General features: G+C 41.0%; 2 protein-coding genes across 3 annotated transcripts; one reads left to right on the forward strand and one right to left on the reverse strand.

Annotated features, from left to right (window-relative positions):
* Positions 1-3,062: 3,062 nt before the first annotated feature.
* LOC311038012 (antigen WC1.1-like) lies at positions 3,063-24,079 on the reverse strand (the record flags this gene model as incomplete). Its single annotated transcript, XM_084047308.1, has 23 exons — positions 3,063-3,094; positions 3,337-3,442; positions 3,622-3,803; positions 4,257-4,523; positions 4,993-5,301; positions 5,736-6,044; positions 6,501-6,794; positions 6,908-7,225; positions 7,705-7,852; positions 8,582-8,736; positions 9,009-9,212; positions 9,823-10,086; positions 10,537-10,842; positions 11,048-11,344; positions 11,687-11,834; positions 12,413-12,567; positions 12,934-13,143; positions 13,701-13,919; positions 14,347-14,454; positions 14,805-14,925; positions 15,041-15,240; positions 16,863-17,090; positions 24,016-24,079. 23 exons carry the CDS (start codon positions 24,077-24,079, stop codon positions 3,084-3,086), a joined length of 4,623 nt encoding a protein of 1,540 aa, XP_083903434.1. The 3' UTR covers positions 3,063-3,083.
* A 19,221-nt stretch (positions 24,080-43,300) lies between these two features.
* pik3r1 (phosphoinositide-3-kinase, regulatory subunit 1 (alpha)) lies at positions 43,301-120,794 on the forward strand. Of its 2 annotated transcripts, XM_084046280.1 has the most exons (16): positions 43,301-43,523; positions 47,598-47,859; positions 48,975-49,353; positions 88,296-88,385; positions 89,042-89,116; positions 89,868-89,999; positions 93,666-93,867; positions 97,468-97,550; positions 112,120-112,390; positions 113,231-113,411; positions 115,042-115,167; positions 115,839-115,981; positions 116,638-116,814; positions 116,916-116,990; positions 118,173-118,343; positions 119,560-120,794. In XM_084046280.1, the coding sequence occupies exons 3-16, from the start codon at positions 49,005-49,007 to the stop codon at positions 119,747-119,749; spliced, it is 2,265 nt and encodes a 754-aa protein (XP_083902406.1). In that variant the 5' UTR covers positions 43,301-43,523; positions 47,598-47,859; positions 48,975-49,004; the 3' UTR covers positions 119,750-120,794. The 2 variants fall into 2 exon arrangements, with proteins under 2 accessions (XP_083902406.1, XP_083902407.1); XM_084046281.1 differs by lacking the exons at positions 43,301-43,523; positions 47,598-47,859; positions 48,975-49,353; ... (3 more) ...; positions 93,666-93,867; positions 97,468-97,550 and adding an exon at positions 102,556-102,748.
* Positions 120,795-144,179: the final 23,385 nt, after the last annotated feature.

A 144,179-nucleotide genomic window follows, 5' to 3' on the forward strand; every position in this document is an offset into this window, starting at 1 on the left:
ATGATACTGACAGACAGACAGACAAGACAAAACATTAGAATATTACATGGGCTGATGGAACATAAGGCTGAAGGAACATAGGGCTGAGGGAACATAGGGTTGAGGGAACATAGGGCTGAGTGAACATAGGGTCTATTTTGGGATGAGGGAACATAGGGCTGAGGGAACATAGGGTCTAATTTGGGATGAGGGAACATAGGGCTGAGGGAACATAGGGATGAGGGAACATAGGGCTGAGGGAACATAGGGCTGAGGGAACATAGGGTTGAGGGAACTTGAGTACGCTCCCCTTTGGAACACTGAGTCACAGCGAGCGGTTTGTTATCAGATCATGAGATCAAACATAGTATCAGATCAAAAAGTCAGCCTACTACCACCTCAACAATATAGCACGGGTTAAAGGAATGATACGTAGCTTGCAAGGTTAGTTTAGGCTATATACTCGAGAAGTTACACTGCTCATTACTATGTGGGTGTATACAGTGTTATGCACAACGAAAGACCTACAGTATATATACATCATACACTGCGACGTGGCAATCAGCTGACCAATTGGGCGGGTTATTTGAGCTCACCTAAATCTGCGTTCCTTCCGCTGTATGTGTCCCTGGTTTGTTGTTATGCGGCTGTTTGCTCCCACCGCCACCCCAGCACCACCAGTGGGCTCTGTTATTAGTTCCGTTCCCCATTGGGGGTTGTTATTGTATATCTATCTCCCTGCTCTTAATGGTTAATGATGGTTGTCTAATTGTGCTGAGCAGGGAGAAAAATGTAGCAGAGCCTGAACGCCAAGATAAATGATTATATCCACACTTATTAAAGCTCATGTTACGCATCAGCACAGCCCCTGTGTGCTACAAACATTCCTTCTGGAGCTGTGTTCTCCTGGCATGTGGTGCCACTTCACCGCTCACAGAAGTTCGCTTTCTACCCGGTCTCCGCTGCTGCGGGCATTGCGACGGTGCGCTGTGCCCTTTCAAACGTGGGCCGGTGACACTACTGCTGCTTTGCTGGGTATATAATTACACCATTGAGAACGTCAGCCCTCGTTCAGGCTTATAATTCTACACGCACCCCTTGGCTACTGTGACTTATCGGGACAAGCGCGACCACGCGGCAACCGTGCTGCTATTGTATTGTCGGATATGGTTTAAAGGTTGTTGTCCACCCATTGTCGCCTCGGTCCACCAAACTCCGGCTTAACAGCCTGAGCATTTGTTCATTCATTTCTTTATTATTTGTGATGTATTTTTGTGAATACATTGTGCCACTACCCTGGGCCGGTCGGCCTGCCCATCTTCCCCCTTCCCCCAGCACTGGCCCATATATGCACAGTTATTGTTATTACTTTTATCCCAATGTATTTTTATTGATGATGATGATATTGATGAGATTCTAACCTTGTTAATGAAATAAAGCTTTTTTTCTTTAAAAAAAAAAAACTCGTTTCTGCCTTGCTTCTTATATTGTACAACGAACTGTGTGAGGAGTCACATGATGTACTCGGGTGTCTTGGTTGAATTAGGTCTATTATAAATGTTTCATAGGGCGTAACTCCTTAGGTGGCGTAGCTGTCTACTAGTCCTACAACCCTGTTACACCTACAACCACGTTCATAGAATACATTAATAACGTTACTCACAGTTGTTGGCCCGGCCTGGAATCAAACATGGGACAACCAGGACCTCCGGCTCCGCAGGCGTGCTCTCTAATGATTCTGCAATGACCGCTACGTACAGAATGGTATTTAGATAGATGCTAGGTTCATTGTTTACCTGGTATCATATTTTATTTGACGCACTATTGTTCTCTCTGAACTACTTATGTGATTATTTACTCTGTCATTGATTGATTGATTGATTGATTGATTGAAACCTTTATTTATTCTCGAAAAGAGCATTGAGGTTTACCCTCATTTTCAATGCTGACGAGATTACATACACAAAAATCAACAATTAAGGCACATACAGGTATAAAAACATTGTTGACTGCAGTTCATGCTTACTCTGATTACTCCTGCATAATACAATGATACTGCATTATACAGTACAGTGGTGTTATACAGTGATACTGTATTATACAGTACAGTGGTGTTATACAGTGATACTGTATTATACAGTACAGCAGTGTTATAAGTCAGTGAGCCAGAGTTGGATAATTAATGTGTACTAGACCATACCCGTCGGGGGATATGAGCACCCAAAGTGTGCAGTGCGCGCACGCACACACACACACACACACACACACACACACACACACACACACACACACACACACACACACACACACACACACACACACACACACACACACACACACACACACACACACACACACACACACACACACACACACACACACACTTTGAGATCAATAGCTCCAGGCACTGAGGACAACCGGGCAGAACAATTGTTGGTCTCAGAGGTTTGGGCTCAGAGGTTTGGTCTCAGAGGTTTGTGGAATTATAGGAGGATGACTGTCTGATGATGAGAATGTAAATATCACTCACCAAGTTGATCCAAGACTTTCATTTCACTTGCAGTGATGCCAATCTCCTCATATTCAACACCTTCATCCTTTTTGTCTTTTTGTGAAGATTTTCTTACTAAATGACAACACAGTTAGAAAACTACTGGTGCAAGATGTCAAAGAAAACAAGGAAGTATGACATAAGATGTCATGTGTAGACGGGTGACAGCGTGAAGCAGGTCCCTGTACGTCTGTGGGAGTTGTTTTTTTGCGAGGTCAGGCATGTAGTGGGTAGTGGGATGTGTGATGCTTGTGTTTTCTGCCATGTTACACACACACACACACACACACAGTATAACGCATTGCTGCTATTCAACATAAATACGAATAAAAACATATTCGCATTTGAACTTAAACTACTAAACACAACATAATACTCTGTGTCCAAATGCTGGCCTGTTGTTACCAGATACCACCTTTAACATATTATCGACATGATTCAAGACTCCTATTCACAAAGTTCACACAAAAGAGAATAATTATCCTATAATTACAACCACTAGAATAGAATACACGAATATAATGTTACTCACTATTAACAGTAGCAGGTGTTCTCACACACAGGCTGAGGACAATCAGCAGCAGCACAATCACAAGGGCTGTGACAGTCCTAAGGGCCTCCATAAATCCAAAACAAACCTTTTTTCGTTCTAAAGCAAATGACCGATCATCATCATCATCATCATTATCAAAAATAATCATCAGAATTGGTTCACTGACCAGTGTCTAGGTAAATTTACCGACACAACACATTTAGTTTAAAAGTATCAGTTGTTTGTACACTGCTTATGAAAGTAGTTGTGGTACCTTTACAATAGATTTCAGCTGGTTTGACTTTCTTACAAGACTTCCGTTGGACACAGTCTCTGATGCTCAAATGATCTTTTGTGCAAACCAGAGTAATTTCCAGGTCCTACAATCAAAATCAAAACTACTTTAATGTTTGAGAGTTTTTTCCTCGCTGTTTTCAGTCAGGAATGTCACACAAAAACACATTTCATACAAAATAATGTGCAGAAGAGACTGGAGTGACGAGATATCTTATGATATCAATAAGACTTAAAGGACAAAGCAAACAAAACAGTTGTTTACCTCCTCTGTGGATTTCACATCTGTCATAATGTTCTCCATGACTTCACCACAACCAAGCTCCTTGCACAGCAGGTTCTTAAAATCCTTTGTTACATGTAGGGGACACACTTGCACCCACTCATCTTGGTATCGGACAGTAAGTGTACCTCCACACCTCTCTGTGGTTGTGAAGCTGATGCCACCTGTAACAAGTGAAATGAAAAACCTCTGCTTTATTCCTTATATTATTTATTTAAATAATATTGCATCCAAACTTTTGAATGGAAACATATTAGTAGAATATATAATAGGAATTGATTAGCATAGGGAACAAGGGAAAAGAACTAGGAAGCTTATTCAACCACTAAAATGTCATTAAAGTCTCATATAAACATTTATATTATTTTTTTCAGTATAGAAAAGTATACATCAGAGACAAAAACTGAAGTAAAATATGGACTATTATATAAAATACAAAATGACATACAATAACTGCTATATCAAAAAATATATATGTACAGTAACTACTATATGAAATACAAAATGATATACAGTAGCTCCTTATATAAAATACAAAATGACATATAGTGACTACTATATAAAATACAAAATGCAAAAGTGTAGAAGTATATACAATAATTCACCTGTAGTCCTACAGTAGACAGACACCAGTTCTCCAGCACACCGGCCCAGGACCGTCTCACACTGCCCAAGACTGGACTCAGAGCCCTGGCAACGGACGTGGTAAACATCTGACCCAGTTCTTCCATGTTTTTTAAAGGACGGAGCATTGCCACAGCCCAGCTCTCTGCAAACTATTTGTGAATGTTTGTCATCCCAGTGATGACTGCAAACCCTGATGCCATCGATCTTCACCTGACCAGAACATCCCCAATACTCTGGTAGGCTAATCACAGGGTTATCTGGGAAAACAGAAACAACAACAAATCAACACAAATAAATAAATCCCTAATCCCACAACCACACAGATGTGATAGCGCTGAAAACATGTTATGGGATCATGTAGAGATGTCATTCAAACCATTTACTTGAAATACGAGGCATACATCCACTGGGACTGATGAGGCCTGAATATCCCTCATCCAATTTGATCAATGAAAAATAAACTGTCCTTTTCCCCACTTAAACATACATTTGTCTCGATATTAAATCATCTTTTGAACAATGAGCAACCTTGTGAGTTAATATTATTGTGTAAAAATGGACTGGTAAAATCATGGGGGTCAATTCATCTTATTATTTTTAATAAAATGAAAACAATTAAATTGTGTATTATTATAAATGTGTTGTTTTAGTTTTGGAATACTACTATTTATTTTATTTATTACTCTAGAATTGGATATACTGTATAGTAGTAATAATAGTTATTACTCTGGCATTGGAGGTAGACCCCTTGGTTCCCGGAGGTTGTATTTTCACGTTCACAGTCCCAGATGGTCTTCAGGTTCTTCACATCACTACAGTTGAAGCTCTTCTCCCACAGATCAGAAGAACTATTTGATGCTGTATGGTTTTTATAACCGCCACGGTCCAGATGACGGCACAGTTTGTCTCCCTCTTTGTCTGTCCAGCCATGGCTAGAAACCATCCTGGAACCATTCTGGCTGTAAACAAACACATGTCCCTCAAAGTAGCTTCCATATTGTGGTTTTGAATGTTGTATTCTGATCTTCTGCCAGTCTAAGATAAGAAGTAACAGACACAGAGAATAATAATGAAAACCAAGACATAGGAATCATTGCCTCAGTTCAAGAGATTGTTGTTGTTGTACAATGATATCTTACTACGTAGTACACATTCACAAATGGACTGTTACTGTAACATGCATATTATCTGCACGACACTTATTTAAGTGACTTTTTTGTGTTATCTTTTTAGCCTTAATGTTTTACTGTACCTCCATGGTGTTTACATTTCTTAACTTAAGGGCCGTTCACACTGAGCACTTAACTATAAAGATAACAATAACTATATTGTTCACTATTGGATTTTTATTTTTAATTTTTTAACTATATCTTTATAGTTATAGTGTTCAGTGTGAACGGCCCCTAATAAAGTATTAAATCAATCAATGAAAAGTCAGGTGGAATCAGATGAAAGCATTTAAAACGTACCAGAACACTGGAGGCCACCAAGAGAACAATGTTCTTTGTCCTGTAAAGTAATGTTACAGTCTGCCACCTTGTGGCTGTTTGCAGGACAGCTCAGTCCTGACACGACTTCATGTGAACTTTGCGGTAAAGGTCCAAAGAATTCAACAGGCTCTCCGGTCTCTCCACATTGCAGCTCTCTGCAGATGGTATTTTGGACATTGGTGTCTTTCAGGGTTTCTTTACAGACAGGGTGTCGTTGGCCTCGATAGCGTATCTGCACATTTCCAGAACAATGATCTCTGGAATCCTTGAAATCAGCCTTGACACTGGCTGCATGGAAACGGTATAAAAACTTCATGTGAAACAGGTTTTCAACGCATGTACAGAGATAACATATCCACTAAAACCACTGAAATAATAAACATAATATAATATAAAATAAAGAATATATTTTTTAATGAAATACATATACCTTCAGGATTACTGTTAATATTAGTATTTATATTGGCCGTAGCCTACTGTAAACTAGTCAGGTACCACTGAAATGACACTATTATAGACAATGTATTGATGCTCACAAAATCTGATTATTATGAAGAGGTACATTTGAACATAGTTTACAGTATAACCATAACCATTTTTGCAACATTGTAATATAATTATCTCATCTGTTTCATTTTAATTGGTTTTTAATGTTTTATGAAAAGCACTTTGAATTGCCTTGTTGAAATGTTCTATAGCCTACAAAAAAAAATCCATATTCAAATTTTAGTGTAGGTATTTTACCCAAGCAAACAACGAAGGCCGGTTTGTCATCACAGTTGGTCTCTGGGTCTTTTTTCACGATGATGCTCTCAGTCAGGTTGGTGGTGTGATTGGTCGGGTACATTGCCAGGATGGTCACATCCCCCCTGATGTTCTGGTTGATCTCAGAGAAGGCAGGTCCACAGCCCAGGTCTTTACACAGCATTTCAGAATTAGCTTCAGTCCAGGTGTGTGCACACACCCCCCCACAGCCTGCATGGGTGCACACCTGAACTCTCCCCCAACACTGCTCTGACAGTGTTGCCGTTATATTACCTGTTGAAATACACATTCATGTTCTGTAGAATACGCGTTGTGAACATGTTTGGGGAGAAATGAAAGTACCACGATAAATGGAACAGCAACATTTAAAAAGGTTAACACATTACCTGAACATTCTACCAAAGCGAGGCTCTGATTGGATGATGTTGTGTTGTCCTTTGGACAGTGGAAGACTGATGTCTCTGTGGAGGAGCAGTTATAGGACTCACTCCAAACATCATTCTCCATTCCAGGTTCTCCAGAAGGAACAAGAGGGAACAGGGTGACATTAGTGGCTTTCCCACAATGCATCTGTCCACACACCACATCAGCAGTGTGGTTCCACGTATCATTGGTCCCTGAGAGCCAGTAGTCCTTCCCAGCATGCTCTACTGCCACCTGACCAGAACAGGACATTCCATTCTTCATGAACACCATCTTGTGGTCTGAAAAGCAGGTAGGATAGATCTTATCAATGAAATTAATAAATAATATTGTAGTGCAGCCCCAAAACACTGCCGCAACCCCCCCCCCATGCGAGATAGTTTTTTTCCTGTCATGTTTGCCTCTATCTGTCCTTAATGCTACTGTGCTTCTTTGAGAATATAAATCACAAGCTACATTGATTATACTTATACATGTTGTATTTTATTCACATTTATTTTTCTTGTATTACGTTGTAATAGCTCTGTCTCAATAGACATATCGGCTTGTTAAATTCTAGAGGCCACAGCATGAACGTAATGTTTCTCCATTCATATTGTTATCATTGTTGATATATTATTTGTTAGTTTGAATTGAAGTATGCTGTTGCTACCATGACCCCTCCAGAAGCATTCATAGTAATGATGAAAGTTACCTTAAATTACAAAAAAAAAACTCCAACACCTGTCGATACTACAATAATGCATCATCATGCTCTTACTTTCACAGGTGACATGAGCAGTGGAAGTGCATGGGACAGAGTCATTGCACTTGGCCTTGCAGTGCCACAGTGACGTCTCAGTGCCATTACAGTTGACATTGTCCAGTATTCCACGATGTCTAGTTCTGGTGGTGCTGGTGTAAATCACCTGCAAGACATTCAATATATTCTGAATAAAATGCATTTCCTTTGCAACACAAATCATTTCTGAGTGAAATTATCTATAGGGGGATAGAGAATGTGTGTGTGTGTGTGTGTGTGTGTGTGTGTGTGTGTGTGTGTGTGTGTGTGTGCACGCGTGCGTGCGTGCGTGCGTGCGTGCGTTCGTGCGTGGTTGCGTGCGTGCGTGGTTGCGTGCGTGCGTGCGTGCGTGCGTGTCAGATTCCATTCCAATTTGTATCAATTCAATAGGCCTATGTATTTTCACACAAAAGTGGGGTTACAATCATCGGGAAAAGTGGGCATGGCCACTTTTTTGCAAAGGAGTGGTTTTGGTGCAAAATACCAAAACCACAAAACACCAACATTCAGCACTTGTCACAGATTTCTCTAGGGAAGTTAAAGTTAAACTTTTTAGTAAAGATATTTCTTGGTATGGAATTTGTTGCCACGTTTGGCCATTTTTCTTACGATATTTGCTGACTACTGATGTGGATGAGGAACTTGTGCCGAGATTGTGCAAAACTGATTTAAGTAGAAAGATACAGTAGTAATAACATGGTATTTAGAACCACAGCACTAGAAATGTACTGGAAATGCCAGGACACTGTAAAATGCTGAATGTTAATTTAAAGTGTAAACATTGACCTGTAAGGTCTGTATGTGTACCACAGATATGTGATTCATTTCATATTAACCATATAGAATGAGAGCTCACCTTGCCACAGCCCAACTCTCTGCAAACCACTTCTCCATCATGTCTGTCCCAGTCTGAACCACACACAGGTTGCAGACCCATAGAACTATTGATATAAACCGCACCATAACAATCACTGGGACTGTGGTTGTTCATGAGAGTTATGTTGATCTTTTCTGTTAAAACATTAAAGGATCTTATAATGGGGGAAATGTAATAAGTGAAATGCATTTAATTTAAATGATAAAATTAAGAAATAAATAAACATTGAAGCTGTTTTGTATCATCTTTGAAGTCACAGAAATGAACGACAAAAATATAGGCACAATACCTGTGTCTAAGCTGCTTAAATGTGCACGGTTGTGTAAACTTAATAACACAGGAGTTGACTCATTTTTCTTCTTGCTGTGCTGAAACTATGAGATGTAGAAAATCTAAAGTATATTACCTGAGCAGTTCAGTGTCGGTGGAACTGATTGGCTCCTGTCACAGGTAAAGTTGTGTGTGACACTGACTCCACATCTCAGTTGTTTGCACATCATATCAGCTGTTATTTTGGTGTTTTCATTGCAGGTAATATTCCAAATGTCACCGTCCTCCACCACCAAGGTTCCAGAACAGACATTGTCCCCATCTTCTAGCATGGGGTGATCTGTTAACAGACATGAAAATGTACCAACACTTTAACATACATCTTTATGTGAAAATGTACCAACACTTTGGCATTGAACATTTGAACATTCATTGAACAGCAAACAAATGCATACAAAATTATATACAGTAGCTATGTCAGCATAAGTCCGACATCCCACTACTCCGACCACGTGGCTTCCACGTGCAATGAACAATGACATGTAACCCAGTAGCTACTATATAAAATACGAAATTATATACAGTAGCTATTATAAAATACAAAATTATATACAGTAGCTACTAGCTACTACAGTATATAAAATATATATTATATATACAGTAGCTACTATATAAAATACTAAATTATATACAGTAGCTACTAGCTACTATATAAAATATATATTATATATACAGTAGCTACTATATAAAATACTAAATTATATACAGTAGCTACTATATAAAATACACAGTAGAAAGAGATACGGTAACTACTAAAGAACATACAAATTACATAATCAACTATATAAAATACAAAATGACATACAGCAACTACTACAAACAAAATACAAAATTCAAAAGTGTAGACTCCTGCAGAGTGTCTCTTATCACAAGTATATAAATGTATTCACCTGAACAGTAGACAGACACCAGTCCTCCAGCACACCGGCCCAGGACCGTCTCACACTGCCCAAGACTGGACTCAGAGCCCAGGCAACGGACGTGGTAAACATCTGACCCAGTACTTCCATGTTTTTTAAAGGGAAGAGCATTGCCACAGCCCAGCTCTCTGCAAACTATTTGTGAATGTTTGTCATCCCAGTGATCACTGCACACCCTGATGCCATCGATCTTCACCTCACCAGAACAGTATGGTAGGCTAACCACAGGGTTATCTGGGAAAACAGAAACAACAACAAATCAACAAAAACAAATACATCCCTAATCCCCCAGCCACACAGATGTGAGTGTCAGGACAAATCAGGACAATGTGGTATTGCAGGTGAAAGTGCTTTACAAGCCAGAGAGAAGTTAGTTGGAATGAATATATCTGAGGCTTGATTTAGGCTCAAACCTTTTGAAAAACGTTTGAGGGACATAAACAATATGATATTAAATATTATTAGTATTATTTTTAAATTCATGGTGTAGATCCTTTAATACGTACAAATGGACTGGTAAAATCATGGGGGTCAATTAATTTTTAGATGTTTTAATACAATTAAAATAATTAAATTATGTATTATTATTCATTTTTTGTTGTTTTAGTTTTAGATTACATTGTTTGGTAATACTATTTATTAGTTTAGAATTGGAGATGTAGTAGTAGTAAAAATTGTCATTACTCTGGCATTGGAGGTAGACTCCTTGGTTCCCGGAGGTTGTATTTTCACGTTCGCAGTCCCAGATGGTCTTCAGGTTCTTCACATCGTTACAGTTGAAGCTCTTCTCCCACAGATCAGAAGAACTATTTGATGCTGTATGGTTTTTATAACCGCCACGGTCCAGATGACGGCACAGTTTGTCTCCCTCTTTGTCTGTCCAGCCATGGCTAGAAACCATCCTGGAACCATTCTGATTGTAAACAAACACATGTCCCTCAAAGTGTCTTCCATTCTGTTTTGGACGCTGTATTCTGATCTTCTGCCAGTCTGTGAAGTAACAGACACAGAGAATAGTTGATGAAAACCAAGAAATATTAATCAGTTCAAGAGTTGCCTCAGTTCAAGAGGTTGTTGTTGTAAACTCATATCCTCCACAGTCCATGTTCACAAATGGACTGTTACTGTAACATGGATATTACGTGTACAACACTCAAAAGTCAGGTGGAATCCGATGAAAGCATTTAAAACATACCAGAACACTGGAGGCCACCCAGAGAACAATATCCTTTAATGTTACAGTCTGCCAGCTTGTGGCTGTTTGCAGGACAGCTCAGTCCTGACACGACTTCAGGTGGACTTTGCGGTAAAGGTCCAAAGAATTCAACAGGCTCGCCAGTCTCTCCACATTGCAGCTCTCTGCAGATGATATTTTGGACATTGGTGTCATTCAGGGTTTCTTTACAGTCAGGGTGTCGTCGGCCTCGATAGCGTATCTTCACATTTCCAGAACAATGATCTCTGGAATCCTTGAAATCAGCCTTGACACTGGCTGCATGGAAACAGTAAAAAAAACTTCATGTGAAAGAGTTTCACATTAATATATATATATATATATATATATATATATATATATATATATATATATATATATATATATATATATATATATATATATATATATATATATATATATATATATATATATATATATATATATATATATATATATACACAATATTTTTATTGTTGATATATCATTTGTTAGTCTGAATGTAATTATGCTGCTGCTACCATGACCCCTTCAGAAGCATTCATAGTAATGATGAAAGTTACAACAAAAACCTCCTCCAACACCTGTCGATACTACAATAATGCATCATCATGCTCTTACTTTCACAGATGACATGAGCAGTGGAAGTGCATGGGACAGAGTCATTGTACTTGGCCTTGCAGTGCCACAGTGACGTCTCAGTGCCATTACAGTTGACATTGTCCAGTATTCCATGTTGTCTAGTTCTGGTGGCGCTGGTGTAAATCACCTGCAAGACATGCAATGTATTCTGAATAAAATGCATTTCCTTTACAAAACAAATCATTTCTGAGTGAAATTATCTGTAGGAGGGATAGTGTGTGTGTGGGGTTACAATCATCAGGAAAAGTGGGAATGGCCACTTTTCTGCCAAGGAGTGCAAAACAGAGTAATAGCAGAAGCTAGGCTACTTAAAGCAGATTTTTTTACACCAACATTCAGAAGCTGTCAAACACTGATATAAACTAGGGGAGTTAAAGTTAAACTTATTAATAAAGATATTTTCCTTTTTCTTATGATATTTGCAGACGACTGAATGTGGCTAAGGAATGTATGCAGAGATTGTGCAAAACTGAGAAGTAGAAAGATATAGTAGTTATAACATGGTATTAAAACGACAGCACTAGAAATGTACTGGAAATGGTACACTGTAAAATGCTGAATGTTCATTTAAAGTGTAAACATTGACCTGTAAGGTCTGTGTGTGTACCACAGATATGTGATTCATTGCATATTAACCATAAATAATGCGAGCTCACCTTGACACAGATATTCATTGCATATTAACCATAAAGAATGAGAGCTCACCTTGCCACAGCCCAACTCTCTGCAAACCACTTCTCCATCATGTCTGTCCCAGTCTGAACCACACACAGGCTGCAGACCCATAGAACTATTGATATAAACTGCACCATAACAATCACTGGGACTGTGGTTGTCCATGAGAATTATGTTGATCTTTTCTGTTAAAACATTAAGGGATTTTACATACGAAAAAAATGCATTTAATTAAATGATCAAATTAAGACATAAAGAAACATGCTCTGTTTAATCTGTTTTGTATCATCTTTGAAGTCACAGAAATGATAGACCAAAAGAGAGGCATGTAGTCTAAACTGCTTAAATGTGCACTATTAAGTATCCCCAATAAAATGATACAAAGTACTTAACAAGACTAACATAACAAACTTAACTTATGGCTTTTATTAAATGTTTTCCTACTGTGTGTGTTAAGCATGGACAAACTTAAAGCTTAACACAGGAGTTGACACCTTTCTCCAAACCAGCTGCTGAGCTGAAACTATGAGATGTATGAATGTTAATAATACCTGAGCAGTTCAGTGTCGGTGGAACTGATTGGCTCCTGTCACAGGTAAAGGTGTGTGTGACACTGACTCCACATCTCAGTTGTTTACACATCATATCAGCTGTTATTTTGGTGTTTTCATTGCAGGTAATATTCCACATGTCACCGTCCTCCACCACCAAGGTTCCAGAACAGACATTGTCCCCGTCTTGTAGCCGTAACATGGGGTGATCTGTTAACAGACATGGAAATGTACCAACACTTTAATATACATCTTTATGTGAAAATGAAACAACACTTTAACATACATCTTTATGTGAAAATGTACCAACACTTTAACATACATCTTTATGTGAAAATGTACCAACACTTTAACATTAAACATTTGAACATTCATTGAACAGTGCACAAATGCCTTATATTTTGTATGTATGTGCACATTCATAATATAAGTGTGTGTGTGTGTGTGTGTGTGTGTGTGTGTGTGTGTGTGTGTGTGTGTGTGTGTGTGTGTGTGTGTGTGTGTGTGTGTGTGTGTGTGTGTGTGTGTGTGTGTGTGTGTGTGTGTGTGTTGATCTGTATAGACATGTATGACACATAATGCATATAACTTGCTCTGATGAAGGCTAAATGCCCAAAACGCATCAGAATAAAGAAAATGTTTAACTGAGTTCAGTCTTGCAAACAGAGTGCTGCTTCTTTCCACATATTCATGCATGTCTGTATGTGTGGTTTGTAACCGAAAGCTGTTGGAGATTAAAAACCACAGTGAAGTATAAACAAACGTACCTGAACATGTGATGAAAGCAGGTTTAGAGCATGTAGCAGTCAGAGGGTCTTTAGGATCACACTGCCACAGATGGTCTTCATTTCTGGTGCCTGTACAATTAATTCTCTTCTTGCCTTTGGAGGTGAATCCCTCTGGTGAGGTCATTTTGGTCGGGTCAGGCACATCTTTTGCGATTCCACATTTGAGGTTGTTGCACACAAGGTCAGCTTGTTCCTTTCCTTTAAGTCGAAGAAAAAACAACATTACAGATTTAATTGGAATTATATGAGAAGAAATGCTGCTGCTGCTGCTGCTGCTACTCCTACTCCTACTCCTACTCCTACTACTACTACCATAGGCGGCGGGTAATGAAGGCTACGGTAGGCTAAGCCTTCCCAAATGTTATGCTGGGAAATTCTGAGAATTGTGCAAAAATATGTAATATATGTGCGCAGCATTATTTAGTGTATTTCTTTTATAATAAATCAGTAAAATCAGGCAAAAATATGAATTAAAAAACCTAACCTAACCCTAACCCTATAACCGAAATAAAGTAACCAAAAAACCCAAATAAAGTAACAGAATCCGCCCAGAAACCGCATTTTTTCACGGAAGAGCCCAAACTGGACAAATACAAAAGTTCAATCAAGGTAGTGTAACTCTTACCCCAGTTTTCAGAACAAACATATTGTTGTGAATTTTCCTCATTTGATGTTGTGTTGAATTGGACAGCTCCGGCACATTTAAAACCATCCAAACTTATTTGAACCTTATCTACAAAGGAAAGAAAGAAAGAAAGAAAGAAAGAAAGAAAGAAAGAAAGAAAGAAAGAAAGAAAGAAATATATAGTATAATTTAGAAGCTTCTGGGCAACCTAATGAACTGTATCTGATCATCTCCAAAATGTATGAAATGTTTTAGTACATTTCTAGATCAACAGAATACTTTTTAATCACAAAGCAATATCCCCTCATCAGGATTTAAGGATTGAATTTGCCTGAATTTCTGCCTGGATTTCTGCCTACCAAAAACAAGGATTAAGCCTGGAACTACGTGTCTGTCCATGAATACAACACAACAGTCAACAACAAAGTGATGACATTAATACCGAGGTGTGTTCTTACCTGAACATGTGATCCATTGAACTGAGTCCTGAGTGGAGATGTTGACCCCCCAACCACTGAAGTTCTTGCAGTTCCACAGCTGATCCTCTGTCCCATTACAGTTCACACCATTGATCCATACCTTATCAGGAATATTAGTTATATTGTGTTGCATTATATAGGCACAGTTCATATTACTGAATATTAGTTATATTGTGTTTAATCAAATAGGTAGAGTTCATATTATTGATCCATACCTTATCAGGTATATTAGTTATATTGTGTTTCATTATGTATGAAGATCCATTCACAGCCTGTCCACAGCCAATACTCCTACACACCACATCTTCATTGTTCTGGTTCCAGTTATCATGACCAACGAGGCCCCATTCATCATTATGTATTTCAATGTAACCCTCACATGGGTTGGAGCCACCTTTAAGGATCAGCCTGAATCCTGCATGGTTACATGTCATGTTAAATGTACAGTAAATACACTATTTTCAAAACAAACAAACAAACACAAGCTGTTAAAGCCACAAATGTGAAAAGTTTAATTGTGTTAAATGTTGTGAACCTGGCAGTATGGATTGAAGAAAGAAAGAAAGAAAGAAAGAAAGAAAGAAAGAAAGAAAGAAAGAAAGAAAGAAAGAAAGAAAGAAAGAAAGAAAGAAAGAAAGAATTTACAAAAGCCTGCCAGCCAGGGACGTTCACAGATTCAGACTCTAGGTGGTGCTAGAGCACCTGCTGTTTTGCCCTCTGGACAAGCAAGTGCCCTTTTGAAAGTTTTTTTTTTTTACATTGTTTGTTTGTTTAGTTGTTTTTTTTATCCCACGATTTTGTAATCCCATTTTGTACACCCAGTGCCAATTGTCTATAATCCTGGGCACTACCTTCCCTCTGCCAACCTAGGGAGGCCAGGGCCGAGCTCATGCCTCCTTCAGTGCATGAGAGCCAACTGACCTTCTTGTCACCTGACAGGAGAGAGTTTCCCTGGTTGGACGTAGCGCGTGGAAGGAACATGTTATTCCAACCAGTTCCTTTCCCCTCCATCAGGCGCCCCGGCTGGCCAGGGGGAGGCCGTATAGTGACCAGGATTACTGCATGTTTTTGTGAGGGTACCTATAGGGAACATCTCCTCTCCTTCCTGGCCCCATGCAAACTCAAAAGAGTTGAAAAGACTCATCTCTGTTTACATGAGACTGCTTCTCTGTGTAGTCCTACACTTGTAGTTTGGCTCAATGGGCTGTCATCTGACGTGACAACAGCTTGTTGAGGAGCCAGCAGGTTGTTGATTGGGGTCATTGAGAGTTCAGGGTGCCCACTTTTACTTTCTCTTTTGACCAGTGTGCTAGTGTTAGAACCAGTAGCCTACTTTTTATGTTTTTGCAGCAGTTTTAGCAACAGTAGAATTTAGCATGTTCAAAGTTTGTCAGTAAAAGAAAGGTGGACACTGAAAATCGGCAATGGGCTGAACAATATTCATTCGTCCTATTATGCCAAGAGCCATGTAGCTCTGGTGGAGAGGCAGCGACCACATCTGAACTGAAGCCAAACAAAAAGACAAATTGACTCTCTGATTCCAGCAGCCAGTAGAACTTAAATACTGGCTGATGATGACGATAATGATGATGATAAAAACCTGGGACGCCAGGTGTTGCCGTTGAGCCCTGCGGAGGTGTTGTGGGCTATCAACGAAACACCAATGAAGGAGGGTGCCCACCTGAAGACCCCAGTGAAGCGTTTACCCCTACCCCACTCAATACCAAGTTCTGATTAATCTAAGGGATTGTGCTATCTAGTCCTATGAGCTCAACATTGGGCATAGCTGCTTTGGGAACTCCTTATATGGTTATGGCTGAGTCATGGTGACATGACTCAGAGGTCAGGCCGCCGGCCCATCCTCCCTTTAGTCAATTCTAAATATAGGATAGGATGACAACACACTTACATACAAACATCATTATTAATTGCAATAAAATTCATATTTACCTTCACAAACAACACCAGCATCTTCATAGTGTTTACAGTCGTGGTTTCCAATCCCCCTATGGCTGCACTGTGAAAGCTGTGACTCACTGCCTGAACACCTGACATCATCCAACCAGATGTTTCCAACACCCCGTCCGAAGTGGGCATCCCCTGGTGCTGACAGAGCTCTTCCACAGCCTAACTGTCTACACACAACCCGGGCATCGACCAGATACCAATAATCATCACACACCGTCCCCCAGCTGTCACGGAGGTACACCTCCACTCTGCCTGAACAGGAGTTTGGACCACCGACCAGCCTCACTGAATAATCACCTGAATGAGAAGAAAAACATGAAAACATAACAATGATCAGCCTGAAAGAAAGCTACCTACATGCAGGAGGGTCCTCATAATAGAGATTTGACATGACACTTAGACTGTACACCATGTATGCTGAATGATATATATATATATATACACACACACACACACACACACACACACACACACTATATGTCACAGTATGATTGGAAAACCAGTCAAATTGAAAAAGGTACGCTCGATTTCTGAAGGTGACTTGAGCCACAAGAGGCACCGCCGAGCCAGCGTTGCAAAGTCACCTGAGAGTTCATTTGTCCTGACTCCTGTCTAAGTGTGAGCCTGCCTGGACTGCTTTTAAAAGTACCAGCAGCCAGTGGTGTAGTAACTGAGTACATTTACTCACTTTTGAGGAATTTTACTTTACTGGACTATTTACAATTTACAATATGTTTTCTTCTACTCCACTACATCTCAGAGGAAAATGTTGTACTGAAGGAAGCCAAACCAAAATAAGTTTTACTCTTATGTACCTGTACACAAGATCTAACAATAAAGTACAACCTTGAACCTTGAACCTTGACCTTGTACTTTTACTCCACTACAATTATATGAACACTTTAGTTCCTAATTACTTTGTAGATTTTGATTATTATTACAAAACACACTAACCACTTCAGCCCTATATATTTCGGCCATTTGAAAATAGCAGATCTACAAGCTCACAATGCCGCGGCGTAGTGTGAGCTTGTAGATCTGCTATTTTCAAAATACTTTTTTATACATTTTGAAATGGGACATTCTGCACAATGAGTACTTTAACTTTTGGCACTTTAAATAGCTACATTTTGAATTCCGGACTTTTACTTGTAATAGAGTATTTATACATTGCAGTATTGATACTTTTACTTAAGTACAAAATGTGACTACTTCTTCCACCGCTGCTGTCTGCTAAGGGCCTTATAGAATGCATGCAGGTGCGTGTAATTAGCTCTGGGGTTGTTGAATGGGTCTTACGGGAAAAAAAGGAAGAAAAAATAAAGAACCATCACGTCATTCTTTGCCAATTAAAGCAAGCGATGACGTAAGTATAGACCAATTATTTGTTTACCAACATTGAGACTGGATGCACAGGTGATTGTTTCATGCAATCAATTCTCAACCTGTGATTTCAGGGTGCACTAGTTTCAGCACACCCCAACCCCCTCTTGTGTGTTGGCTAGTGAGGCGCGTCCTAGCGAGACCTGACAGAATGGGTTTCATTGCGCGCATACTGGTTGCACGCATACTGGTTCTTATCAGTGTGACGTCGTCTGTTAAGGGGTCTATACATTTCTTTTAATGAGCCTGCCACGACGAGTGGAGAATACAACAACGTAATGATGTAGGTCAATCAATGCTCATTTATTAATCTGATAATGTTGCCCGCCGAATATAGACATAGACACACAAATCTACACTTCATGGTGTACAATTTTTGGACCTGGTGGTCTGATGTAAATAACTTTTTAATGTGCTCCTGCAATGAGTGAAAAGGACAACAACTAACTAACTATCTAACTAGCCACGCATGCGTGCCCACCACTGAATCCTGCAGTTCTAAAATGCCCTCTGCGCCCCTGCTTTTAGGCATATTTTACCAATTTCAAAAACATTTTAAAATAGTTCAAATAGCAGATCTACATCAACACGGTCTGAGCTTGTATATAGGCTGAATAAAAAAAGGTGCAAAAATATCAGATTGTCAGATTGATTACGTCTTCGTCCGGCCAGGACCCAACGAAGATGTAATCTGACATGGAAATGTTTAGTTGTACTTTGCACCCTGTTATTAAAGTAAAAAAGCTCCAAGCATCAGAGTTGCTCCAGATCCTTCTTTATTCAGTTATATGTGTCCACTTCTGAGACGCACCGGATCAGCCTGATTTTGACTTGCGGTGCGGTGGAATATCCCTTTAAACTTGTAGATCGGCTATTTGAACTATTTCAAAATGTTTTTCAAAATAGTAAAACAAAAATTAGGCATAAGGGTTAAAGGAAGAGCACCAGGGAGCTTTTCTTTTCAAAAGTAAAAAAAAATCATGTTGCAGTATTTCCTGTTTTTTGCGGTCTGACGGCTCTGGTCTACCCACGCAACTGCTGCTGATCAGGGTGCCGGTAGACAGAGAGATTGTTTATTTTATTTCATGGTCTGATGCTTCATTATACTGGACAGACATTATTCTATATACACTGATTATTTAGTAAAAAGAAAAAGTCAAGTCAGGTAGACACTATCTCTGCCTCTCCCCTCCACCCGTTTCCCCTCCACCCGTTTCCATTCTCCAGAAGTAGAATGGAAACTGAAAGCCCTTCAGACCACCATGTATTTTAGTCCTCTGTCTGTGCCTGATGACAGACCTCGAGCGGCGGACCAGACTAGTGATCACTGACACTCGGTGATATAAAGGTTATTAATTAATAATATATTATATATGAATAAATAAGCACGTGCTGCTTCACAAGGACACCGCGATTGTAAACAGCGGCTGACAGTACACACACACACACACACACACACACACACACACACACACACACACACACACACACACACACACACACACACACACACGTTACTGCCGGTGATAAAGGTTATTAATTAATTAATGAAAGTATGTAGTTGCCCAAGTTTCACAATCTTGAATAATAATATAAATAATATAAATCAATATAGAACATGCCAAATTTTATTGTGATTCTATTTGTGTCCACCGTCCTGGCTAAATTGTAATTATTCTCTGAAGTGACACAATGTAAAAGTGGCGACAAAGCGAACCTGGGATATGGACCCTATTCTACTAATATTCAGAATGACAGCTGAGTCATACAATTCTGGTTGAGAGGGTTAAGGTCCTTTCACACGGCAAGCGGCCAACGCGCCTATGTAATTCATTTTCAATGAGAGGCCGGCGATTATTTGGGATGCGCGAAGAAGTTGAGGGGCGGTGAGGCAGGCGGGCGCGGCCCCGTGAAATTCTCGCGCACGTGCCCGTTTGTGACCTTTAAAGGGTAAGACCACTTTGGTAGAGGTTTGGGTTGTGTATTTACCTTGCCATGATGTAACTCCAAATGTGGGCAAGAAATCAAAAATAATTGCTCCATTGATTAGAAATTGATTATTCAAAATATGCTCCTCATTGACTTACATTGTACGGTAAAACAGCTCTCAAAGTCACTCTTTTAGCACATAAATGAACCCAAACATAGCTGATTCAGACAATATAGAGCATCACCAAACCCAGTACTGTTTGTTTTTTTAATAAAAATGTCAACTTCCTGTTGATTTTACTATTTGAAGATCTGGATCCGGATCCGCCGATCCAGTCCGGGTTTTCTACTTATTAAAAATGGCAAAATCAACAAGAAGTTGACATTTTTATTTAAAAAAAAAACAGTACTGGGTTTGGTGATGTTCTATTGTCTGAATCAACTTTGTTTGCGTTCGTTTTTGTGCTAAAAGAGTGACTTTGAGAGCAGTTTTACCGTACAATGTAAGTCAATGAGGAGCATATTTTGAATTATCAATTTCTAATCAATGGAGCAATTATTTTTTATTTCTTGCCCACCTTTGGAGTTACATCATGGCAAGGTAACTACACAACCCAAACCTCTACCAAAGTGGTCTGGCCCTTTAAGGTTGTAACACACGGCAAGCGATTCACGCAGGCGTTACCGCTCGGATCAGCGGTGACCGCGCCGCGATCATTGTTGTAGCGTAACAATTAAATGCTTTGAGGCATATAGGGTAAACAAGAATACTTTTATTTATCATCAATGTAGCCTAAACAGTTTTGTTGAAATCTCTGTGCGGAATTATTTCATTCTGAGTGAATAACTATTGTCCATCCATGTAAACGCAGTGTCTGCTTCTATATTAGCCTTGGATCAAGATGACAGTCTATCAAGGCTAGTTCTATATAGGCCTATTTGATGCTTTATGCAAACTATTTGTTTGTAGGCTAGATGCTGTGTAGAAGACACATAGGCTACAGAACATTAAAATAGATCATGAAAGAAAATTCCTTTCATTAATTTCATTTCAAGTACCAATTTACGCAACACTTTCAGATTCTGGGACATTGTGCCTCGAGTCATTTGGATTATTAAAAAGATATAGCGAGTGTACAGTATAGCAGATATGTTGTTGATCATTTTAATAAAAAAAAGTTATGTATTTACTGTATTATAAATTCTGTCAGATAACTCACGAATAGATTGAACCAATGTTACAGACCAAATATATTGAAACAATAGTATAGAATGAGAATACAAGAGTGGATGTAATATCTTATTTCGGCGTTCAGGCTCTGCTACATGTTTCTCCCTAGGCAGCACAATTAAGACAACCATCATTAACCTTTAAGAGCAGGGAGATAGATATATAATAGCAACCCCCCATGGGGAGCAGAACCAATAGCAGAGCCCACTGGTGGTGCTGGGGTGGTGGTGGGAGCAAACGCTGCATGATAACACTCATGACACAAAAGCGGACGGAACACAGATGCGGCAGTCTGTGTGGGGCGGCAGTGGCCAAGGGGTAGAGTGGCCGGGTAGAGTGAACTGGAAAACCGCAAGGTTCCCAGTCAATCCCGGGCTGGGGCGCTCCCCTAGAGTTAGTGTCAAAGTGTCCTTGAGCAAGACACTGGACCCCTAATTGCTCCCGATGGACAGGTTGGTGCCTTGCATGGTTTCCTCCGCCATCGATGTATGAAGGTGTGAATGGGTTAATAGCATAATCAATGTAAAGTGCTTTGGATAAAAGCGCTATATAAATGCACCATTTACAGATGTAAGTGCAACTTAAATAACCCGCCCGATTGGACAGCTGGCTGCCACGTCAGTGTATGACGTACTGTATGGGTCTGCATAACGCTGTAAACAGCCACATCGAATGAGCATGCATGTTGTCCTGTAAGGTATTGGCTCGTGTTGCTACACGGACATGTTTGTATGTGGCACACTTACTTCCGGGGACTAGTAAACAGTCAACGTAAACACACGCTCTCCGTCTCTTATTATATGTGAACTAAAGAGTACAAGGTTTACACAACACATGTAACCTCTCGAGTGTACCTGCCAGAACTAACTCCCAGGCTACGTATAATGAGTGTAAAATAGTGTAATTACCACAGCCATTTTCAATGCATTTCAGTACGGTGGCGTCAGCTAGAGTACGCGTTGTTTTGGCTCGGCCCTTTCCACGGCGGTAGAATCATGTCCAATATAGGCACATCTTTCTTCTGACAGCTCTCAATATATACCCTTTCATGTATAGTTGCATTGGCAAATATTTTCAGAACTATTACTCAATCAAATTGTGACAAAGTAGAGGCCAATGTGTTACTCCCCCTTTAAGACGGCGGGCAAGATAGAGCCCCCAGTGTGCTACCCATTACCACAGTTATAAAGGGGCACCGGCCTGCTTGGGAACGATGCAAGTTGGGAATTCATTCCCCAGGAAAATGGAAACATAATTATAGAAATAATAATGAAACGCTCGCACACTGTAAGGCTCCAATGATAAAGTGCTTTATTGCACCAAAACAACTGTGTGACGTTTGGAGCTGCACGCTCTTCATCAAACTCGTGGATGGGAATGCAGGTGGCCAGTGTCACCAAGAGCTGATTTAGGCAAAAATATAAATTTCCTAAAAAAATGACATGCCATTCTTTTTGGAAGGTGACGTTGCACTTGTTGTAAAGTACCTGTTGCACCTGTTCTTACACCCACTGTGAGGTACAGTACCTCTAACATTATGTTGTACCTGTTCTTACACCCAGAGTGTGGTACAGTACCTCTAACATTATGACCAAACTATTAAAGTATTGGAGATTCAAGGATCCATGATGTCATCAGAAAATACTGCCATTGTGTCAGCAAAACATCAGCACACACACACACACACACACACACACACACACACACACACACACACACACACACACACACACACACACACACACACACACACACACACACACACACACACACACACACACACACACACACACACAGTTCTGAATGTATAGATAGATCACAGAATCCCCATTCTAGATTGGGTTGCCAACATTGCCACCCAGCAATACGGGACGGGTCGCACACACATGCCACACAATGATGCCGCGGCCACCTGAGGGAATCACACATAAGGACACACACACGCTCGAGCGCACGCGCGAGAGTGTGCGCTCTGTTCCCGCCCTGTCAACTGAACGACACCCCCAAGGTCCTAGCGCCTTTCTGATAAAGCACACAAACACACAGGCAGCCAGACAGATGCACTGACAAATGACGGGACGCGCCTCTTTTGGTCAAAATACGGGCCTCCCGGCTAATACTGGACTGTTGGCAAATCTGATTCTAGATTAGATTGTAACTTAGAATCCTTGTTATAATCATTTTTCACTCATCAGTTGCAGTATCTGTGGCGAGGGTCACAGTAATAGTAGTTGATGTAACTCTCACTACAGATTGAATCTATTATTGCATCATGAGAATACTCCGTATAGCCCCCCCCCACCCATCAGATGCTATGCATTGTGGGATGTGTGGTCTGAGAGGTGACAGAAACTTTCCAAGGCTTTTTTCACAAAACTACAGTTTGATTCTATAAGCTGTGTTTCTAAAACTGGTGGCTCAAACTGCACAACCAATGTTTCATTTCGTAGCTGTGATTCTGTACGTAATTTACAATGAAGTAAAAACTTATTTTTTAAACAAACATTTTAAAAGACTTAGCCTTTGTCATATTGGGCCATATGATCCACAGATGATGCATACATTTTGTTTTCATGCCCAATCATTTCAAAATACAACAACAGATGATTGAATGATTGTAACACAGTATTGGTCACAAACGGAACATTTTAAAAGTTTCAATAAAAACTTGTCACTTGCCTTCTGAGGTCACGGGGCTGGTGGCTGCTATGCAGAGCAGCAGCAGCAGCTGCAGAAACCACATTGTCACTGTAGCTCCTGACTAGACTGACACACACACAGAGTCATCACAGTGGTTTATAACATAGACATAAAAAGGTAGACGCCTCCTCCCACTCTGGGGCGTATTCTTTGAGACACATATAGGGGTATTTAAGGGGTGTGGCCAAATCCACCATTACTTTTTCTGGTGAAATGACACAGCTTTCACCATTGGAATTGAACTACAGAACGTACACGTTGTTAAATGAAAAATGAGAAAGGGACCGCCAAATATTCTAAACGTTCCGCGATTCTGCCAATAATCATATTCTTTGAGACACATCCGAGTTTTTGCCAGGCCAAACAAAGGCATCACGTGACGTTGATTCCCTTCCCCTATTCGCTCATACTAGGACATGACGTATGTGTAGGCAGAAGAATGTATCTGTGGGCGCCATATTGGGGATGGCAAGCTCATAAGAGGCAGCCGCGCAGCAACTAGTTAGTTAGTTGGAACTTGTCAAACTCGGATTTGTTAAATAAATGTGATTTTACTGCAGTCTAAACAGGTGTTCAGAGACATGGTCAGTTTGTGTGCAGCTTGGAGCTGTAGTATGAACAGACGTCTGTGTGCAGCTTGGGATGAGATTGGTTCAGAACGAAGATGTGTTCAACAGCCATCATTTTATGTTTTTGCCATTACTTATTGTGTCTTAATTTGACAAATTGAGGCTTCACCACATCGCCAAACTATACATTACAGAGTGGCAACATGGCAAAAGTTGTGCGAAGATAGTCATCTTCCAGGGATTTTAATTATTTAACTTAATAATTATAGTGGAGAGACCGCCTGCTTCAATGGACATAAATGCATTAGAAGGCTCGGCTGCCACTTCCAATATGGCGACCGCGGTACAGGTCGATCCAATGAACTGCAGCGGCCAATGAGGTATCTACGTTTCTATATCTATGGTTTATAAGGTACACTGCTGGAGGGCCGCCCACAATTAATCCTCACTGAGTTCAATTAGCACTGAAGGTTTTACTGTGTTGATAAATTCATTTTCCCCTCACTGGTTCCCCTTCTACAATGTGTTGTGAGCAACAATGTAATAGTGAGCCAGTCTGTCCATCCTCAGATACTATTTGATGTTACAAGGTACTTTCTTACTGTCTGGGTTCCTACTTTAATTATCTAATGACACTGTGGTAACAAGGAGAGATTTGACCTGTGACAGTTAAAGCCAGTGTATTATTTGAGCAACAACGCAGTGTTTGACACTTGAGTTTAAATGGGCCTTTAGCCTACTGTACATGTTACTGTATTTTATGACATGAAAGGCAGCTCAGCGCTCAGTGACATTGTTACGTTGTTTTATGTTTTTTTTGGTACTTTTTAGCCTTCCTTTCTTTATTCATACCACATAGCCACACATAGCTCTAATGTCAGCATCAAGTATGCTGATGACGTGACAGTGTAAGGTCAGATTGTCAACAATGATGAGTCTGACCACAGAGGTGAGTTCAGTTTACTGGCTCTCTGATGCCAGGAGAACAGCCTCGCCCTCAACGTCAACAAGACCAAGGAGCTGATGGTGGACTTCAGGAGGCGAGAGGAGAGAGCATGCGCCTATCTTCATTGATGGAGATGCAGTGGAAAGGGTCAGTGAGTTCAAGTTCCTCGGTGTACACATCGAGGAGGAGCCCTAGTTAAGAGTCTTGCTCACTGACACACATCAACACATTACCGGCCCGGAATCGTACCTGGGACAACCAGGGGCTCTGGCTCCCCAGGCGGGTTCACTAACCACCACTCAGCTATGGCCGCTCCATGCAGCCTGCTCACCGGGAGCAATTAGGGGTTCAGCGTTTTGCTCAAGGACACTTCAACACTAACTCTGGGGGAGCCCGGGATCGAACCGGAAACCTCACGGTTGCCATCTGGTCGCTCTACCAATCATTCTACCCCTGAGCCACTGCCGCCCCAATACACTGAAGGCATTTAGATCAGCTCAAGGGGAAATTGGAAACAGTGCAGAGACATAAAGACAGAAAGGTCTCTGTGGTCCCCAGGGCAGTAAAGTCACCATACATATTATGATTTATAACCCAAAATGTGATGTTGATGCCAGATCTTTTGAGCATACAGTTGATCACGTATAAGTTATAGAAATCATTATTTTTGGTAATATGCTAACATTCGATAAAATCATTGAAGCCCTATAGGCAAATCATCAATTATTAATGTGCTTTGAGTTATAAAGATAATAACTACACTCTAATTCACAGCTTGGTTCTTTAAACTTACATGAAATAGTGTAAATTAAACCGAGTCAAACCATGTGAGAGTACCTCAGTCTATTTTAGGAGTGTTTATGTTCCTGTGAAGCTGTGTGTTGGTGCAGGTGGATGTGGTATGTGGTTACAGAGAGTAGCTTACACCAGTGCTTCTCAAACTGTTTAATTTTTTTTTAAATAGGCGATATAGGGTTAAACTGATTTTGATATATGAACACATTGCTGGGGAAACCCACTCAAGGACCCATGGGGGTCCCCGGACCCCACTATGAGAACCCTTGCATTAGACCACAGACCACCATAACTCTGAGAGAGTACAAATGGAATATGGAACCACTTTGGTTCCATTTGTACACTCTCAGAGTTACAGACCCATAAGGGTCCATTTGGTTCCTAACTATCAAATCGTTTAGCTGGGGACCCCCTGGAACCCCCTCAAGGACCCATGGCTGTCCCCAGACCCCACTTTGAGAACCACCACCTTACACCTCTCTGGGTTTTTAGACTTTAGACTTTTTAGTATTAGTGTTAGTCTAAAAAAGGTAATTTTGAAAAAAAAGTGTTTACCTGAAAACTCATAAACCACAGGATGTTTTGACAGTCATCTCTGCTGTGTTACATGTTTTTTCTTTTTTCTCTCTCTTCAGTTAAGCAGAAAATGGTTCCCAGAAAGAGGAGGGTTTATCTTGTGATCTTCACACCTTGAGAAGTGTGTTGGTTTATCTTCATTGTCATCATGGTGTTTGGCTGCAGGGTTGTTGTTTTAGGCCTTGGTGCTCTCATGTCATTTAAAATGTGCAGGTTGGGGGACACAGCACTGAAGTGACACTTGTCTCTGGGGCCTGACACCCTATAGGCTGATTTTATAGTTTGTTTTCCACTTCAGGTGAAAAACTACAGCAGGGTAAAACATGGCAGACTGCATAACACTGACCTTATCCACGAGTTCCCAGTGTCCCATGAGGCCTTGCGTGAATGATGGGCATCACGCATCACTTCCTGTTGTTGATAATAAGCATTGATCATTAATTTGAATCAGCTGTGAGGAGGTAGATCTTGTAGAGTAAGACAGACTAATGTGACCCTTTTTGACTTCTGTCAGGTTGTGTTCCCACATTATTGTTAACTGACACGAATCACTCAAATGAACAAAATGACTGACAACAGGAAGTGATGCCCATAAAAACAGCTAATCAAATTAATAATGTGTGTTAGATTTTAGGTGTCAATACTGTCAACCATGCTTGCTCATTGGCCCTTGGCTCTGAACACACCTATGAAAATGTAACACTCATTATTAATGTGTTTGGTGCAGCTGTGTTGCTTACTAGTCTGCCATGTTTTTAATCTGCTGTAGTTTTTAACCTGAACAGGAAAACATACTACAAAATCATCCCGGGGTGTCATGGCCCTTTACACTTCACTATAGAGACTATGATATCTGACAATAATAAACATTGGATCAGCTTGATACGTTTCTTGGCATTACTGATTATAACTATGAAGAACACAAGAGGCTCTAATCATTCTGTTCTGTGCTGCTCTATGGCAGAGTTGTGTCAACCAGTAGTTCTCACACCTTATTCCAAGGACCCCCAGTTTGGTGAGCATTAAGGCCACTGACCCCCATAACTCTGTAGGCTACTAATGGAACCAAATGGGTCCATATGGTTGTATTTGTACTCTCAGAGATTGTATTGTAGCGTGTCTGTCTTACTAGCCATGGTTCACATGACGCTTTACTAGACCCGAATTGGCTCTGTACTCTGACCACTTCTTTCCATCTACACAAAATCCCTTCGCCAAAAATATCAGATCTACAAGCTCTGATATTGTTGGCTAATATTCCCCCCAGAATATGGATGCTGGGGTGAAAGTGGTTAACAAAAGAGTATTTTTAAGAGTTTTAAGCATCATTTTGATTATCGTGATAATATCGTTAATCACGATTATTTTGGCCACAATAATGGTGACATGAAAATGTGATATTGTCTCATTTCCTACCTGCAGGAGCTGGACGTGTTGCTGGAGCAGCTGGAAGAGCTGTTCTCCCTCAGCCTGGTGCCCCGTGTTCTTCTGCTACTATAGACGGGTTTCCGAGCGACGTCATCACAGAGCAGAATGCGCAATCTGCGCATGCCTGGGGGAAAGGCGCGTTCGAAAATACAGCCCTGAGCGGCAGTGAGCGCACTGGCCAATACAAACTAATAGGCGAGTGTGCTCCGGTGCGTAATTTCCAAACGCACCCATGGGCTTACCCCCTCCTCTGCGCGGTCATATCCTCTCAATGTTTACAAACATGAAACCCGTCTATAGGTACCACACATTCAACTACACATTCATGTTATTTACAACATTCATTTACTTACATTAACTTTTAGCCATTTTCAAATGTGATGCTTTGTATGGTCCTGTTAATGGGAATCGTTTTTTAAGAGATGCATCCTTATCAGTCATCATGAGGGGATTATTAAGGCTTGGCGATTATAAATCTGATGGTGGTTATTTGCAGACAACATTATTTCCCTCTATACTGGATCTTAGTCTAATTTGGACCACAATGGAAACAAGCTTTGGCTTGATGATACTTTGCTTGCTTTTGATTGTATGTTAATTCAAGTATTCTATTATATTCTAGATGGCTCTCTGGTCCTGCCCAAAGAGATGTATGACATCAACATGGAGGCACTGGCATGGTCTTCAGTCAAGCAGAGCCTGCAGGTGTCATCGTGCTTAAAGCAACTCTGTCGGACACTTTATGTCACCGCTCGTTTGTCCGACACCGCACCTGTGCGTCTGACGTCAATCACAGTCTTGGTTATGGCTCACAGGGTATGTGGTGTTGACTGGTTCTGGCCTAAACTGGACTTTAAAGTGCCAACCGGGGCAAAAAGGCAAGTTATTGCCCTCTCCTCTCATCAATGACGTCTGTAGGGGCCTCCAGACTGAGATGCCAGACTGGAAAGACTAAATCTGGTTTCAGGCCCCTACAGCCATCAAGGGCTTCAACTCATAATGACTGTCTATTAATTGTAAATACAGAAAACTCTTTTATAGTCTTTGTATATAATTTGTACATATTGTTGTAACATGCATGTATATCAACAAAATAAAAAGTTCTGAAATGCGTTTGGTCATTTCTTTGTAACAATGTTTCTTGGCAATAACTTTTACACCATTGTAAAGCCTGTTTATCTCTCTTATCAATGGTAGCCCATTTGTAAGGAACACACATTTGTGGGATGAGCACAATGACAAAGGAAGAGGAATGCAGCCACCAGAACACCACAAAAAGAAATGTCCACCTCTCACCAGGATGCCTATGATTATAACATACTGACAACAACATTTCTAGCCTGGGACAGGTCTAAAATGAACAGATAAATATACTGTACAGATTAAACATGAGTCTAGACATCAAACATATAGCACACTCTAATACAAAGATATTCAGTGACAGTGTATTCAAAACAGATGCCCTAATACCTAGATGTGATAATGGTGACAACATACACGCCAATAAAACCATCAGATGTATGCAGCTTTCTCTACATAGATCTAGTGAGAGAACTTTAACAGGTGCAGAGGGGAAAGGTGAGTGAGATATGCCTATACGCTCTATGCACAGCACCCATATTGGGAATTAATTGTGCCCCTTCCTTACTTCCTTCACAGGTGTTACCAATAATACGAATTAAGGCTCTGTTCCGTTTAGTGTGGCACAGTGGCTGTCTTATTTTCAAGGACCCCCATAACTCTGAGAGTGTACAAATGGAACCAAATGGACCCTTACGGGTCCATTTGGTTCCATTTGTACACTCAGTTACACAGCCACCATAAGGGGCCATTTGGGAACCAAATTTCTAGTTCTTTCTAGTGAGCCAATGTGCACAATATCAGCACCCTGACCAGAATGGAACAGAGCCTTCATTAGTATCATTGGTAACGCCTGTGAAGGAAGTAAGAAGAGGCCCATTTTCTTTCCAATATGGCTGCTGTGCATAGAACCTATTAAGGCCAAACAGCTCCAATGCAACTAGTCGCAACTGCTTGCAACACGGTTTTAAGGCCATGTCATTCCAATGCAACTCCTTTCAACTGTCATTGGGGATAATGGTTGAGAGTAGCAGTGGTGGAAAGTAACTAGGTACTGTACAGTTACTTAAGTACAATTTTGAGGTATGTGTACTTTACTTGAGTATTTCCAATTTCCAATACTTTTACTTCTACATCTCAGAGGCAAACATTGTACTTTAACTCCACTACAATTATTTGAAAACTTTATGTAGTAACTGGAGCTAAATGATATGCCTGACTACGCCACCTCCCGCTTGTAGAGGGGGCAGGAGGAACCCCTAAACCTTAGAATGTTGAAACTCTGTAATATGACCACTTTCCCCTAAACAGGAACAATTTACCAGAGGCAGTTTGTGTTGAAATAGAACACACTTTATTAAACAACTATGGGTTATTAAAATATCAGGCAATAGTCAGTAAGGCAAGAATATAAAGTGACAAGTTACAGCTCTCTCTCCTGATAAGGAAGGGAGGGCGGGTCGGCCCGTACACATGTTACTACCAGGTTACTATTGGAGGAAAGCGAAGGGGACAGGCCTGGCACCAAACTCATGCAATAAAATATAATAGTCAATACAAAAACATGCAGTGTCAGGATTTTACATACACCAATAAAAACCAAAGGTCCCACAGTGCAGTCCCAAGAGAGGAATGGAAGGCCTGTGTAACAGGGCGGACCTGGCCTTGAACACGGTTACTCTGTAACATAGGAGAAGAGAGAACCAATTAAAACATCACTATGAATGCAAAACTAAAATCACTGCCTAACTACTGTACCTCAAATGAATGAACTCAAATAAATAAATCAAAATCAAAACAAAACGGTAGAATGCAGTGAATGGACACACATGCAGCACAATGCAGGGACAAGGGCAGGGGACAATTCCAGCACCACGGCTACAAGAAGAAGACAGAGATGTTACAAAACTAAACATACATTAAAATGCACAAAGAGGCAACACATACAGCTGTACCAGTATCTCCAGGTCTCTAGACACCGCACAGCAGCACACTGGTGGTCACTTCGTTTGTAAACTGAAATAAAATAAATACATTTGAATAGAATAAAACATAATGTAGATACAAATTAAAGTGCTATAGGCATGGTAGCATCCATGTGCTCAAACAGTAGGCTAACAAACAAAGTAGTAGCATGTGCTCAAACAAACAAAAGGGTAGCCTTAGAAATGGTTATAATGTGCTACACAAAGTTGCGCTTTGGCCTACCATGCGTTCTCCTTCACCCTTCGTGAGAGGGGAAACACCATCCTCTGCAGCAGAGTCAAATGGCTCTCTACTGAGAGGAACTAGACTTTTATACTTCCTGGTCATGTCACCAGGTCAGGTGCAGTGGGTGGGGTGCACCAGTCACCTATATTCCCGCATTTAGTTACTGGTTACTTTTCAGATATAAATTATTACATTATGAAACATACATTAACCACTTTAGCCCTATTTTATACCTTGGCTATTTGAAAATAGCAGATCTACAAGCTCACAACGTGTCGCATCGCGATGTGTGGTGAGCTTGTAGATCTGCTATTTTCAAATATTTTAGTACTTTTACTTTTGGTACTTTAAGTACATGTTGATGCCAATACCTCTACTTTACTCAAGTAAAATTTGAATTCTGGACTTTTCTGAATGGCATTATTGGTACTTTTACTTAAGTAAAGAATGTGAGTAATTTTTCCACCACTGGTGAGTAGCTGCAAGTATAGTTGCATTGGTGTGGACTGGCTTTTAGGGTGCGGTCACACCAAACTTTAATTTAGCCTATGAGGAGGATTCTGCCAATACTTTTCAATGGGAACAGAGCTTTTTTCTTTGGCAGAAATCCGCAAATGGCAGCAAACCGCTCCGTTCCCTTTGAAAAGCATTGGCAGAATCTGCCCACATAGGTAAAATTCCAGTTCGGTGTGACCACACCCTTCCAATGGAATTAATTGGTGAATTAAAGTGTTGTGGAAGACAGATTTTTGACTTAAGTAAACGTAGTAATACCGCAATATAAAACGACTCTGTTACAAGTAAAAGCTGTGAATTCGAAAATTAGAAAAAGTACAAAAGTATTGACATCAGATATAGCTACAGTGCCATAGTAAAAGTACTCGTAATTTTTTTAAATCATATTTTTTTTCCCGATCTACAAGCTGTATTGGACATACACTGTACTCAAGTAAATACAAATAAAAACCTCAAAATTGTACTTACAGTACTTGAGTACCTAGTTACTTTCCATCTGGCAGCTGCGATATGTCATAGAGATGCAGTGTGGCAGATTTTATGATATTTGGCATCATACACAAATAGATCGGGGTACGAGAGCAGCCGATGATGTACAACTTCATCAACCTTTCTGATGCTGCATGAAGGACCTTGTCTCTGGAACTCTTGCCTACCAGTCATAATGGCTGTCAGATGATCTGGTCTTGGCCTTCCCACAAATGAAACAATCTCTCCGTATGTTAGACTGCAGGTATGCTCTCACTATCAACATTTGCAACTTGTTGCTCATTGATTTCGGTGAGGATAAGATACCTTTATTTTAGACAGAGTTTTATGAACATCATCATCTCTCTGTTGAGACACATTTAGTAGGCAATGTGTTGAAGGCCTTCTGGCCTTCAGAATTACCATTATACATTCTGATTGCCCCCCCCCCCTGGTCATAATGAATGAATGAATGAATATGAATTCAGACAATTATGAAAAGTCTCGGTATTGACTATTGTGTAAAATAACAAAAAAAATGCAAATCAGAATAAAATGACCGATTTCAAATGTATTATATTTCCTCCAACACTTGTATATCTCAATGACATGATTCCACCAGTGGGGGTCTAGTCAGTGTTGTGCATTAAATAATCAGGTAGTGGTAGCATTCTCTCTCACAACAGTTTAGTTGGATATGAATGGCCATTGATATTGATGCTGTCAGGTGACCTTGCCATACCTAAGCTCTGCTGAATTGACGCTGTTGCACATTTTTTTATTTTTAAACCTTTGGTTCCAAAAGCGAGGATAGGTATAAAGGAAGTTTACCACACAAGGCCTTATAAATAAATAAAATACAACGTTGCTCTCCACAAACTGCGAGAGATGGCCACCCCACTTTATCATATAAAATACAGTGATGGGTGAGATAATCATCGCCAGTAATAATAAAACGCAAAGCACTGTGTGGTAGACTGCTTACAGAGGCTTCAGTGTGGAGAGTGAAGCATGCATATACAGTGCATCCCCATAGACAAACACAGACATTATTACAGATTGAACAATAGTCTCTCTGCTGGTAAAAGAAAACAAATGTAATGTTGAGGTACAATTTTCTATTGCCTCAGACAAGACCCGTTCGCAGTAGCTCTGCCGATAGGCTCTAAGCACAGCAGCCATATTGGAAAGAAATTGGGCCACTTCCCTACTTCCTTCACAGGTATTACCAATGATACTAATGAAGGCTCTGTTTGGTTCCATTTGTACACTCTCAGAGTTACACATCCGTAAGGGGCCATTTGGAACCCCCTCAAGGAACCATGAGGGTCCCTGGACCCCAACTGTAGACCCACTGGTGTAGCAGAGTGTTTCCAGTGAGCCAACATGCACAATATCAGTAACCTGACGCTGCCAGATCCAAGAAGCTTGCTCCACACATTGTTTCACAGCTGGAACCTGGTTACTCAATACCGCCCCCATCTGGCAGGGTCAGGTTACAATATCAGCACCCTGACTCTGTTTGACCAGAATGGAACAGAGCCTTAATGAAGGCTCTGTATCATTGGTAACACCTGTGAAGGAAGAGGCCCAATTTCTCTCCAATATGGCGGCTGTGCATAGAGCCAATTGAGCTTAACTCTATTGGCATTGGTGGGTTGACTTTCGGTTTGCCGAGGGGGAGAGCGGGATTCCATCCCAGCTCGGTGTGAATCACTACAGCACATTTCTTCATTCAATGTGCTTTACACAAACAGCAATGGCGGTTCAATATGTATCAGACTTGACCGCTTTCACTTTCACTTAAAACAAATAGGAGATCTACAAGCTCATAATGCGTGCAGTGAGCTTGTAGATCAGCTAATTTTGCTACTTTTGCGTGATACTGCAGTATGAAGAAGTGGGACATTTATTTATGGGGAAACACATGCACGCACGCACGCACAATAGACAACATTACAGAGAAAGATAATAGGCTCTATGCACAGCAGCCATATTATCACTTCCTTCACAGGTGTTACCAATGATACTAATGAAGTCTCTGTTCCATTTAGTGTAGCACAGTGGTTTCCACGACCCCCATAACTCCATTTGGTTCCATTTGGTTCCATTTGTACACTCTCAGAGTTACACACTTGTAAGGGGCCATTTGGAAGCCCATGAGGGTCCCTGGACCCCAACTGTAGACCCACTGGTGTAACAGAGTGTTTCCAGTGAAGCAACATGCATAATATCAGCACCCTGACTCTGTTTGACCAGAATGGAACAGAGCCTTCATTAGTATCATTGGTAACACCTGTGAATGTCTTCATAATATGGCTGCTGTGAATAGAGCCTATTCCAAGTGGAAAAGCAAAATGCAACCTTCTGCAATCCACTATCTTGACAATAACTGCAGTCTCTCTTATTCACCACTGGGGGGCAGTGTCTCCTGTCTAAACGACCAGTTTATCTACTAACAGTAACACTGTGTGAAGCTTTCAGAAATCATAGAGATACTCCAAAAAATGACATAAGTACAGTTCTCTCGATTGATGCTAGAAGATTGACCAACATAATGGCTACCATGCAGACATATCTTGGTCACTCGTTCTCATGTTATTGTTCCTTAGGTTTGTTTTCTTGACCGCAATGTTAAGAATGTACTTTTGATATCATGTTATTTAAACAGATAGCCTACTAGGTTCATTGTTTACCCGGTATCCTATAGTTTAAATGTAGAGATTGTTATTTCAATATTATATTGTTTAGACTGATGCTAGGTTCTTGGTTTACCTGGGATCCTAGTGTCCTAAGGCAGTGGTTCTCAAACCTTTTCATGTCAAGGACCCCCCAATTTGATACATATTTGGCCGCTGACCCCCATCTGAAAATATGTTGTGCCAGGGACCACCAGAAGCAAAGATTTGTGTTAAAGATGTTCGCTAATGTTCAAGATGTTTGAAAAAATTGCAGATCTACGAGCTGATGGCGTGGCACGTATGAGCTTGTAGATCGGCTATTTTCAAATAGCCTAGGTATAAAATAGGGCTAAAGTGGTTAATGTATGTTTTTTAATGTAATCATTTATATCTGCAAAGTAACTAGACCTAATAACTAAAGTTTTCAAATAATTGTGGTTGAGTATAAGTACAATATTTGCCTCTGAGATGTAGTGGAGTAGAAGTAAAAGTACTGAAAGCTGGAAATAACAGTAGGCACCTCAAAATTGTATAGCCTACAGTACTTGAGTAAATGTATTTAATTACTTTCCACCACTGGTTCCAACAACCAATATTTCCGGCCAAACACTTTGCCAGGGAAAAGACAGAAATATCATTGAACCTCACATAATGTGGGCTATACTTCAATGTGGGTTTATAACTGTGTAATTAATGTCATCACAAAATGAGAGAGGTGGAGGAAATACTCAGATTTTTTACTTAAGTAAAACTAGCAATGCCACAGTATTAAAATACTCCTTTTACTAAGTAAAAGCCCTGTATTTAAAACATATATATATACTTCAGTATTAGTACAAATGGCATTAAAATATACAGTATACATACAAAATACAACTATATACAATAAAGTAATCAAATCTTTCCAAATGTGACAGTTCTTTTTTTAGATAGCAGATCTACAACCTGTGAGCTTGTAGATCTGCTATTTCCAGCGTGCGACACCATCATACGATGAAGTATAAATCAGGCTTAAAAAACACACGCCCTGGGACGCTTCTGATAGGCTCTATGCACAGCAGCCATATTGTAAGACATTCACAGGTGTTACCAATGATACTAATGAAGGCTCTGTTCCATTCTGGTCAGACAGAGTCAGGGTGCTGATATTGTGCATGTTGGCTCACTGGAAACAATCTGTTACACCAGTGGGTCTACAGTTAGGGTCCAGGGACCCTCATGGGCTTCCAAATGGCCCCTTACAGGTGTGTAACTCTGAGAGAGTACAAATGGAACCAAATGGACCCGTAAGGGTCCATTTGGTTCCATTTGTACACTCTCAGAGTTATGGAGGTCGTGGAAACCACTGTGCTACACTAAATGGAACAAAGCCTTCATTACTATCATTGGTAACACCTGTGAAGGAAGTGATAATATGGCTGCTGTGCATAGAGCCTATTGGAAGGGGCGTGGACTCCATGGCCGGCCAATCACTGTGACTCATTTAGTTTCCACTTCCCAAACTTTGCAAGGGTGTATTTACTCGCATCTGAGAAATAATTACATTTTTGGCGTTGCCCGGACAACGTTACAGTCACAACGCGTACAGTTAGAGTCGTGCCTGTAATTACACAGACCAGGCTTATGACTAATATATCCTCTGTCGGGTGGAAATCTCATATCTGTGGATCAGTGGTTCCCGCTGGTGGAAAGTAACTAAGTGCATTTACTCAAGTACTTTTCCCACCACTGATCGGTGGTTCGTTTGCCCAAACTAGTAAAAATATAGCAGATCTACAAGATTGCTAACCAGAGATTAAATTGTTTGGGAAACGGTGCTGTAGATGAAGTGGTGGAAAGTTACATTTATTTAAGTACTGTACAGTTTTGAGGTATTCGTATTTTACCGGAGTATTTCCAATTTTCTATATTTTTACTTCTACCCCATTACATCTCAGAGGCAAATATTGTACTTTTACTCCATTACAATTATTTGAAAACTTTAGTTACTTGTTACTTTGTAGATTTAGATTATCATTATTATTATTACAAAACATACAGTAACCACTTCAGCCCTATATACATTTCAGCCATTTGAAAAAAGCCGATCTACAAACTCACAATGCGTCGCGATGCGACGCATTGTGAGTTTGTAGATCTGCTATTTTCAAAGATTTTTATGCATTATATACATTTGAAAACTTGTGAAATGGGACATTCTGCATAATGAGTACTTTCTACTTTAAGTATATTTTGATACTTTTGTACTTTTACTCAAGTAAATTTATAATTCCGGACTTTTACTTGTAACAGATTATTTCTCCATTGCAGTATTGATACTTTTACTTAAGTAAAACAAAAATATGAGTACTTTTTCCACCACTGTGTAGACGTAAGCTCCACCCACACCCTCAGATCTGCAAACAGCTTCCTCATCACCTGTCTGGGGCGGCCTTCCAAAATACCTGATCCAGGAACTGGAATGTCTACAGAGAAGGTGCTGCCGCATCATGGGGATACCAACTAATTCCTTCCCTACTCTGGAGACCAGGAGAGAGGAGGCCACTCTAAGATAATTCAACCGAATGCTGACTGAAGGGACCAGTCCAATGATTCAGAGGCTGTCTGCAAATACAAGTCGCTACAACCTAAGGAATGGCAGGACACTCACACAACCTGTGAGTAACACGCAAAGGCACCAGATGACTTTCCTCCCAAGAGCCTACATACTTTATCATAAGAATTAGAGACATTTTTATTGTTGTTTGATGTTTGATTGATGATTAGTTTTAGTTTTAGTATTTCATTGAGCGGTCCTCTTGTTTTATTCAATTATTTTACTGTCAGAAACATCATAATTCATATTGTTATGCTATGATGTTTTCAAATAAAACTTGAACTTGAATCCATGGGTCCCCACAGTACCAAGCTCCACACCATGGGGGGCCGGGCCTTATGCGGAACAGCCTAACAACTGATTTAAGGGCCTAAAAAAAAAATCGTTCTATTTAGGAAAGCCTGTCTGCAAGAGCCTTTTGTGCTTGACATATTTAACCCTGTTTTTAAAGGGATAGTTCACCCAAAAATATTTTTTTTTCTATCGATTAGTCACCCCATGGAGAATTCATGGATATGTTTTTGTTTTTGTCGCATTCCTAAGGGGGTGAACTATCCCTTTAACCTTCTGTGACTGTTTTATTTTTTTTATTTTTTTACTTGAGCACTCTGAGAGTCCCTGTGAGTAAAAAGTGCAATACAAATAAAATACTTTATATCTCCAATACTGTTACTTTCCAGGAAATAAAGAACATTGGATCCATATCCAATGTTTTATATTATTTATATCTTCTAATGTTTTTCATAGAGTTCAATGTTTATACAACCCACGGACACACATAACCACTGTCAAGCTGTCAAAAGTGTTCAAAAGTAGCTAAAATAGCAGATCTACAAGCTCACAATGCATTGCATCATGATTTCTTACTTTATTTGAAACAGGGCTTAAGTTATTCACATTTTTCCCCTTCCTAGAAATGTAGTGGATTCAATAGTACTTTAGGGGAGTGAAAGTCACAATTATCCACAAATACATATAGAATACCAAAACGCTCGACCCAAAACACAGTCGCCCCGGCCTCGGAACGGTCCCTACCTGGTATTCCTAAACGTATCCTCAGTAAACTATGCCTAAACTAAACCTAACCTTATTCCTAAACTTAACCTCAGTAAAACTATGCCTAAACCTAACCTTATTCCTAAACTTAACCTCAGTAAAACTATGCCTAAACCTAACCTTATTCCTAAACGTAACCTCAGTAAACTATACCTAAACTTAACCTCAGTAAAACTATGCCTAAACCTAACCTTATTCCTAAACATAACCTCAGTGTAACTATGCCTAAACCTAACATTATTCCTAAACGTATATTCCTCAGTAAAACTATGCCTAAACCTAACCTTATTCCTAACCTTAACCTCAGTAAAACGGTGCCAAAACCTAACCCTATTCCTAAACGTAACCTCAGTAAAACTATGGCTAACTGTAAACGTATCTAAGCTTATCCTCAGTAAAACAAATACAAGAATATAAGAACCCGCCCCAGCGTGCGGTCGCCGGAAAAAAATGGGGCCCATTTATATATTCAAGTACAGATCAGTACTGAAAAAAAATTAGGGCGAGCGTGTTTTGGGGTGAGCCTTCCGGTTACCCATTTATATATTAAAGTACGGATCAGTGCTGAAGTAAATCTACTTTGTTACTCCTGTCGCTGGCCACAGACATATTCAAATAGTATTCAATGCCAGAGTTATGAGTCATCACCACTTCTGGATTCGTCAACTCTTGTAAAATGCATTACAGTTTCATTGAAAGCACTGCCTGTGCTTTCAATAACTTGCCTGTAGATGTAGCCATGAATTTCAAGCCAAATAAAAACTTATACTGTCTAGGATTAGGCTAACTGAAAGAAGGAAAGAAAGAAAGAAAGAAAGAAAGAAAGAAAGAAAGAAAGAAAGAAAGAAAGAAAGAAAGAAAGCTTTAAATCCCAGAGATAATAACAACAATGACAAATCGTAGGAAACAAGAAAGAATTAGACAAACAAAACAAAAAACAACAAAAGAAAAGAAACAAGAAGAAATTGTAGAAAGAAATAAAAGGAGACAATTTTACTCACGACCCAAAAAAGGGTGCCATTGTTTGGGAAACACTGCCATGTACAAGTGGTGTGACAACTTAACCACTTAAACCCCAGCATCCGCATTGGGGGGGGGGGAACTTTCGCAGCAAAACAGCAGACCTACAGTACCAGCTCACAATGTGTCGCAAGTTGTGAGCTGGTAGTTCCGCTATTTTCAGCGAAGACACTGAACGCAGAGTGAAGACAGAAAAGTCACTAGTACAGTGTAGAGCCCTGAGGGACTCCGGTGAACCAAGTATTGGGTTTAACCCATTAAGACCGGGAACGCATCTGTGTCATTTGAAGATTTCTTTGGGCTGTTAAAAAATAATAGATATCCAAGCTCATAGCGTGGCTATGAGCTTGTAGATCTATCTGCTTTTTATTTATTTTCTCGTGAAAATGTGTTCAAATCATATACATTTGTAACTCAAATCTTTGCTTCATGGGAGTCCCTGAAACTGGAAAAAATATTTTCAGATGGGGGTCCGCGGACAAATACATATAATTTGGGGGGTCCTTGACATGAAAAAGATAGCACTGACTGATAAATAGCAACATAAGTTTAAAAAAAATACCTTTTAGGATTTAGAAGACATTTGTAGAATCCCCCAGAAGCAAAGATGAGTTACAAATGTTTGCTTTAAAATATATATATACTAGAGTGCGCAAATTGTTCCGATTTTATATAGCAGATCTACAAGCTCATAGTGCGGCACTCGGTGCCGCGCTATGAGCTTGTAGATCTGCTATTTTTTGAATAGCCAAAGGAATCCAAAAATGACACACAGATGCGTTCCCGGTCTTAAAGGGGTTAAGTGGTTAAAGGGGCCTTCCGCTGCACAAAGCAGCTTATGGCTGCTTTTAGCCCAGCCAGGGCTGTTGCATTTAGACTTGACAGGGGATTTTTACAAGCCAACCCTCTTTCCATCCCATAATTAGGCCACCCATGTTAGCAGTCATGTGCATATAGGATAGTGCGGTGATTCTCGACCTTGTTAATTTCAGGGACCCCCAGTTTGATATGCACTAGGGCATATATGGGCAACTGGCGGCCCGGCGGCCACATATGCGGCCCCCACATTCACTTAAAGGAGAGATCCAGACATGTTAAGTGTCTTTGATGTGTCGCTAATCACTCACCAACGTAGAAAGGGCCGTTGAGTTATTTCAGAGATTCCCCTATTGTCCAGTCTGGCGACCCCCTCCGTTGGCATAATGGGAGGCGCGTGGAAGGCTGAAATTCGCCGTTCGTTCAGAACGAGATGACGCTGTTTGCTTGTTTCTTATAGACGCCAGGTTCTATGGAAGAAACAAGCAACCAGCGTCATCTCGTTCTGAACGAACGGTGGCTCGTTTGCGACATTCAGTGCATGTTTGAGTATCATGAGACTCCACTATGAGCAGGAGTAGAGAAAAAACTAACTTTGCATCGGTTATATTAGGCGAATTTCAGCCTTCCACGTGCCTCCCATTATGCCAACGGAGGGGGTCGTCAGACTGGACAATAGGGGAATCTCTGAAATAACTCAACGGCCCTTTCTACGTTGGTGAGTGATTAGCGACACATCAAAGATAACACTTAACATGTCCGGATCTCTCCTTTAATGCGGCCTGTAGGTTAATATCAGAATACTGATTTATTATTGATTTCAGCTGTTACAATGCCAAACATGCAAACATGACCCGCTTTAATCACTTCAGTGTATATTAGTAGCTTAAAGAGTAGTATTAAAATTCTATTGTCTTGTTTACGTCCAATGTATTTGTATTTAAGTTCATAAAGTTAACATAGATGTATAACTAAATGCATTTGGAATAAATAAAAATGTTACTTTTCAGGATTCCAATTCAAAAATAACAAAAGTAGCCAATCGGCTACCTTCTCTACCTTTGTGTGACATAGAATAGCGAAGTACAGCATTCATTTACGAGAAAAGTTTAAATATACAGAGATAAGAGGTGTCTGTACAGTATATGCCACGTGGCCCTGTTCAGGAGTGAGTGTGTAAATATAGTGGCCCTCTCCATCATCAAAGTTGCCCACCCCTGCGCTAGGGAAACGGACCCCCATTTGTTTTTTTTGTTTTTTTGTTTTCTGGGACCCCCAAGCTACAAAGTTACAGATCTGTAAGGGTCCATTAGGACCCCTGGTGGTCCCCAGACCCTATGTTGAGAAACCACATACTTTTTGGCGTTGGTATCCTCCATAATGAAGGCATGCCGTAATGACAATAGATATTGACAGTGAAACTTAAATTCAAAACTTGAAACATGCAAGTATACACTATATATCAAGGTTTAGTCCAGGGGTCCTCAAGAGAATTTCAGGCCAAGGACCCCTTAGCTGAGAGAGAGATGAAGCAGGGACCCCCACTGCATGTTGTTTAAAATTGTGTTGCAGATTCAACTTTTTCATAGATTTCATAGATAGCTTCATAGACTTGTTTGACAACACCATTATCAGAGTTGTGTAAAATGTATGCTTTTTTCTATTAATATGTTGGATTCATGTTAACGTGTATTTTCAGAGATTTAACCACTTAAACCCTCATTACTTAGTACACTTGACCTTTGGCTCTGTACTTGGTCTGCTCTTTTCCCCCTCTACATCAAACCTCTTCGCCGAAAATAGCCGATCTGCAAGCTTGGCATGTAGATCAAATGTTCCCCCCGGAATAGGGAAGCTGGGGTTCGAGTTGTTTATGATGTCTATCACTTTGTCACTCTCTGTCTGTCTGTCTCTCTGTCTCTCTGTCTGTCTGTCTGTCTGTCTGTCTGTCTGTCTGTCTGTCACTCTCTGTCACTCTGTCTGTCTGTCTTGTCTGTCTCTCTGTCACTCTGTCTGTCTGTCTGTCTGTCTCTGTCTGCCACTCTGTCTCTGTCTCTCTCTCTCTCTCTCTCTCTCTCTCTCTCTCTCTCTCTCTCTCTCACACGCACGCACGCGCAATGTCGTACGGGCAAAACATAAACATGACAGTTTAGTGCTTTATGTAACTTCAGCTCGGCAGGGACAGAGCAGACAGAGTGTAGAAGAGAGAGTCACGTCACGCTCTGGTCTCGCCGCAAAGTGGGCTGCTATAGTTCCAAACATTGGAACTCTATCTTATTGAGATTGGACAGGGGCACTTCCGCATTCCCGCGTCTCTGCTAGTGTCATTACTAGGCTCTGGGACAGAGCATGAGCAGGGGGATTGTGATTGGCTCGAAACCCGTTGGACGCAGATCGACCGACAGCCGCCACGAGCCAATCGGGCCGCGCTCCGCTCGCAGCGGCCCCGCCCCTCCTCCGCCCCCTTTTCCAAAACATTGGCCGTTCTGTCGTCGCTCGAGCAGAAACAGCTCGGTCCGTTACTTCAGTGCAACTAGTTCGGTTAAAAAACACCTAATTAAAACCAGTTAAAGCCGACTTTTACCGTCATTTACTGGTTTCATATTAGTTTCGGGTATTCAGAAGTTGTATTTGACTATTTTTGACTCCTTTTTTGCCGTTGAAACGAAGTTTTTTCTTCGGAGAAGAAAAAAAGGGGGAGTTTTTCTTTTTCAGAGGGTTCCATGCGTGTGAGTATGCAGCTCGTTTACACTGGTGTAAAGTAACTAAAGTACATTTACTCAAGTATATTTTTTATTGAGGTATTTTTTTTTACTTTACTGGAGTATTTCCAATTTTAAGTACTTTTACTTCCTGCTCCGCTACATCTCAGAGGCAAATATTGTACTTTTAAAAGCGCCGACCTACAAGCTCACAGGGCGTGTTGTCCGGGACGTGCTGTGAGCTTGTAGATCTGCTGTTTTCAAGGCAGCTGACGTGACTCCACTCTACCGCTGGGTGTCGCTGTTCCAGACTGAACCTCTAGCCACTCCCACTGTTAGCTGGAGCTAATTAATTGATTAATTATAATTGAAATATGATATACATTATTATTTATAGAATTTATATATAGTATATATTATTTATTATTATTTATATAATGTCAATATAATATATATTATTTATTATTATTTATATAATTTAAATATAATATATCATATCATTTAAACGAATTCATTATAATTATTAATTAATTAAGCAGGTTCACACAACCAGCTGGTGTTATTATTGCTTTACTTTTTATCAGTGGGTGGAAGAAGTACTCAGATGTTTTACTTGAGTAAAAGTAGCAATACCACTATATAAAAAAACACTCTGTTACAATTAAAAGGCCTGTGTTCGAAATGTTACTTGAGTACAAACGTATTGGTGTCAAAATATACTTAAAGTACCAAAAATAAAAGTTAAAATGTTTGAAAATAGTCTAGGTATAATGTATTTTTTATAATTTAATAATAATTTATATCTGCTAAGTAACTAGTAACCAAAGTTTTCAAATAATTGTAGTGGAGTAAAAGTACAATATTTGCCTCCGAGATGTAGTGGAGTAGAAGTAAAAGTATTGAAAATAGGAAATGCTCCACTAAAGTAAGGGTTAGGGTTAGGGTACAGTACTTGAGTAAATGTACTTAGTTACTTTACACCATATATTTTTATATTATATATATGATTTTACTTTATATCTATCAAGTACCAAAAGTAAAAGTACTCATTATGCAGAAGGTCCCATTTCACAGGTTTCAAATGTATAAAAATAAAATGTATACAAATCTTTTAAAAATAGCAGATGTACAAGCTTATAGCTCGGCAGTCGGCACCGAGTGCTGCGCTATGAGCTTGTAGATCTGCAATTTTTGGAGAATTGGTGACAATTTGTGCAAAATCTTTCAATTTATATATTTTTAAAGCGAACATTTGTAAAATATTTTGTTCCAGAAGCAAAGATTTGAGTTACAAATGTTCGCTTTAAAAAAATATATATTCAAGGATTTGCACACATTTTCATGATTTTTCAAAAATAGCAGATCTACAAGCTCAAAGCGCGAGCTTGAGCTTGTAGATCTGCTATTTTTGAATAGCCAAATTGAAAGGGTTAACTGACTATGCTGGGGACCCCCCCCCCCCCTAACCACTGATCTAAAGAAGCAAATAGGAAGTCTACATTTATGCAAGTGATGTTTGTGACATGTTTAACTTATGCAACACATCATGTGAGTTGAGCCGTACGTTATGGGCCAGTGTTTACTGTAACTCCATCATTATGGTTGTTTTGACCCATTTAGGACGGGGAAGAATCTGTGTCATGTTTTGATTTCTTTGGCTATTAAAAAATAGCAGATCTACAAGCTCATAGCTCATGAGCTTATAGATCTGTTTTTTTTTTTTTATTGTGAAAATATGTGCAAATCTTTGAATATATATATATATATATATATATATATATATATATATATATATATATATATATATATATATATACATTTTTATTTAACTCAAATCTTCGCTTCTGGGGGTCCCTGGAACACAATACTTTCAGATGGGGGTCCGCGGCCAAATACATATCATTTTGGGGGTCCTTGACATCAAAAAGTTTGAGAACCACTGATATATATATAGCAACATACGTTTTTTCAAAAAAGAAACTGTTTGGATTTAGAAGACATTTGTAGAATCCCCCAGAAGCAAAGATTTGAGTTACAAATTTTCACTATAAAAAATAGATAGCAGATCTACAAGCTCTTAGCGCGGCACTCGGCGCCGCGCTATGAGCTTGTAGATCTGCTATTTTTTTTGAATAGCCAAAGAAATCTAAAAAGACACACATGCGTTCCCGGTCTAAAAAGGGTCAAGTCCCTCGTTTGACTTTGTGATGCTGAGGATGTATGTCGTTTGGCTTAGTAAAGTTAATAGTCGTAATTCATGTATCAATTCCACTCATATTTGCAGTTACCTTACCTTAATAACTTACTATTCAAACGTTTTGGAGGAAAAAATCCAAAGATTTTGGCCTATAATTACATGTGAATAGCAGTGGTGGAAAGCAGTCAAGTGCCATACTTAGGTGCAATTTTGTGGTACTTCTTTTTTTTACTTGAGCATTTCCATTTTTTTCATACGTTAACCCATTAATACCTGAGGCGATTCTTTAAAAAAATCTAAATCCTAACAGTTTTTGGGAAAAAAAATGGAAAACAGTTTTTTTTCAAGATTTTTCAAAAATAGCAGATCTACAAGCTCATAGCGCGGCACTCGGTGCCGCGCTATTAGCTTGTAGATCTGCTATTTTTGAATAGCCAAATAAATCTAAAGTGACACAAATGCGTTCCAGGTCTTACTGAAATATTGTACTTTTTACTCCACTACAATTTGACAGCTTTAGTTACTATTTACTACAGTGACAGAGTATGTTAATACTGTGGCATTGCTACTTTTACTTAAAGGAGTAGTTCACCCCAAAAAATTGCCCCACACCCCACGAAGCCTTGAATTCATGGATTTGTTTTGTTTTTTTGTCGCATTCCTAAGACAATAATTTCACGTCCGGGTGTATTTCCGGTAGGAGACACAAAGAGTCTACTTAAGTGTCTCCTACCGGATACATTAGCATCTTTCCGCCGGTAAGGAAATTATTGTCTCAGGAATGCGACAAAAACAAACAAAAAATCCATGAATTCAAGACTTCATGGGGTGTGCAATTGATAGAAAATAAGTCATTTCTTTTGGGTGAACTACTCCTTTAAGTAAAGCAATTGAGTACTTCTTCCACCACTGCAGAATGAGGACGCCAGGGTGAAAGTGGTTTAAACATGTATGTGGGTTCGCTGAGGTAGAGTGACCGCCTGAGAAACGGAAGGTTCCGGGTTCCATCCAAAAATAGCAAAATAATTGCGATTATCTCTAATCTTTGCGATTTAGACAATTATGTAATTATTATGACAGGCCTAGTTGGTGCGTGTGTGTGTGTGTGTGTGTGTGTGTGTGTGTGTGTGTGTGTGTGTGTGTGTGTGTGTGTGTGTGTGTGTGTGTGTGTGTGTGTGTGTGTGTGTGTGTGTGTGTGTGTGTGTGTGTGTGTGTGTGTGTGTGTGTGTGTGTGAATGTAATGCACATTGCAAAGCGCTTTGGATAAAGGCCCTATACAAACGCATCATTTACCTTTATGTGTTTTTTTGCAGTGGTGTAAAGTAACTAAGTACATTTACTCAAGTACTGTACCTAAGTACACCTTTGAGGATTTTTTACTTTACTGGAGTATTTCCCATTTTCAGTACTTTTACTTCTACTCTCTCTCATCTCAGGGGCAAATATTGTACTTTTACTCCACTACAATTATTCGATAGCTTCAGTTACTTTGCAGATTTAGATTATTATCACAAAACATACATTAACCACTTCAGCCCTATGTACATTTCCGCCGTTTGAAAATAGCCGATCTACAAGCTCACAATGCGTCGCATTGTGAGCTTGTAGATCGGCTATTTTCAAAAGATGTTTATCCATTTTGAACTTGTGAAACGGGACATTCTGCACTTTTACTTTTGGTACTCTAACTTAAGTATATGTTGATGCCAATACCTTTGTACCTTTACTCAAGCACATTTTGATTACCGGACTCTTACTTGTAAACAGAGCATTTCTACACTGCAGTATTGATACTTTTACTTAAGTAAAAAAAGAGCACTTTTTTTCCACCACAGTTTTTTTTGACACTGGTATTAATGTAATGTGTAACAAACGGCATGCTTTCTACCTGTCACCTCTCGCAGGTCTCACACGGCTCCGGGCTGTGTACCGATGGACGTACGCCGCTCGAAGCGACAACAACAACACAACAGGACTGAGAAGATTCTGCAGACCGCGCACGAAAATGACATAAACCCTGGAAACACCAACACGAGCTAAAGACATTCGTTTTTCCCTCCAAAAACACCCCGGCTTGAAGTCTTACGATTCCGTCTGCAAAGCGGCGCAACTTCCAATGTGAACCTTCGGGACTCCTTAGTCCATATAGTTACAGGATACCGACACGTAAGTAACGGCAGTGGTGGGAAAAAGTCTGGTGTTAAAAATGGTGTAAAAAAAGTGTTGTTATCAAAATGTACTTAAAGGACGACTTCACCGATTTTCAACCTATCTTCATATAATTGGTCCTCACTAATACTCATGATAAAATGGTACCATTTTTTTCTACTTGGTCTGTGTCTCATAGGAGGACTGTGGACAGTCCAGAAACCCGTCTACCTTTTTTTTCCAACAAGATTTCACTTTTTTTATTTAGATTTTTATTAACACGAGAACAATAGCTTCTTTTATTGCATCGCAACTTTCCAGGAATAGAAAGCCTGCAGTTTCTATTAGCTTGGATTCCCCATTGATGATGTCACTGGTAGACGGGACTCTGAACTGTCCACAGCCCTCCTCTGAGACACAGACCGAGTAGAAAAAAATTGTACCATTTTATCATGAGTATTAGTGAGGACCTATTATATGAAGATAGGTTGAAAATCGGTGAAGTCTTCCTTTAAAGTAGCAAAAGTAAAAGCATTGAAATGTTTGAAAATAGCCGATCTACAAGCTCACAACGCGTCGCAAGCTTGTAGATCGGCCATTTTCAAATAGCCTAGGTATAAAATAAGGCTAAAGTGGTTAATCTATGTTTTATAATGTAATCATTTATATCTGCAAAGTAACTAGTAACTAACATTTTCAAATAACCGTAGTGGAGTAAAAGAACAATATTTGCCTCTGAGATGTAGTGGAGTAGAAGTAAAAGTGCTGAAAATTGGAAATACTCCAGTAAAGTAAATCAAAATTGTACTTAACTCATTCAGTGCCTGACTTATTTCTGTCAGTTTGGCTCTTGAGTGCCAGAGCCAAAAATACATTGTAAAAAAAAAGTGCTTAGGAAGCGAGATACAGCCTTTTTCAGTAAGATGTTAAACAAGAAGTGAATGGAGCAGAAAAAAAAACAAAACGTTGGCGACGTCATTGGCACCCTGGGCTTATAAAAACGTGACATCGGCGACGTCAATGGCACTGAATGAGTTAAGTACAGTACTTAAGTAAATGTTTAGAAAAGACATAGTTACTTTACACCTCTGAGTAACGCCCAGCCGGTCGAACGCCTTTTCTTCTCCCAAAAGGAAACGCCTCGACGCTTAAAAGCCGTCAAAATGAGCGCCGAAGGATACCAGTACAGGGCGCTGTACGACTACAAGAAGGAGCGCGAGGAGGACATCGACCTCCGCGTGGGCGACATCCTGACGGTGGGCAGAGGCGCCCTGGTGGCGCTGGGCTACGGCGGCGACTCGGGCCTGGAGGAGCGGCCCGAGGACATCGGGTGGCTGCCCGGCTTCAACGAGAGCACCCAGGAGAAGGGGGACTTCCCCGGGACGTACGTGGAGTACATAGGGAAGAAGTGGCTCAGTCCCCCGACGCCCAAGCCGAGGCCCCTCCGGCCCTTGCCCGTGGCGCCGGCGGGCGGCTCTTCCAGGGCCGAGGCAGACTCCGACTCCGAACAAGGTGAGTCGAATTGATTGAAAGTGATTCACTTTTGCTTTTTTTCTTTCAAATGGACGTCAATCGACATCTCCTAAGCTCAGTGGTTGTCAACGGGTTGGGTCTGGGGATAAGGGTCCAGTTCATGCATGGGCAATGCGGCCCCCACCTTCACTTAATGCGTCCCAGCAGGTTAATATGGGAATACTGATACATTATTGATTTCAGCTGGTACAATTCCAAACACGCAATCATGACCTGTTTTAATTACTTCAGTCTATATTAGTAGCTTAATGACTAGTATTAAAATGATGTTGTCTTTTTTATGTCCAATGTATTTAGTTCATAAAGCTAAATGCATTTGAAATTAAATAAAAAATTGTACTTTTCAGGATTCCAATTAAAAATAGCGCAAAAAAAATCAGGATTCCAATAAAAAAAAGCAAAAATAGCAGATCAAAACGCGTCGCAGTGCGACGCGTTTTGAGCTTGTCGATCTGCTATTTTTTCTACTTTTGTGTGACATAGAGTGGCGAAGTACGGCATTAATTTACGGAAAAAAGTGAAAACATGTAGATAAGAGGATTCTGCCTGACAGTATATGCAATGTGGCCCTATGGAGTGAGTGTGGAAATATAGTGGCCCTCTCCATCATCAAAGTTGCCCATCCCTGGTCCAGTTGGTCCCTTATAAGGGGATAAGGGTCCAGTTGGACCCTTATCGGGTCTATAACTCGCTCTCGGGTCTATAACGCTGCAAATGGAACCAAATTTAGTCCTAGGGGTTTGTGATTCGGAGAGTAAACCAAATGGACCCATTTGGTTCCATTTGTACTCTCTCAGAGGTATCACTGATGACTTCACTGTGTTAGTTTGGGGTCCCAGTGATTGGAAAAATGGCATCTAATGGGGGTCCGTGGCCTTATTCATATCAACCCGGGGGTCTTTGAAATGGAAAAAGGTTGAGATTCACAGGTCTAACTGGTTCACCTTCCAGGTAAAGATTTGATACCCTGGAAAAATCATTGTCAGCTGCTTTTTTAACACGGCATACAACATAATTATCATATACTAATTATTAAGTGTGTGTGAAACCCCAACCTGGTTAAAGGAGTAGTTCACCCAAAAAAAATACTTATTTTCTATCAATTACACACCTCAAGAAGCCTTGAATTCATGGAATTTGTTTTTGTTTTTATCTTATTCCTAAACCAATAATTTGATAACCGGCGGTCTCTCCGGTACGAGACACAAAGAGCCTCCTTTGTGTCTCCTACCGGATGCAGAAGCATCTTTATTATTAGATGGGGTGTGTAATTGGTAGAAAATGAGTCATTTTTTGGGTGAACTACTGACGTATTTGCCTCTCGATTCAGGACACGTGTCAACCACATGAACAGCGCTCCCCAGAAGTTTGCCTATTATGACTCATAACGAGGCGAATATTCTGTGAAAATAGCAGGCTAGTATTTGGTGAAGACATATTCGTTTCAATGTTGAAAAAAATGTCATACTTTTTCAAATCTGTTCCAAAAAATAGAGGAAATAGCAAATCTAGATCGGCTATTTCCACAATTTAAAAAAATATACTGACAGTATAAAATAAGTACGTTTCTTTATGTATTCAAGTTATTTGTCATATCTGCTCTGCGCAATGTGAAATGTAATTCTTATTCATAATGTTCTGGTGTCGTTAATCGCGATTGATTTAAGAACAATAAAGCTTTGTTTGTGTAGCACCTTTCAAAACAAGGTGGCAAAGTGCTTCGCAGAGAATCAAAACACAATCACACAACGAGAAATAGAGCTGAAACGTGACACAGCAAATGCAGTTGGACATAATAGGTTAAAAACGTTCGGGGAATAGAGGCAGCTTCATAAAAGTGAGGTGTTTTTTTGTGTGACACAACCCCTCTTCCTCTTAAAACCTTGAGGTTCAGCTATAGCCTGTCACCCATATGCACATTATGCTTCTTACTGTTCACGTTCTCACAGAGGCAGGATGTATGGTTTCTAACCACTTCCACACTCACTCGTCTTTACTCAACTTTAGTTTCAAACTGCCCAGAGCTTTCGACACATAGTTAGCCTATAGCAAACCGACTCACACCAAGTGACTCGTGCTAAAGTACGGACCGTTTTAACTACTACATTAACCCCTGCACTTCGTTCAGTGGTTCTCAATGTGGCGGTCCGTGAAGGGCTTCCAGGGGGTCCCCATGAATGAGTTAATTTAGTAAGTGATTTAGTTGAAACCACTTAATTCTACTTTATACTTTGGCTATTCAAAAGCAGACCATCTGCAAGCTCATTGTGAGCTTGAATATCGGCTATTTTTTTGAATTTCTTCTTAGGCATTTAAGGCAAATCTTTTCTTCTGGGGGTCCCCGCATGGCACAACATATTTTCAGATTGGCGGCCCGCGGCCAAATAGATCTTAATTTGGGGGTCCTTGACATAAAAAAAAGTTTGAGAACCACTATACAGCCTTATACATGGCCCCCTCCTTTTCCCCCCTCTACACCAAATATCCTCACCGAAAATAGCTGATTTACAAGCTTGTGGTGAGCTTGTAGATTTAAAATGTTTTTGCCAATGCTTGGCCCCAGGATAGGGATGCTATGCTTCAGTTGGTTAAAAAGGACACATAGGTTCATATTAGAAAGCTGACGGTTGGCCACAAAGAAAGGGGAAATGGGGCCAAGTTCTCCACGCTGCAATAAATGACGCACACGGCCTTACAGCTACTCTGACGACACTTTAAAAGTTGTGATGTGCTTTAGGAAGCCTACGAATACTTAATACAAAAGTCGCGTCATTCAATACCTTGTGTTAGGTAGTTGTTGCGTCCAACAGCAGTTAATCATATTAAGCTATACTTTGGTATACCGTCTCCCTTTTAATCTGTTGTGCGTGCGTGCATTTCTTTCCTATTATATGAAGCATTATTCATTCAGACTTTGCACTTGGGCCGGGCGTGAAAATAGCGTGTCCATATTTGCAGATGTTTGAAGTTTTCTGTAGATGAATCAACCTCATTTCTTTGATGATCATCGTGACTAAGTGCGCTTAACCCATTAAGACCTGAGGCCCGATTCTACGCATGCCTTCTAAATCAGCAGTTCTCACACTTTCAAGATTCTTCAAAAATGTTCAACAATAGCTGTGAGCTTGTACATCTGCTTTTTTTTTAATAGCCAACGCGAAAATCTAGAATGACAGAGATGCTTTCCCGGTTTTAATGGGTAAAGGACAAGTGTAACCGATGTATATTGTATTCTTTCCATTATTCAAATGTATTTTCCTCTCTATTTCTCATTGTCGTATACTTGACTAAACTAGTCATTGGGCTCTTGGTGAGGGCGTGTTGTGTCAGTTGAGTATTACTCTTTCTTTCCCCAATAGATGTTATTGTTCTGCAAATCGCTGTCGTTGCAAAATCTTCCCGGACCCGCTTGCCGCATGCATACTTCTCAGATTCCAATGAGCCCATAAAGCATAAAGGTCCATTCACACCAACCACGACAACGATGACAATAACTATACATACTAGACCATACCCGGTCGACGCATCCGTGGGGGGATATGCGCACATGATCTGGCAACCCGGGAGGCAGTTCGTCCCATAGCTGGGCAGCCCCGTAACCATGGCGACAGTGTTTGACACAAAAACGCTAATAAGAAGCTGAGATTTGGTGAAATTGAAAAACGGGCTTCACAGTTAAGTTCAGATGGTAATGGTCAATGGCTGTGTGCAAAATCCGAGCAATTGCTCCAGCCACTGAGGAGAACCGGGTAGCTTCACCTACTCACCACTATGCCCTTCACTCACCACTACGCCCTTCACTACGCCCTTACTAGAATTATAGTATGATGTCTAACTCATACATGGGCAACTGGCGGCCCGGGGCCCACATGTGGCCCCCACCTTCACTTAATAAGGCCCCCACGTTAATATTGTAATATTATATTCAGATTATATACAGATTTCAGCTGTTCCAATTCCAAACATGCAAACATGACCCGCTTTAATTACTTCAGTCTATATTAGTAGCTTAATGACTAGTATTAATATTCGTCTTTTTTATGTATTGTATTTAAGTTCATAAAGTTAACATAAGTATAACGAAATGCATTTGAAATCAAATAAAAATGTTTCTTTTCAGGATTCCAATTCAAAAATAGCAAAAAATTATAATCAGGATTCCAATGAAAACATAGCAAAAATAGAAAATAGCAATTTTTGCTACTTTTGTGTGACAAAGAATGGCGAAGTGCGGCATTAATTTATGAAAAAAGTTCAAATACGGAGGTAAAAGGTGTGTGCCCGACAGCATACGCAATGTGGCCCTCTGGAGTGAGTGTGGAAATATAGTTGCCCTCTCCATCATCAAAGACAACTATAACTATGATTTTATGAATGATGGAATCATTGACGGTCATTCAAAATCTACCTGGCAATCGGTCACTCCCTCTCGGAAAGTTGTGTTATTAAAGGAGAATTTCGCCCTAGGCGTTTCCTTGCCTTTATTTGAGGTTGTTATCTCATCATAAGTGTGGTCCGGGACCCCCCGGTTCATAACGAGCGGTATTATGCCCCCCCCCCCCCCCCCGCAGTTCAGAACGGGAGTTTTTAGTTCTTCGCTAAATCCGGTTATTTCTGTCGCTCGAAAATAGTTTTTTCTTGTAGATATCTGTAGTGTGTGGTCCGTCTGATGTCGGTGCAATTCTATGCTGTTGTTAAGCTGTGACGTATGCGCCCCGTCAGAACAACTTCCGGGTCCAAGTGTGGCAAACATTGTGCGTCGTTGCGAGGCGTTATGAGCTCGTAGATAAGCTATTTTCACAATATGTATGTGTGGAGCTGAGTCAAACTAAATGTAATGCCTCAACTCCTACATTTCAAGTGTTGTCAGGGTGGGTGGTGGGGGGTCCCCAGTTCAGTGTGCCAGTGCAACCTGGAACTAACTAATTAGCCGTACTTGTGGGTGTTGTGTACCGAAAATAGCAGCTGCAACCTGCTTTGAGCTTGTAGATCGGCTATTTCTGGTGCTCAACATTTATGCGACACGTATAAATCAGCCATTATGTTACTAGCATGCACACCTAGTAGTTAGGTACTGCTAAACAAGAATTCCACTCAGAATGACTTTAGATTCTGTATTCAGGTGACCATTTAAATAGATAATAATCGGATTTCATGAAAGATTTTTCATTACGAAGACCACTCGCTCGCAAACTTTCACTTTCTGAATTGTATTTAGCGTCGCTTGTTTTTATTATACATTTTTTACATACATATCAATGTTGGGGTCCTTGACTTTGACTTTGACTTTGTCTGAGAAACCCCATGTTCTGGATGTCCACGAACGTAACGTACATCATTATTTATTTCCATTATTTACTTCGAAATCAGAATTGAGCCCGCACGCCATATAGTTAGTTTTCCCATGGTTCCGTGCATGTCCTTAACCCATTGAGAACTGGAACTGTGTCATTTTTAGATTTGAGCTAAAAAGCATTATTTTACACTTTGGGCTATTCAAAAATAGCAGATCTACAAGCTCATAGCGCGGCACCGAGTGCCGCGCTACGAGCTTGTAGATCTGCTATTTTTGAAAAAACGTGAAAATGTGTGCAAATCTTTGAATATAAATAATTTTAAAGCGAACATTTTTAACTCAAATCTTTGCTTCTGGGGGACTCTGGAACAAAATATTTTGATGGGGGTCCGAGGCCAAATACGTATCATTTTGGGGGTCCTTGACATGAAAAAGTTTGAGCACCACTGATATAGAAACATAGGTTTTTCAGAATACTGTTGAGATTTAGGAGACATGTAGAATCCGCTTCAGGTCTCAATGGGTTAAATCTCTTATCTCACATTAAATCACGGCTCCGGTTGCCAGGTTTCCAGTTCGCTTTGCCCTTTTGTGGTGTGCGATTGTGAAATTCTTTTGCATGGGACGCGCTGTTTGTGTGACTGAAGGGGGGTGGGTGTTGTGTGTGTGTAGAGGGGGGGGGTGCTGAAAGGCTGTTGGGAGCTTGAGTGGCAGCAGTGCTGAGATCCGATCCAGTGTGAATATGGCACCAGGAGAAGAAAAGTCCCATGTGTCTCCCAGGCTGTGAGAGAGAGAGAGAGAGAGAGAGAGAGAGAGAGGCGAGGGGCCCGGGGCTGTGAGCCCCTTTGCTTGCTAAAGGCCCTATGTGGGCCCCTGTGCTTGCTAAAGGCCCTGTGTGGGCCCCTGTGCTTGCTAAAGGCATTGTGTTGGCCCCTGTGCTTTGCTAAAGACCCGGTGTGGCTAGGCCTGTCACAATAACAATCGTCCAATCGCAATTACTTTAGCATAATCGCCGTAATCGCCATAATAGTATCCATGTTGGGAATTTCCAGAAATAGTGGAAAACAGCCAAGCTCACAACGCGTTGCGATGAGACGCGACGACGGAACGTTTTAAGGTTACAACTGCCATTGCGGATAATGGTTGCAGGGAGCTGCATGTTGCAAGTAGTTGCATGTTGCAAGGAGTAGGGAAAACTGTTGCGCCCTTCTTTGTCCTTTGGGTGAGTTTGACTGCAGGTGCGGTGGTCTCAAAAACATATAAAGGTAAACTGGCAGAAGGAGACTCGCTCACTGCATTAAAGTTAAGGAAAGACTCCTTAGACAGACTTGAAAAAGGTATTTTTTCTTTGTTTTATAATGCTCATTTTGTGCTCAGGTGCTCTAAGTGAAATTAAAAAGCAAACGTTTCTGTTGCAAGGAGTTGCATGTTGCAAGGAATTGCATGTTGCAAGTAGGTGCAAGTAGTTGCATGTTGCAAGGAGTTGCAAGTAGTTGCACGTTGCAAGAAGTTGCATGTTGCAATTAGTTGCATGTTGCAAGGAGTTGCAAGTAGTTGCATGTTGCAAGGAGTTGCATGTTGCAAGTAGTTGCATGTTGCAAGGAGTTGCATGTTGCAAGGAGTTGCATGTTGCAAGTAGTTGCATGTTGCAAGGAGTTGCATGTTGCAAGTAGTTGCATGTTGCAAGGAGTTGCATGTTGCAAGTAGTTGCATGTTGCAAGTAGTTGCATGTTGCAAGGAGTTGCATGTTGCAAGGAGTTGCATGTTGCAAGGAGTTGCATGTTGCAAGGAGTTGCATGTTGCAAGTAGTTGCATGTTGGAAGTAGTTGCATGTTGCAAGGAGTTGCAAGTAGTTGCATGTTGCAAGTAGTTGCAAGTAATAGCATGTTGCAAGGAGTTGCATGTTGCAAGGAGTTGCAAGGAGTTGCATGTTGCAAGGAGTTGCATGGCAAATCGTATGGAGTGGGCTTTACTGTCCACCCTTTGCAGGCATTCAGGGGCTGAACGCTCTGGGATGAAGACTGCCTGTTCTTCTTGCTTCCACAGAGTTTGTGATTTATTGCCGACCACGGAGGGATCTGGATCCCTTCCTCCCACTCTTGAGCGCTCTTCTCCCTCTCCTCCCCTTCTTCCGCTTTTTTTTTTCTTTTTGTAAAAAAAATGTTTTGATACTGTTCATTCCCTTGGCAGGGGGAAAGAGTCAGAGTTAGAGGTTTTGGAAAGGGGCCTCTTCTTTGCACTGAGCCACAGGAGGTTTAGGCAGCGTTGCCATGTCTGCTTATTATAAGCGATTTCTTTGGGGCTTGTTTTTTTTCTGTAAAGTTGCTTGTAAATATTGGTAGTTGCGCAGCGTGTTGCGTTTTTATTTTTGTGTAAGACCAGTGGTTCTCAAACATTTTCATGTCAAGGTCGGACCCCCAAATCAATACGTATTTGTCCCCGGACCCCTATCTGAATCATTTTGGTGCCAGGGGGCCCCGCACCAGATTTGTGTCAGAAATATTCCACATTTTAAAGTTTTTTTCTCCCGAAAATACCCGATCTACAAGCTCACAACGCGTCGCATCGCAACCCATCGTGAGCTTGTAGATCTGCTATTTTCGAATAGCCGATGTAATGTAGGCTTAAAGTGCACATGCGGCCTATAGTCACTTCTTTTGGGCTTGTTTTCATAGGCCCCGGTCGCTTATTCATCTCGCAGGATCTGGCAACACTGGGTTTAGGCCGCCACACCAGAGCAGCAGATGGAGAGAGAGAGAGGGGGAGAGGGGGAGAGAGGGAAAGAGAGGGAGAGAGAGAAAGTATCCCACACTCCCAGGCAGCTCTAAGCCTTTTTCAAACAGCAGTGTAGCTTGCTCCTTGCCTGGGCCTCTTTGCTGTCCCTGTCAAGTATTACATGTGCTCGTTTGGTGAACTTGGAAGCCTGAACGTTTGAGCTTCCAGCAGTGGTGGAAAGTAACTAAGTACGTTTACTTAAGTACTGTACTTGAGTACAATTTTGAGCTATTTGTACTTTACTTGAGTATTTACAATTTCCGATGCTTTTACTTCTACTCCACTACATCTCAGAGGCAAATGTTGTACTTTTACTCTACTACGATTATTTGAAAACTTGAGTTACTATAGTTACTTTTCAGATATAAATGATGATATTATGAAACATTAACCACTTCAGCACTATTTTATCCTTAGGCTATTTGACAATAGCAGATCTACAAGCTCACAACGCGTCGCGTTGTGAGCTTGTAGATCTGCTATTTTCAAACATCCTAGTACTTTCACTTTTGGTACTTTAAGTATATTTTGATGCCAATACCTTTGTACATTTACTCAAGGAACATTTTGAACACAGGCCTTTTACTTGGAACAGAGTATTTCTGCATTGTAGTATTGCTACTCTTACTTGAGTAAAATATCCGAGTACTTTTTTCACCACTAGGTTCCAGTAGTGCTAAGTCTCGCGTGGCGGTCAGGACAACTATTCCACAATGTCCGAACGCTATATATATAGAGTCTGGAACGGGAACCTCCCGAAAGCTGAGAAAGGATCAAGCCGTCATCCGTTCGTCATCTCCGTTTACGGAAATGTATTTTAAAATATCTTTTGCATTTTATTTTGATTATTTTGATTTATATTGGAAGTGGGGATGAGGCGTCACATCGGCTTTTTACCCTCGGATCATTCTCAGGGCTTAAGTTCCGTGTAGGGGTGTGCCGATTGGGCTCACGACATCGATACGATATCAATACGATACGATATATAGCACTTTTTTTAATGAAAATATATGGGGGGGGGCACTTATGAAAATATATGGGGGGGCACTTATGAAAATATATGGGGGGGGGACTTATGAAAATATATGGGGGGGAAAAAAAGCAAATGCAAACAAATACTTCTGTTTTTGCATTATTATTATTGGAGAAAAAAAAGAAGAAACGTATCGTTTTTTCAAAACAATATTTTTTCCCCCCAAAACGATACATATCGTCACAAAAACGTATCGCTTGTGTGGGTTAATCGAATAATCGGGGTGCAAGTTTAAAAAATATATATATATATCAACAAATTGACAGAAAATTCTAATATATTTTTCATAACCGACTAAATTAATTATTCTGAATAACCACTTTACGCTGTGTTATACCTTGTTGTGTCGTACAGCAATTGTGAAAGTAGACGATCTACAATCTCACAATGTAGTCATTTATGAAGTCATGTGGCCCAGTCTGAGCCCTTTTCAAACAGCAGTGTCACTGCTCCTTGATCTTTTCTCCGTGTCAAGTATTACAAGTTTCAAGTTCAGCTCCTTGGCTGAACTTGAAAACCTAGTTTGAGCTTCTATTCACTTTGTGTGTGAAACAGAAATAGTTTTCGCTCCGCACCCCAAACCTTTCTGCAGATAATAGACAATATTTATTTTTCGCCGAATGTTGGCCCCCCGAATATGGACGCTAGGGTTCATGTGGTCATAAGTGAAGGTGCTTGCTTAGCAGAGCTGACTAGCCGAAAGACAGACATGTACGCAAGCAGACAGACTTGCGCAGGGGTCTTCAACGTTTTTCAGGCCAAGGACCCCTTAGTTGAGAGAGATAGATGAAGCAGGGACCCCCACTACATATTGGATTCATGTTAAATGTGTGTTTTCAGACATTTAACAACTTAAACCCTCAATACTTTGTAAACTTGACCTTTTGGGTTCGGTATCGGTACTTGGTCTGCTCTCTCTTCCCTCTATAGGGGTGGACAACTTTAATGATAGAGCGGGCCACTATATGTCCACACTCACTCCAGAGGACCACATTTCATACACGGTTGGGCAGACACCTCTTATCTCCGTATTTTGACTTTTTTCGTAATTAATGCCGTACTCCATTACACAAAAGTAGCAAAAATAGCCGATCTACAAGCTCAAAACGCGTCGCAGTGCGATGTGTCTAAAGTTTGTAGATCTGCTATTTTGGCTTTTTTTTTGGGGGATTATCTTTTGCTATTTTTTTATTGGAATCCTGAAAAGTAACATTTTTATTTAATTTCAAATGCATTTAGTTATACTTATGTTAGCTTTATGAAAATACAAATACATTGGACATAAAAAAAAGACAATACAATTCTAATAAGCTACTATAGACTGAAGTAATTAAAGCGGGTCATGTTTGCATGTTTGGAATTGTAACAGCTGAAATCAATAATATATCAGTATTCCGATATTAACGTGCGGGCCGCTTTAAGTGAAGGTGGGGGCCGCATGTGGCCCCCAGGCCGCCAGTTGCCCATGTATGCTCTAAATGTGCTATTTTCGGCAAAGAGGTATGGTGTAGAGTCTACACCATACCTCTTTGCCGAAAATAGCACATTTTAATGAATGCTTATTGGTTGGAAATGTTCCTTTGTCTGCTCTGTGTTAAAGACAGCCGTTACTCCTGGTCGGTGTTTACTGCATAGTCTATATTTTCTCTTCACCTGCCAACAGCTATTCTCAGAGAGAATTCTTCCAAGTGGTGCAGAGCAGCGTTGCCAGGTCTGCTTATTTTAAGCAACTTTGGGCTTGATTTTCTCTAAAGGCGCTTGTAAATATTGCTAGTTGCGGGTTATGTTTTTTGGGGGCTTTGTTTCTAAACTATAGTTGCTTATATGGGCTTGCTGTCCGATGTTGTTTAAAGCAGTTAATCGCAAACATTTTCATTTCATGGAACCTCCACATGTATTTGTAAGTATTTGGCCTCAAGTAGTAAAACTGATTTTGATGCTCTATTAACTAATTTTGCTGGCTACCAAGTCGCTTCTTTTGAGCTTCTTTTCTTAGACCTGTCTGCTTGTTTCTCTCTGCATGGCAACACTGCTGGTGCGGGGAGAGAGAGATACAAGTGTGTGCATAAACAGGTTGACTGCTTCACATGTCCCTGCAAGACTTCTTCTGCAACATGCCCAGTCATGTTGAGAGACATATTTTTGATGCCATGCACCTCTGGCTTTTCCCGAGGCTTGAAGAAGAATGCTTGTTGTTTGGCAGATTCTCTCCGTGCGTTCCAGGGTAACATTCTGTCATATCCTTGTTAAAAAATGTAGCCCCCCCCCCCCTCCCCACGCATGATAATATGTAAATCTTAAGATAAGAAATTCATGGATTTAGCTACTATCTCAGAGGCAAATATTGTACTTTTACTCCACTACAATTATTTGACAACTTTAGTTACTAGTTGCTTTGCAGATATAAATCATTGCATTATGAAACATACATGAACCACTTTAGCCCTATTTTATCCTTAGGCTATTTGTAGATCTGCTATTTTCAAACATCCTAGTACTTTTACTTTTGGTACTTTTAAGTATATTTTGATGCCAATACCTTTGTACTTTTACTCAAGTAACATTTTGAACACAGGCCTTTTACTCGTAACAAGAGTATTTCTGCATTGTAGTATTGCTACTTTTACTTAAGTCAAATATCCGAGTACTTTTTCTCACCACTAGGTCATATTTTGATTTGATTGGCATCAAAAAGTATATTTTGATGCCCAATACTTTTGTACTTTTACTTGTACTATTATTTATGTGTGTAAAGGGGGGCCAGGGACCCAGCAGGCAGCACTGACTCGGTAAACTTTTATGAAGTTATGTTTTGCAGCAACGCTATAATAGCAGGGAGAGGGTTGAAGGAGCTGGGAGCAGGTTATACGAGACACACTGACTCTGTGTGTGTGTGTGCGTGCGCATGTGTGTGTGTGTGTGTGTGCAACTGCGTGGAGAAGGAGAGGAGAGTGCAGCTCTGCATAGCTGGAGATTGAGATAATGTAAGCTCTCCTTTTCCTGGGCCTCTTCTTAGCTCTGAGAAGAACATCTGCTGGCTTTTAGGAAGCTGCATTGTTGCCTCCTGCTCCTCAAAGAATGCACTCTTTTCACTTTTAATCAGAACATGTAGCGGCAAGTGGAGGGTCCTCTGACTCGACTCCTGTTTCCACAAAAAAATGTCCTCTCGTCTTTCTTTGCCTCTGGACCCCCAAGAGGTCAACACTTTTAATCCCTTTACCCGAGCGGATCAGATTTGGATTTGGCAGTGGTGGAAGAAGTGCTCGCATTTTGTACTTGAGTAAGAGTAGCAATACCACAATGTAGACATACTCAGTTACAAGTAAAAGTACCAGGATTCGAAATTTGACTTGAGCAAAAGTTCAAAAGTATTGGCATCAACATATACTTAGGTGCTAAAAGTAAAAGTACTCGTTACGCAGAAGGTCCCATTTCACAAGTTTCCAAATGTATAAATTCCTTTGAAAATAGCAGATCTACAACTAGTAACTAAAGTTTTAAAATAATTGTAGTGGAGTAAAAAGTACAATATTTGCCTCTGAGATGTAATGCAGTAGAAGTAAAAGTGAATTGAATTCCAGTTAAGTAAAAAATATCTCCACATTGTACTTAAGTACATTACTTGAGTACATACAGAGTTACTCTCCACCACTGGTATTTGGGGTAGTAAAAAAGAAAAGAAAATAGCATTGGGATCACGTTGATATGTAAGAAATCTATGTTGGGATTAGTCAGTTAATATCTTCAACACCCACAATCCAGATCTGATCCACTGGGATAAGGATTAGCAGTGAACTGCAGAATGAAGGCCTTATAATGCCAAACGATCGCAACTAGCGTAGCCTCTCCTGGGCATTTCACAATAGGCGAACATTGGGTGAAAATTTCGGTGCGTTGTGAGCTCTTACATCGTCCAAAGAGATTTGGTGTAGAGGGAAAAAAAGGAGGGGGCCAACATGGGGACCCGAAATGTCTAGGGAAGCTGTCAGAACCTTCCCTAAAACATCCGGGAACAACGCTCCACACGTCCCAGACTCTTCTCCCCTCTGGGCTCCCAAACTGTGGAACGAAAACTCCCCGTTGCAGTTTAGAACTGCAGACTCACTCACTATCTTCCACCGTAATCTGATAGCTCACCGCTTCAGACTCCACCTTAGGCCGTAGCACTTGACCTATAGCCTTGACCATGCAGTCTTATGCAAAGGTCATTTAGATCAGTGGTTCTCAAACTTTTTCATGTCAAGGACCCCCAAATTGACACTTATTAGCCCGCGGACCCCCATTTGAAAAGATAAGCCAGGGACCCCCATAAGAGAAGATTTTTACGGCTCTAACAGTGATACTCAATCATTGTAATTTAAGGACCCCCCAGTTTGACATGCATTAGGCTACGAACCCCCATTTAATGGCATTTCTATCTCTGGGACCCCATTTCATATTGTAAGACCAATGTTAATTTAACTCTGAGAGTGTACAAATGGAACCCGTTAGGGTTCCATTTGGTTCCATTTGTACACTCTCAGAGTTACAGACCCATAAGGGTCCATTTGGTTCCTATAAATCATTTACAGTAGCTGGGGACCCCCTGGTATCCCCTCAAGTACCCCTGGGGGTCCCCGGACCCCACTTTGAGAACCAATGATTTAGATAGCATGTAATGTAGACAGACGCCAGGTTCATTTCTAGACCTGGCATCCCATAGTGCAGGGGAGGGCAACTATGATGATAGAGAGGGCCACTATATTTCCACACTCACTCCAGAGGGCCACATTGCATAATACTGTCGGGCAGACACCTCTTATCTCCGTAGTTTAACTTTATTTCCTTAAATTAATGCTGTACTTTGCCATTCTATTCACACAAAAGTAGCAAAAATAGCAGATCTACAAGCTCAAAACGTGTCGCAGTGCGACGTGTTTTGAGCTTGTAGATCTGCTATTTTTGCTACTTTTTTTTTGGAATCCTGAATTTTCTTTTGCTATTTTTGAATTGGAATCCCGAAAAGTAACATTTTTATTGAATTTCAAATGCATTTATTAGTTATACTTATGTTAACTTTATGAACTTAAATACAAATACATTGGACATAAAAAAGACAATAGAATTGTAATACTAGTCATTAAGCTACTCATATAGACTGAAGTCATTAAAGCGGGTCATGTTTGCATGTTTGGAACTGTAACAGCTGAAATCAATAATAAATCAGTATTCTGATATCAACCTGCGGGCCGCATTAACACATGGGGTGCCAGCATTTTTTCATAACAACTTACGTTGGGTGCCAGCATTCTCCCCATTGACTGCGCTTTACTGTTTAAAACTCTAGACTTCAAGACGAGCAAATCCATGTAAAAAAAGCATCCATTCATTATATAGAGGTTTCGTACAATCGGGGGAAAAACATTAAAAACATTCGGAAATCCGTTCCATAGTTGCAGCCAGTTGAAAATAGTCAAAAATAGTCAAAAATACATTGTAAAAAAAAAAAGTACACAGGAGCCGAGATACAGGCTTTTGAAGTCATAAGTTAACCAGGAAGTGGATTAAAGTCTAAATCTTCGAAAAATGATATCTCCTGTTGCTATGGAGGAAAAAATAAAACAGTATATATACGGTTTTGGCACTCAACAGTTGTAATTGAAAAGAAGTATATATATGGTTTTGGCACCCAATGTGTTAAGTGAAGGTGGGGGCCGCATGTGGCCCCCGAGCTGCCAGTTGCCCATGCACGCCATAGTGTGTATGGTTTCAATGTACAGATATCATACTGTTCAAACTGATGATAGGTTCTTGGCTTACCTATGATCCTAGATGACTATTTCGATGCATTTGATGCAATCGCCTCGTGTTTACCTTGCTTACTGCACGTTGCTCTGGATTATGAGCGTCTGCTAAATGCCTATAAATTGTATAGAGTTTTAAGTGGCTGAGCAATTCAAACCTATGTACTTTGTTGCTCGTCAGATAGCGAATAAAGCCGATCTATAAGCTACATCATGCTGTGAGCTTTCACATGTGCTAGTTTTGCTGAACGTTGGCCTATCATGCCCAGAAGGCCTTGATAATGCATTGATATGCACTAATGTGGTATTTCCCTACGGATGTACAGGCAGCTGTGGTCACGCGCACATGCACGCAATCACACACACGCACGCGCACGCACGCACGCACGCACACACACACACACACGCACGCACACACGAACACGAACACACACACTGGAGGCTGCTACGTATATTTGTGAGGACACACGTAGTGGTGGAAAAAGTACTCACATTTTTTACTTCAGTAAAAGTATCAATACTGCAATATAGAAATACTCCGTTGCAAGTGGAAGTCCGGAATTAAACATGTATACTTGAGTAAAAGTACAAAAGTATTGTCATTGAAATGTACTTAAAGTACCAAAAGTAAAAGTACTCATTGTGCATTAAGGTCCCATTTCAAGTTCTCAAATGTAACACGATCTTTTGAAAATAGCCGATCTACAAGCTCACAATGCGTCGCATAGCGACGCATTGTGAGCTTGTAGATCGGCTATTTTCAAATGGCCGACATGTAAACAATGATGAAGTGGTTAATGTATGTTTTGCAATAATGATCAAAATCTACAAAGTAACTAATAACTAAAGTTTTCAAATAATTGTAGTGGAGTAAAAGTACAATATTTGCCTCTGAGATGTAGAGGAGTAGAAGTAAAAGTATTGGAAATTGGAAATACTCAAAATTGTACTTAAGTACAGTATTGTACTCAAGTAATTGTACCTAGTTACTTTTAACCACTGACACGCACGCACGCACGCACGCACGCACACACACACACACACACACACACACACAGAGTGCATGGTGGCCTGCTTCGTAGTCATTGTGGTGAGTCAGTATTGTAGTAAGTGCTGATTGCGGTGACTAGGGGGGGGCACAAAGCAGAACAGGACAATAAATGGATGCATGGTGAATGGAAACCCCCCCCGCCCGGGTTATTATGGGCCCGTCACCACCGTGACATTTTAGTTGACGATCAATTGAACCGTTTTAATTATGTTTTTGGCACCGACCATTTTGGAACAAACTTACAATTCAGTTTGCCTTTAAGCTTTGTAAACAAACACACTCCACCAGGCATAGGGATGTGCTTTAAAGGGATAGTTCACCCAAACAAAACGTTTTTTTTTTCCTATTGATTAGTCACCCCATGGAGACTTGAATTCATGGATATTGTTTAGTTTTTGTCGCATTCCTGAGACAATAATTTGATGACCAGCTGACCGGTAGGCAGCGGCTCCGGTAGGAGAGACAAAGGAGACTCCTTTGTGTCTCCTACCGGAACCGCTGCCGGTCGTCAAATTATTGGCTTAGGAATGCAATAAAAACTAAAACAATATCAATGAATTCATGTCTCCATGGGGTGGATAGAAAAAAAGTCATTTTGAGGGTGAACTATCCCTTTAAGAGGCCGATTCTACAAATGCCTTCTAAATCGGTGGTTCTCAAACTTCTTTGTCCCAAGGACCCCCAAAATGAGATATATTTAGCCACAAAAAAAAGTCTGAAATGACAGATGCTTTCCCGTTTTTCAATGGGTTAATACCACAGATTACGCTTTTTTCCTTTGGTTAGCTAAGTTGGTAGCTTGTTTTTGTAAGGCCTAGAAATGTTATTATATTGATTTGAACCATTAAAATAAGCTAATGAACCTCGATGCTACTCACAAATGTAATGGGGAAAAAAGAAAACAAACTTAAAGCAGGACTATGTAACCTTTTTAACAACTATATAGCATATTATGTCCCACAAAATTATCAAGTTACATGTTTAAGCAATAACAGCCTGCTGACATGCTTGCAGAGACTCCTGGGTAATGAAGTCAAAGACGTTGCCTGCCGTGTTATTTGTGACCAAAGTGACCACTGATACCCCCAAACTACATACTGTAGTGCTGCTTTAAAGCTCTATTCATTATGTAGGCCTATGTATTGTTTTTGTGAATAAATAAATGTTAATTTGTCTGTATATTAATATAACATATACAATTGGGGTGGTTGTATTTGGTCTCCCTGCTCTTCTTTTGATACTTTTAGATCATGTGTCTAGGTTGGACACAACCTTTGACACAATCCTGTTTCTGATTTGACCAAAATTTTGACCTGAATTTAAAATTTCTCCCCTGAGCAAGCAAGCAGGCTCTACTACCTCAATGGTAAAAAAAAAAAATCAGCACTTGTGCAGGAGACGCGGGTTCAAATCCGGGTTAGAGCAGGAAAGTTACAACGGCTTTAATTCGGGGGGGCAACAATGAAATCTATCCACATCGCAATTAGATTTCTCTTTTTTAAGCAGCCGCCAAACTATGTTGGCCCTTTCACAGTTCCAGTAAAGTGTCTGGGTTTTATGGGTCTGTGTGCGTGAGAGCGAACACGTGGCTCCCATTACACCCCCCATAAGATCAGCTCCAGAGACTGCAGGAGTCTGAATTGGCAAAACTCTTCTAGAGTACTGTACTTAAGTACAATGTTGAGTTACTTTTACTTTACTGGAGTATTTCCAATTGTCTATACTTTTACTTCTACTCCACTACATCTCAGAGGCAAATAGTGTACTTTTGCTCCACTACAATTATTTGACAACTTTAGTTACTAGTTACTTTGCAGACATAAATCATTACATTATAAAACATACATTAACCACTTTAGCCCTATTTTATACCGAGGCTATTTGAAAATAGCCGATCTACAAGCTCACAACGCGTCGCGATGCGACGCGTCGTGAGCTTGTAGATCTGCTATTTTCAAACATTTTAGTACTTTTACTGTTGGTACTCTAAGTACATTTTGATACCAATAACTTTGTAGTTTTACTCAAGTCAATTTTGAACTCCGGAGATTTACTTTTAACAGAGTATACTTCTACATTGCGGTATTGATACTTTTACTTAAGTAAAACATTTGAGTACTTTTTTTCCACCACTGTCTCGAGGCAAAGCGATGTCTGCTAGCGGGATTAGCAAAACCATGTTAGCAGTGAAGAGAGGTGAAAGAAAGAGGAGAAGAGAAAGAAAGAAAAAAAACACTGCGGTGGGGGTCCCATAAACGAATGGGTGAGAATACGAGACAAACATAGTGTCAGGAAACACGACGTTAGAATTATGCGGTTGGGGATAGCCAGTGGTGCAAAGATTATTCACTTAACCCATTAAGACCTGGAACGCATCTGTTACGCATCTGTTATTTTACACTTTGGGCTATTCAAAAATAGCAGATATACAAGCTCATAGCGCGGCACCGAGTGCCACGCTACGAGCTTGTAGATCTGCTATTTTTGAGAAATCGAGAAAATGTGTGCAAATTAATGTATTTATATTCTTTTGAAGCGAACATTTTTCACTCAAATCTTTGCTTCTGGGGGTCCCTGGAACAACATATTTTGAGATGGGGGTCCGCGGCGAAATAAATATCATTTTGGGGGTCCTTGACATGAAAAAGTTTGAGCACCACTGATATAGAAACAAAGGTTTTTCAGAAAGCAGTTAGGATTTAGAAGACATTTTGTAGAATCGGCTTCAGGTCTTAATGGGTTAAGTTAAAGTAGCAGTGCCACGATATAAACGTGCTCTGGTGCAAGTCAAAGGCCTGTATTCAACATTTGACTTGAGTAAAAAATACAAAAGGATTGGCATCGAAATATAGCCTACTTCCATTGCCAAAGTAAAAGTACTAAAATGTAATAAATATATAAAATACAATAAATAGAAACGTTTTTTTCAAAAACAGCTGATATACATTTGGTATATACAAAAAAGAAAATTAAAAAAGTATGTTTTTTCGTCTTTGTTTTTGCCTCTGGGAGTTTAAATAATTGCAGTGGAGTAAAAAGTACTTATACTGTATGTAGTTGAGTAGAAGTTCAAGGTATCACAAAACGGAAATAGTCCAGTAAAGTAAATGTACTCGTCGAAATTTCACTCGAGTACAGCACTTGAGTGAATGCACTTAAAGTTACTTTCTACCACTTGTGGAATAATAAGAGCAGGACTGTGAGCCTATGAGCTAGAGCAGGTGTGTGTGCGTGTGCACGCGCGCATGTGTGTGTGTGTGTGTGTGTGTGTGTGTGTGTGCGCGTGTGTGTTGGAGAGTCGTAGCATTATGTAACAGTCAAACATGCCTGTTTAGCCTTTAGCTATAGGTTAAAGGCTCCTGCTGTTTACACCTGGCCTTCATATTTTGATTATGTCATCATAGGCAAAAAAAACACACTTTTTGAACGTGTCCAATAATTACATTTCCAAGAATAATATTTTCCTCCTACGGCGAAGGATAGGGCGTAACCAGTGAAAGCCCAAATATCGCTGTTGTCAGGCAGACACCTCTTATCTCCATATTTTTTTCACTTGTTGTGTTTTTGTGTACTCAAACAAGTCCGGAATCAAAAATGGACTTCAGTAAAAGTACAAAAGTGTTGGTATCAAAATGTGCTTAAAGTACCAAAAGTAAAGGTACCAAAATGTTTGAAGATAGCCAATCTACAAGCTCACAACGTGTTGCATCGTTGTCAGCTTGTAGATCGGCTATGTTCGCCAAACGCTCGCTTAACCGTTTTGACCCATTTTCGACGAATGCTCCCCTATTTTCGCGGGATGTTTGCCTATTATGACACACGCCCAGGGATTCTTGTGCCTTAACGATTCCCTCTGTCTGATTCCTTAACGGTATTCTTAAACGATTCCTATAGTTTAACCCTTTAAGACCGGGAAAGCATCATTTGTGTCATCTTAAGACTTCTTTGGCTATTCAAAAATAGCAGATATACTGCTATTCCTTTTTACATCGTGAAAGTTTGTGCAAATCTTTTGAATATATGTCATTATTTTTAAGCGATTGCTTCTGGGGATTCTACAAATGTCTTCTAAATCCACATTGTTTTGAAACGTATGTTTCTATGTCAGTGGTTCTGAAACTTTGTCAAGGACCAAAGGACCCCCACAATTATTTGTATTTGGCCGCAGACTCCCATCTCAGAATATGTTGTTCCAGGGACCCCCCAGAAGCAAAGATTTTTTATTTTTTTTTATAATTTTTATCCCGCGATTTTTGTAACCCATTTTTTTCACCCGGTGCCAATTTCCTAAGTGATCCTGGTCACTACACCAGCCCTACACCAGCGTTAGACCAGTCCCCCACAGCCAGGGAGGCCAGGGCCGAGCTCATGCTTCCTTCAGTGCATGAGAGCCAACTGACCTTCTTGTCACCTGACGGGGGAGTTTCCCTGGTAGGACGTAGCGCGTGGAAGGAACACGTTATTCCAACCAGTTCCCTTCCCCTCCATCAGGCGCCCCGGCTGTCATGGGGGAGGCAGTATAGTGACCAGGATTACTACATGTTTTTGTGAGGGTATTAACTACCCTGGGAGACACGGGGAGAACATGCAAACTCCACACAGAGTAGGCCCTTTCGCCAACCCCACCTAGGGTATGGGCGCTGATGACGATGAGAAGACACGCCCCCAGCGCCCACAGCGTCCCCGGCGGGAATCGAACCCAGGACCTTCTTGCTGTGAGGCGACAGCGCTACCAACTGCGCCACCGTGCCCCCTGAAGCAAAGATTTGAGTTAAAAATGTATTTGCAAAAATGTTCACGATAAAATAAAATAAAAATAGCAGATCTAGTGCCGCGCTATGAGCTTGTATATCTGCTATTTTTGAATAACCAAAGAAATCTCAAACTGACACGCGGATGCGTTCGGGTTAAAACAAACCAATATCATTTTTGGCCTTAAGGTATTACATAACATTGCAGCGGTTCTCAAAGGGAGGTGCCTCTGGGCTACTTGAGGGGGGTGTAAGGGACCGTTTACAGGTCTGTAACGCTCAGAGCTATATGGTGGCTCCTTGAAATTACAAAAAGTGTGAGAGCTACCGGTTTTGTAATCGTCTAGCAAGACGGAGACGCGTCTACGTACCAGCTCTGACAGTGTGATAAACTGGTTCTGGAACCCATTCCCATTCCTTTATTGTTGGATGCGGTTCCTCCCGTCCCGGATCCCAGCTCTAGCTATAGGGTTCATGTGTGAGTCGAGCAGTAACTAAGTACATTTACTCAAGTACTTTACCTTTGTAGTATTTTTTACTTTACTTGAGTATTTCCAATTTTCAGTGCTTTTTACTTCTACTCCACTACATCTCAGAGGCAAATATTGTACTTTTACTGACATTTTTTGAAAACTTTAGTTACTAGTTACTTTGTAGATTTTGATTCATTTTTGATTTTTTTGCAAAAGATACATTAAGCACTTCTTACAGCCCTATATGTACATTTATATAGGGCTGAAAATAGCCGATCTACAAGCTCACAGTGCGTCGCATTGTGAGCTTGTAGATCTGCGATTTTCAAAAGTCCGACATTTTATACATTTCCAGACATTCTGCAGAATGAGTACTTTCTACTTTTGGTACTTTAAGCACACTGTGATACCAATACTTTTGTACTTTTACTCAAGCTCATTTTGAATTGTAGACTTTCACTTGTAACAGAGTATCAATACTTCTGCATTGCAGTATTGATACTTATACTTAAGTAACAAATGTTTTTCCACCACTGGAGTCCAGACAGAATACAGTACTTTTGCTTTGGATCAAAAAGGTATCAAGCCATGAGAATTCTTACAGTAATAAACTCGAGGTTGGCATATTGTGTAACCATGTAGCAAATCTAGAGTTTGGTATTGCGCTAACATGACACAAACTGCAGTGCAAAATGTAACGTGGGCCAATTAAACAGAGATACATTCATTATTTTCTTCTTATCAAAATGTTCTACTGCACCTTTCAGCCTGCAGGGGGCAGACGTTGCATGTCTTTCCCTAGTGCTGCCTCAGGTGTTGAGAGGCTGGCTGTTTCACAGCCTATTGGCTAATTTGGGGTAAATAAAGGCCAAAATAGGTAGTCAAAGATATCTAAGACACTGGAAGACATTGTATTCTAATAATGATTTAAAATGTTAGGTCTATTTTTTGTATTTTTTATTATTTAATCATTAAACAAATGGTTAATTTTCACTTGATTAAAACCACTGGCTCTATTGTATTAGGACATCAAATGGTGTAAATGTGTCTGTTCATGGCTTCATTGTTTCACCCACTGGACGAACCCATTAAGTTCTTTCAAGATTAAAAAAAAAATGCAGAGCGCTTGTACATCTGCTATTCTTTTTAATAGCCAACGCTAAAATCTGAAATGACACAGATGCTTCCCGGTTTTAGTAATAACAGGTGATGTGGTGTGTGTGTGTGTGTGATATAAGTTTTTTTTTCTCCATTTGTTCAGGGAGCATCTTTAGTTTCAAAACGAACAGTCTGAGACGTACTTTATAGTGTGTTCTGTTTGCATCTGTAAATCCCATTATTTGAAGTTTTACAGGAACAGAGAATTTCAAACAAGTCCCGAGTTTTTATATCAGTTTACTGGCAGACAGTAACTCCTGGTGGTCACTGCTACACACACACACACACACACACACGCACGCGCACGCGCACGCGCACACGCACACGCACACGCACACACACACACACACACACACACACCCACCACGCACACACACACACACACACACACACACACACACACACACACACACACACGCGCACACACACACACACACACGTTTGTGTTTCCACTAACATGGACGACACAAGACTGGGGCAGAAGAATGGGGTTGTTTTGGCTGTGTGCGGTCACAGGGTCATTAATAACAAGAGCATTTTCCTTTTCCATTTATTTGACCACATGAAACCTATATAGCGTCCCTCTGTTCTGGGGGCAAACAGTCGATGAAAGTAGCCACGGTACATTAGGGTTGGGAACTCGGAACCGGAAGGAACCAGATCTAAAAACAATTTCATTGCAGTGTGGACAAATATACAAGTATTCCAAGTCTCTCTTCCACTGTCTCTTTAATAATAATGCGGTGGCATCTGGCACGGTGATTGGTTTTCATTATTCTAACGCCCCAAACCACACCTATGCATAACGTAACGGGTAGCGCAGGTGTTTCAGGGCTAAGGCTGGCGTCGGAAGATAGCTTTAGCCGTAGCTAAATCCCCAAATAGTGGGTTTATAGCCACTTCGGGCCAAGATAGAGCCCCACGTCTGCTATACAATTTCAATACCAGTGGTTCTCAAACTTTTTTAATATCAAGGACCACCATAACTCGGAGAGTGTACAAATGGAACCAAATGGACCCGTAAGGGTCCATTTGGTTCCATTTGTACACTCTCAGAGTTACAGGCCTGTAAGGGTCCATTTGGTTCCATTTGTACACTCTCAGAGTTACAGGCCTGTAAGGGTCCATTTGGTTCCATTTGTACACTCTCAGAGTTACAGGCCTGTAAGGGTCCATTTGCAACCCTAGTCAAAACTTGTCGCAAGTTATGCAACACTTTGCGAGCTAGTCGTGAGCTCTTTTGTGTTTTTTTGCTCAGGGGTAAATTGCACCAAAACATATATCCTCTTGTCTTTCCTCAGTCCATGCGTGTACCATCGAGTGTGGTCGAAACTGAAACCATTCCAGTTTTTCTTCTCTTTTTCCCCCCTCCTAAGCCTGCATGACATTCTCCTCTTTTCCACAGAGTTCAAACCGTTCACACGCTTTAGCTGCGTTTTTGGAAGACATGGTGGGTTCATCTGGCATCTTCCACACCGCGTAGCTCCCAAAGTAAATCCCTCTCTCTCTCTCTCAGCCTAGAACAACACAGCAACAGTGCCACCGCACGGGTCCATTCCTAACCGCAAGTGTTCACGTGACGGGTTCAGTGGGGGAAATATATGCTCTAATCCGCTGTTTCCCAAACAGCGGACCCATGTTCGGGGTCGTGGGCCAATTGTTATGGGTCGGGACTCGGGAGTAATAATCCCTTAACCCATTAACCCATTAAGACCTGAGGCCGCTTCTAAAAATGTTCTAAATCCTAAAAATTTTTCGGAAAAAAATGTTAAAAAAAATATTTTCACGATTTTTCAAAAATAGCAGATCTACAAGCTCATAGCGCGGCACTCGGTGCCGCGCTATGAGCTTGTAGATCTGCTATTTTTGAGCTTGTATATCTGCTATTTTTGAATAGCCAAAGAAGAGCTTGTAGATCTGCTATTTTTGAAAAATCGTGAAAATATTTGTTTTTATTATTTTTTTTAAACTGTGATTTAGAACACATTTTTAAGAATCGCCTCAGGTCGTAATGGGGTAAAAAAAATGTTCTATATTTAAAAAAGTATATATACCACTGCTCAAAATAATTAAGGGAACTTTGATCCCTTAATTCTTTTGAGCAGTTTTTGTTAGCAGTACTGTATGTACACAGTCCAAAATAACGAAGGGATCAAAGTGTTCCCGACATTTCTTTGAGCAGTATATAGTATTTAAAAAAAATACTTTTCTTCAATTAAAAACAATTCCAACATGTTTCAAAAGCATGTCAGAAATAATATCAGCAAATCTAGCAATTTCGATAAAAACCCCCAAATAAAAACAAGAAAAAAACTTTTTAAGAAGTGCGTTGTGAGCTTGTAGATCTGCAATTCTTTGCTATTTTCCAATATCTCCTTTGGGTCGTGCGCTACAACGTTTGGGAACCACTGCCTCTAATCTGTCTCAGACAAGGCAAAATCAAGGGGCAAATTCCAAGCGGTATTTATCTAGTCCAGCAGGTCGGTTAGCCCGGTTACATAACAAGCGTGTATTTAATCAGCTACCCATGCTCAAAACCATCCGTCGACAGCGTGTACGACCTGTAGGTACACGCTTCTAGATCTTATTTTTCAGGTGCACAGAAGTGGCAAACCTCTGAAAATGCTGTTTAGGCATTTTTTAGCTACGTTAAGGCTGGTTAATTTTGCTTTTTTTTAATCGATTTAATCGATCATATGAAATAATTGATAATCGATCCCATTCCCTAACTTCCCTTTTTTTGTTCACAACGCGTTGATGCGTTGTGAGCTTGTAGATCGGCTATTTTCAACATTTGCGACAAAGTATAAAACAACGCTTACATGCTTAATCGATTCATCGATGTATAACAAATTCACAAAAATCGAAACAAAAAGTCGTTTCTCGATGTATTCGTTTCATCGGACGAGTGACAACTGACAGAGCTAAGAAAATAATGGATAGTCGCGAGGTGCCCTGTTCTAGATCCGTTTTCAGGTGGGCCAAAAATAGCAAACCTCTCTGAAAAAGGCTGCTTACTGGAGTAGGCCTTCCACATTTAAGCAATGTGTGTGCTATCTTTAGTGCACGTGTGTGTGTGTGTGTGTGTGTGTGTGTGTGTGTGTGTGTGTGTGTGTGTGTGTGTGTGTGTGTGTGTGTGTGTGTGTGTGTGTGTGTGTGTGTGTGTGTGTGTGTGTGTGTGTGTGTGTGTGTGTGTGCTTACTCTGCTTGTCCAGCCTGTTGCTGGACTAAGCACTAAAGATAGCAGAGTAAGCACACACACACACACACACACACACACACACAGCACAGCACAGGTGGACTATTTGACCTGGGTAGATTAGATTTGTGGTTCTCAAAGTGGGGTTCGGGGACCCCCAGGGGTCCTTCGAGGGGGTACTAGGGTGTCCCCAGCGAGATGTGTTAATACAGCATATCACTCACCAATCATTTTAACCCCTTGACTATTTCCAATTTCCAAGACTTGTACTTCTACTCCACTACATCTCAGAAGCAACGATTGTACTTTGACTCCACTGCAATTATTTGAAAACGTTAGTTACTAGTTACTTTGAAGATATAAATGATTACATTATAAAACATACATTTAACCACTTTAGCCCTATTTTATACCTAGGCTATTTCAAAATAGCAGATCTACAAGCTCACAACGCGTCGCGATGCGACGCGTTGTGAGCTTGTAGATCTGCTATTTTCAAACATTTTAGTACTTTTGGTACCTTAAGTACATTTTGATACCGACACGTTTTGTACTTTTACTCAAGTGCATTTTGAATTCCGGACTTTTTTACTTGTAACAGAGTGCTTCTACATTGCAGCATCGATACTTTTACCTAAGTAAAACATTTGAGTACTTTTTTTCCCACCGCCGGCGTCTGTGTGGCCTTCTAGTATTATTGTAGGATGGCGTGTCAAACATGCACTGGGGCTTGTGGGGACTTGTTCACAGGGGCTCCATGGCCCTATCGGCTCTCTTTGCTGCGGTTGCTAGGGGCAAACTTTGGACTCGTCGCATTTCCTTGCTGTCGGGCAGCAACTTTTCACGATTTTTCAAAAATAGCAGATCTACAAGCTCATAGCGCGGCACCAGTCTAAAAATGACGCTTTTGCCGTACAACAGTGTCACGCTAGTGTAGTCAAAATAGCCGATCTGCAAGCTCTGCTGGCAAGTTATAGTGGTTGAGTCTGTCTGTGGGATTTCTACATGTTGAACCAGTGAAAAGTATTAACACGCTTGTGACTATAACCCAGTGGTGTAAAGTAACTAAGTACGTTTACTCAAGTACTCTACTTAAGTACAGTTTTGAGGCGTTTTTGCTTTACTCGAGTCTTTCCAATTTGCTCTACTTTTACTTCTACTGCACTACATCTTACAGACAGGTAGTATTTGTAACGTACGATATTATAGTACGTTTTACTCTACTACAATTATTTGAATTATTTAGTTACTCGTTACTTTGTAGATTTGGATTATTACAAAACATACATTAACCACTTCAGCCCTATTTAAACTTTGGCTATTTGAAAATAGCCGATTTACAAGTTCACAACGCGACCTTTTAGATCTGCTATTTAAAAAGATTTTCATAAATGTTATACACAATGATAGTAACTTGCGAAACGTGACATTCTGCGTAATGACCGCTTTTACGTTTGTGTATTTTGACGGCAATACTTTTGTACTTTTTTACTCTAGTACACTTTTATAACCAGACTTTTACTTGTAACAGAGTGTTTCTACATTGCAGTATTGAAACTTTAACTTAAGTTTAAAAAAAAAAAGACTTTTCCCATCACTGGCCCCTGGGTAGGCCAACCCGTTCTGGCGGAGTAGACCTATATACTCTCAGAGGAGCGCTGTTTTTTTCCCCCTCTATTTTTTTTCCCTTCCAGCGTTTGTCCTGGGTTATGAGGTGATTCCCCTTTGGGATCGGGGGTTGATATTGGTGCCAAGGACTGCATGGAAATGACTTGCGATATGCCCCCCCCCCCCCCCCCCTCCCCCCCTGAGACATTTCTGCCATATCTCGGGTGTCACTCGACACGGTTCGCGGTGACACGGGCGTTGAAGCGATCGGTGGCTTAATACCCAGAAGGCCACTCTATCCCGTCTCAACCCCAGACACTGGCACTGACAGGCACCGAGTTGGACAGCAACCAAGTACATTGAGTATTTGTATTTGTTGATATTTAGAGTTTGTTTCCCTCGACTAAAACCGTGATGAAAAAAAGGTTCGTCGACGACCTTTTGTCACTGACGAAAACGAAATAAACCAAATATAAACTATAAGCAACGATGACTAGAAACTATGACTAAATATATTGACACTTTTGGCAACAAATAAACAAAGCTAGACTAAAATATTAGAGAGGGGGACTAGTGGAGAGGAGAGATCCTGTAGAACTGAAGACGAGTCGTTTTAACCATTTTATGGTTGTTGTGTGTGTGTCCGAAAATAGCCGATCTACAAGCCCTCGAGTGCACACACCTCTTTGGCTTTATTGGATTTGGCCGTAGACCCCCCCATCGGACTTGTTTAGTGCCAGGGACCCCCAACCCATCCATTACGCTCCATTACAATTTTTGCGTTGTTAAAATGTTTTCAAAATATTCCTTTAAAAAAAAAAATATATATATATATATATATAGCCAATCTACAAGCTCTCAACACGCGAGCTTGTAGATCGGCTATTTTCAAATAAATACATATTTAGTCCCCAGAAGCAAAGATTTGAGTTACAACTGTTCGCTTTTAAAAAAATATATATATATATATATATTCAAAGATTTGCAAAAAATGTCACGATTTTTCAAACACATAGCAGATCTACAAGCTCATAGCGCGGCACTCATGAGCTTGCAGATATGCTATGTTTGAACAGCCAAAAGAAATCCAACGTGACACACGGACGCGTTCCCGGATTTGAATGGCGTTAAAAAAGATTTGACACTATATAATATTTACTCGGGACTCCCCTCAAGGACCCCCTGAGGGGGGGGGGGGGGGGGGGGGGGGTTGTAAATGTAACCTCAGGGGAGGGGAGAGGGGGGGTAGGCGAGTTGCACTTTTCTCAGAAGCAGCTTTCTGGCTGCCGGGGCCCGAAAGCAAGCCGTGTTGGATGTCTCGTCTGTGTGTGGGGGATTGAAAGCTTACACTTCGTCTACCGTCGTCGGGCAGGAAAAAACTGGTATCTCCATTTTATCCACCTTTTTGTGTGTGCGTTTTTTTTTCGGAAATTAACCCATTCGATCCCGCGAACGCATCTTTACAAAATGTCTTCTAAATCCTCACAGTTTTCTGGAGAGAAAAAAAAAACGTACGTTGCTACGTCAGTGGTGCTCAAACCTTTTTCATGTCAAGGACCACCCAAAATGATATGTATTATTTGCCCGCGGACCCCCCCCATCTAATTTTTTTTTTCCAGGGACCCCCCCAGAAGCAAAGATTTGAGTCACAAATGTTCGGTTTAAAACATATATATTCAAAGATTAGCAAAAAAAATAGCAGATCTACAAGCTCGTAGCGCGGCACTCGGTGCAAACGCGGGGCTTGCAGATCTGCTGCTTTTTGCTGCTTTTTGAATTTGAATCTCCGAAAAGTAACCGTTTTGGACCTACGAATCCCCCACTGAACAGTGTCACACAAAACAGCAGATCTACAAGCTTTCTCAACAGCTTAGTACAGAGTCCTACATACAACGACGCTAAAGAAAGGATAGCTCAAAAAAAAAGCCCTGAGGGCTTGTTGTTTCCATTGTGGTCCGTAACGTATTCAATTCATCAACACGTAATATTAAAAAGGAGTTGTTCGCCTCAAAAAAATTACAATCAATTACATGTACAATCAATTACACCCCCCCCCCCCCCATGAAGCATTGAATTCATGGAGATCTTTGAATTTTCGTCGCATTCCTGAGCCAATAATTTGATGGAAAGATGCTAATGTGTGTGTGTTTTACGAGTAACGAACCGGTGCAAAGCATTAACAAGATCTTTCCGCTAAACAATAACTACATTGGATCCGTTGGAACGCGGGGTTCCTTTTTTTCCCCCCTTCCATTTCCTGCAAACAAAGTAACGTTTTTTTTTCTTCGGACATACGAGCTTTTTACCACCGACATGCAGCGGGCGACCTCGCAAAGGTGTGTGCGCAGTGGGGCGGTGCAGCGTGTCTAAAGGTCTCTATTTGGGGAACCTTTAGTGTCCTTGCTTCTGAGAAACACCCCCCCCACCCTCTCCTCGACGGTGGAAAGTAACTTAACCCATTAAGACCTAAGGCAGCGTCTAAAAAAAATCAAAATCCTAAAAAAAAATCGGAAAAAAATATAAAGAAATAATTTTCACGATTTTTCAAAAATAGCAGATCTACAAGCTCGTAGCGTGGCACTCGGTGCCGCGCTACGAGCTTGTAGATCTGCTATTTTTGAATAGCCAAAGACATCTAAAGTGACACAGATGCGTTCCAGGTATCAATGGGTTAAGTACGTTTCGTTGAGGTCGGGGTAAAAAAGCAAAAGGTCCTTCCTCATGCACACCTGGTGAGCTCAGAGACGTGGGGGGGGGGGGGGGGGGCCGGCGCTTAGGGACCTTTATTTCATGCCCCGCTGAATTGATTTACATTTGGCCGCGGACCCCCCCATCTGAAAATGTGTTGTTGCGCCTGGGACTGGGACCCCCGCAGAAGCAAAGATTTGCATTAAAAATGTTCGCTTTAAACCCATTAAGACCTGGAACGCATCTGTGTCACTTTAGATGTCTTTGGCTATTCAAAAATAGCAGATATACAAGCTCATAGCGCGGCACTCGGTGCCGCGCTATGAGCTTGTAGATCTGCTATTTTGAAAAATCTTGAAAAAAAAATGTTTTGATTTTTTTTCCCCAAAACTGTTTCTTTAAGAATCGCCTCAGGTCTTTATGGGTTAAAAAATACATATATTCAAAGATATGCACACGTTTTCACGTTTGTTTTCAAAAATAGCAGATCTACAAGCTCGTAGATGCTTGTAGATCTGCTATTTTTGAATAGTCAAAACCTAAGTGGTTAAAATGATCGTGACGCCATGTTCGCTAATTTCGCTGGGGACCCCCTGGTACCCCCCCCCCCCCCTCTCCCCGGACGACTGGTTGAGAACCACAGGTCTAGAACAGTGGTTCTCAAACTTTTTCGTGTCAAGGACCCCCAAAATAATATGTATTTGGACCCCACCCCCATCTCGAAAACTTTTTGTGCCAGGGATTTTTCTCAAAAATAGCAGATCTACAAGCTTGTATATATCTGCTGTATATCTGACCCCCTGGTACCCCCAAAGGACCCCTGGGGGTCCCCGGACCCCACTTTGAGAGCTATATGGTCCAGAATACAATAGAAAATGACCCGCACGCCGTCTAGACACACTTGCGCGATTAAGGACAACTTTATTTAGTAGTTGCTTAAGTCGGAAGTCCAAAACCGCAGATCTACAAGCTCTCGTGAGCTTGTAGATCTGCTACATTGTCACTGCTTTTGTGTGACACTCTTCTATGAAGGAAGTAGGGCATTAATTTACGGGGAAAAAACTTGGACTATGGAGAAGCAAGGTTTCTGCCCGACAACAACGATTTACTCAAGTACTGTAGTATCATGTCGAGGTACTTTTACTTCACTCGAGTACCTCCCTTTTTTTGCCCCCCAATACTTTGTGCGTCTATACTCCCACTACATCTCAAAGGCAAATATTGTCTTACTTTGTACTCCCCCCGCAGCTATTTGAAAACTTTAGTTCAGCAAGTCAACTTCAGCTGTTCAGAAACAGATCTCGCAGCTCACAATGCAGTATTGCGTGAGCTTTTAGATCTACTATGCCACACACACACACACACACGCACACACACGCACACACGCACACGCACACACACGCACACGCACACACACACACACACACACACACACACACACACACACACTCAAATAAGGTTGAAACATGCGAATGCTTTTACTTTGGTGCTACAAGCGCATTTTTGATTCCAATACTTTTGTGCTTTTAGTACAGTACAGTACTTTTACTCGTAACTTGAGTCTTTGTGCTATTGCTACTTGCACTTTAGAAAAAAATAGAAAAGAAAAGAAAAAAAAAACAGAGTTCACCGCTTCTGAGAAAACCCCCCTCCTCTCTCTTTGCACGCAGTTCCAATAATCTCTTCCAGATGACATCTTATTCCTACATGGATTCTGTGTGTTTGTTGGAGGGGGGGGGGGGGTGGGGGGGGGGGGGGGGTGGCGGGGGGGCGAGGGGGGATTTAGTGATCCCGGTTGCTTGCGTTGCTGTCAAGGTGTAAACCAGTGGTCCCTTAAACATTTGCATGTCAAAGGACCCCTCACACTGTTCCAGGGACCCCCAGAAGCAAAGATTTGAGTTAGAAATGTTCGCTTTAAAAAAAAATATATATATTCAAAGATTTGCACACATTTTTCACGATTTTTCAATAATAGCAGATCTACAAGCTCGCAGCGCGGCACCGAGCTTGTAGATCTGCTATTTTTGAATGGCCAAAGTATGAAAGGTTGAAGTGGTTGAAATTATTGCGATGCTATATTAACACATTTTGCAGGGGACCCCCTGGAACTCCCCCATGGACCCCTGGGGGTCCCCGGACCCCACTTTGAGAAGTTCGAAGGGGGTCCCAATGTAGTTATTATTACGTCATACTTGTCATTGGCTCAATATTTATGAAACCCACACTTTAACTCTCACTTAGACATTTTCAAAAAATAGCAGATCTGCAAGCTTTGGAAATATTAGAATTTTTCCCCCTCGTGCACAAGATCGGTCATCGTATCGCGGCCGATTGTGAGGGGGAAAACATCGGTGATTGGCAGTGGTGTAAAGTAGCTAAGTACATTTACTCAAGTACTGTACTTAAGTACAATTTTGAGGTGCTTTTACTTTACCGTAGTATTTCCAATTGTCTATTCTTTGACTTCTACTCCACTACGTCTCAGAGGCTAATATTGCACTTTTACTCCACTGCAATGATTTAAAAACTTGAGTTACTAGCTACTTTGTAGATATAAATATATCACATTATAAAACATACATTAACCACTTTAGCTCGGTTTTATACCTAGGCTATTTGAAAATAGCCGATCTACAAGCTGATAACGCGTCGCATCGCGACGCGTTATCAGCTTGTAGATCGGCTATTTTCAAACATTGTAGTACTTTTTACTTTTGGTGCTTGAAGTACCATATGATACCAATACTTTCATACTTTTACTCAAGTACATTTTGAATTCCGGACTTTTACTTACTTGTAACAGAGTATGTCTCCATTGCAGTATTGATACTTTCACTTAAGTCAAACATTTGAGTACTTTTTCCACCACTGGTGAATGGGATCGCCCCCCCCAAAAAAAGAAAAAAAATCGTAGCACCCCTAATTGACATACCCCAGAATAGCTCCGCCAGGGGTTAAAAATGTGTTCTTAAAAAATGAATGATCTTCATGGTAGCACTATAGAAACACATGAAAATACCAGAGCCAGATAAAAAAAAAGGGCTCCATTCATGTTGAAAAGTGCAGCTTCAGCCACACAAACAGTCGGGCCTTTCAGGAAAAGAGCCTTTTTTTTCTTTTTTGGGTGGCTTTTTTTTTCAAAGTAACCGTGGTTCAAATCCCTGCCAGGCCCTTGAGCCTTTCATGTCCACACCTGGATGCAAAAGATCTGAGGGGGGGAGGAGGAGGAGGGGAGCTTCAGACGTGGCTTACCTCATATCGTGACTGTCGGGGTCGGTGAAAACCACGTATGTCCAAAAACGTGACTTTTCAAGAACATTTTAAAAGAAACCTGTGCTCCAATGGGTCCAATGTAGCTATTATTTTGTTATTATTTGAATTACTTGTTATTGGTTCAGTATTCGTAGAAACCCCACAGACAAAACTTAAATACTTTCACTTGATTTTTGTAAACTTTCGAAAACAGCGAAAAAAATAGCAGATCTACAAGCTCACAACGGTTTACCATCGCGACGTGTTTTGTGAGCTCGGAGATCGGCTATCTTTGCTACTTGTGTGTGTGCCACTGTAGTATGATTTAGTCATTTACAACAAGCAGTGGTGTTAAAGTAAACTAAGTACATTTACTCAAGTACTGTACTTAAGCACAATTTGGAGGTAGGCCTACTTTTACTTTACCGGAGTATTTCCAATTGTCTATACTTTTACTTCTACTCCACTACATCTCAGTAGTGGAGTAGAATACAATTATTTGAAAACTTTAGTTACTAGTTACTGTGCCGATATAAATTATTACATTATAAAACATACATTAACCACTTCAGCCCTATTTCATACATAGGCTATTTTCAAATATTGCAGTACTTTAGTACTTTTACGTATATTTTGATGCCAATACTGTACTTTTACTCAAGTAACATTTCGAACACAGGCCCATTACTTGTAACAGAGCATTTCTACATTGCGGTATTGATACTTTCACTTAAGTAAAATATCGGAGTTCTTCTTCCACCACTGACAAAAAGTATATATATTCTTTTTTTGTAAGCATTAAACGTTGAACTATGTCGATACGAGGTTTTCTGTCCGACCGTGGCGATACGGCAGTGTGTTTGCTTTAGTCCCCGGGTCCAGCTATAATATAGCTGAAGTATTCTACATCTCAGCACCTCTCTCTCTCTGCCCTTCTGAATCGCTCCATTGTACACTGTGAACCTTCATGGGTTTTTTTTGGGGGGGTGGGGGAGGCCACTCCTTTTGGTCTGGTCCAGTACATGCATCCTTTGAAAGCTTTTAGGGCCTTTTAGCTTTAGCTAAATAGGCTCTATGCACAGCAGCCATTTTGGAGAGAGACCTCTTCTTATACTTCCTTCACAGGTGTTGCCGATGATACTAATGAAGGCTCTGTTCCATTCTGGTCAAACAGAGGCAGGGTGCTGATATTGTGTGGTCCAGGGACCCTCATGGTTCCTTGAGGGGGTGTAACTCTTGAGAGTGTACAAATGGAACCAAATGGACCCTCCCGGGTCCATTTGGTTCCATTTGTACACTCTCAGAGTTATGGGGGTCCTTGAAATTTAAAAGGTTTGTGAACCACTGTGCTACACTAAATGGAACAGAGCCTTCATTAGTGTCATTGGTAACACCTGTGAAGGAAGCAAGGAAGAGGACCAATTTCTGTCCCAATATGGCTGCTGTGCATAGAGGCTGTTTGCTGATTTTTGAGATGGTGAGGTGACCTCAGCTCTGATCCCGCCCAAACCACCCCCCCCCCTCCTGTCAAATCTGTGTCCCTTTTTTGACCGACCGACCGACCGACAGTGGGTGGAAGAAGTACTCCGATATTTTTACTTACTTAACCCATTAAGACCTGAGGCCAATCCTGCAAAATGTCGTCTAAATCCCAACAGTATTCTGAAAAACCAATGTTTCTGTATCAGTGGTGCTCAAACTTTTTTTTATGTCAAGGACCCCCCAAAATGATATGCTTTTGTCCGCCGACCCCCCCATATTTTGTACTCGGTGCCGCGTCACAGAATATTTATCTCCAGTATGACCTGGTGGTTGCTAATCACGGGGCGGTTACACTGTTCTTCTGCGAAAGAAAAAAAAAATGTCATCCGACCTCCCGTTCGCTTGTTATACGCCGTTAAACATAGCATGTCTCGCCAAAAAAATACATAGTAAAACACAGGAGCCGAGATACAGTATATTTCCCAAATACTTTGAACCAGGAAGTGAATGGATCAGTAAATCTTTGGATCACGTCATCACCTGGTTCTGTGTGCAAAATTTAAAACAAATGAATATATATACATATTTATTTATTTTCTTCTTAACCCATTAAGACCTGAAGCCGATTCTACATGTCTCCTAAATCCCAACAGTTTTCTGAAAAACGTATGTTTCTATATCAGTGGTGCTCAAATCTTTTTCATGTCAAGGACCCCCAAAATGATAGGTATTTGGCCGCGGACCCCCATCAAAATATTTTGTTCCAGGGACCCCCCAGAAGCAAAGATTTGAGTTAAAAATGTTCGCTTAAGAAATATATATATTTAAAGATTTGCACACATTTTCACGATTTTTCAAAAATAGCAGATCTACAAGCTCGTAGCGCGGCACTCGGTGCCGCGCTATGAGCTTGTAGATCTGCTATTTTTGAATAGCCAAAGTGTAAAATAATGCTCTTTAGCTCAAATCTAAAAATGACACAGTTCCAGGTCTTAAGGGACCCCCTCGAGGAACGGCTGGGGGTCCCTGGACCCCACTTTTGAGCACCACCGCTGCATATATATATATATATATATATATATGGCTACTATGCAGACGTGGCTTGGTCGCTCGCTCTCATGTTTTGTTTCTTGGATTTTGTTTTCTTGGCCACCGTGTTAAAGCTATTTAGATAGCATGTTATTTGGGAAGGGCGCCAGGTTCTCGGTTTACCTGGGATCCCAGTTACTCGAGGCACTGCACTGTCTCTCTGCGTTCTATTGGCCCTATCTTATGCTCCACCTTGCCCTTTAAGCCTAAAACCGTTAACCCATCGAGACCTGAAGCCCATTCTACGTGTCTCCTAAATCATCAACAGTATTCTGAAAAACGTTTGTTTCTATATCAGTGGTGCTCAATCTCTTTCATGTCAAGGACCCCCAACATGATATGTATTTGGCCGCGGACCCCCATCAAAAGATTTTGTTCCAGGGACCCCCCAGAAGCAAAGATTTGAGTTAAAAATGTTTGCTTTAAAAATATATATATTCAAAGATTTGCACACATTTTCACGATTTTTCAAAAATAGCAGATCTACAAGCTCACAGCGCGGCTTGTAGATCTGCTATTTTTGAATAGCCCAAAGTGTAAAATAATGCTTTTTAGCTCAAATCTAAAAACGAGACAGTTCCAGGTCTCAATGGGTTAAAGGACAACTTTGTTTTTTTACAACCAATGTTTATGTTTTAGATTGTAATTAAAGTAAATAAAAGATGAGTGTTAAAAAATTTAAATTTACTGCTTTCTATAGTTTTAGCAATTTTCACAATCTTTTTTACAGTGTTTTCACAGTGGGCGGGGGCATTCTGTCCGGTGGCTAAATATGCATTTTTTTAACACATTAACCCGGCGTTTTCTTTATTATTATTTACAGTAGCTCTTCTAGCCCCCAATAACTCACATCTGGCCATCTCAGACAGCCGGACCTTTTTTATTGTGTAAAAAAGGCATATTTAGCCACCGGACAGAATGCCCCCGCCCACTGTAAAAAATATCGCAAAAAATGCTAAAACTATAGAAAGCAGTAAATGGAAAAAAAATTACACTCATCATTTATTTACTTTAATTACAAGCTAAAATATAAACCTTGGTTGTAAAAAACCAAAGTTGTCCTTTAAGGCTTTTTTTCTTACTATTTTTAAAACAGTGAAAATAGCCGATACGTTGTGGACTTGCAGATCGGCTATTTGAACTATTTTGAAATGTTTTTTTCAAAATAGTCAAAAATGCCTGTCTGCTAAATGCCTAAAATTGTGAATTAAAAAGTTGAATTGAATTCCGTTGTACGCTATACAGCAGGGGGTTAGTTCAGGAGGGATCCTTTTTCAGCTCGTATAACCCCAAAAAGCTCCGTCCATTTTCAGAGCATGTTGTGATCAATCCATTGATCGTGTTCTGGCTCGGATCGCCTTTCGATGTTTCTAAGAAATTGCAGTATTTGGTATTTTTACTTAATTTGGCTGCCAGCTTTTTAATTTTTTTCCTACAGTAGGCTGCCAGACTTTTTCAATGAGAAAAAAAAGCACTTAGGAGCCGAGATACAGAATTTTTAAGTTTTAAGGTACAAGGAAGTGGATGGGAGTCTAAATCTTCGGTAAATCATATCTCATTGGTCTTTGTTTTGTTTTTTTTAATTAAAAAAAAAAAAAAACTTTTATTTTGAAAAAAAAAATGTTTTTGAAAGAACGCAGATCTGCGTCAATGGCAGCCAATGTGTTAAGTAAAGAATTTGAGTACTTTTTTCCACCACTGGCCCCAGGCCACAGGTTGAGAACCACTGAGTTCTGGCCTTGTACCACCAGGGTGCTTTGTGGGACCTGACAGAACACTGTTAGTATTAGCGTGTGTGTGAAGTTCTCAGCCGCCTCCACTCACTTCACTCATTTGGATTCCACAGAAGCCTGCGTGTCTTCTATGGCGGCGGACTGTAACTCTGAGAGTGTACAAATGGAACCAAATGGACCCTCACGGGTCCATTTGGTTCCATTTGTACGCTCTCAGAGTTATGGGGGGTCGTTGAAATTAAAACAAGTTTGAGAGCCACTGGTTTAGAATGATATTACCTAAACATAATTCCACGCATAGTGCTAATTGTTTATGAAACGGCTCCTTTCGCGCCGTTTTCACAAATCGCAGATTAGGACAGGACTTGGGCCTGACAAAAAAAATGTTACAGTCGTGAGACTTTATCTTTTGCTTCATTCCATGTGTACCACCAGGTTGCTGAACACAGAGTTGTGTGTTTGTAACTGACCTGACAGAGCACTGTTACACAGAGTTTTGTGTCTGTACCAGTGTACCACCAGGGTGTTTGTTGCACTGTTACACAGAGTTTTGTGTCTGTACCACCAGGGTGTTTGTTGCACTGTTACACAGAGTTTTGTGTCTGTACCACCAGGGTGCTTGTTGCACTGTTACACAGAGTTTTGTGTCTGTGCCACCAGGGTGCTTGTTGCACTGTTACACAGAGTTTTGTGTCTGTACCACCAGGGTGCTTGTTGCACTGTTATACAGAGTTTTGTGTCTGTACCACCAGGGTGCTTGTTGCACTGTTACATAGAGTTTTGTGTCTGTACCACCAGGGTGCTTGTTGCACTGTTATACAGAGTTTTGTGTCTGTACCACCAGGGTGCTTGTTGCACTGTTATACAGAGTTTTGTGTCTGTACCACCAGGGTGCTTGTTGCACTGTTACACAGAGTTTTGTGTCTGTACCACCAGGGTGCTTGTTGCACTGCAATCTGGGAACCCATCGCCAAGTAAAAAGGAAAAACAGCACCCTCTGCTGTTTTTTACTCTTTCACTTGGCTCTGGGAGGAGCTCAACGTAGCACCCGTGCGCAAGGAAACCATGGGTTTTTGGTCTGCCTTCAGCGCTCCACTTCCGGTGGTGCGCTTATGTTTTCATTCCCACTAACAATATTTCTACACGGAACACTAACACCACTTCTCCCAGAAGAACATGGATGGTTTTGGTTATAAGCCCACTTGTTTCTATGATGAAAGAGCAAGTTAAAATGTGAACATCTTTCCGTGGTTTTGTCTGCTCCGCGGACGCTATTGTTAAATGACTTTCGGTTTGTTTTCAGTGGGAAGCGAGAGCGCAGACAGTAAATCCCGGCCACTGCATTTGATTGGGTAAAGCGCGGCCTGCTTCCTGATCTGAGGGCACGCCCACTTGTAGGCCAGTGCGTACGCGTTATGACGAACCCCCGACAGATTCAATCGGAGAGCAGAATCTGAGAGATTAGTTGCACTGTTACACAGAGTTTTGTGTCTGTACCACGAGGGTGCTCGTTTGCACTGTTACATTGAGTTTTGTGTCTGTGCCAGCAGGCTGCTTGCTGGACCTGACGGAGCAGTTTGTCCTTCCAGAGACGGCTCCACCCATGTTGTCCAAATTGCTGGAAGCCATCGAGAGGAAAGGTCAGCTCAACCCAGCAGCCTGCCGCATATCACTCACTGCTGTTTATATTCCATCTGTTATGATAGATCGTCTATCAGACACACACGCACACGCACACACACACACACACACACACACACACACACACACACACACACACACACACACACGGCCTTTGCGACAGCAGCTAATGTAATACTTCTACCCCACTACATGTCAGAGGCAAATATTGTACTTTTACTCCACAACAATTATTTGACAACTTTAGTTGCTAGTTACTTTGCAGATATACATGATTACATTATAAAACATACATTAACCACTTCAGCCCGATTTTAATACCTAGGCTATTTTCAAACATTTTAGTACTTTTACTATTGGTACTTTAAGCACATTTCCATGCCAATACTTTCGTGCTTTTACTCAAGTAGCTGATGTCATTTCTGACGTCCAAGTTCAAGTTTTATTAGAAAACATCGTTGCGTAACAGCATGAATTATGGACCGCTCTGTTAAAATAAACTCAAACAAATCGTCAAACATCAAAACACATCAAACAGTTTCTATAAACAAGTTTGTATTACTTCTGGAAAAGCTCGTATGATCTTGGGGAGGAAAGACATCTGGTGCCTTTTTGGCGCGTGACTCACAGGTTGTGTTTGATTCTTTCAAAAAAGGTCTGGATAACCCCACGCTGTACAGGACGTTCACTGCTGGGGGGGGCCTGGAGGTCCGACAGTGTTTTGAATGTGGTACGTATACTTACAATGAAAATAATAATAGTAGTAGTAGTAGTAGTGGTAGTAGTTAATAATAATAATGTCCCCAATCTTTGGGGTGCTTTTGAGATGCCAGCAGTGGTGGAAAAGGTACTCACATTTCTTACTTAAGTGAAAGTATCAATACTGCAATGTAGAAATGCTCTGTTACAAGTGAAAGTCCGGAATTCAAAATGTACTTGAGTAAAAGTACAAAAGTATTGGTATCAAAATGTACTTAAAGAACCAAAAGTAGAACGTACTCATTATGCAGAATGTCCCATTTCACACGTTTTCAAATGTATAAAAATCTATTGAAAATCGCATTGTGGGCTTGTAGATCGGCTATTTTCAAATGACCGAAATGTATATAGGGCTGAAGTGGTTAATGTGTGTTTTGTAATAATAATCCAAATCTATAGTAACTAATGTTTTCAAATAATTGTAGTGGAGTAAAAGTACAATATTTGCCTCTGAGATGTAGTGGAGTAGAAGTGAAAGTAGTGGGAATTGGAAATACTCAAGTAAAGTAAAAAAAGACCTCAAAATTGGACTCAAGTACAGTAGGCCTACTTAAGTAAATGTACTTAGTTACTTTCCACCACTGGTAGTAAGTAGTAGTAGTAGTAATAATAAACAATAACGTCCCCAATCTTTGGCCTGCCTTTGAGATACCGGGTATAATGTCGATGTGCGTGTGTGTGTGTGTGTGGGTGCGCGCGTGTGCCTTTGTTTTGTGTCACAGATCAGCCCTCGGCAGAGCTGGAGCAGCTGGAACTGGCCACGCTCTGTGACGGTCTGCGTCGATACCTGCAAGACCTGCCTCAGCCCGTCATCCCCACAGCCATCCACGTTCAACTGGTCCTCACCGCCAACGGTGAGTTTATAGCGATCCCCACCCGCAGCCATCCATGTTCAACTGCTGCGGAGCGAGAAAACGGAACCCGTTTAGACCGGGAACGCATCTGTGTGTCATTTTGAGATTTCTTCGCGCTATTCAAAAATAGCAGATCTACAAGCTCATAGCGCGGCACCGAGTGCCGCGCTACGAGCTTGTAGATCTGCTATTTTTGAGAAATTGTGAGAATTTGCCCACATCTTTGAATGTGTTTTTGAAGTGAACATTTTTAACTCGCATCTTTGCTTCTGGGGGATTCTACTAATGTCTTTTTTGAAAAAAACGTATGTTGCTATATATATATCAGTGGTTCTCAATCTTTTTCATGTCAAGGACCCCCAAAATTAAATGTATTTGGTCGTGGACCCCCATCTCAAAATGTGTTGTTCTAGGGACCCCCTCAGAAGCAAAGATTTGAGTTACAAATTTTCACTTTAAGAATACATATATTCAGCGCACTGTGAGCTTGTATATCTGCTATTTTTGAATAACCAAAGAAATCTAAAAATGACACCTATTCTTTCCCGGTCTAGGATCGGGTTGTGGTCTTGAGTTGTGCCGTTGCCTAACCAGAGGTTAAAAATGTTCACGTCAAGGACCCCCAAAATCCATGGACCCCCCCCATCTGAAAACATTTGGTGCCAGAGACCACCCCGAAGAGAAGATTTAAAAATTATTCAGAATTTTCCAAATGTTTTTCCTTCTGATCTACAAGCTCAGAACGTGAACCTTTTTTTTGTTTTAACCAAAAATAAATACAGCTGACACCACCTTTATTTTAGACGGGTAGAGGAGCACAAAGGTACACTGTACCTTAGTTAACCCATTAAGACCTGGAACTGTGTCATTTTTAGATTTGAGCTAAAAAGCATTATTTTACACTTTGGGCTATTCAAAAATAGCAGATCTACAAGCTCATAGCGCGGCACCGAGTGCCGCGCTACGAGCTTGTAGATCTGCTATTTTTGAAAAATCGTGAAAATGTGTGCAAATCTTTGAATAAATATTGTTTTAAAGCGAACTTTTTTAACTCAAATCTTTGCTTCTGGGGGGTCCCTGGAACAAAATATTTTGATGGGGGTCCGCGGCCAAATACATATCATTGTGGGCGTCCTTGAAATGAAAAAGATTGAGCACCACTGATATAGAAACATACGTTTTTGAGAATACTGTTGAGATTTAGGAGACATGTAGAATCGGCTTCAGGTCTCAATGGGTTAATAATTGTCTCTGGACAAGGAGCGCTGACGTAATAATGCCACTGGCCTGCTGTTGACCTCCTGTACCTTTGAACACAAACTCACCAGACCCAGCAAAAAGGTCTTGTCACCGCGTGTACTTGTTGACCCTCGGATGAAACAAAGCGAGTTTGGGTTCTCTCTCAGACTGGGAAAACTGGGAAAGAATCGGTGTCATTTTAGATTTCTTTGGCTATTCAAAAATAGCAGATATACAAGCTCATAGCCACGGCACTCGGCTATGATCTTGTAGATCTGCTATTTTTGAAAAATCTTGAAAATGTTTGAATGTTGAAAGCGAACATTTTCTTCTGGGGATTCTACAAATGTCTCTAAATCCTAATATATATATATATATATTTTTTTAAACGTATGTTGCCATATCGGTGGTTTTCAAACTTTTTTCATGTCAAGGACCACCCAAAATTATATGTATTTGCCCCCCCCCATCTCAAAATATTTGTGTTCCAGGGACCCCCCAGAAGCAAAGATTCGAGTTACAAATGTTCTCTTTCAAAATATATATATATATATGTTCAAAGGTTTGCACAAATCTTCCACGAATTTTCAAAAGAAATAGCAGATATACAAGCTCAGATATACAAGCTATGAGCTTGTATATCTAGCTATTATTGAATAGCCAAAGAAATCAAAAAAATGACACAGATGCGTTCCAAGTCATAATGGGTTAACACAACGATCATTCTCTCCAGCTGTTGCCATGGAATCAGAGTCAGTTTATTATTATGTCATATGATTATGTGTTATTATGTCACACAGCAGTTTTACAGGCGGTAAGCAGTGTTGTGTTCTGTGAATAGAGACAGACGATAGAGGTAGACTGTTGTATAATTCTGTACTAAATCTTATCTCGCAACACAAAATCTTATCTTAGGGCGGTCCTTGGCACTGAATATCTTATCAAATAGGGGGTCTGTGGCCTTAATAATTTGGGGGTCCTTGACTTGACTGTTTAGAGAACCACACTAGTCTATTTGATCTGCTTTTGTATCTGGCGCGCGCACGAGCGCGCGCACACACACACACACACACACACACACACACACACGTGCACGCACACAGACCTTGTATTACTATAGGCCTACTTGCGAGGACACCAGAATGTGTTTGGCCATTTTAAACCCCAATCCTAAAGCCTAAAAATTGTCATATCGAAAATTGCCGATCTACAAGCTCACACGCAAACTTAAGTATAAATCTGGCATAACTCCAAACCCTAACCCCTAAATGTCTAAACCCTAACCGCAACCCCAATCTTTTCCTGATCGCAAAGCATAAAACAAGGACCAGGAGTGCTCTCAAAATGTCTATTTGTCTAAATTATTCTATATACTTGGGGCATTCGCCCCTCGCAAGTAAAGAAATGCAAGCACACACACACACACACACACACACACACACACACACACACACACACACACACACACACACACAGTCACACACACACGTCCTCTTGCAGTCACGTGATCAGAAACAGGAACATTTGTGGTTAATAGAAACTAAAACAAGCCCTGAAAGGTTTTATCTGCTTCATCTGTGAAAGCCAAGCCGAGGCGCGTAGTCGTTTGTCGACGGGCCAATCGCGCGGCGGCGTGCCTCTTGCACTCGTTGTCGACAGCCTATCGGGGCGCGGCGTGCCTTGCAATCGTTGTGACCACACGGCGCTTTCAAAAGCATGCGTTGCTAAACCACCGACTTTGTTCCTTCCTCTCCATTCAACTCACATCCTCAGCCCTCGTATGGCTGACACTATGAACTGAATTAGGGCTCGTGTGAGCTTGTAGATCTGCCTCTTTTTTTTTTTGAGAAATCGTGAAAATGTTTGCAAATCTTTGAATGTATGTATTATTATTTTTGGGCAAACATTTGTAACTCAAAACTTTGCTTTTGGGGATTCTACAAATGTCTAAATCCTACGAGTTTTCTGAAAAACGTATTGTTGCTATAATATCTCAAACTTGTTTTCATGTCAAAGGCCCCCAAAATTCTAGGTATTTTTTACTTTACTGGAGTATTTCCAATTTTCAGTACTTTTACTTCTACATTAACCACTTCCGCCCTATGTATACATTTCGGCCATTTGAAAATAGCCGATCTACAAGCTCACAATGCGTCGCAGCGCGACGCATTGTGAGCTTGTAGATCTGCTATTTTCCAAAGAATTTTTACACATTTGAAAACGTGAAATGGGACATTCTGCATAATGAGTACTTTCTACTTTTGGTACTTTAAGTACATTTTGATACCAATACTTTTGTACTTCTACTCAGGTACATTTTGAATTCCGGGACTTTTCACCCGTAACAGAGCATCGCATTATCGATACTTTTACTTCATTAAAACATTCGAGTACTTAACGCTGTCCCCATGTTTCCCCCAATAACAGAGGTGTCCAACCCGGAGGAGTGCGCGGCGTTGCTGCGCGGCGTGGCCGCTTCGCCGGGCCTCCCCGGCCAGTACTGGCTGGCGCTGCACTGTCTGCTGCGCCACCTGGCCCGCGTGTGCCACCACGCGCCCAGGAACCTGCTCACGGCCCGCGCCCTGGCCGAGATCTTCGGCCCCATGCTGTTCAGGCACCAGGCCGCCAGGTGGGTTGTCTTGTCCCTGTATTAAAAGTCCCTGGACTTTTTAATACATATCATTTTGGGAGTCCTTAACACATTGAGTGCCAAAAACGGTCCGGACCGTTTTTCATAATCCAAACGAGGTGTGCCAAAAACGGTTATGGCCGTTTTTGGGCAAAAATATGAAAAAAAAAGAAAAAAACTCCAATCCACTTCCTGGTTAACTTATGACTTCAAAAGCCTGTATCTCGGCTCCTGTGTACTTCTTGTTTTTACGATGTATTTTCGACTATTTTCAACTGGCTGCAACTATGGAACGGATTACCGAATGTTTTTAATCTTTTTCCCCGGATTGTACGAGACCTCTATGTGTGTAATGAGGGTATCACCGTGAGGACGGTGATCACTGAAAATGTTTTGTGACTACTTGAAAAGGGTTCAAAAATGGTTAAAAATCCAGCCACTGGAGGTACCCTGTTTTGAAAAACCCCTGGCACTCAATGTGTTAATTGACATGGAAAAAGTTTGAGCCAAGACATTTTGTAGAATCGGCCTCGGGTCTTAAATATATATATATTCAAAGATTTGCACACATTTTCGAAATTTCGAGACTAAAGGGGACTTGTTTCCATTGTGGTCCTATGCCTTGTCTGTTTGCATCTTGTAGGACATCAACATTTTAGGACAGCAATTTAATGAACGCCATTTTTAAATGTGTTTTTACCATTTTTATTGTAAGCCTAAAGCTGAAAAATAGCTCATCTATACCAGCTTGTAGATCGTCTATTTTATAGTATATATTATAAAGCAGGCATGATATCACTCTAATCTCTAATACCTACAACTAACTCCTAAAAGCCTTAATCCTAACACTAATTCTGAACCTATCTCTAACACTCTTTCTGGGGTTTTTTTAACCATAAAACAGCCATTTATCTAGTGAGGAGGACCAGGGAAATGGTTCCTCCCCTATTGGCATCTATGATCTATTTGTCAAATTCTACTATAGGCCTACGTGCGGGGACATTTGGTCCTCACAAGAATAGTAACACAAACACACTCACACAGTGGTGGAAAAAGTACTAAATGGTTGTTTTACTTTAAGTAAAAGTATCAATACCGCAATGTAGAAATACTCTGTTACAAGTAAAAGTCCGAAATTCTGATTTTACTTGAGTAAAAGTACAAACATATCAAAATGCACTTAGAGTTCCAAAGTAGAAAGTACTCATTATGTATGAATGTCTCATTTCACGAGTTTTCAAATGTAAAAAAAAATATTAAAATCTTTTGGAAAATAGCAGATCTACAAGCTCACAGTGCGTCGCGACGCGACGCACTGTGAGCTTGTAGATCGGCTATTTTCAAATGGCCGAAACTTATATAGGGCTGAAGTGGGTCATGTATCTTTTAAGAATAATAATCGATATCTGCAAAGTAACTAGTAACTAAAGTTGTCAAATAACTGTAGTGGAGTAAAAGTATAATATTCGCCTCTGAGATGTAGTGGAGTAGAAGTAAAAGTATAGACAATTGGAAATACTCCAGTAAAGTAAAAGAAAACACCTCAAAAATGTTACTTAAGTACAGTGCTTGAGTAAATGTACTTAGTTACTTTACACCACCTCACACACACACACACACACACACACACACACACGTGCGCGCCTTCCTGAAAGCACTGACGTGTCATGCACGTGCAGCCGCGTGAATACACTTTCAGTCTCTCACATGCATGCTACACCGTGGCCGTGCAAGGACTCGGCGTACATAGCTTCGCTCTGCGACGGGCCGTGCTGCTGCTGATGATGCAGCTGCTGCAGCTGCGAGGTCGTTAGGGTTTGGGCCTCGTTCGTTTTGTTTTCGATTTCGCTGCGGTTTCAAATCGGCTCGTTTCGTTTCTTTATCCTGCGAAAAAGATTTTAAAAAAAGGACAAACGCCCACTCAACCCGGTGACGCGTCTCTTGTCATTTTTAGATTTCTCTGGGCCATTCGGAAAAAATAGCAGATCTACAAGCTCGTAGCGCAGCACCGCGAATACATGTGTTTTTCAAAGCAAACATTTGTAACTCAAATCTTTGCTTCTCCCTGGAACAAAATCTTTTACAAATGTTCGCTTTAAAAAATATGTATTTAAAGATTTGCACACATTTTCACTACTTAAAAAAAAAAAAAATAGCAGATCTACAAGCTCATAGCGCGGCACTCGGTGCCACGCTATGAGCTTGTATATCTGTTATTTTTGAATAGCCAAAGAAATCTAAATGAAATAAAAACAACATACCATCAAGCCACCCAAGATAGTAGGCATATACTGTATCTCATGATTTTTTTGGAAAAATCTCGAATACATGTGTTTTTCAAAGCGAACATTTGTAACTCAAATCTTTGCAAATGAACATTTGTAACTCAAATCTTTGCAAGTGAACATTTGTAACTCAAATCTTTGCAAGTGAACATTTGTAACTCAAATCTTTGCTTCTCCCTGGAACAAAATCTTTTACAAATGTTCGCTTTAAAAATATATATATTTAAAGATTTGCACACATTTTCACTACTTTAAAAAAAAAGATAGCAGATCTACAAGCTGAGCTTGTATATCTGCTATTTTTGAATAGCCAAAGAAATCTAAATGTAATAAAAAAAAACATACCACCAAGATAGTAGGCATATACGGTAGCTTATGAAATATTGTCAGAGTCTAAAACTTCGGACATTTTCTCTATTATTTGAGTTTGTTTTGGTTAGCCTTGGAAGCACACCATTATCGTTTCATTTCAAAGCCACGATTTTGTATTATTGTTTCAGTTATTTAACATGTTCTTATTCTAGTTTCGGTTGTTGGGTTATTTTTAGTTTACTCTAATATCCTTGCTGCGCCCGCACAGTGTTTGGTTTCCCTAGAAACCTGCTCAGGTTAAATAGACAAGGAGGGCCCTCCAGCTTTGGTGGAAACTGCTGACTTCATGTAACTTCTTTCTTTGTGTAGCTGTGAACGAGGGCGGGGCAATTAAAACCAATAACCAACTTAATCCGGCTCATGTAGGTGAATAAAATAATCGAGAAGTATATATTTTTTTGTAACTAAGTACATTTACTCAAGCACTGTATTTAAGGTTTTTTTGGGGGGTATTTTTTACTTTACTGGAGTATTTCTAATTTTCTGTACTTTTACTTCTACTCCACTACATCTCAGAGGCAAATATTGTACTTTTAAACCACTTCAGCCCTACTTACATTTTGGCCATTTGAAAATAGACGATTTACATTAACATTACAAGCTCACAATGCGTCGCATTGTGAGCTTGTAGGTCTGCTATTTTTATACATTTGAAAACTTGTCAAACGGGACATTCTGCATAATGAGTACTTTCTACTATTGGTACTTTAAATACATTTTGATGCCATTTTTTTTACTTGTACTTTTTCCACCGTACCACTGTGTAGCTGCGAACCCAGTGTAACTTTATTTATCTTTTTATGTTGTGTAGTTGTGAACCCAGTGTAACTTTATTTCATCTTTTATGTTGTGTAGTTGTGAACCCAGTGTAACTTTATTTCATCTTTTATGTTGCGTAGTTGTGAACCCAGTGTAACGTTATTTCATCTTTTATGTTGCGTAGTTGTGAACCCAGCCTGGACGCTCACGTCAAGATCATCGAGGCTCTGGTCACCAGCGAATGGAGGGAAAGCCAGGCCGCTCCAGGTACGTTACTGAGTTATTATTATATTATGATTATATTCACTGTTACTGTATGTAGAAGGTCTAAATACGTTTTTTTTTTCTGGTCAGTAGTTGCTCTGTCCAGTCTACTAGTAAAGTAAAGTACAGTCTCTGCTGGGCAGTAGAGACTGTACTTTACTCACTAGTAGCAGACTAGACTAGACTCTAGGTTGACTTTAACCCATTGAGACCTGAAGCCGATTCTACATGTCTCCTAAAGCTCAACAGTATTCTGAAAAACGTATGTTTCTATATCAGTGGTGCTCAATCTTTTTCATGTCAAGGACCCCCAAAATTATATATAATTTGGCCGTGGACCCCCATCAATTTTTTTTTGTTCCAGGGACCCCCCAGAGGCAAAGATTTGAGTTAAAACTGTTCGCTTTAAAAATATATATGTTCAAAGATTTGCACACATTTTCACGATTTTTCAAAAATAGCAGATCTACAAGCTCGTAGCGCGGCACTCGGTGCCGCGCTATGAGCTTGTAGATCTGCTATTTTTGAATTGCCCAAAGTGTAAAATAATGCTTTTTAGCTCAAATCTAAAAATGACACAGTTCCAGGTCTTAATGGGTTAAGAGCAGTGGTTCTCAAAGTGTGGTCCAGGGGGCCTTGAGGGGGTTCCAGGCCGCCCCACGTAAAACGAGTGACAGTAATATAACTTCACTATAAATCACTGTAACTATATGTTATGCTTCAGCTGTTGGCCGATAGCCGATTTTTTTGAAAAACGTATGTTTCTATATCAGTGCATTCTCAAACTTTTAAATGTCAAAGACCCCCAAAATGATATGTATTTGGCCGCGCGGACCCCTATCTCAAAATATGTTGATCCAGGGACCCCCAGAAGCAGAGATTTGAGTAAAAATCACACCCTGTGTGAAGGAAGCGGGTGCCTTTGATGAGCCCCGTATTGATGTTGTCATCAATATTTGTTTATGGGGCAGACACACACCCGGACAGACACACGGACACACGGACACACAGACAAAGTCAGATATAGAGCGGTTGGCACCGCTAAAAAAAAAGATATACTCAAATATTTGCGCAAAGATTTTTCAGAAAAATAGCAGATCTACAAGCTCATAGCGCGGCACTCGCTATGAGCTTGAATTTCTGCAATTTTTTTGAACGGCCAAAGAAATCTGAAAATGACACGGATGTGTTCCCGGGTCTTAATGGGTTAAAAACCTGCAGAGACGTATACAATTTTTTTTGCACAAATGGCTTCATCAAACATGCATGCGAGGGTCGGGCAGGGTTGGCAAAGTCTGTAAGCGCTCGTTCAACAGTCCTGGCGGCACCTTTTCAGAAGGCCTGGTGTTGTGTTTCCTGACACTGATACTGGTCTGGCCTTTTTGGCCTGGCTGTGGCCGTAGCAGTGGTGCGTGAACAGACAGTGGGCCACGAGGGTGATGAGTGTCCCTGAGGATGCTCTCGGGCCTTTGGCTAAACGCATCGTTTCGCCTGGGTTTCCTGGAAGGAGGGAAACTGGGCTCCTACATGCACCTGTGCAGTGGTGTAAAGTACATTCACTCAAGTACTGTACTTAAGTACAATTTTGAGGTATTTTTACTTTACTGGGGTGTTTCCAGTTTTCAGTACTTTTACTTCTACTCCTCAGAGGCAAACATTGTACTTTTACTTCATGACAATTCTTTGAAAACTTTAGTTACTAGTTACTTTTTTGGACTTTGATTATTTTTGCAAAACACACTAGCCACATATGTTTTGGCCATTTGAAAATAGCACATTGTGAGCTTGTAGATCGGCTATTTTCAAAGGATTTTTGGGGCGGTGTAGCCGCCCCCTATAAGTGAGTTTTGTACACCGACCACAAAATTTGTATACCCCTAACCCTTCCATTGTTAATGCAAATCGATACTTTTGCAAAGTCAGCCAATCACATTACAGCTAGTGTCATCACCACTAACTGTAATGTGATTGGCTGACTTTGCAAATTCAGGACTGTGATTGGCTAGCGAAACACATGACACATGTGCAGCCCTATGAATAGCAGTATGGACTTTAAAAAAAGTCATTTATCCTTTTTTTAAAGTGAGTCATGTTGTGATGACCACACACCGCCCACTTCACACCGGGTGTGATTTTTTAATACATTTTGAACTTGTGAAACGGGACATTCTGCACAACGAGTACTTTTACGTTTGTACTTGGTTTTATAAATATTGAACCATCGAAAAGCATTAGCAAGAGAGTAAATAATAACTACGTTGGAGCCATTGGAACATTTTTTTTTTTACGTCCCTGTCGGGGGGGGGGGGGAACCTATTATGTCCAAAAACTGTTACTTTCCAGGATTCAAATTCCGACGGTGTGCGTGCGCGCGCGTGCATGTGTGTGTGTGTGTGTGTGTGCGCGCGCGCGCTCTTCCTCCCAGTTACTGGGTGTCTATTTTAAGTATATGTGACAAAGGGTCACCGCTTAGTTCTGGTTGGCTGGGAAGCCGGCCCCTGCTCTTCCACAGAGCGCTTGCTTGTTAAAACCCACCGGCCGTTCGCCTATAGCACTAGGTTCCAAAACTGCGGCCCGGGGCCCCCCTTTGTGGGACGGCAACGTTTCACAGGGGAGGGCGTGCGTCCGTTTGGAGGGGGTCCAATTATTATTTTCATTTTTTTAAAACTTGTTGCACTGGTCATTGTGTTAACCCATTAAGGAACTAAGTCATTTTTTTTTAAATTTTTGGCTATTAAAAAAATAGCAGATATACAAGCTCATAGCGCGGCACCGAGTGCCGCGCTATGAGCTTGTATATCTGCTATTTTTTTTGAGAAATTGTGGGTCTAAATTGTTTTTTTTTGTAACTCAAATCTTTGCTTCTGGGGGATTCTACAAATGTCTTCTAAATCCTAACCCTTTTTTGAAAAAACATTATGTTGCTGTAATTTCTCAAAAATGATATGTATTTGGCCGTGGACCCCCCCCCCCCCCCCCCCCATCTCAAAATATGTTGTTTCAGGGACCCCCAGAAGTTGTAACAGAGTAAGAAAATATATATATATTCAAAGATTTGCACAAATGTTCACAATTTTTCAAAAAAATAGCAGATCTACAAGCTCATATGAGCGTGCAGATCTGCTATTTTTGAATAGCCGAAGAAATCTAAAAAAAGACACACAGATGCGTTCCCGGTCTTAAAGGTTTTTTTTTAAAAAAGTCAGCTTGTACATCTGCTAATTTCAATTAGTCAAAGTGAACAACAATGTATGTTTTTGAAAAAAAATATCTAAACCTGTAACTTGTAACTAAAGTTTTCAAGTCATTTTAGTGGCGTAGAAAATACAATGTTTGCCTCTGAGATGGAGTGGAGTAGAAGTCCAAATAGTACTTAAGCGCATAAGTTAAGTGTACTTATTTACTTCCCCCACTGGTTTCTAGGAGCGATGTGTGTCGTCCCCTCCCCCCCCCCCCCCTCTCTGGCTGCCTCAAAGTGCAGCGCTCAGCAAATATTTGAAACGCTGCAAGTTAATCATAAGACTGAATACCTCCCTTGCTCGCTTGCTTGCTCGCACACACACACTCTCACACACAGAGAGAGAGAGAGAACGAGACAAGAGAGAAACGTGTGTGTGTGTGTGTGTGTGTGTGTGTGTGTGTGTGTGTGTGTGTGTGTGTGTGTGTGTGTGTGTGTGTGTGTGTGTGTGTGTGTGTGTGTGTGTGTGTGTGTGTGTGTGTGCGCGCACACAGGGCAAGAGGGGCAGGACTTAGAGCAGGCTGCAGCGCTGACAGCACAGCGAGCTACAGTTAATCATTAACCACCTACATGACCCCGTGCATGCAGAGAGAGACACAGAGAGAGAGAGAGAGAGAGAGAGAGAGAGAGAGAGAGAGAGCAGAGAGCAGAGAGCAGAGAGAGAGAGATAGCAGAGAGACAGAGAGACAGAGAGACAGAGAGAGAGAGAGAGAGAGAGAGAGAGAGAGAGAGAGAGAGAGAGATAGCAGAGAGACAGATAGAGAGAGAGATAGCAGAGAGACAGAGAGAGAGAGAGATAGCAGAGAGACAGAGAGAGAGAGAGATAGCAGAGAGACAGAGAGACAGAGAGAGAGACAGAGAGAGAGAGAGAGAGAGAGAGAGAGAGCTACAACAGACAGACAGACAGACAGAGGGAGAGACAGACAGACAGACAGACAGACAGACAGACAGACAGACAGACAGACAGACAGACAGACAGACAGACAGAGGGAGAGACAGACAGACAGACAGACAGACAGACAGACAGACAGACAGACAGACAGACAGACAGACAGACAGACAGAGGGAGAGACAGACAGACAGACAGACAGACAGACAGACAGACAGAGGGAGAGACAGACAGACAGACAGACAGTGGCGACAGACAGACAGACAGACAGACAGACAGACAGACAGACAGACAGACAGACAGACAGACAGAGGGAGAGACAGACAGACAGACAGACAGACAGACAGACAGAGGGAGAGACAGACAGACAGACAGACAGACAGACAGACAGAGGGAGAGACAGACAGACAGACAGACAGACAGACAGACAGACAGACAGACAGACAGACAGACAGACAGAGGGAGAGACAGACAGACAGACAGACAGACAGACAGACAGAGGGAGAGACAGACAGACAGACAGACAGACAGACAGAGGGAGAGACAGACAGACAGACAGACAGACAGACAGAGCAAGAGCACAGAGAGAGAGAGAGAGAGAGAGAGAGAGAGCGAGAGCGAGCGTCAGAGCGAGCGTCTTTAGGCTCAGCCCACACACACACACACACACACACACAGACGCAGTCACACCACACACTCACACACAGTGTCAGGTCAGTAGCAGTGACTACGCAGTCAGTCAGTCAGTCAGGCTATAACAGTCCCACACAGAGTCACGCCGTTGCACCTGTGGCCTCTCACACAAGCAAGAGGATTAACCTGTGGATTTAAACACACACACACGACTCTACCCTCCTGTTAGACCCTCTATCTACACCACTAAACCCCAGGCAGAGCTTTTTGCACACAGAAGAATGGAGCCTTTCTGGAGGACTTTGCACTAGTTCTGTTTGGATTATAAACGGGACTTTTTTTTTTCTTCTTCTCTGCTCTTTTTGGGGAGGAATGCAACGGAAGCTTTGGTAGAGCGGATCGGGTTGACTCTCACCCCCCCAAAGATGCACAGCTTGCACTGTGAGTTGGGGACCGGGTCGCCTCTTTTATTCGAGAACCTGTGCCGTGAAGTAACTTCAGTACATTTACTCAAGTGCTGTGCTTGAGTACGATTTTGAGGCGCTTTTTTACTTTACTGTGTGTGTTTGCTGTTGTCTATACTTTTACTTCTACTCCACTACACCTCAGAGGCAAATATTGTGCTTTTACTCCACTGCAGTTATTTGAAAACTTTAGTTACTAGTTCCTTTACAGGTATAAATGATTACATTATAAAACATACATTAACCTCTTTACCACTTTTATACCTAGGCTATTTGAAAATAGCAGATCTGCAAGCTCGACGCGTTGTGAGCTTGTAGATCTGCGATCTTCAAACATTGTTGTACTTTTACTTTTGGTACTTTAAGTACATTTTGATACCTATACTTTTGTACTTTTACTCAAGTCGATTTCGAATTGCGGACTTTGACTTGTAACAGAGTACTTCTACGTTGCAGTATTGATACTTTTACTTAAGTAAAACATTTTGAGTACTTTCTCCACCACAGTTCAAGACCTGAGGCTGATTCTACAAATGCCAGTAGTCAGTTAGTTCTCAAACTTTCAAGATGTTTCAAAAATGTTCAAGAAATAGCAGATATACAAGCTGTGAGCTTGTATATCTGCAATTTTTGAACAGCCAACGCTAAAAATCTAAAATGACACAGGCGCCTTCCCGGTGTTATCTCAATCTATCTAATCTCTATCTATTATGTCTATCTAATATTATCTATTATGTCTTTATCATCCATTAGCTGTCCTTGTCGGTGTGTTTGCAAGTGTTAGGCAAGATCAGTGGTGGAAAGTAACCAAGTACATTTACTCAAGTACCGTGCTTAAGTACAATGTTGAGGCTTGTGGACTATTTCCGTTCTTTTCGATAACTTTATACTTCTACTCCACTACGTCATGTAGGCAGAAATGGTACTTTTTTACAATTATTTGAACATTTTAGGTACTAGTTACTTCTTCTTGGGCTATTTAAAAATAGCAGATCTACAAGCTCCACGAGCGTGTAGATCTGTCCCTGGTCAAGTTAAACGCATAAAAAAAAACGTGATTGCTTTGGCATATTTTGAACGCTTTTGTACTTTTACTAAGTACAGTTTTTGCATACAGGCCTTTCACTTGCAACAGAGCATTTTTATATGGTGGTGTTGCCACTTAAATAAATAGAAATCTGAGTCCTTGTTCCACCCCTGGGTCAGATGTACATAGCATCGTACAGATAGAATGTGAAGATAACGTAGACACACACACACACACACACACACACACACACACACACACACACACACACACACACACACACACACACACACACACACACACACACACACACACACACACACACACACATAGAATGCTTTGATGAAATCAGAAACAGGAACGTCAGGTTTGAGATTTCTGTCAGAGTTGGTGTGGAAACTGGTTTTCTTGTGATGTTGCTGCTGTTCTCGCAGCCCCCCCATGTATCCAGCTACTTAGAGATGTTTTACTTAAGTTAACACAAAGTAGAAATACCCTGTTAGAAGTATAAGGCCTGTTTTGCATTTTTTACTTGAGTAAAAGTATAAAAGTGTTGGCATTAAAATGCACTTGAAGTGCCCAAAGTAAAATCACTCATTTTGCAGAATGTCCCATTTCACTGTTTTCTTCTTTCTTCTCACATTTTGTAGATTTAAAAAAAAAATGGACGATCTACAAGCTCACAGCGCGTTGTGAGCTTGTAGATCTGCTATTTTCGAATAGCCATAGTATAAGTCAGGTAAGGGGTTGATATGTTTTGCATTGACAATCTAAATCTACAAAGTAACTTGTAACTAAAGTTGTCATGTAATTGCAGTGGAGTAAAAAGTCAATATTTGCCTTTGAGATGTAGACGAGTAGAAAAAAAGGACGTTTTCACAATTTTGTTTTTCTTACTTTGTTTGTTTTAGTACAGTACTTGAGTAAATGTACTTAGTTACTTTCCACCACTACACGTATGACACTTTAAATAGTCGTGATTACGAACCACTTCAACCCTGGTGTGCCAATTCTGGGCATAATTATTATAGGCGAAAATGCTAAAATAAATCATGTTGAAAAGCTCACAATGCACCCCATCGTGCCGTGAGCTTGTAGATCGAGCAGAAACCTCATATCTCTTAAATGTTCTTTTTTTCCCCTAAATCAATGCCCTACCTACATACAAGAGTGTCACACAAACGTAGTGAAAATAGCAGATCTGCAAGCTTTTGCATTTTGAGCTTGTAGATCGGCTATTTTCTCTATCTAATTATCATTTTTTAACCCATAAAGACCTGGAACGCATCTGTGTCACTTTAGATGTCTTTGGCTATTCAAAAATAGCTGATCTACAAGCTCATAGCGCGGCACCGAGTGCCGCGCTATGAGCTTGTAGATCTGCTACTTTTGAAAAATCTTGAAAAAACGTTTTTTTTTATTTTTTTCAAAAAACTCTTAGGATTTAGAAAACATTTTTAAGAATCGTCTCAGGTCTTAATGGGTTAATAATAAAAAAAAAGGAACGTTTTTTGGACGTGCAAGGTTTCCACTCGACAGCCATGATATTTCAACATGGCATTGATTTATAGCTGTTTCGCAGAAAGGCCAAACGAATACAACACGTTAAAAGCAGTTTTGTTCTAGTGTGTTCTAGAACAGCGGCTCTGAACCTGTGGGTCGAGACCCCCAGGGAGGTCCCCCACGTGATTTTTTTTTTTCCCCCAGATGACAGTTAACCCATTAAGACCTGAGGGTTCCGATTCTACAAATGCCTTCTAAATCCTAACAGTTTTTTGAAAAAAGAAAAAAAAAAACACATAATGTTACTATATCAGTGGTTCTCAAACATGTTCATGTCAAGGACCCCAAAATGTATTTGGCCGTGGACCCCCCATCTAAAAATATTTAGTTCCACGGGCCCCCAGAAGTAAAGATTTGAGTAACAAATGTTTGCTTTAAAAATATATTAGTTTCAAAGATTTGCTCACATTTTCACGATTTTTGAAAAATAGCAGATCTACAAGATCGTAGCGCGGCACTCGGTGCCGCGCTATGAGCTTGTAGATCTGCTATTTTTAGCCAAAGTGACAATTTAAGGACTTTTAAGACCTAATACCTAAAAAAAAATGCATCAAAAACAAACCATACTATAAAAACTGGTCAAGAAAGAGGTAAAAACCTTAACCCTGGAACTGAGTCAAACCAAAGTTAACGCCTCAACTCCTACAATTCCAAGTGCTTATCAGGATGGGGGGTCCTCAGTTCAAATAGGATTATGTTGGGGGGGGGGGGTCGCGGCCTGAAAAGTTTGGGAACCACGTGCTCTAGAATAGTGGATAATGCCTTTAAGTGTAATATACTTAAAGACATGTTATCAGCTATTCTGGATACGTTATGTCCAGCATAGTATTGCTATCGGGCCCTTTTCTTCCCGCTTACATTAACGTCCTATACTTTGCCATACAGTGTCACAAAAAAGTAGCAAAGAATTGCCGATCTACAAGCTCACAAGCATCGCCACCGGATCCATTGGAACACAGATACCGGGAAAGAATCTTTTTTTTTTTTTTTTTTTTTTGCTATTTTTTTTTCTCAAAATAATGAACGTTTTTTTTGCAAATCTTTTGAATATATATAATCTTTTTCAAATCTTTGCTAAAACTTTATGTTTCTACGTCAATGGTTCTCAAAGTTTTTCATGTCAAGGACTCCCAAAATGATATGTATTTGGCCGCGGACCACCATCTCAAAATATTTCGCAATAGGGTAAGCGAAGATTTGAGTCAAAAATATTCCCTTTCAAAAAACATATATTCAAATATTTGCACAAATGTTCCCGATTTTTCAAAAACAGCAGATCTACAAGCTCATAGCGCGGCACTCGGTGCCGCGCTATGAGCTTGTAGATCTGCTATTTTTGAATAGCCGAAAGACATTTTTAAAATGCCACAGATGCGTTTCCCGGTCACAGACTTTTGACGAATGGCATTTTCTTCGGGTGTATACTATTAGCGTGAGCCCGCATATCCCGCCCATGGAAAAAAACCTGGCCTCCCCCCACGCTAATAACTCTTCTTAAAGACAGTGGAAAAAACCTTGGGATGACAATGACCCGGCGCGTTCCTGGCCTGGTGTCATTTTAAACCTTTTTACTTAAAGACAGTGGAAAAAACCTTGGGATGACAATGACCCGGCGCGTTCCTGGCCCGGTGTCATTTTAAACCTTTTTACTAAGAACCCGGGCAGCTCTATTTTAAGTGTGAGCCCGCCCCGGTGGCACAGATAGCCTCGCCTGGATTTTCCCGAGTGTCACCGCGGGGATTACAGGCATTTCTTGGCGCCCCTCGACGGCCCGAGGCGCAACCGGGGGCATTAGAATGTCAACTGGCACAGGTGGGACAGTCAAAGGAAGTACTTTTACTCAAGTATTGTACTTAAGTACAATTTTGAGTTATTTTTTACTTGAATTCGAGTGTTTTATAGTCAGACAGTGTTTTATAGTATAGTTTGTTGTTTACTTTTGTTGCAGTCATTTTTTTCTGGTGTTAAAAAGGTCTTAAAAGTCCTTAAACTGTCACTTATACCGTCGCCTGGGGGACCCCTCCAAAACCACGTGGCGGCCCCCCCTGGGAGTACCGACCCACAGGTTGAGAGCCACTGCCGTGGTCCGCGGACCGGGTGCTTGAGATAAACAGTGGCCTAACTACGTGCTGCATCAGAGGCAGAGCTGGCTTTGTCTGGGTGCCAACAAACCTCCACACACACACACACACACACGAGCGCGCACGCACACACGCTGCACGACACACACACACACACACACACACGGGGGAGGGGCAGAGGCAACCTGCAGGAGAGCGAGCAGCGACCAAGTGAGCGACAGAGGGGAGGGGGGAGGGGGAGGGGGGGGGGGGGTCGGGTGGCGACAGAGGAAGAGAATTACACAGACTGCAGATCCCCCCCACACACACACACACACACACACACACACACACACACACACACACACACACACACACACACACGCACACGCACACGCGCACACACACACACACACACGCACAGAGGAGATGTGTCGCATTTTCTCCCATGTGCTTCTCACACGGAGATATAGACAGAATAGACAGACAGACAGACAGACAGACAGACAGACTAGACAGACAGACAGACAGACAGACAGACAGACAGACAGACAGACAGACAGACAGACAGACAGACAGACAGACAGACAGACAGACAGACAGACAGACAGACAGACAGACCCACAGACAGACTAGACAGACTAGACAGAACAGACAGACTAGACAGACAGACAGACAGACAGACAGACAGACAGACAGACAGACTGCCACATGGAGGAAATGCAAGGAACAGAAATGCTGGACGTTGAACATGAATCAATAGTTATTTTTAGCGTTGTGTGTGTGTTTTCTTTTCGTCAAGCGTCGTTTAGTTCAGCCGTTTTCAACCCCCCCTCCTCTCCCCCACTCATTTGATACAATATTTCTATCTCTGGGACCCCCCTGTACACTCTCAGAGTTACAGACCCATGAGGGTCCATTTGGTTCCTAACTATCATATAAGCTGGGGACCCCCTGGAAACCCCCCCTCAAGGACCCCAGGTGGGTCCTCGCACCCCAGTTTGAGAACCAGTGGTCTAGTTAAGCATTGATGAGGGATTGAAGGTAGGACGCTGGTGGGCTATCTCTCTCTCTCTCTCTGTCTCTCTCTCTCTTTCTCAGAAACGACCTCAATGGTCTGAGAAAAAAGAAACGGAGCATGCATGCATGCATGCATGCTGGAGCCGGGTTGGCTGGCGACAGCCGGCCCCTGCGCCGCGATTGGCCGCCGCGAACGTGATGTAACACGTTACCGAGCAAGCTGCCCTTAATGGCTTTTCAAATAGATTTTCAGGCGGTTGTACCGATAGAGAGAGAGAGAGAGATAGAGAGAGAGAAGGAGAGTGGACATTTAACAGACACAATGTACACACAGGCTCTTAGAAGAAACTAAACCTTTGGACTGTAATCTTTGGACCGAGCCGCAGCACGGAGCATCTCTTGACTCTATATATATATATATATATATATAAGGGATTTAAAGATGGACCCGTACATGGGGAGAGGCATTGAGGAGCCTACACATCTGTAGGGGTGATTACATAACCACACAGGCCGGTAGGTAGAAAAAAAACCTACACACGTTCGTTGCGTTGAGGTTTACTGGTCTACATTAGAATGACGTTTGTCCTCTGGACCTTGCAGTAGCAGAGACACTGTAAAAGGTGGGAGTTCTCTTCCATAAAGGAGGAATCGTGTATAGATGATACATATGTCTCTTGTTATTGGTCGTATCGAACTGTGTTTCAATGGCAATGTAGCAAAATAATGTATATTTTTGTTTCTCTCTGTGTTGCTCACTGTGCTATGTCCTCCACTGCAGTGGGAAACGGTGCTAAAGCAGGGAGAGAGAGAGAGAGAGAGAGAGAGAGAGGGAGAGAGGGAGAGGGAGAGAGAGAGAGAGAGAGAGAGAGAGAGAGAGAGAGAGAGAGAGAGAGAGAGAGACAGCGAACAAAAGGGGAGTAGTGCAGATTTGCGGGTTAAAAATAGACCCTGCTTTTACAAGCCCCTCGCTTTGGCTATACCGTTAGCCCGGGTTGCTATGAAAGCGTCAATCAGTCAGCTACAGCCCGTTCACACACACACACACACACACACACACACACACACACACACACACACACACACACACACACGCCTCGACCATATAAATGATGAGATCCAAGCACGCTGGTGCTCAACCTGTGGGCCTGGGGGTCCGCTGGCGGGCCGCGAGGGGAATTGCAAGTGCCCCCCCCCCCCCCAAAAAAAAATAACCCTTGAAGACCTGAGATACGATTCTACAAATGTCTTCTAAATCAGTTTTCTGAAAAAAACGTATGTTTCTATATCAGTGGTGCTCACACTTTTTCATGTCAAGGACCCCCAAAATGTTACGTATTTGGCTGCGGAACCCCCATCTCAAAATATTTTGTTCCAGGGACCCCCCAGAAGCAAAGATTTGAGTTACAAATGTTCGCTTTAAAAATATTTATATATTTATTCAAAGATTTGCACACATTTTCACGATTTTTGAATAGCCAAAGAAATGTAAAGAGACGCCTTCCCGGTTCTAATGGGATATTTGGCGAAACCGCTTAGCATTTTAATGACATTAATCCAAGGTTGGATTGATCCAAGGTGCTCTGAAAAGGCACGCGGGCCCACTCCTTCCCCCCCGTGTTTAGTGTGCAGATGGGTGGTCCGGCGAATGCTTTTCAAGATTTTCCTGATCCCGAAAAAGGTTTCATCTGTTCTATCTAGTGGTGGAAAAAAAGTACTCAAATGTTTTACTTAAGTAAAGTAAATACTGCAATGTAGAAGTACTCTTGTTACGAGTAAAAGTCCGGAATTCAAAATTGACTTCAGTAAAAGTACAAAGGTATTGGCATCGAAATGTACTCAAAGTACCGAAAGTAAAAGTACTAACATGTTTGAAAATAGCCGATCTACAAGCTCACAACGCGTCGCGATGCGACGCGTTGTGAGCTTGTAGATCAGCTATTTTCAAATAGCCTATGTATAAGATAAGGCTAAAGTGGTTAATGTAGGTGATAATTTATACCTGCAAAGCAACTAGTAACTAAAGTTTTCAAAATTATTGTAGTGGAGTAAAAGTTCACAACGCGTCGCGACGCGACGCACTTGTAGATCGGCTATTTCCAAAAGATTTTTATACATTTTTGAAAACTTGAAATGGGACATTTTGCATAATGAGCACTTTTACTTTTGATACTTTCAAGTACATTTCGATGCCAATACTGTTATACTTTTACTCAAGGACATTTTGAATTCCAGACTCCAAGAGTATTTCTACATTGCAGTATTGAGTACTTTTACTTAAGTAAAAACATCTGAGCACTTTTTTTTGCGCCACTGGCCTCAATGGTCTTAATGGGCTAAGGGATTGAGTTTAGCACTTGGCAGCCTGGCATCGCTATTTGGGGCCCGCGGGTCATTACAGGTAAGACCTTTCTTTGATCCTGCCAGGGCAAAGGGCAGCACAGGGCAGCACAGCTGTGCAGCACGGCAGTTAAGATACAGACTAAGGTTTCTTACAGCGGTAAGAGAAGGCACTGCAGGCACGGCAGGCGGAAACTGTGGAACATTTACAAAATAATTCAAGACATTTCTAAAATAGTGCACGTTGTGAGCTTGCTAATCGGCTATTTGTTCGCTCTTTGCCGCACAATGAAATGCACGAGGCTTAACTCATTAACTGCCATTCACTAAATAGCCCAAAAAGCCCAGTCTGCCAGGATTTTTCGATTGTCTTACCTTTTCAAGTAGTCACAGAATATTGATCCCCTGATGGCTGCTAATCACGGAGGGTTTCACCGTGCTTCCGTAAAAAAAATGAATGTCATCGCGATTCCCGTTCGCTTGTTATAACCAGCTGATAATAGCATGTTTCGCTCAAAAATACATAGTAAAACACAGGAGCCGAGATTCAGAATATGTCACTAATATCTTTAATAACATCTTTGGATCGCGTTGTCTCCTGGTGGTTCCGTGTGAAAAACGTCATCACTCACGATGCGACTCGTCGTGTGAGCTTGTAGATCTGCTATTTTCAAACATTTTAGTACTTTTGGTACTTTTAAGTACATTTTGATACCAATACTTTTGTACTTTTACTCACGTAAATGTTGAATTCCGGACTTTTACTTGTAGTACTTCTACATTGCAGTATTTGTACTTTAGTTTGTTGGTTCTCAAAGTGGAGTCCGGGGACCCCCAGGGGTACTTGAGGGGGTTCCAGGGGGTCCCCAGCTAAATGATGGACAGGGACCAAATGGACCCTTATGGGTCTCTAACTCTGACAGTGTACAAATGGAACCAAATGGACCCGTCAGGGTCCATTTGGTTCCATTTGTACACTGTCAGAGTTAAATGAACATTGATTTTACAATATGAATTGGGGTCCCGGAGACATACATGCCATTAAATGTGGGTCCGTAGCCCTAATGCATGTCAAACTGGGGGTCCTTGAAATTAAAATGGTTGAAATCACTGCTAGAGAGCCGTAAAAAAAAACTTCTATTATGGGGGTCCCTGGCTTATCTTTTCTAATGGGGGTCCACGGTCTAATAAGAGTCTATTTGGGGGTCCTTGGCACGAAACAGTTTGAGAACCACTGCTTTAGTTAAGTCAAGACATGCACAGGTGTCAAACTGGACACGTTTACATCCAATTCATTCGTTTTTTGAGAGATCTAAATCGTCTCTTCTCTCCACACAGCTCTACCTCCAAAGCCACCCAAGCCCACCTCCACCATCATCACAGCAACACCACCACCACCAACAACAACAGCTGTAGCAGCAGCAGCAGCACCAGTGGTTTGTAACACCAACGGCATGAACAACAGCATGGCTCTGCAGGACGCCGAGTGGTACTGGGGCGACATTTCCCGGGAGGAGGTGAACGAGAAGCTCCGGGACACGGCCGACGGCACCTTCCTGGTGCGAGACGCGTCCACCAAGATGCACGGCGACTACACCCTCACCCTGAGGTACGCGGTTCTTGACACTACACAATGGATAAACCACTTAAAAAAAAACCTACCCCCGGAGTCTCTCAGGGCTCTGTGCTAGTGTCGTTTCTGTTTCGTTTGTTATCGCGGGGAAAGCTACTGGAAGCAAACAGTGGGTCGCGGACCCATTTGTATGGGTCGCGAGAATTGTTATTTTTATTTCTGTTTTCTACATTTTGTTTTGAATTGTTATTGTTTCAAAAGATTTTCAATTATTTCCTAAACATTTTTTCATGAATTAAAATCAACGTCGAATATTTTTCAAAATAATTTCATAAATGGTAAAATAAAATGGTAAATGGTGCATTTATATAGCGCTTTTATCCAAAGCACTTCACATTGATTGTGCCATTAATAGTACCCATTCACACACACATTCATACACCGATGGCGGAGGAAACCATGCAAGGCACCAACCTGCTCATCGGGAGCAATTAGGGGTTCAGCGTCTTGCTCAAGGACACTTCGACACTAACTCTAGGGGAGCGCCCCAGCCCGGGATCGAACTGGGAACCTTGTGGTTTTCCAGTTCACTCTACCCGGCCACTCTACCCCTGAGCCACTGCCGCTATTTTTACTTTAAATAAGTAAAAAATCTTAGAAATTCCATAAAATATGGATTTTTTTCTTTTTAAGTCGTGAAAATAGCCGATCTACAAGCTCACATCGCGCTGTGATGCGACGAGTTGTGACCTTGTAGATCTGCTATTTTCACTCGTTTGGGTCCCGGGGAGACATCAAATTTCTCTTTTTTAGTCGTATATAGCTTGGTCTCACGGTTGTTGCGTGTTCTTTTTTCCCGCGTGTTCTCTTCCACAGGAAAGGCGGAAACAACAAGCTGATCAAGATCTTCCACCGGGACGGCAAGTACGGCTTCTCCGACCCGCTCACCTTCGGCTCCGTGGTGGAGCTGATCAACCACTACCGCAACGAGTCCCTGGCACAGTACAACCCCAAGCTAGACGTCAAGCTACAGTACATGGTCTCCAAGCACCAGCAGGTATAAACCAGTGTTGATTTTGACAGCGAATTTTGATTTAGTTTTAGTCCTAGTCTTTTGAGAGAAAAAAAAATCCATTTCGTTTTAGTCATATTTTAGTCATCTGAAATGGTTTAGTTTGTCTAATTTTAGTCGACTAAATGTAAGATAGTCGACTAAATCTACAGTTGATTTAGTCGACTAAAATGTATTTTTGCCGGTGCCTTGATGGCGCCGTAATGGCTGATTTTACGCTTGGTTGCTGCGCCGCGTTGTGAGCTTGTAGATCTGCTATTTTCAGAGCGCAACACCCGAGCGCAACCAAACATGAAATTACTTGTCTTTTAGTTCTACTGGATCTCTTCTCCACTGAGTCCCTCAACATTTTAGTCTAGTTTTTATTTGTTGACGAAAGTGTCAGTATATTTAGTCTTAGTTTTAGTCGTCATAGCTTAGTTTTTATTTAGTTTTTATTTAGTTTTCGGCAGTGAAAAAAAGGTAGTCGACGAACATTTTTCGTCATAGTTTTAGTCGACGAAATCAACACTGAGGTAAACAATGTGCAATTGCAATTTATCGATATATATACTGTAGACAGTGGTGGAAAAAAAGTACTCAAATGTTTTACTTAAGTAAAAGTATCGATACTGCAATGTAGAAGTGCTCTGTTACGTAAGTGAAAGTCCGCCATTCAAATTTGACTTGAGTTAAAAGTTCAAAAGTATTGGTATCAAAACGTACTTAAAGTGCCAAAAGTAAAAGTACTAAAATGTTTGAAAATAGCAGATCTACAAGCTGGTAGATCGGCTATTTTCAAATAGCCTAGGTATGAAATAGGGCTGAAGTGGTTAATGTATGTTTTATAATGTAATAATGTATCTGCAAAGTATCTAGTAACTAAAGATTTCAAATAATTGTAGTGGAGTAAAAGTACAATATGGGGGAAATCCAGGTCGCTAGAGACAGCACATCAGTAAAAAAAAAAAAAAAGTTACAGATACAGGGCAAAGATGTACAATTGGTACAGAAGAATAACATCACAGTAAAGATGCCCACAAACAAATAGGAATAAGAGTCTACAGACGTACAGTATACACCCCATACAAACATCCCCGATTATGCACAATAAGTGTGATTATCTCACATAATAGGCTCTATGCACAGCAGCCATATTATCACTTCCTTCACAGGTGTTACCAATGATACTAATGAAGGCTCTGTTCCATTCAGTCTAGCACAGTGGTTTCCACGACCCCCATAACTCTGAGAGTGTACAAATCGAACCAAATGGACCCTTACGGGTCCATTTGGTTCCATTTGTACACTCTCAGAGTTACACACCCGTAAGGGGCCATTTGGAAGCCCATGAGGGTCCCTGGACCCCAACTGTAGACCCACTGGTGTAGCAGAGTGTTTCCAGTGAGCCAACATGCAACAATATCAGCACCCTGACTCTGTTTGACCAATAATGGAACAGAGCCTTCATTAGTATCATTGGTAACACCTGTGAATATCTTCATAATATGGCTGCTGTGAATAGAGCCTATTGTGCTAATTGTGACGGTAATGGTGTATTGTAACGGTTGAATATCAGATGTTTAAAGTGTTGTGATGAATGTGTCCCCCCCCCCCCCCCCCCCCTCCCCCACAGGACCAGGTGGTGAAGGAGGACAACATTGAAGCGGTGGGGAAGAAGCTGTGCGAATACCACCAGCAGTACCAAGACAAGAACAAAGAGTACGACCGCCTGTACGAGGAGTACACCAGAACGTCCCAGGTGAGCGCACGGATTCAAGTTCTCATGGATTTCAGCAAGGTGCCCACCGGGACAGTTTTGTCAACGGGGGGGGAGGGGGGGGGGGGGTGCTGCGCGAGAGAAAAGGACGTTCTGCTTCCAAATTCCACCGTTTTTTTTTTCCACGCCGTTTGGTGAACCGCCCAAGGTTGGTGCCCTGTTCTGCGCTGCTTTTATCCGCCAGATTGGGACGTTCACGGCATATTTTGCACCATTACGGTGCGTTCATCATCGGTGACGAGTGCCTCTAACAGCCGCTGCTGGCTGCGTGCAGCGGCCAGCGAGCTGCGAGTCGCAGCGTGTCTGTGTGTCAGGATCATGGGAGGCAACACTCACACAATCACGTGCAGCATGCGTCCCCTCCCCCTGCGCCCAATGGCTGTACATGGGGCCGACGCGTGCTTTAGCGCGATTGTGTGAGTGTGGCTTCAGGAAGTCAATTCCTAGCCTCGATCTCCAGGCTTTTATTTTTATATTTTTGCTAAAAAATAAAAGCTTGGAAATTCCTGGCCCAGCTGTTGGTACGCAAAAGCGCCTCGCGTCGTCTGATTATTATTTATTATGGGTGTGCATGCGCACCAGTTATGTGCACCCCTGACCATAACGTCAATATTGTTCCGCCCCTAAACATGAGCGACACTGTCTCCTCTTAGGAGATCCAAATGAAAAGGACGGCGATCGAGGCTTTCAACGAAACCATCAAGATTTTCGAGGAGCAGTGCCAAACGCAGGAGCGCTACAGCAAGGAGTACATCGAGAAGTTCCGGAGGGAAGGAAACGACAAGGAAATCCAGAGGTATAAAGCAGGAAGTCTCGGTTCAAAAAGGCCCCTTTTTCAAAGCAGCCACGTTCACTTAAATCATTGTGCAAAAATAAATAAATTATAAAAATGTAATATCATATTTGAATAAAAAAAAAATCTTTCAACATAAAAAAAATCAAAACAGCCGATCTACAAGCTCACAATGTGAAGCATCGTGACACGTTTTGAGCTTGTAGATCGGCTATTGTCATTTTTGTGACACTGTACGACACAATATGAAATAGGGCTCTGGTCGTTTAACAAATTCTCAAAGAAAACAAGCTTCTCGATTAACTGACGAATTGAAAGAATAACCGAATAATAGAAAGTACACTAATCAATAGTTGCAATCCTACAGGTGTGATTGAGCTGGCCAGAACAGACACGTTAGGGATCATGTGGTTTAGGTTGTGTTCCATTCAGGTCGAACAAACCCTTGTGCGCGTTGACTCACTGGAAAGACACTGCTACACTAAATGGAACACAGCCGTAACCAATTACATTTTCGCTATTTAAGCAAATAATTGTACATTTATTTTGTATTACATTACATTACAGTCATTTAGCAGACGCTTTTATCCAAAGCGACATACAATAATGAAAAAAAAAAAAAAAAAAAAAAAATGAAATTCAAACATTGTCCCCGCCAGGATCATGGGAAACTACGAGAAACTGAAGTCGCGGATCAGTGAGATCGTGGACAGCAAACGACGTCTGGAGGAAGACCTGAAAAAGCAGGCGGCCGACTACAGAGAGATCGACAAGCGAATGAACAGCATTAAACCTGACCTCATCCAACTGCGCAAGACCAGAGACCAGTATCTAATGTAAGTAACATTCACTACAGACTAGTATCTAATGTTAAGTATCTATACTTAAGAGACCAGTGTCTAATCATACGATGGATACGGATGGTTTTGCGTTGCAGGTGGCTGACCCAGAAGGGCGTGCGGCAGAAGAAACTCAACGAGTGGCTCGGAATCAAGAACGAGAACACAGAAGAGTAAGTGTCTTTGAGTGCGAGCGCTCGCGTCCGCTATACTCAAGTTCTCTGTCGCCACAACTCATTTATTTATTGACTCAAATCAGACCGGGAACGCATCTGTGTCATTTTCAGATGTATTTGGGCTATTCAAAAAATAGCAGATCTACATGCTCATAGCGCGGCACCGAGTGCCGCGCTATGAGCTTGTAGATCTGCTATTTTTTGAAACGTCTTGAAAATGTGTGCACATTTTTGAATATACTGTATATATTTTTGAAAGTGAACATTTGCAACTCAAATCTTTGCTTCTGGCGGGGTCCCTGGAACAAAACCGTCTCAAAATATGTTGTTCCAGGGACCCCCAGAAGCACAGATCGGAGTTAAAAATGTTCGCTTTAAAACATATATATATACATATATTCAAAGATTTGCACACATTTTCCACGATAAAAAAATGCAGATCTACAAGCTCATGAGCTTGCATATCTGCTTTTTTTTTGAATAGTCAAAGACATCTTACAAAGACGATTCCCGGTCTTAATGGATTAAAGAGGATTAAAATGGGTCAAACTAGCAATAGAATACATGTTCAGAAATCAGAAGCTTCTTCCATGAAACCTTAATGGTCTGGGACGTTTGATAAAAGCAAAGGCTACAGCCTCAATCTGCAATGTCTTCAACTGGTTGGCTGTACGTAGAACAGCAAAAACATAGGGTTAGAACGCTAATACCAAAAGACATCATAATTCTACATATTACGCTAATTGTTTAGGAAACACAGCGCTAGTGTGAAGGACTCCTTTCACACCGTTTCACAAATTCACAGACTGTGACTTGGCCTAATGTTACATTAAAGAAAAACGTTTGATGTTACATTAAAGAAAAACGTTTGATGTTACATTAAATAAAACGTTTGATGTTACATTAAAGAAAAACGTTTGATGTTACATTAAAGAAAACGTTTGATGTTACATTAAAGAAAAACGTTTGATGTTACATTAAAGAAAACGTTTGATGTTACATTAAAGAAAAACGTTTGATGTTACATTAAAGAAAACGTTTGATGTTACATTAAAGAAAAACGTTTGATGTTACATTAAAGAAAACGCTTGAGAACCGCCCGCTGTACACCACGTGTATCTTTTAGCGTGAGCTTTGTGTCGACGCTCACCGCGTCCCCTTTTTTTCCCGCCGTTCCAGCCAATACTCCATGGTCGAGGACGACGAGGATCTTCCCCATCACGACGAACGCTCCTGGAAGCTGGGCAACATCAATCGTCTTCAGGCAGAGGCTCTGCTCCGGGGCAAACGAGACGGGACATTCCTGGTTCGCGACAGCAGCAAAGCGGGATGCTACGCCTGCAGCGTTGTGTACGTATACCCACGCGTCTTTTTTTTTTACCTTTTCACCAGACGTGCTGTCGGGCTTTGTGACCCATTCAGTCCGGGGACACATCTGTGTCATTTTACATTTCTTTGGCTATTAAAAAATAGCAGATCTACAAGCTCATACCGCGCTATGAGCTTGTAGATCTGATATTTTTTGGAAAATCGTGAAAATGTGTGCAAATCTTTGAATATATATTCTTTAAAGCGAACATTTGTAACTCAAATCTTTGCTTCTGGGGGAGGTCCCTGGAACAAAATATTATTGTGTTCGCTTTAAAAAATATATATTTAAAAAAGGATATAAAAAAGCATATATAAAACAAAAAATAATAATAATGAAAAAATGTAAAAATATATTTAAAGATTTGCAAAAAATTTCACGATTTAAAAAAATATATAGCGGATCTACAAGCTCATAGCACGGCACTCGGTTTTTGAATAGCCAAAGAAATCTAAAATGACACGAGATGCGTTCCCCGGATTTAAGTCTGTAAGTAAGTAGCCTTGGGAGCTGTAGCTTGTTTCTGTAGCGTGAGGCAGCTTGATGTACAAAAATCTAATCAAGTATTTAAGCAATATATATTGTCGCTATTGGGCAGAAACTTGTATGTCAGTTACGTTTCGTGAAATGGAGAAAAAGAACCTGTGGACACAACAGATCCAATGTTGTTATTATTTTATTTTATCATAAGCCCTTGATAATACTTTTCATGTTTATAAAGCCCGCAGTCACACTTAACCATTTTGAACCTGGCACACACAATTTTGGGCATGGCATTATTTAACCCATTAAGACCTGGAACGCATCTGTGTCACTTAAGATTTATTTGGCTATTCAAAAATAGCAGATCTACAAGCTCATAGCGCGGCAGTGCCGCGCTATGAGCTTGTAGATCTGCTATTTTTTGAAAAATATTGTGGGGTTTTTTTCTTTCTTTTTTTCAAAAAACTGTTAGGATTTAGAAATATTTTTTAAGAATCGCCTCAGGTCTTAATGGGTTAAAACAATGTTGGTAAAGTATAAAATAGGGCATTCATTTATGCGAAAAAAAAATACAAAAAAGATTAAATGTGTAGATACAAGGTTTCTTCGACGACATCACACATTTAGGATGACAAACGCAGCTTTGTAAAAAAACGTTATTCACGTGACCCGTTTTTTTTTGTACCCTCCGTTCTCTCCTCCCCCGTTTTGCAGCGTGGACGGCGAGGTGAAGCACTGCGTCATCAACAAGACGCCGTCGGGCTTCGGCTTCGCCGAGCCCTACAACCTGTACGGCTCGCTGAAGGAGCTGGTCCTGCACTACCAGCACACCTCCCTGGTGCAGCACAACGACTCCCTGAACGTCACGCTGGCGTACCCCGTCTACGCGCAGCAGAGACGTTGAACCGGAGACGACAACAGAGAGAGTGTGTACTACAAAAAACCTACACAAACCCCTTTTACAAACTAGACGAGAAAAAAAGGGAGTTCCCCCTCTCTTTCCTTTCACAGTGGAGGTACGACGTGTTCCAAGGGGGCGGGGGTGGTGGTCTCTTCTCTTTCCCCCCCACCCTCGGCCGGCTGCTGTTGTTGTTGAAAAAAAACACGAGAGGAAGTGGAAAACGCAGCGGGAAACAAAGCCTGGGACGTTTTTTTTTTTTCCCCAGTGACTTTTCCGGTGGCTCTTTTTCGAGAACTTTTACGTTGTCGTGTTAACGTATTTCACGGCTCTCTGGATTTGTTTATTTTTTTTTTCGTACGATGCGGCTCGGGTTTCAGATACGGTTCGCGGAACCTAATTTGGGGGCCCTGCCCCGCCCCCCCCCCGCCCGCACAGGAGATGGTACTAAATACTAAACCCGGAGTTCTGGGGAACCCCCCACGACTCAGAAATGACACTTTCAAAATGTTTCGGAATTGGCTAAAACTTTACCAGTCCTGTTTTTTTTTTTATGATGTACTTCCAGTACTTTCAGGGGTGATTCTGGTTGTAATGGAAACTTTCAACGAAAAAAGTTTCAAGTTATGGAAGGTTTCTGGGTTTATGTAACCCTTCATAGTCGAAAAAGAAGCCTAATAATATTTGTTGGGGGGACTGTCCATGAGCCAATGAATGGCGAGCCTGAATGTACGATGTAATGACTTCTTTGCGGAGCACAGATTTCAACAGTCGCTGCTTAAACCCGCCCCCCTTACCCACCCACCCACTCACCCACTCACCCACCCACCCCCCAAAGTGGAAGATTACAAATGGAGGCCTTTTTCAAAAAATGGTGCTTCTTTTGAAAAGAGCTTTAACCAGCTGGAATGTCTAAAACGCAACACACGCGTACGCCTGCCTGGACACAACAAGTCTTTTTTTTTCGTCTGATGCAACACTCGGTGTACTAGTACGGAAAGTACACGCGGTGTACATTGATGTGCACTCGCACCCCAGAATGTATTTTTGGTTTTAACCCATTAATACCTGAGGCAATTCTTTAAGATGTTTTCTAAATCCTAACAGTTTTTTGGAAAAAAATCAAAAAAAAATGTTTTCAAGATTTTTCAAAAATAGCAGATCTACAAGCTCATAGCGCGGCACTCGGTGCCGCGCTATGAGCTTGTATATCTGCTATTTTTGAATAGCCAAAGAAATCTAAAGTGACACAGATTGCGTTCCAGGTCTCAATGGGTTAAAATCAGACTTTTTTGTTCTTCATTCAAAACGTATTTTTTCCGTTCCGTTTCGTGTCTCAGAATCACCCGGCCCTCCCCTCGCTCCCAGAATCCTTGTCTTTCAGTGTGTGTGTGTGTGTGTGTGACCCCCCCTCACAGTACGTCATGTGACTGTCCATGTGACCAAAAAAAAAAAACATCCATTCAGGAAACCCTGTACGATTTTTTTTGTTGTGTGTGTCTAACACTTTTTTTGTTTTTGTTTTGCGTTAACGTGTTCGGCGGCAGACGGCGGATTTTCGGATAAATGTAGCAAAGTGGCACTTTTTGACAAAAAAAAAAAACATTTTAATTTCTTGAAAAAGACTCCTGCGGACTTAAAAAAAAGGAGAGGATAACGAACGAACGGTGGCCGTTCGTTGAGAGCGTCGCGGTGCGGATGGAATCCTTGACGGAACTATGAACGAACATGGAAATATTTCATAGAGAGGAGCACCGCGCACAGTGATGAAACTTCATACCAAAAAAACAAACAAAAAAACATCTGTTTCTGTTCACTTCTACTCTGACCTTCTATGCAATTCTAGTGTGTTTTATGTCCTTTATTTCTTCAAATGTGTACCAGTATTTTCTTTTGTCTGTGGCAACCCAAGATATAAGCTTAATTGTTTCATTTTGTTTCCGCTTGAACGGTATCTTTTCCCGTGTAAATATCCAAGAGGATATTTTGTGTCAAAATGCCAAGATAAAACAAAAAAAGGTTTCGATTATTTCTTTATTTTTTCCCTCTTATTTTTTTTTTTTTGTGAAGACAATAATAGTAACAGACTTTATCTTTAAAAATGTACTTTATCAGCTGGTAGAAAGATGGAAAATATCAGTATTTTGTTTTGTTTTGGCTCCACAATAATCTCAGGCAGAGCCTAGTGAGTATTTGTGCGGCTTCAGTCACAAGAACTATTTCTTGCAGAGATAGTCCTACATGCGTGTACACGTATCTACATATCGGCACTGTCGGGCAAACCTCTTATCTCCATATTTGACCTTTTGTGGGGGGGTTTTTTCGCAAATTAACGCCCTGCTTGATCATACTACAGCGTCTCACAAAAGCATCAGAAGTAGCAGATCTGCCACTTTTGATATTTTTGAATTTGAATCCTAAAAGAGTAACACTTTTGAACATATGAGGTTTGCACCCGACAGGGACGATACATACCATATGCGTATATATGTAGGCCTACATACATATGTAGGCCTAGTCGTGCGGTCCCTCTGAACATGGACCGACGGGGTTACATCGACGAAAACGACGCATGTTGTATGTGTACACGTTTTCGCCATCAACATCCAACAGTATAGAAACGTCTTTTTTTTTTTCTTACACAACCCGTACGCGGGGGCTGGGCCCATATTATCCATGAATCAATATCAGCCAAGATATCGTCCAGGATTTTTTTGGGGGGGATATCGTGATGCATGGCATAAGTGTTGCCCTTTATCCTGTGTTTTAAATCGCTCAGACTCATTTTATACTTTCCCATCGGCTATTTTTGAAACGTTTCTTTTACAAATTCTAAGAAAAAAAATGAGCTATTCAGAAATAGCTGATCTACGCGTTGTGAAACGTTTTGAAAAGTACAAAAAAAAAAGTTATATGCGTATACACGTACACTGAATATACAGTGCGTATTTTTTTTCCACAATACGATATTATCATCACAATACGGATATGGAGGTATTTGGTGATATTGATGCTTTGATGTATATTCCATATCACCCCAAGCCCCTAACCTGTAACCTGTGCGTCAGAGCAAAGAGGTGTTTTTGAACCGGTTGGATATTGTTTATAAAAAGATTAGCCGGGAGACGTTTTATCTTCCCATATCCGTCGTTCACTTAGTATTCTTTTCTGTATCAGAAATTCATTAAGTGTTTACATTTTTCAAATAGTCTGTGGCCTATTTTACTTATTTCCAGAGCCCAGGAGTTAAAACATTCAATCTCTCTCTCTCTCTGTAAGTGGATCAGATTTGGATTTTGGCATGTTAAAAAACATGAGGTTATGCACCCGACAAGAAGTACTATTTGATTAACCCATTAAGACCGGGAACGCATCTGTGTCATTTTACGATTTCTTTGGCAATTCAAAAATAGCAGATCTACAAGCTCATAGCGCGGCACCGAGTGCAGCGCTATGAGCTTATAGATCTGCTATTCTTTTTTTTTTAATCGTGAAAACGTGTGCAAATCTTTGAATGGATTTTTTGAAAAAAAGTAAGTTGCTATAATATCAGTGGTTCGCAAACCTTTTTCATGTCCACCCAAAATGATATGTATTTGGCCCTGGACCCCCATCTCAAAATATTTAGTTCCAGGGACCGCCACCCCCTAGAAGCAAAGATTTGAGTTCAAAGATTTGCTCACATTTTCACAAAAAAAAAAAAAAAAAAAGCAGATCTACAAGCTGTATATCTGCTATTTTGGAATAGCCAAATAAATCTAAAATGACACAGATGCATTCCCGGTAACCAAACATATTTCTCATTGCCGCGACGTTTGCAGAGACAATTGGATGATCAACAGATGGGTTTTGAAACGACCCCCAAAATCTAAATCCGACCCTCTCGGATATAGGAATGAAAAGATCGTTGAAACTCTTGGGCTGAAGATAATACATGAATGCCAATGAATAATGGTGCTGCTGCTTAAAACAGTTTAATAGACAGATATGTCGTTAATAGACATTTGTGTTGTTCGTAGACAGTTGTGTTGTAAACTCATAACTGTCACTGATCTGTATTTTCTTTTGGCCCTGCCATTTTTTACAGCTTTTCAGATGCTTTCGTTTTGTCTGTGCAATGTCTAAGACACGGTGGTTCTCAGAGTGAGATCGGGGGGGACACCTTGGGGTCATTTGTAGAGGGGGTTCCATTGTCGTGCCCAGAAAAGAATTAAGATCAGTTTAAACATTTGAACTCGACTTTATTCTTCTGCTATTTTCGAAAAGAAATTGAAATTACATTTTTGAAACGCTTGCAGAGCGTTTTATTTTGTTTTCATTTTTTTTTTTCAAACATTTTATTAAATGTTTAAAATGTTTTCTCGTGTCAGATCTACAAGCACATTTTTTAAACCATAAATAGTTGGATCCTATGATCCCAATTCTGTAGAACATTCTCTAAATTCGAATAGTGAAATTAAACGATTCCACATTTTTTGCCAGGATCCCAGGGGTCCCTGAACCTCACTTTGAGAACCATTGGTGTCAGAACAGTGAATTGGATACATTGCATACATATTTTTTTTTTTAAATGACATTTAACAGTGTATTTTAAGTGTTACTTAGACACCAGGATTATATTTTCTTAGCGTTTAGTTTTGATTGCCTAATTGTTGTTGAAATGTTACACGCGAACACTGTAACAAATACTCTATTCATTGCCCAGTCTATAAACATGGTACTGTTCATATTGTCCACTTGCCTTAATTAAGATTTATTTTTCCCACTTAAATGTACTCTGGACATCGCATTTGGCAAGTTAAATCCTTTGTTTATATACCTTTATAAGTAACAAAAAGTGACACAATTAGTAAGATATTAACCAGTTGTAATTTTGATTTCCAAATTGTTTGTGATGCAATTTTCTTTTAGTTTCTCCAGTTTGTAACCCCCCCCCCATTTTTTTTGTATCTCGATGGAAATGGTTTTCTGTGTACAGGGCTCATTTCTATGTCCTCCCAGTAATGTTTCAAAAAGGAAAGTGTCCAATAAACGTCAACATTGATCTTTGTCACGTAACAATAGAGCCTATAAGTGCCTTTTTTGGCAATCATTGGTCTGTGTTTTCTGTTTGTTTGTGGGGGGGGGGGGGTTCCAGGGGGTCCCCAGCAAAATGAGTTAATAAAGCGTCACAGTCATTTTAACCACTTTATCCATATTTTATCATTTGGATATTCAAAAATAGCAGATATACAAGCTCATAGCGCGGCACCGAGTGCCGCGCTATGAGCTTGTAGATCTGCTATTTTTTGAAAAATCTCGAAAATGTGTGCAAATCTTTAAATCTATTATTTTTTTAAAAGGCAAACATTTTGACCTCAAATCTGGGGGGTCCCTGGCAGAACATGTTTTCAGGTGGGGGTCCGCGGGCCACATACATATCAATTTGGGGGTCCTTGGCACGAAAAAGGTTTGAGAACCACTGCCCTTATACTGTATGTCCCAAACGGTACAGTAGCAAGAATAGACGATCTAAAAAAGCTTATCGAGCCTGTTGATCAGCTATTTTCTTGGCCATTTTTGTGTGACACTCTTGTATGACGGAAGTATAGGCATTCATTTACGGGGAGAGAGAGGAAAAGTCTCAATGTGAGAGACACAGGGTTTCTTGCCGAACAGCAACGATATATGATTATTATTTTTTCAGCCACTTTGTGAGTAGAGATGAAGTGTAAACCAACCGACGGTAAAACGCATCACGTTTTGTCCAAAGAACTTGGATACGGAATAGATTTCCAGTCAAAATGAGATCTGTTCTCCTATGAGCACAAATGGGTCCTAACCGTTTTGTCTTTTCGTAAATGAACTTCATCGTTAAAGACGGGGCGCCGTGATTTTCAGTGACCCCCCCCCCCCAAAACATAATCATCAGGTATTATGGTTATACTAGGAGGAAGATTTTTTTTCAAAAAAGTGTACTGAAATTGTTAAAATTATGTTTTTATGTGGACACGCCTCCAGTTCATTAAGTATACCTGGTTCTCACCTTAGCACCTCCTCCACCACCTTAGCACCACCCACCTGTCCTAGTCCCTCCTCCTCCTCATGCCCACACCTGTTGTGTTATGATAATGAGGGGGAGGGTATAATTTTACTATGTCACTAAAGCGCTGTTTCTCTATTGGCACGTTTGACCCTCAAGGTTTCAGCCTCCAGGTAGAAACTCAAAATAGTCAGAGAAGACATAAAACACCATAAAAACACCACCAGGGGGCTTAATGGAGTTCTATCAACCTCATAGACACATGAAAAACAGAAAAAGTGCAAAACCATGGCACCAACCCTTTAACTTAATTAACAGTGATTGTTGTATCAATGTCAGGAGAGTCTCACAGCCTGGGAAGCTCAGTTTAATCACTAAAGCCCTGTTATGTCGTCTCTCGTTGGGGTGGAAACCACTCGTGTCCATATTTTCACTTTTTGTGTTTTTTCGTAAATTAACGCCCCTACTACTTGACCATACTACAACGTCACGCAAAAGCATCAAAAGTAGCAGATCCACAAGCTCATCTGCGAGCTTGTGGATCTGCTACTTTTGCCGTTTTTTTTTATTTGAATCCTGAAAACCAACAAGAGTTACAAATGTTTGCTTTAAAAATATATATATTCAAAGATTTGCACACATTTTCAAGATTTTTCAAAGATAGCAGATCTACAAGCTCGTAGAGCGGCACTCGTAGATCTGCTATTTTTGAATAGCCAAAGTGTAAAATAATGCTTTCTTTTTAGCTCAAATCGAAAAATGACACAGATGCGTTCCTGGTCCTAATGGGTTAGAAGAAAAGAAAAAAAAACGTTTTGAGCTTTCTCCTGCTTTCTGTTCTGAGTCTTTGTTTTTCATCGAACTGCTTTATGTGAGTGTCACAGAGACGCAGTGTTACCAGTGTTCTCCACTTTAGCTTTGTTTAAAAAATAAATACAACCAATTGTTTCTTAAGAAAACGAGCTGTAATGTTTTATTAACGCTTATAATGGAAAATATAGCTTTCTTCTGCCGATGTGTGTGGTCTGTAACTCTGAGAGAGTCCATTTGGTTCCATGTGAAATATTTTTGAAAATAGCCACTTCTAAGAGTTCACTTGTGAGCTTGTGCATAACATAGGGTTAAAGTGTTTAAACTGACTTTGATGCTATGAAGTACATTTTGTTGGGGACACCCTGGAACCCCCTCGAGGACCCCTGCCGGTCCCCGGACCCCACTTTGAGAACCACTGCTCTACACCAAATCTCTTGCTGAAAATCTACAGATGTTTCCAAAATTATGTCAGAGACCAATAACCTCTCGAGCAACAACTCACAAACATCACATCCTCTGCTATTTAGGCTTAAAAACTCATGAGAATATTCCTTTTCTAAAAACAAGTTTACAATTGTTTGAAATAGAAAATGTTTACACAATTATGTGAGAATATTCCATAAAACATAAAATAAAAGTTCCACTTGAAAAGTAGGTTACATCTATCATGTCTGAAAGCACAGTTAGGGTAGATAACTGGTCGTTTACACAGCAAACACTGCCCCCCAGTGGCGAACAAGAGAGACTGCAATGTGTTAAAAATGTATCAAATTTCAACAACAGCCATTTAGAAAAGCTTGTAGGACAGAATTGACATGGTTTACAACAGGTTAATGTACGTATGTTTTATAATAACCTAAATCTACAAAGTAACTAGCAACTAAAGTATCCAAATCGATGTAGATCTGCTGTTTTTTTGAATAGCCAACTTATATAATATGGTTAAAGTGGCTAAAATGACTATGATGCTGTATTGATACATTTTCTGTGGACCCCCTGGCTGGAACCCCCTCAAGGACCCCACCTTGAGAACCACGGCTATAGAGCATCTTAACAACGCGAGTATCTGCTCTCTGCTTGCTGTTCCGTCACAGTTTTCCTAGAGTTTTTTGCAGATTGTCTCTTAAGCCAGTTAGAGCCTGCAATTTAGGCATTTAGCAGACGCTCTTAATCCAGAGCGATTTACAGTAAGCAAGGTAAACACAGGGTAATACAGCACATGCATAGAGACAGTATAGTGCTTTCTGTGATATTTGGATGATCTCTTTGGGGTGCTCCTTCCATTCCGACATCTCACCACTCCGACTAGTGGCTTCCGCGTGCGGTTAAGGTTAGGGTTAGGGTTAGGTATAGGGTTAGTCAACGTCGGAAAGGCGACATGTCGGAAAGGAGAAATGCACCCGATCTCTTTATTCCTAGTGTGATGCCTTAAAAAAGAAATGTAGGCCTAATTGATGTGATTCCTTCATGATCTGTGATATTTGCACTGATATTGTTGTGAACTGCTGTTCTGACTGTGACAGTGATATATTGTGTAATTGATTGATTGTCAAGCAAGTACCTCCCCCCTACACAGGTGGGGATTGTTTGTGTATGTTTAAAAGAGGGGCATGCACCCCCAGTATCACTTTTTAATCTAATCTGCTCTGAGGAAGGCTGCGGCGGAAACGCGCTAGCGTTCTCGCAATACAATGAGAAACTACATCTGAGCCACTGTGTTGCAGTATTTATTTTCACGCAAATGTAAACAAAGGATGCGTGCACGATGGTGGATGGTCCAGGCTAACGCCTGGAACAATAACATCTCTCACGCGAGCCGCCATTGCGGAGTGATCGCGCGCCGAAAGTGGCTCTTTTTCACCACGTAAAAAAAAAGGAGTTCCTGAGGTTTTTCTCAAGGAGATATAATGGGAGTGGATGGACGGGAGTTTTTTTGGCACGGTGATCCATCTGTCCCTTCCATTTAAGGGGCACCGTGGGTGATTCCAAAGTAATACAAATAAAAACAAAAAAAATCTCCTCACGGAGATTCCCGGTTATGGCACTCAACGAGTTAAAATGCTGGTATCGGCAAGTAGGCCAGTCTATGCCATTCCAATGTCATTTAACACATGATGATATTTAATTTACAGTCACATTTTGAATTCTTCAGTTGATGTTGCACCACTGTTTTATACTGTTACTGTACTATACCTTATATTTTTACTAACTTTAACAATTATTCATTTGTATGTATTTCTAGATCAGTGGTTCTCAAGCCTTTAAATGTCAAGGACCCCATTTGGTTCCATTTGTACACTCTCAGAGTCACAGACCTGTAAGGGTCCATTTGGAACCCCCCTCAAGGAACCCATATGGTACCTGGACCCCACTTTGAGAACCACTGTCCTAGATGTGTTTAAATGACATCGGATCCGTACTCAGTATCGACCGATAACGCAAGTTATGGATATCGGAATCGGTATCGGGAAAGAAGAAATGATATCGGTACATCCCTACCTGTCACCTGACATTAGGGATGCTGAGAGATATTCTACGGAGGACTTGTGGCTTGAAGAGTGAGGGTTAATGGGAAGCTGTTTGGGACACAGGAGTTACTTAAAGGGATATTTCACTTTCAAACTGTTTGAGGTCATTTTAATGTCTACTCAGGCTTTTGTGAGCAACCCGGACAGTCTTTAAGTTGCTTGATTCAGTATTTAGATATTTGATATTCATTTTTATGAGACACGCCCACTTCCTATACAAACCCTTACAATGGGTTCAAACCCCATTTTAATCTATCATGATTAAAATGGAGTTTGAAGTTACAAACTCACAAAAGCTTGAGTAGACGATAAAATGACCTCAAACATGTTTGAAAGTTAAATATCCCTTTAAGTTCTGGGTTCCGTCTACTTCCATTTCTTTCTGTTTTAGTATTTTTTATGGAGCTTGAACGGACTCGACTCACCTCCATCTCATGTGTCGTTGTTTTTTACACTTCCACAATATTACATTTGTACAGTATTATAACTTATTAATATCTAAAGACTTTCCACATGGTGTCACTATTTTGGGCATGTCATTATAGATTGTATAATCAGATTGGTTTAAAAAAACGAGTATTAATGGCAGATCTACAAGCTCTCAATACATCGCTATGTGTCTTGTTGTGAGCTTTTAGATCTGCTTTTTCTTAACTGGTCAGTGCTTCTTTTTTCCCTGTTGCTGTTGGTTAGTCATGGCAACAAGTTCCCACCTGATGTTGTGTGGAAGTCCCAACCACTTCAGACCGTATCGAATAAACACTACCTTGCATAATGTCTTCAGACTAGGACTAAAATCTAAGATGCTCAGATATCTTTTGCCTCCTATAAAGGTGATGCGATCTCCAACCACGCAACAGCTCATAATCCTAGACAGGCCTTTCACATTGGGCTTAACATTCTTCCATGAGAAGGTCTCTGGGTTGAATTTCCACAGATCATTGAGGCGCTGGTTAATATTGTATCCCCCAACTATGTATAGCTCTCCATTGTAGGCAAAGGCTGAATGACTCTGGCGTCCTTCTGGAAGTAGCTGTGCAGAAGACATCGTCATCCAGCAGTTGGTATCTGTGTCAAACACTGTGATGTTGTTGTTGTAGTGCTGCCATCCTACTTTGCCCGCAAATACAAACATCTTTGTCCCGATGATGGTGGCAGAGTGACAATATGAGGCAGCTGGTGGAGTGCCTCTGGTGTTATTTAAAGACCAGACCATTGTGGTGGTGTCCAACTTGTACATGTCATTAGTCCATCTAGTCAGCTTGGTGTATCCTCCATAAACATACATGACCTTCCCCAAGACACAGGCTGAGTGGCCGGCCCTCGCCTCTGGAACAGTTCCTGAAGTCTTGGGCTTGAACCATTTGTTGGTGTCGACATCAAATGCATAAAGCACATTGTAGTATTCATGAACTGAATTGTAGTGTACTGAATTGTAGCATACATCATAAACTTTGGCATTACATCCCCCCCAGATGTAGACGGTGTCTTCTATCAACACAGCTGTGTGGCCCCCGCGCATGGGAGGAACTTCTAGGTGATCTTCTCCTCTTCCAGTTGTTACTGGTGGTAACTCCTTCGAGCACAAAGACACAGGGTTGAAGATGTGAACCTCAATCTGATCTGTGTCCTTCTTGTCCCCTTCCCATCCAAAGGAATACACTTTGTGTTTCACTGCTACAGAAACATGATAGAATGGCTTTCCTCTTCTTTCGTGATGCACCGACGAGAAAAACATTTCTGACAGAAGGAATACAGATTAAAATACTTTACTGAAGTCCTGCTGTTTAATAAAGTGTTAATCGTGCCATCATTTATATTGTTCAGTGGCCCAAACATCACGTAAAGTTTGACCAATCAACAAAGCCAATGGGATGGGTTGGCCAATCAAGGAGGCCGATGCCTGTTGATCTCCCTAATATGGTAAATGGATCACCATGGCGACGGAAGCCAACGGCTGCAGTCTATTCAGAAGTGTTTATGTATATACACTATATGACGCCCTATGCTCTCTCCTATGTCCTAGGTGTAAAAGTGGACAAGGTACTCATAGTCATATGATTTGGACTTGCCCACAAATCAGACCCTTCTGCGTATCCATTCAAAATGAAATTCTTAAACTGATTGCAATTGAAATACCCTTAAATCCACTCTACTATGTTCTAGGGGCAGACATAAATATCATATTAACAAATGGAAATCGACATCTAGTAAGAGCTTTGCTCTATGCTGCTCGGTTGTCAATCCTCAATAAATGGATCGATGACAGTCCTCCAAGTGTCCTACTATGGTTTGAAAAAGTGTTACGCTTAATGCCCTTGGAGAGACTCTCATATGTTCTACAGGGTACCTCGTCCGAAGTTGTAGAAGCATGGCTGCCATTAGCGCCATATATAGGGGATGAGTGGCTAAATATCTTGTGTATTGGAGTGACGAAAATGTCACTTAGTTGCCATACTAATTGGGAGGCAGGGGATGGATACAAATGGTAGAGTTATATATGGGAGAGAGGTGGTTGGCAGCAATATTGTGATGATTATCATATACTGTATTTGATGTGAAGTCTTTTATGATTTGTCTTTCTCTTTTGTGTTTTTGTCTTTATTGTATTGTTATGTTGGGCTATGCTGTGCCCTATGTCATGTCATGCTCGTGGTATATTGTCTACCTTCTTGTCTAATAAAACAATATTGAGAAAAAAATAAATAAGTGTTGATGTAACCCCTGGGATTCAAACCTGGGTCTTCCGTGCAGGACAGGTAGGGATAGGTACTAAAGCCAAACATCTTAACCACTAGCCTGAAGGGGAATTCCCCCTAGACCCGGGGAGATATTAGGATTTTTTATATTAAAGGTAGGGTATGTTGGGGCTTCCGGTGATGACGTCAGCGTGAGAGGTTCGCTTCTGCTGTCCTCTCCCAACCCCACCGAGAAAATGGCATTTTAAACTTTATATATGGTAGTTATCGGGTTTATTTTACTGTATAGTAAACCTAATAATGTCAAGTACTGAAGAAATGAAGAAGAAAGGACTAGGATGGGCCGCTATTGACACCCGCTCAGTGACGAAGAAACACGACGAGACACACCATGAGGACGCTGAACTTGGACATGGCCATGGCGGCCACGGCGTCGTGGGTGGTCATGTTGAGTCATTCAGTGGGAGAACCTCGCAGCCGGGTAGTTCGCGACGTCTCTGAAAAAATAAACGCTTTGATGGACCAAAAACTATCCGCCCTGACGACAACACTGGAGGGATTTAACAGCCGACTGTTAGACAATACCAAGCGCATTACAGAGGCTGAATCTCGTGTCTCAACGGCCGAGGACAGCGTCTCAATAATGGAGCGCAGGTTGTTGAAGCTAGAACAAACAATGAAGACTCTCCAGGACCGCGCCGAAGAAAATGACAATTTGAGTCGACGTGGAAATGTATGTATCACAGGCCTGAAAGAGGGAATAGAGGGCCAACAGGCCGCTAAATTCTTTGAGACCTGGCTCCCTAACCTGTTGAATATTGAGACCAAAAATGGCATCGTGAAGATTGACAGTTGTCGCAGAGCTGCGGGAGATATTAAGCCTAATAAGACACGACCTGTTGTCATATAACTCCACTCGCCACGGGACGCTCAAAGAATTATCACCGCAGCACGGGCGAAGGGCGAGCTGATCTACGAGGGCAACAAAGTGTCTATCAGACAGGACATCTGTAACGGACCCGTAGTGGTATTTTTTCTAGGCCTTTATTTTGGAAGTTTCCTGCCCAATTGTCAGGTCCTTTGAGACATATTTTGAAGGGCTTCCTGCCTACAGGAACTTGTCAGCCTCAATTGTGCACTGATTAAGGTAATGAAGTTCACCTGGTGCTGATCCTCAGTCTAGGGCTGAAGTTGCTTGGCAGCAAACATATAAAACTGCCTTGGTAGTAGAAGAACAGAAAGAACTGCACAGGACATGTTTGCCAGGAAGGCTTAAGGAAGGACGGACGGCCAAGGAAAACCTTGGAACAAACTGAGCAACGCACATGCCACTTAGCACCTAGCTGGAAGGGGGAAAAGGTGATCATTTTTATTGTTTGTCATTTTGTACTGTCACTGTTGAGGGATATTTGTTTTATTGTTATCAGTGATCTTATTGTTGGATATGGTTAATGTATTCTTCTAAGGTGGTTTATGTATTGTTGATAGCGTTAGGGTATGAGTTATGTGAAATGACATGGTGCAATTTTCTTTATGGAATTATTGATTTGTTATGTATTTTATGTTTTTCTTCATAGTTTCTACGTTGGGTTCCGAATAAAATCATTAAACTCATCAGTCAAGACTCCAAACCTCTTACTGTCCAGCTGGGTCCGCTACAACATCTCCTATCAGACCAGGGTGGCAAGACGTGGATACAACGCTGTATGTGGCCAATTCATCGAAAAAGGCATACGATTCAAAATGCGCTTCCCTTCGAAGCTATGCATCACGCACAACGGAGAAGACCACTCTTTCAAGACCCCAAAAGAGGCAGAAGACTTTCTAAAGGACTTGGGATAAGCGTCTTGCCCCCCCCCCCCCCCCCCCCCCACGGACTAAGGACTTTCTTCTCTTTTTGTTTTTTTTTGTTTTTTTTGTTTTGCTTTGTTGATTAATCATTCTCATTATTTCCCCCCCAACGGTGCTTCACATCATACTGGTATGTAGATGATTACGTTTATATTAAAGGACTCGTGGTTTGCTATAATTGAACTGTTCAGCTGCTCTCATTACCTATATAAGGGCGTTTTCCTCTCTCTTTTTCTTTCTCTCATTCTCTCCCGCCTCTCTTTCTTACCCCCCCCCCCCCCCACCTCCTTGACTAACAGGGCACTCATACTACAGCGGTTGAGATGCCCACAGGTCACTTACTGCTGTAATGCTGTAATATTGCAGCTTTTGACAGTCAATGGAGAATTGGAAGGCTAACCATGAAGCAGTTACTTAGCGATTTAACATTATTGTCTCCGCCAGGTCGTAAGGCATGGCGAGAGAGTATGTTTTACCCTCCGTCCGTGTGTCCGTCCGTGTGTCCGTGTGTCCGTCCGTGTGTCCGTGTGTTACCACCAAATCTCCGGCACCGTTGGCCCGGTCGCTGCGAAACTGTGCACACACACTCCCTGGATGCCAATTCAGAACCTCTGCCTCAAATTTTTCACATGGGCCTGTTTTAGCGCCACCAGGAGGCCGATTTGTGTAAAACCCATTTTTTTCACATTATTCCTACAGTTTTTAACCAAACGTCATGCAAATCGGTACACAGTATCTCTATAGTCATGTGATCAACCCTGATCTGTCCGATTTCCCATATTCCATCCTTATTGGTTAAGGTTGCCATCCAAAGTTTGCAGGATTGGTCCGTTTTGAACAAACTGCCTCAAACCATGAACGCAGCGTGCGATTTCCGTGAAATTTCACACGCACATTCCCACTAGGCCGAGGAAGAAATGCCACCCTTTTCACATTGGCCTGTTATAGCGCCACCAGCAGGTCTAATTAAGCAAAACACATTTTTGGAACAAAATGCTTCAAATCATGAATGCAGTGTCCGATTGCCGTGAACGACCTAAGAATAAATGGCACCCTTTTCACATTGGCCTATTATAGCGCCACCAGGAGGCCACAATAACGTATCTGACCTGGCGGAGACCTGTGCTCCGAGGAGCACTTTATCTAGTTGTTTATTTTTCCCTATACCCCCTCACTCCCCTAATTTATTTTATTTACTCTATTTTATTATTTCTATCTTTCATTAGAGGTTTGAGCGCACATAGCAGGTATGCCCCAGTGATTTGACTTTTGTACTCCCATCATAGCTAACAAACATCGGTCTAATATCATGATGTCAAAGTTAAAAACCTAAGCTGGGTCATATGGTACAAGGTCTATTTTCTTTGGTTATATCAATTATATATAGTTTTTACCTTAATTAAAAATACATTTGATTTAGGGCATACAAGAATAATGGTTTAATCACTATATACCTGATCTTAGTATTACCCCTTGTTATCAAACACTGGGTTAATATTATGATTTATCTATTTCATCACTCACCACCAGTTTTTTTTCTCTTTAAAAAAAAAACTCTCTCTTCCTCTGTTTTTTGCTGCCTATTCTCCATTATTGCTTAGACAATCCAAATTACAAAGTAAATCAGTCATTTATCATTTCATCATTCACCTCCAGGTTTTTATTTCTTTTTGTTTAATCTTTTTCTTCCTCTGTTTTTGCTCCCTATTCCCCATTATTGCTTGGATAATCCAAGCCACAAAGTAAACAGGTCATGGGGTCACTGTATTGTAGTTAATAAAAAAGAAATTAAAACAAAGGGAGAATAATAATAATGGCTCAGGGCATACACCAGATATATGGGTCACATTCCCTATGGCTTAATGACCTGGCATGCCGGGAATGAATAGTCATATATATATATATATATATATATATATATATATATATATATATATATATATATATATATATATATATATATATATATATATATATATATATATATATATATATATATATATATATATTCCCTTCTGTTCCTTTCAGCCTCAATTTAAATTTTAGTATTTGATTTAGGGCATAATGAATAATGGTTTAATCACTCCTGATCTCAGTATTTCCGCCAGTTACTAAACAAATGGGTTAATATTATGACTTACCTATTTAATCATCTCTCACCAGTTTGTTTTTGTTTTTTTCCTTTTTACCCCCCTCCTCTACTTGCTGTTGGTTACTGCCTATACCCCACTATCGCTTATAGAATTCAAGTTACAAAAATAAATGGGTCATGTTAAAAACAGGGACAAAAAAACAGGAAGAAATAAGGGGAGAAGAAGAATAATGGTTTGGGGCATACACCAGGTATATTAGTCATAGCTCTGATGGCTTAATGTCCTTGCACCCGGGAATGAATATAAGGAATGAAGCATCAGTACCATTAATATGGGGTTTCACAACTACTTGATACTACCACTTGATTCCACTTGATTCCTCGGGGTGGGGTGGGGGGGGGGGGGGTGCGTGTGGAGAGAGGCTGTTCTTTTTAGTGTTTTATACACTCTGAGGATGGGCCTCCCACTCTCCCTTTGCAGAACCCCTCTCAGCTTCACTGGAGCAATGTTAGACCTGTTAGCTCATCCATTAGGGATGATTTTGTTTTTGTAAACCATGACCGAAATAAATAAACTATCTATCTATCTAAAAAACTAAGCTTTATGTGTTTTGTGTGTAACCCGTCTATACAAGACATTAGGGTTATTTTTTTGTTGTATGTTTTTTTTCCCCTCCCCCCTCCATCCATCATCTCCGCCCTACTGCAGCCATGGGCCTGCGCACAATTGCTTCAGTATGCTCTCCGGGTGTACTCATGCAACACATTATGCACCATATTAGCACAACTTAGACATGAGTGACCTCAAGATTATATCCCTTAATGTTAAAGGCATAAATAATGTGGTTAAGCGCCAAAAAATCCTGTCATTTCTGAAAAAATTAAAATGTCAAATCGCTTTCTTACAGGAAACCCACCTATCTCAATTAGAGCATATGAAATTACGGCGAAACTGGGTAGGCCAGGTACATTAATCTTCATATAATACAAAAAGCCGCGGTACGGTTATCCTTTTGCATAAGAGTCTCCCATTCACCGTGGATAAAGTTGTCTCTGATGACGAAGGGAGATATGTCCTGCTTTCAGGTTACCTTTATGGTGAACATATCCTCTTGGGTTATGTATATGCTCCTAATGTCTTTGAGGCCTCCTTTTATTCCAAATTATTGTCTGCAATTTCTTCATTTTCAATTAATTATACCATTATCGGCGGAGACTTTAACTCGACTCCTAACCCAAATGCCGACCTCTCAACTCCACGACCTACACCATCTCGCAAAAGTGCTAGACTCACAGAACTGTGTAATGATTTGGAACTATTTGATGTCTGGAGGGTACTCAACCCAAGAGTGAGAGACTTTACCTTTTTCTCCCGACCCCACAAAGTTTTTTCCAGATTAGATTATTTTTTGACGTCCAGAATGATATTGGACAGGTCTAAAGAGTGCACTATTGGCACACAGACGCTCTCTAATCACTGCCCAGTAAGTCTGACTGTACGCCCTCCATATAGGGACCCCGCATGTAGACACTGCCGCCTGAACCCCGCTTTGATGAGCAGCCCCCCATTTTTGGAATATATCACTAAACAATGGAAGTTCTTCTTCTCAGTAAATAAGACCCCCGGGATGAACCCCTCCACATTGTGGCAAGCAGCAAAGGCCTATCTTCGCGGCTCTATAATCTCGTATACATCAGCCCAACGAAAAGAGGTGCTCAGAAACCAATTGGAACTTGAAAAGTTGATTGCAAAATTAGAAACAGAATTCAAGCTCTCACCCTCTAATAATGTGGGGAAACAGTTAGATGCCGCCCGCTCAGCTCTAGATCAAATACTGACAAGGGAAGCAGAGTCCAGAATCTTTTCTGCAAAGCACCGGCTCTGTGAATCAGGAAATAAACCCGGCAGGCTCCTGGCTCGCCTTGCTAAGGGGAAACACAACTCTAATAATATAGCTGCAAGCAGCGATAATACGGGGCCAGGGGGGGGGAGAGAGAGAGAGAGAGACAGACAGACAGACAGACATGGATACTAGAGAGACATGGATACTGGAGAGAGAGAGAGAGAGAGAGAGAGAGAGAGAGAGAGAGAGAGAGATAGAAACAGAATAGATTGGAGAGAGAGAGAGCCATGGAAACGGAAGAGATTGAAGAGAGACATGGAAACAGAATGGATTGATTGGACATCTCAACCTATTGCCATTAACAGGAATCGAACTCTCAACCTTCGGACTAATATGCTGCAACACTACTATAGCTTTGTCCAGGCTGATGTTGTCTGTTGAAGATCATAAACTCTTGCCTTCTGCCATGAACCAAGCCAACACTAAGATCACTCGTTCACAAACCATTTGCCAATAGAGAAATTGTATGTCTCCTCGCAACCGAAAACAGTGAAAGCAGACGATCTACAAGCTCAGAAACACGTTGCTATCTGAAAAGTTTTGAGATTGTAGATCGGCTATTTTCAGAATGAAGTATGTCATAGATTGAAAAAACGTACTCTCAAATAAGCATTTCAGGTTATCTTTACCATTTGCACATGTATTCATTGATACAGTCATGTTGTTTGCAATTCAACTTAAATGAAGTCTGCATCAAAGATAGCGCCGCCCATGGCTGCTGTGGTGCTGGGGAGTGTTGTTTCTGTCTGTTGTAAACTGTGCTCTGCTGTACCAAGTCTAATTCCTAACATGTTCACATGTCATGGCAATAAAGTCTTCTGATTCTGATTCTGATTCTGATCAAGTGAGGCTTGAACTGGCGACCTTGACATTGTAAGGCCATTGGACCAACAGACAAAAAACTGTGAAAAAGGAGATCACACAGATGATACAGTTTCACGCAAATAGCTGAAAAATCCTGGGTTTAAGTGTTTTTCAAACTGCTCAAAATTGCGGACATCCTAAGGGCCAATTGGAGTGAGATTGGTTTCGGTGATATTTGGAATGACTCTCTACATAACTGCAACATTTCAAAGAAATGTGAGTCTTGCATGTATGTGTTAGGGGCAGATGAATAATTTTCATAAAACTGCAATAGTTCAAATCTATTTCCTCCTGGGATTTTTTAGTAATCTGCACGAAACATTTTACACATGAACTTAGGACCTCTGCTGACAAAACAAAAGCGGCGGATTTTCCATAAGTGAAAAAATGCAGAAGTTATGAGCCAATGGCTGTTTTTCATATAATTCAAAATGGTGGGCGATCTAAAGGTCAGAGGTCAAAAGTCAGACCACGAAAGTTGTCGGGCATGAAGAGACGCATGTGTGTATCGAAGTTTCATGGTTGTAGGTCAAACAGGGCATGAGTTGTACCTGTTCAAAGTTGGCACTTTCAATTGAGTGCTATAGCGCCACCCTTTGACGAAAGAGTGTGAGAATTATTTCTTGATAGTTTTTCATGAGCATCTACCATATGGCCGAGTTTCGTAAAAAGCGTATGCACGATTAAGCCAGAACTGCCAAAAACAAGTATTTTTCAAACTGCTCAAAATTGCGGACAATCTAAGGGTGGAGCTTACTGGTCAAAGCGATACATGTGTTCCTCGTGAGTCAAGGCACAAGTGTAAGCAAGTTTCACGACTTTCGGCCAAACGAGGCATGACTTATGCCTGGTTAAAGTTTGCATTTTCAAAAAATTGCTATAGTGCCCCCCTTTGGCCAATTGGAGTAAGATTGGTTTCAGTGATATTTGGAATGACCCTCTACATTTCTGCAAAGTTTCAAAGAAATGTGAGTCTGCATGTATGTTTTAGGCGCAGATGAATCATTTTCATAAAACTGTAATAGTTAAAATCTATCTCCTCCTGTGATTTTTGAGCAATCTGCACGAAACGTTTAACACTTGAACTTTGGACCTATGCCGACAACACCTTGGCAGCGGATTTTCCATAAGTGAAAGAATGCAGAAGTTAGGAGCCAATGACTGTTTTTCATATAATTCAAAATGGTGGGAGATCTAAAGGTCAAAGGTCAAAAGTCAGAGGGTGAAAGTTGTTCAGCATGAGGAGACGCATATGTATCCAAGTTTCATGGCTGTAGGTCAAACAGGGCATGAGTTGTACCTGTTCAAAGTTGGCATTTTTCAATTGAGTGCTATAGCGCCACCTTTTGACGAATGAGTGTGAGAAATATTTCTTGATCGTTTTTCATGACCATCTACCATATGGCCGAGTTTCGTAAAAAGTGACAGCAGCACGGCTCAGCCAGAACTGCGAAAAGTGGCAGAAGAAGAACTAAAATACTGCCAATAATAAAACAGGTTCAGAGCTGAGCTCTGGCCCCGTAATAAAACAGGTCCAGAGCTGAGCTCTGGCCCCGTAACAAGCAAAATATACCTACACCAGGGGTCTTCAACAGGGGGTCCGGGACCCCTAGGGGGTCCTCAGATTTACTACAGGGGGTCCGCCAAAACTTTGTGCGCTATGATTATTATTTTTTTTACATTAACCACTTGAACCCTAGTATCCCTTTTCTGAGGAGAACTTTAGCCAAAAATAGCCGATCTACAAGCTCACATCTGCTATTTTTGGCTAAGATGTAGAGGTGTAGAGGGTAAAAAGAGCAGACTAAGTAAACAAAAAAGTTTAATCTGAAACACAATTTCATACAATTATAGAGGGGGTCCCTGCTTCATCTTTCTCTCAGCTAGGGGGTCCTTGGCCTGAAAACGTTGAAGACCCCTGACCTACACTATAGGTGTTTTTTCATGTTTGTAGCTGGCTGTAATCTTTCACTGAAGAGCATGCAGGGCAATGCTCAAATACACACAACAGATCTATAGTGGTAAAAAAAAAACAGTCAAACCTCTGTGCCCTTCACGGTTTAACTGCTTCAGTGAATCTGAGACTCCTTGGACCATGTCATTCACTCATCTCTCCATCGCAGCTTCTTGCTCTCAGGAGAACCTGTTCCCCTGTCGTCAGCCTCCAGCACAGATGTACGCCCAGGCAAGGATAACTTTTATTACAGTTTGTAAAAGTGACAGTTTCATGCTCATTGTCTGATGTGACTTTAAGGTTGACATGTAGATCAGTGTGAATGCTAATGTGCACTTCATTGTCATCATCAATGTATGATTATTTGTCTAATTGTTTGTTTTTAATGTCACCTTTTCTTCAATAAAGCCCTGCCAACTACACCATATGGCCTGTTCCTTGGAGGAGTTGATGCAAAAAGGACTTTAGCTTGTTATTAATTCGGTTCCTACATTGACACAATAGTATATGAGAAAAGTCATACAAAACTCGTACTGTGTCATAAAAAATGAAGTCATACAATACTTTAGTATAAACAAAATGCCATACAGTCCTGTCGTTAAAAAAAGACTTTGTTCTTGTCAGCCTAAATTGTTTACAGCACAGGTATCTATTTTTATATTTAATTCTGTCAGGGTGACTGGTGTGGTTGTCATGGTTACTAACCATGTGTCGTGTGTCAGAATGATTGGAGGGCGGAGTGTGTCATCAGTGGAGATCTGGCCCACCTGGATTGTCCTCTATAAAAGAGGTGGCTGGACTTCATTCTCGTTCGCTCTCTCACCGTGAAGCTCATTGGGAGCACTCCAGCCTTTTGGATTTTGCTTGTTAAAGAACAAGATCACTGTGGTAGAGGTTTGGGTTGTGTAGTTACCTTGTCATGATGTAACTCCAAAGGTGAACAAGAAATCTAAAATAATTGCTGTATAATAATTGAATAGAAATTGATCATTCAAAATATGCTCCACATTGTCATTGTACGGTGAAACGGCTCTCAAAGTCACTCTTTTAGCATGTAAACGAACACAAACAAAGCTGATTCAGTCAATATAGAACATCACCAAACCCAGTACTGTTTTTTTTTTTTTTATAAAAAAATGTCAACTTCCTGTTGATTTTACTATTTGACGATCCAGATCCGCGGATCCAGTCCGAGTTCTTTTTAATAAAAATAGCAAAATCAACCGGATGTTAGCATTTTTATTTAAAAAACAAACGGTACTGGGTTTGGTGATGTTCTATATAGTCTGAATCAACTTTATTTGCGTTCGTTTGTGCTAAAAGAGTGACTTTGAGAGCTGTTTCAGCTTACAATGTAATTCAATGAGGAGCATATTTTTTTATTATCAATGGAGCAATTATTTTAGATTTCTTGCCCACCTTTGGAGATGGTTCAAGGTAACTACACAACCCAAACCTCTACCAAAGTGGTCTTGCCCTTTAAGCACTGTTAACCACCCCAGTATCCGTATTGTGGGTATAGCTTTAGCAGAAAATAGCCGATCGACAAGCTCACTGCGACATGTTGTGAGCTTGTCGATCGGCTATTTTCAGTCAAAACTTTCCTCATAATAACACAAAACATAAAATACACTAGTATTGAGCCCTGAGGCTCACCGGTTACCCGTATGGGGTTAAGTTAGTTTTAATAAAATAATTTAAACCTTCTTTGTTTGTGTGAGTTTCCTCATTTTGTTACAAACTCAGCCGTTTGCAACACTCTTGGTTGGTTGTTGCAATAAATACATTACATTTAAGTGGTTGAATTTATGTAATTTGTTATCCCTGAGTCACTAGAATACCTCAAAACGAAGTATGGAGCTCGGCCTATAATTGATCATTGATTTGATTGATATGCTGCATGCCATGAGTGCGAAGTGGTATTTTCTTAAACTTAATTCAGTTAATCATAGAGGATCTGTGGTCATAATACAGCACTGTTTGAGGAACTATAGTTGAAAACTTAAGACATATTTTTTAATGTCCAGTCCAAAGTGAGAACAATGTAGCCTACTTGATTTAACACCAAAACTGCTATTGATCATCTGAAACTAAGGAATTTATAAATGACAAAAAGGGTATGAATTTTTATGACATTACGAAACATCTCTCTGTTTCCTTTCAATGAAAGTGTAAATCTGGGTTCAGACTCAGCCAGAGTAAACGTTTTCTAACAGATGGTTTTAAACAACCTAAATCTCAGTCGTGTCATAATGAACCCTTTCCCTGATCATCAGAGGGTGTATCTAGTAGATCCAGTCATTCTGTCAGGGGTAGAGGTGATTGCTGTGGATTTTCATCTTTTGACCTGTCACCTCTCGCTTTAACTTTAAATATAACCTCAAAATCCTAATTAATGTGAAAGGCCTGGTGGTGCAAGGGTAAAGCATAGGCTTCACAAGCGGATGGTTGTGGGTTTGAATCTTGGTCAGGGAAGATCTCAATTTTCGGTCTTTTTAAGGCGAGAACCATGGATGAAGCCCGCCTCCCTCCTCACGCCCTCTTTTAGCTCCGGTAGGAGAGGGAGGAGCATGGAGGGAGCCCACCTCCAGGGGGAGGAGCTTAATAAATGTACATATTAATTAAAGATTTTTATTTTAGTATTTTTTGTGATTTTATGGCCACTGTTTTTTTTCACATGAATTTGTTTGAGACATTTTTTATTGTTTTTTTTCATCACCAGTTTGTATTGACCACAGCTCCATTGTTTTTTTGTTGTATTACCCTTTTAGTTTTTATTTAGTAGTTGTTTTGAGTGAGCTTTGAACCTCGAACCTTTAGTTTGTGAACCTTTGATTTATCTTTTAAGCCACGCTGGCATGGAAGGTACAATTGGGAACGTCATCCTTAACCCGCCTTTTAGAATTTAGATGGACAGTGAAAATGTTTTTCAGGAGCCTTGAACCCCAAACCTTCTACTTTCAGACCCTGTGTTTAACTCTTGAGCCACGCTGGCATGGAAAGTACAATTGGGAACGTCATCCTTAACCCGCCTTTTAGAATTTAGATGGACAGTGAAAATGTTCTTCAGGAGCCTTGAACCCCAAACCTTCTGCATTCAGACCCTGTGTTTATCTCTTGAGCCACGCTGGCACAAAAGTTACAATTGGGAACGTCATCCTTCACCCGCCTTTTAGAATTTAGATGGCCAGTGAAAATGTTCTTCAGGAGCTTTGAACCCCAAACCTTCTGCTTTCAGACCCTGTGTTTAACTCTTGAGCCACGCTGGCATGGAAAGTACTATTGGGAACGTCATCCTTAACCCGCCTTTTAGAATTTAGATGGACAGTGAAAATGTTCTTCAGGAGCCTTGAACCCCAAACCTTCTGCATTCAGACCCTGTGTTTATCTCTTGAGCCACGCTGGCACAGAAGTTACAATTGGGAACGTCATCCTTCACCCGCCTTTTAGAATTTAGATGGCCAGTGAAAATGTTCTTCAGGAGCTTTGAACCCCAAACCTTCTGCATTCAGACCCTGTGTTTATCTCTTGAGCCACGCTGGCACAGAAGTTACAATTGGGAACGTCATGCTTCACCCGCCTTTTAGAATTTAGATGGCCAGTGAAAATGTTCTTCAGGAGCTCTGAACCCCAAACCTTCTGCTTTCAGACCCTGTGTCTATCTCTTGAGCCACACAGGTATGGATAATACAAAAGAGAACGTAATACT

Source organism: Gymnoscopelus microlampas (assembly GCF_963454915.1).
Source record: "Gymnoscopelus microlampas genome assembly, chromosome: 21".
NCBI lineage: Eukaryota > Metazoa > Chordata > Actinopteri > Myctophiformes > Myctophidae > Gymnoscopelus > Gymnoscopelus microlampas.

Bases quoted from the DNA above. Each gene is read 5' to 3' on its own strand.
- pik3r1 (XM_084046280.1), top strand. From the start codon at position 49,005: ATGAGCGCCGAAGGATACCAGTACAGGGCGCTGTACGACTACAAGAAG. The intron at 49,354-88,295 runs GTGAGTCGAATT...CTGTGCCAGCAG, and splicing joins AGACTCCGACTCCGAACAAG to GCTGCTTGCTGGACCTGACG. The intron at 88,386-89,041 runs GTCAGCTCAACC...CTTTCAAAAAAG, and splicing joins GGAAGCCATCGAGAGGAAAG to GTCTGGATAACCCCACGCTG.